General features: G+C 45.6%; 3 protein-coding genes and 2 long non-coding RNA genes across 6 annotated transcripts in view; 3 read left to right on the top strand and 2 right to left on the bottom strand.

Annotated features, from left to right (window-relative positions):
• LOC310851254 overlaps window positions 1-459 on the bottom strand; it is a 741-nt gene extending 282 nt beyond the window's left edge. Inside the window, exon 1 of the long non-coding RNA XR_014567655.1 lies at window positions 285-459. This is a non-coding gene — a long non-coding RNA (uncharacterized lncRNA). The remainder of the gene's footprint in view (window positions 1-284) is intronic.
• Window positions 460-8,194: 7,735 nt separating this feature from the next.
• Window positions 8,195-17,947, bottom strand: LOC310851245. The gene is made up of 2 exons (XR_014567645.1): window positions 17,413-17,947; window positions 8,195-13,156 (listed from the first exon to the last, which is right to left on the bottom strand). It is a non-coding gene; the product is annotated as an uncharacterized lncRNA (long non-coding RNA).
• An 11,481-nt stretch (window positions 17,948-29,428) lies between these two features.
• DUSP2 (dual specificity phosphatase 2) lies at window positions 29,429-35,496 on the top strand. The gene is made up of 4 exons (XM_083751274.1): window positions 29,429-30,001; window positions 31,272-31,414; window positions 32,388-32,607; window positions 33,307-35,496. Exons 1-4 carry the CDS (start codon window positions 29,614-29,616, stop codon window positions 33,519-33,521), a joined length of 966 nt encoding a protein of 321 aa, XP_083607400.1. The 5' UTR covers window positions 29,429-29,613; the 3' UTR covers window positions 33,522-35,496.
• Window positions 35,497-49,215: 13,719 nt separating this feature from the next.
• On the top strand, window positions 49,216-60,580 carry ASTL (astacin like metalloendopeptidase). Its single transcript, XM_083753147.1, has 7 exons — window positions 49,216-49,391; window positions 49,814-49,895; window positions 50,600-50,745; window positions 52,154-55,762; window positions 57,152-57,274; window positions 58,922-59,049; window positions 60,431-60,580. The coding sequence occupies exons 1-7, from the start codon at window positions 49,241-49,243 to the stop codon at window positions 60,554-60,556; spliced, it is 4,365 nt and encodes a 1,454-aa protein (XP_083609273.1). The 5' UTR covers window positions 49,216-49,240; the 3' UTR covers window positions 60,557-60,580.
• Window positions 60,581-74,202: 13,622 nt separating this feature from the next.
• ADRA2B (adrenoceptor alpha 2B) lies at window positions 74,203-87,475 on the top strand (the record flags this gene model as incomplete). Of its 2 annotated transcripts, XM_083753315.1 has the most annotated exons (3): window positions 74,203-81,127; window positions 81,193-84,207; window positions 84,420-87,475. In XM_083753315.1, one exon carries the CDS (start codon window positions 74,203-74,205, stop codon window positions 75,532-75,534), a length of 1,332 nt encoding a protein of 443 aa, XP_083609441.1. In that variant the 3' UTR covers window positions 75,535-81,127; window positions 81,193-84,207; window positions 84,420-87,475. The 2 variants fall into 2 exon arrangements, with proteins under 2 accessions (XP_083609441.1, XP_083609440.1); XM_083753314.1 differs by having other exon boundaries at window positions 74,203-84,207.
• Window positions 87,476-143,747: the final 56,272 nt, after the last annotated feature.

Below are 143,747 nucleotides of genomic sequence, written 5' to 3'. Positions count from 1 at the left end.
AGCTCCCGTCTTTCGGTCCCAGCTCCTGCCCACCTAGCAGTTCGAAAGCACCCCTAAGTGCAAGTAGATAAATAGGTACCACTTTACAGCGGGAAGGTAAACGGCGTTTCTGTGCGCTGCGCTGGTGCCGGCTCGCCAGAGCAGCTTCGTCACGCTGGCCACGTGACCCGGAAGTGTCTCCGGACAGCGCTGGTCCCCGGCCTCTTAAGTGAGATGGGCGCACAACCCTAGAGTCGGACACGACTGGCCCGTATGGGCAGGGGTACCTTTACCTTTACCTTTACCTATATTGGCTGCATTGCTGCTCAGTCCACATCTGGCACTTTGAGGTGACATAATGTTGCACACTAGAAACTGGATCCATTCACTCTGGCCTTGCTGAGGGGCCTTTAGGGGCATCTTCTGCCAGGTCTGCCAAAAGAGTCCAGTGGTGCAAGGTTCTTGGGTGGTAGGTGTGAACGTGGAAGAAGAAGAAGAAGAGTTTGGATTTGATAGCCCCCTCTGAAGCCACAGGTGCCCCCCCCCACAGCTGTCACACCCAGTCCCAGAAGTAGGGGCATACCTGCAGAGGAGAAGCGGGCAGGGGCAAGGGAGTGAGGGTGATGGAGAAGGCCTATGCCTGCCGCAAGCCACAGGCCACAGGGGCAGCAGGAGGAGTGCCTCTAGTGGCCAAATGTCCCTGAGCTGCCATTAGGCTTCAGAGAAGAAGAAGAGGAGGAGGAGGAGGAGGAGTTTGGATTTGATATCCCACTTATCACTACCTGAAGGAGTCTCAGAGCGGCTAACATTCTCCTTTCCCTTCCTCCCCCACAACAAACACTCTGTGAGGTGAGTGGGGCTGAGAGACTTCAGAGAAGTGTGACTGGCTCAAGGTCACCCAGCAGCTGCATGTGGAGGAGCGGAGACGCGAACCCGGTTCCCCAGATTACGAGTCCACCGCTCTTAACCACTACACCACACTGGCTCTACACCACGTAGAGGTGTTGCTTCTGGTCTGAACTCCTGGCTTGAAATCAAGTCTTCTTCTGCTGGGTCCCTTAGACAGATTTCTGCTGACCCACTTCAGAGTCATTTTCCATGATAGCTCATTAACTATATTCTCAATTTTTGTTTGTCAACTGCCCTGAGTCACCCTCCTTAGATTAGGACAGGATTGGGGAACCTTTAGCCCTTGGATGTTGTTGAACTCCCACCAGCCCCAGCCAGCATGGCCAATGGTTAGAGCTGATGGGAGCTGTAGTCCAACAACATTTGGGGGACAATTGCCTACCCCTTGGTTAGAATTATGGAGTGAGAAATAGCTTAAAAACTTTACTCCACTGGGGTCTACTTTCTCTTTAGCATCCCACCACAAGGGTCTACTAGTGTCCATATATTTTGCTAGCTATATTCTTTTCTAGCTGTTCACTTCAAGATTTGCTAAACATTATTCTGTACAAAGCCACTGCCAGAGCTCTCCCTATAATTCATCTGAAGGAGGTGAAACTCTTCCTGGTTGCATCAAGTACCGAAAGGACACGTAGCTACTAGGTGAGGAGAAATTGGGCGTGGCAGTTGTGAAACCATCATCCTGGACTCCCAAACTGGTTTAGCTGAGACCTGTTCAGTGCTATTTGGCCCCTTTTCATCCCCCTGAAGACACTGGTGTGTGTCAGGCTTTCCCAGATTGGTTTCTTCCCGATGTTTTAGAATACAAAATTCACCAGCAGCACATGGCAGCACTGCCTGAGATAGACAGGAATTGCAGTCACTAACATCTGGAGGACACCATATTGGGGGAGGGTCTTGCAGGTTCTACCAGCTTGAGAAAGGTGCCTGTACTCCAGAGAGGCTATTTTACAAAACCTTAGAAACCCCCTTTCTCCTTAAAAAACAACAACAACCTTCATCTACATCATTCAAGTATCTCAGGAATTTTTTATATTTATTTCATATCTTAACTAATATTGTTAGAAATTGTGTGATGGTGTTTTCTTTTGTTTTAACAAGTGTGACTCTGTAATTAAGTTTGATTGATCGTAAGCACTCTCAGCATTTCTTAAACGATATTAAACCTTCCCTTCAAAACTTCCTACAGACTTTCAGGCCCCTCCCTGCCATGTTTTCTTGTTTTCTCCTGCTCTGGAGGGTAGGACTCAAACCAATGACTTCAAGTTACAAGAACTAAACATTCGAAAGTTTGGGGGGGTTTTTTGCAGTAAGAGCTGTTTGGCCCTGGAACAGACTTCCACGAGAGGTGGTGGACTCTCCTTTCTTTGAGATTTTTAAGCAGAGGTTGGATGGCCATCTGTCATGGGTGCTTTAGCAGAGATAGATTCCTGCATTGCAGGGGGTTGGACTAGATGACCCTAGGGGCACTTCGTACCCTATGATTCCATGATACTATGATTCTGTGTTGTCTGTTAAAAAACATAGAATTAAAGGGAGAAATGCTGAAGGTTCAGACTTAAAGGACTGCCAGAGAGAATATTGCTTCTAGATCAGGAACACCTGAAACGATGAACAAAAGTGCTTTGTGGGCTTCTGCACAAAAGATATGTTATTTCTCACCACTGGAGGGAAAAGCCTCTCTTCCCCAATGAAAAGAACAAGACCAGCACCATATATTTTTGCTGCTTGAGGCACCTCATCACCAACAATTCTACAAACAGAAACTGACTGGAGTGGTAGAGTCACAGAATCTTAAGAGCTGGAAATGGCCCAAGAGTCATCTAGTCCAACCCTGGAGCTGTGTGTGTCTCTGAATAGGGTGCTCACAACTGCACGATTGTTGTGGTTGCAGCTGTAGGCACGTCTGCAGTCTATGTGTCTGTATCAGTGAATTTCAGCCGGGGGCTGTGTGGTCAAAAGAAAAGGCATGTTAAGCGCAGAGGAAGTTTGTTATCCGATTATGGGAGGGATTTGCTGGTGTATTTATCTCTAATCCTCTCCCTTCTGCTTCCTCTCCTGCTCCCACTTTCCGCTCTGTCAGCTGAACTTGTCCTTGCACTACAGGCCTTCTGTCTCCTCCAGAAGATGCCCCCCCCTTACAAAAGGGCTCTGGTAACTACGGCAAACAAGGTAAAAGTAAAGGTAAAGGGACCCCTGACCATTAGGTCCAGTCGCGAATGACTCTGGGGCTGAGGCGCTCATCTCGCTTTACTGGCCAAGGGAGTCGGCGTACAGCTTCCAGGTCATGTGGCCAGCATGACTAAGCCGCTTCTGGCAAACCAGAGCAGCACACGGAAATACCATTTACCTTCCTGCCAGAGCGGTACCTATTTATCTACTTGCACTCTGACGTGCTTTCGAACTGCTAGGTTGGCAGGAGCTGGGACTGAGCAATGGGAGCTCACCCCGTCACAGGGATTCGAACCACCGACCTTCCGATCCGCAAGCCCTAGGCTCTGTGGTTTAGACCACAGCGCCACCCTCATCCCTTTACGGCAACCAAAGGGATACACTAATGATGAAGGGCATTAGGATGCTTCACTTTACCTCAGAGCCAGTGTGGTGTAGTGGTTAAGAGCGGTAGTCTTGTAATCTGGGGCACCGGGTTCGAGTCTCCGCTCCTCCACCTGCAGCTGCTGGGTGACCTTGGGCCAGTCACACTTCTCTGAAGTCTCTCAGCCCCACTCACCTCACAGAGTGTTTGTTGTGGGGGAGGAAGGGAAAGGAGAATGTCAGCCGCTTTGAGACTCCTTAAAGGGAGTGAAAGGCGGGATATCAAATCCAAACTCTTCTTCTTCTTCAGAGTTCTGGGCTTCTTAGGGCACCACCAGAACCTGGCTGCAGATGGAGCAGAAGGCTTTATTTCTTGTTATTTCTTGTCAGAAGTATTGCAATTTGGAAGGGCCTGAGGAGATCCATAAGGGAATTGCCAATTAATTTTGGGCACAATCCCCTGGGAAGTTTTCCTGCACGAGCTTTGCTGAAATGGAAGTAGCTTCTCTTCTGATTTATTTCAGTGGGCTTTGCACAGGAGAACTTCCCAATGTAGATGTGGATAGTGTCACCAGGGCTGCGTATGCACTGTACATTTAAAGCAAATTATCCCCCCCCCCAAATATATATATATATATATATATGCTTTCGTAGATTTTCACGGGTACAGGAATGCAGGTTTTGGTGTCCTCGGGTGTCTTCCCGTGTAAAAGTTGGGGTGTCTAGGCGACGTTTCGACGAGGTCTCACTCGTCATCTTCAGGCTGGTGCTTTCGGCTTCTTGTTACTGGAACAGAGCAGGATCTCAATGTTTGAGTTCCTATAAATACTGTAGAGGGGGTGTGGTGTCTAGCCTCCAATGTTCTGGGCAGAGAGGAAGTTCCCAGGCTAGTGTGCCTTTTCTTCTTTTGTTCCTTAATTGCAATCCCTACACAGATCTGGCTGACACAAGCCACAAAACCACAGCTCGCCCCTATACACGAAGCCAAGCCAAAGCACAACTAAGTGCAATACAGCCATCTTCTCAGGAAAACTCTTCACAAAGTTCAAGAGGTCAAGACACAAAGACTTTAGCAACTAATCCACACCTAATGACCCACCTAAGTGGTACTCAGGATATCACTCAAGAAATCACTCAAGGTATCTCTCAAGTAATTAAGGAACAAAAGAAGAAAAGGCACACTAGCCTGGGAACTTCCTCTCTGCCCAGAACATTGGAGGCTAGACACCACACCCCCTCTACAGTATTTATAGGAACTCAAACATTGAGATCCTGCTCTGTTCCAGTAACAAGAAGCCGAAAGCACCAGCCTGAAGATGACGAGTGAGACCTCGTCGAAACGTCGCCTAGACACCCCAACTTTTACACGGGAAGACACCCGAGGACACCAAAACCTGCATATATATATATATATATATATATATATATATATTTGCTTTCGTATATATATATATATCCTGGGAGCTGTAGTTTGTTAAGGTCACAAGCTCTTCCTTGTGCTTTAAATGTCTGGTGAATACACAGCCCAGCTGGCCCTAGACGTAGATGTGTCTGAGTGGATTGGGGAGTTCCTTGAATCTGTTGTTATTGTAGGAGAGAGACAATAAAGCTGTTGTCTTGCTTCCTGTCTGGTATGTCATCTAAGCCAGGGATGGGAAACCTGTGGCCCTTCCGTCATTGGATGCCAACTCCCATCAGCACCTGCTACCAAGTCAAATGTTCAAAGATAATGGGAGTTGGAGTTTAAGAACATATACAGTAGGGCACAGGCCCCCCCTCCCTGTGGTAACCTTTCATGACAGCATCAGTCAATTCTTTTCGATTTCTCACTTTGCAAACATTTGGCTGGCCATCTGAAGGGTTGTCCAACCTAAGTCCAGTCTAAAGAATCATAAGAAGGGAGAGCAGTGGCCTTGAAATTGTCCATCAAAAGCACCTGGACAGCAGACAGGGCAACTGGTCACACTTACCCACTATGGAAAATTATTTTTAAATAACAGTAAATTTGAATCCATGCATGTAAATAATCATATGTGATTTTTATGCATATGTATCATTTTTTTGTCCTCTTTTTCATGTGACATGTAATTAGGAATGGTGGAGAACGTCACAATAAACAAACTTGGTTCCAAACTCTTCAAAGGTAGCTTGAGCAACCTGGTCAGTTTCCATATGAACCCTAGCAATCTTGTATGATACTGACCCAACTCCACACCACGCCCACAGTTTGACAACATTAACAACCGTGTTTTTGAGCCCCCAAAATCCCTAACAATAATTCCTTATAATTCCTCTGTTTGTTGTAATTGCTTTGGATATACCATTAGATAAGATGCGCTGAAATATGTTTTCCATTGACATCTGTTTTACTGTGGTGATGATGGTAGCCATTGGCATTCATTGTTATGTTTCTTCTCCTGTCTTTATACGATCTGAAGAGAAGCCAGGTTATTCTTCTCCTGTCTCCCTACCTATATGTCTCTCCATTAGATAACTGTGTGTTTGTGTGTAGGTTAAGGTAATAATGCTTAATGGTAGTAACTTTTAAAATACATAAGCAAAAACAATTTCGAATGTCATACATATGTGATATAAAATGCTTACTTTAAATAAATGATTTATTGATTTCATTTTCCTTCTGTGGTATGTGTTTTCATAATCTTATGTTTTGGGTTCCTGCAGTAATGGCTAAAGTGAATTGTATTTTTTCCAAAGATAAGTAAATAAAGCAAGCTTTACAAACCTTTTTAGCAATTATGTCTGCATGTGCTGTGCCCTCTTTGGGTCTCTCTCCCATAATTCAAAATAGTGGTCATTTTTAAGAATACTTCTGCTCTCTCTGAATTTTGCAACTTGCCAACTTGTCTTCTGCATGAGTCCAGTGGCGTAGCGTGGGTTGTCAGCACCCGGGGCAAGGCAAGTAATTTGCACCCCCTAACCCGTGGATTTGTGCCCCCTAACCCTAACCCCCGGAGGTTGCGCCTGGTGCAGCCGGCCCCCCCTGCACCCCCCACGCTACGCCACTGCATGAGCATGAGTCTATTTACAGCTTTTCAAGGCGAAAGGGAAGGAAGGATGAGGGAGAATATTGGATTTACTGTTGTGCTTCAGTGGTTGTTTCCCACTGGGGATATTTTGATCTGCGTCATTTACACAAAGACAATGAATTTAAATCTTTTCTTTCCCACTCTAATCAGGTGGCAGACCTATAGTAAGAGGCAACCATGCCATTCATTTCCATCCATTAGGTAAGAGGTGATAATGCCACAGTTAACAGAATTGGAAATAATTGTGTTGTTTTTGCAAAATGCCATACCAGGCTAATACAAATTTAACAGAATGGAAACCACAACTGGACTGGGCTTGAGTATCAATAATGTGATGGTAATGTGCTCAAAAGATTAACAGAGAACTTCACCCCAATGTCTAAGTGGCCGTTAAATCCACAGTTAATTGTACTCTCTCATGCACAAACTCTATTTAGGTAGGCATAAAAGTTGTCCTCAACACCAATGAAAATGGAGAGGGGGAGGGAGAATAGTTATCAAGTCTAATAATTCCAACACTCTTGAAATCTCTGTTACAGATTGGACAATGTGATTAACTGTTTTTGACTTTACTCATAGTACATTTCTTACTCATGGACTGTAGAGAAATGATTCTGACCTTCCCCCCCCCCCCATGCTAAGCTCCCTGAGTCAAATATTTGTCTGGTCAGTCGTGCCCTGAAGCTATTCTGATTTACACCAGCAAGGAATCTTGTGTTCCTGGCTTCTCCAAAGAAATACCAACACCAGTGTAAGATCTTTCACCCACAAGTTCCAGTCAACTACCTTGGTTTTACATAAGCTTTGTACTAGAAGAGTCTTCTAGTCCTGAGGAGTAATGGCCAATAGCTGCTATGATGGTGAGCAGGAGGGGAAGTGACTGGTGGCGAGTTACAGAGCTTTTTGAGGCAGGGTGGTCCAATCCAAATGCACTATTTGTAGACACATTTATGAGCACACTGCTTGCATTCCCTCAAACTGGGTTTGCACCACCTAAAGAAATGGTCTCTCTTCACTGCCCCTCCTTGCGCAGACATCTTTTAACATGTGCAGGAGCATAATCATGGTAACATTTGAAAAGGTCCAAATCTGATGACTTTTAGGAGGGTATTCTGTACCGAATAATGTGGTGATCTAAGGCCTATCCTGAGCTATATATTATTCTTGCCATGTGGTGATGACAGGGCCATGAGGCAAGGTGAGGCAGTTGCCCCAGGGCGCCAGGCTCTGGATTTCTGAGAGAGGCAGAAATCTGCCTCTTGTGCTTGTTAGCTGCTGGTACCACCTCCTCGTCTGCTGTGTGCCCACTGCAAGCCAATGTGCCCAGTGTCGGGTGGTGGTGGGCAGACAGGCACGCAACAAAAGGGGGGGCAGTATTCTCTGTTTTGCCTCTAGCGGTAAAACATCTGGGGCCAGCCCTGGGTGGAGACCAGCTTGTTGTGGTCTTCATATGAAGTACCTCCACAGTGTAGCTTTATTCTATACATTGTTCTTCTGTTCTGACTAAAACATGGAGGTACTGTAGTCTAGAACAGGCCCACACACTCACAATCCTGTTCTCACTCCATCACCACCTCAAGATATTTACACTGCAACTTGCAGGCCAGGCCTAACGAGCAGCTGCTTAACATTTGTTGGTTTTTAGTTATCATCTTATGGTGCTTTGGTTAATTTTATATCACTTTGTTGTATCTTTTTAAGTTTCCATGTTGAATTTGTAGAGAAGGTGTTTTGTTTTTTCAAAGCATATACAGGAAAATGCAGGAAAGACAGATGAAATCACCATGGCTTGTGTCAGTTTTGTCCAACTTGTAAAAGCCTCTCAACAGTACCACACGCCACATGAGGCGAAACAGTCCTCAGGCAGATTAGGAAAATGTATGGTTTTGAAAAGCCAGATGTTCCATTTGTAGGTTTTTGATTGATTCACTTATGTAAACATTTTGGTAAATGTGAAAAACATTTACAGAACGTGTAACACAAGTACAAATTCATTTTCATCTGCTCAGAATATAGTCCGCCAGGAAGTCCCCTTGTGCAAGTTTCTCTGCCTGAATAACCAAATGTTTGTTATACTGAACAAGCATATAAATGGAAAAGATGGCTCATCTATTTCCTACACTTAACAGGGGAGGCCAGAGTACAACCATGCATGTGGAGGGTTCTGGGGTGTTTTGTGGAGGGGTGTGTGCCGTGGGGCCATGCCAGAAAACAAGTGTGGGTCTGGCCCAATGGCAAAGCAGACTTCTCAGAAACTGCGCTGACATGGGCAGCTACCTAATCTTCCAATATGACTGATCTGGCCTTGCTAGATTCTAGTAGGTTGACATATGGCAGCTTCTTTAAAGGGCAAGGGGTTTGATGCTAAGGTGTGCCTGGGAAGACAAATGCTGAGGTGATGGCGGCAGTCACATGGCGACTGGTCAGCTTTATCCTGCCAGTTGTCTCGCTACTCTGTCCACCTCCCCTTTCTTTCTTACAAAAGCTCATGCTAAACCCTGAAGCTTAGTTCCTGGAGCCCCTGGTTTGCTATTGTACATTAATCCTTTTGGATTTTTTTTTTAATTCACTTTAGTGTTTCATTAGTTTTCATCCCCAATCCTCTGTGTATTATTTCCTTCCAGATTCAATTAAACTGGCAGGCTGTGCCCTGAGCCAGGAGGGCTAAAACGGGAGCTTGTTTTAGTGCTGCTGGCAAAACAGGCGGCTTCTGGGCACGGAGGTCTTGTTGGGTTTCATCTAATGAGCCTTTAAGCTACAAGGCACATGGCTGGACCACGGGATTGGCCATCTGCAATTGTCCTGCTTGACCCTCAGCTCTGTTCAGTGACCCACTTGCGGGTGGAGTGGAGGTGGTGGTGGGGTTCTCTTTGACCTTCAAATTGGCGTGATAGCAGTAATTGTAGGTCTGAATTCTAAAGCTCTTCACAAGCAGTTCTACCTAATATTCTCCCCTCCCCTCATATTCTTGTAGTTCTCAGCATAAGATTTCGTGTAAGAGGACAGCAGAATCACATTATTTCCAAGAGGCCACATTTGCACCATAAATTTAAAGCATTACAATACCACTTTAAACAGCCATTGTTTACCCCAAAGAATTCTGGGAGCTGTAGTTTGTTATGGGTGCTAAGAGTTGTTATGGGACCCCTATTCCCAGAGTTCCATGGAAGGGGACTTGATTGTTGCACAAATCTGAGAATTGTAGCTCTGGGAGGGGTCTCCAAAAATGATCAGCAGCCTTAACAAACTACAGCTCCCATAATTCTCTGGGGGAAGCCAGGTCAGTTTGAAGTGTTATGTGTGAATGTGAGAGACCTTCCCTGCTTCAGTGGACATTAGCAACATTAGGGGTTCTTTTGAGTTTCTGTATATCTTTTTTGTCTTTTGCCAGAGAACTCTATGATAAAAGACAGTTATAAATCTGTAACTAATATTCTGAGGGAGTTAAACCTTTATAGGGTTTTTCTTGTTCTGTCAATCTGGGCAGCAAAACAAGCTAATTCACTTTTCCCTCTCAGCACAAGGGTGTAGAGAACAAGCAGCTTCTGCCTCTCCTCTTGGGCTGATGGACTAAGCAGAGAACCTCTCCTGTCCCATGTCTACTTGTGAGTCAGGCACAGTTGGGTGAACTACTTAGGGAAAGGTTTGGCTTGTCACAACAGAGTCATGAGTAAGCATAGGTATGAATCTTCCTGGTGTCAGTTTAGAGTTTATGTAAGCCGAATAAACAACAGCAAAGCTGGACAAGTTGATCTATAAGGAAACACTCTAAATTCCACGATGGGGCCATACCTGTATCAAAAAGAAGTCACTCAAAATGTGGTGATGCATGGTGTACATCTGTCCTTGGTGCTGCCCTTGTAAAACTCAGCAAGGAGCAGGATGGGAACAAAAGAATTAGTTGGCTCCATCTGCCACTGACCCTGGCTCCACCAGCCATTTGCTCTGGCAGCCCTTACTTTTCATTTCTCTAATTTCTGCCCTAATCAGTCCCATGAGCACCAGCCTCTACCAAGAAGAAGAATTTAACAGATGTGGTATTAAGCAGCTTCCTATATTCCTCATATTGTAAACCTGAACAGTGGCTGGCACACCATAACCTAAAATGCTTCCTGCATGTTATTCTGAGGGGGCTTAGAAATGTGGCAGGCTGACTTGGCAACCTCGACCTTGCTGAGGCTCTTATTCCCATATGTTTATTCCTGATCTCCATTTATCTGTGGGAAAACTAGAGGCTTCAGATGATTTATCTCTACACTTGATGAGACATGGCATCCTTCACATACGCCCATTGGTGAGCAAAAGCTGAACAAAGCCATGTAACTGTCTTAGGGAGTGTGTGAAGGGTAGGTCTGAAAACTGGCAGCAAAACACACAGAACAGGGCAAGTTCCATGCAGACAGTTGATCCAGGGAATGTAGTCATGCCTGGACATGAACAGCCTGCAGTTTGAGGTTTGCCACACCCTTTGAAGAAAAGATATTTTATATAGTCATCCATAAGCACCATATTGGTTTCTCTAACTCAAGGATAGCCAAGTTAGTGCTCTCTGGATGTTGTTGGACTACAACTCCCATAATCCCTGACCACTGGCCATGCTGGGTAGGGTTAATGGTATCTGGAGCCCAACACATCTAGAGGGTGCTATTTTGGCTTCCCCTCATGTAATGACTCGACCAGATAACTTGCAAGTATTAGGGGTGCAGTTTCACTGCCCCAACTTGTGGTGAAGCATCAACTCACGTTACTCCCCATAAATTTTCCACTCAGCTAATAGAATCCAGCACTGGTGCCTGCAGTTTACATGGCTGATTTCCTGAGGTCTTTTTTTGTAGATCCATCTTATTCTCTCATCAAAACCAGGAATGCAAAAGGCTATCAGATGTATGAAACCCTCCAGAGAAATTACCCAATTTCAGTAAAATGTCTGGCTTTCCCATTCCTTGAGAGACCTCCAGAGTCACTCCAGGGTATTTCTTGAGATAAAAAATTCAGTGCCAATTGTAAGCAAGATAACATCCCTATCACTAGCTCTGTTTTATATGTGAGTGAGGAAGTTGATGAACACATTTCTTAACCTCCACCCTCAACCCCTCAAGAGACTGAGGTGAGACATTCTTTCCAGTGCCCTCTGGCTGACTTTCTCCCTTTGGGTGACATACACAATGTTCACATTGGTGGTGGTGTCAGGAAACGTGTTATGCAGTGTACTTGTTTTGCTCCATATGTGTGGTTTCAGTTCAGACGGCTTCCCCAGTCCCCTCACATGAGGAACCCAGGCCCATGGACCAAGATACTGCATGATGAGGAACATATGCAAGTAGCAGCGTCATATCCTGTTTGCGCCCAGCTTCATGTTCACTGTCATGGCAATGTCTGAGCAAAGCCACATAAACCACAGAATAACCGTCAGAAGCTGGGCCTCAGTTCAGGTACGAAAAGGTCAGGAATCAAGTGGTTGTGATGACACAACCGTTGCCCTCTCAGTAACCTCAGGAAACATTTACGACACCAGTTCTCCTTTGATGAAGCAAGGCAGGGGCTCTCCTCAGTGCAGGGCCTGAGGTAGAAGCATGGCCACCAGGTTTGCATGCCTGCCCTTGCTTCCTTTACATTTCTGCTGCATGATGACAACGGAGTCCGTGGAGAAGGATGGCTGTCGCTGACTGCAGCTGAACAATCAGAGCTGTGGTTTCACTCTTGTGGAAAGTGGCAATGATGTCACCACTTTCTGGTTTCTACATCAATATCTAGACTTACCTTATCAGAGTTCCTGGTCATGTGGCTGAACTGATTCCCAGCACATCCACACTGTGCTGTGTTAGGTTTTTTTAAAAAAAGAAGTTTTCCCTTTAGATGAATAAAGTGTGTGGAACCATTCCAAGGTTTAGGTTTATCATTGATAGGGAGGTCATCTGAACCATCTTTATATTGATATAGGGATGCTTCCAGGACGCCAATCCTCATATATGTCTGCTGGCTGTGTGCATAGCTGTCTCCAACGTCTTACTTGTAAGCTTTCCAGGGTCATTGCTCTAGGAATGTGCAGGGACGGAGGTGGAACAAAGGGTCCCTATGTTCTTATTGCTGAGCCCAGGGCCAGCTCCAGGTTTGATGGGGCCCTGGACAATGTGTCCTTTTATGGCCTTTTCCCTCCATTGGTGGTCCTCCTCCTCCATTGCTGGGCCCTGTTGGGCTTTCTAGGTGGTGGTTAGTGATAAACAGTGCTCTGAGGAGCTCCAGGTAGCAGCATTTAGATTTCCCACAATGCCCCAAACAACTCTATGCCAGGGGTTTTGTGGGAAATTGAAATAGTGACCTAACCCATCTACCTGGTGTGGTTTAGAGGACAGGGAAAATGCTTTAAAGGTGGACTGAGGGCAGGGGTCAGTGATGGCCCCAATAACTGTCCATAACTGTCCACTACTGGGTGCTGGTAGTGGCCCTAGCTGATCCTGACCCTCAGTTACAAGATGAGAGCAGCACTGGAAGTGAGGAGTTCTTACTTCTTACCATCCTTATGGCAAATGTCAAAAGGCTTAGAGACATTACATGGCAGGCAGCCCTTTTATGTCATCCGGAACTCTGCAGCAGCTGAAATCCTATTGTTGGTAATGATAGGCACCCACATATCCTATTTGACTCCAGGGAGCAACTTTCTGATATTGTATAATTCCAAACTGCAGCTGAAATGATATAATACATAAAACTGAATTTCACCAAATTTCAAAAAGTTTAAAGAAAAAGCAAGAAGTCGAAATGAGAGTTCCACTCCTAAAGCACACCCAGTACTTGCAGCATTTTTCAGATATATAGAGAAAAACCTGCTGTATTTTTTGGACGGTGGGGAAGTGGCAAGTACAGCTAGTTGCATAGGAAAGAGAAGTCCTTTCAGCCTCTCTGGTGGGCACCATTGTGGGCTGGCATTCCCCCATGTGCCAGGATCCGATGTGGGAAGTACTGTTTCTTAGGCAGCAAAGGAAGCCTCTGCGTCAAGCTTGCTGCCTGGGTAATTGGTCCCGCCCACTCACCTAATCAGCAAATTGTGAATGGGCATGGACCACCAGGGGCGGGCTCAACCAACCCCTCCAGAATATAACATAGGCCTTGCTCTGCAGCCACTTGTCACTAGATCTCCCACCCTTTATATATTGCCGTTGCTCTGCTTGAGCCACCGTATCCGAGACCAGGCTGGAATTTTCCTAGCTGGCAAATTGGCTCCAGCCCTCTGGGTTTCACCATCCTTCTAGCAAGTGTCACAACTTTGGTGGTTTAGGCAATGGATAGGCCTAGTCTTGGTCGGAGAGGAGGTTGTGATCTCTGCCTGGTCCCTCTGAAATGGGGTGTCGTGTTAAAGGGGTACTGGGGAAATTCTTTGGTCCAGATGCCCAGGCAGGAGTGAGGGGCTACAGCACCCCTCAGGTACCATACAGTGGGGCTGTTACTCCTGGATGTAGGTCAGCAACTCCCTCATTTTTGGTTGATCCCAAAACACAAAGTCTTCCAACAGGTTGGCTGGAAGGGGTGGCGTCTACCCAATGCCTGTGCCAAACCTCTTACATATGCTGTCAATAAAGTTGGGGCCTGATTTTGCCTAAATATTTGTTGTCATTTCTCTTATTTTTGGTATTGGGGAGGACCGAAGGGTAAGGGGGAATGCCTTGCTATGCAAAACACGAATCCTTGAAAGCCTGCTTCTATGCAATCATTAAAATAAAAGAGCACTCCTTTGCATCAGAGCTCTCCAATGATTATTTTGTAGTTGGCTATTTTTTTTAAAAAAAGAGCTTTTTGGTGACAGGGCCCTGCCAGCTGCTCAGGTTGCTCACAAGCTTGCATTAGTCCCATTTTAGAAACCACTTAATAACAACAATAACAATACAAACAACAACAACAAAGAAATTGCTTCCCCCAAAGTTTGCTGCATCTTGATTGGAAAGCACTTGTTTAAAAAAGGTAAAGGTAAAGGTACCCCTGCCCGTACGGGCCAGTCTTGACAGACTCTGGGGTTGTGCGCCCATCTCACTCAAGAGGCCAGGGGCCAGCGCTGTCCGGAGACACTTCCGAGTCACGTGGCCAGTGTGACATCGCTGCTCTGGCGAGCCAGAGCCGCACACGGAAACGCCGTTTACCTTCCCGCTGGTAAGCGGTCCCTATTTATCTACTTGCACCCGGAGGTGCTTTCGAACTGCTAGGTTGGCAGGCGCTGGGACCGAGCAGCGGGAGCGCACCCCGCCGCAGGGATTCGAACCGCCGACCTTTCAATCAGCAAGTCCTAGGCGCTGAGGCTTTAACCCACAGCGCCACCTGCGGAAGCCAAAAGAGCAGCCCAGCTGAGCACCAGCCCTCAAATTCCTTTGGTCCTCTGTACACCTACCTGCCTCGTGACTCTTCCAATCGCGCTTCCAATCGCAAGGAATTTCAGGGACCTCAGCTGCTAGTATCAGGGAGGTGGAGGGGGAGGAGCGAGTCTGGTTTCATGAACAAGGGACGCTTTGTCCTGCAAGAGGCCCTTCCTGAGTCGTATGGCAGAACATGGTGCAGGATGCATTCCAAGAGGTTTTCACACAGACAGGTGTTTCAGGAAGATTCACAAAGGCACACCCGTTGTCAAAAATTATTTAACTGCCATCCTAGGAGCCCCTTGAATCAGTCCAAATCTTATACTGAGCTCTGATCTTCATTACACAGTATAAGTTATGATAGGGGAGAAATCTGATTCAGCTTGCATTTAAAGGCAAATTTACACAATTCACACTTTCCAAAACAATATGGAAACAGAAACACGGCCAGTCTTCGAAATTTGAACTTTCCAAAGTTAGCAATGCAGTTCTCCAGCCAAAATGCATACACCAGTGTAAAGTGTCCCTATTTTGAAATAACACACAAAAATGCATTGTAATAGGGAAGATTGCCTTGCAAAAATGTGTGCACTGGGCAAAATGACATGCAAAAATGTGTATATTAGGAGAAATTCAGACCAAATTTCTGATGAACTTTCACGAGGCCATTTAAATCATTTTTAAAAATCACAAACTGATGTGGAAATGTGGAGAACTGATCTTGACTGGGAAAAATGAGGAACCGTGAGAAACCAAAATGGACAGATTCATCCATGACTTGTACAAGTACACTGTATATTATGTTCCTACCGATCGCTACATTGCTTTCAGACAGTAAAGAGTTCCTGTTCCCACAGAAGTTATGTAGAAAGGAGAATCCCCAACAGCACACTTTGTCTCAGAGATGAGGCACACTGCCACAATCTCCCTTGCACAGAAATACTAAAGGCACTATTCCTAGTCAGCTTCCTGAAATCCACCCCCCTTAGCATCCCTGTCAAACTAGTGCTAACCAAACCAAGTCATGAACACGGAACAGGTGACTCCAAAACAACAAGCCAGGTAAAGGATCCAGGGTGGGAATGCTCAAGGTGAAAGCCTTGTGGGGAAATGGCGACCGCCAGTCCCTTCTGCAAATGCAAGGTGGCATGATCCACAAGGGTAGCAGACCCCAACATAGATCCTTATTCTCTCCCCCTCCTCTTCTTTCTGATGCATCTCTTCACTCACCCCTTTTCCCTGGCAGTGAGAGGAGTGCTATTTTGTGGTTTGCCTCAGATGCCAAAATGTCTTGGGCCAGCCATGGGAACATGTAATCATGATGGAAATAGTGGAAGTGGATCACCTGGCCCAGAAGACCTCAACTCATGACTAAAACAGAAGTGAAATGGACAAACATGACAAGGTGAGGGGGAAGGGCATTGGCAAAGGGCTGGCTCCACCTAAGCTATACTCAGAGTAGGCCCATAGAAAGCAATGATCCTAAGTTAGTCATGTCCATTAATTTCAATGGAGCTAATGAAGAATTAAGTGTGGGTGTGGCTACTCAACTCAGTAGGTGCTCAACTCACACACATCCAGAGAAGAACATAAACGTGTACTCATATATATATGAAAATATCCAACATACAAACACCTATATATGCACAACACATGTGCAAAGCGTGCACCTATATTTAGCCCAAAGTGTGGTTCATCTTTGCACACATCTGTAGATATGCAAGCAATAATTAAAAAGGTTATAAAAGCACACGTAGATGCACACACACAAACCCAGGAATGCATACTAACATACAAAATAGGCATGTGTGCAATGCTCACAGAGATATCTTATGTGCACACACACGTATGGCCAAGTACAAAGGCAAACACACAAACATTTGTTGACGTGCAGACACAAACACATCACATCACATGTATGTATTCAAACCTGTAAATACGTACATGGATTTGCAAAGCACAGATCTAGATTTCTACTGCAAATGCATGCTAAAAGTTTTGTACATACATGTGCAGAAGTGAACTAAACACACAAACACATGAATGTTAAAACCTTCCATGCACATATAAAGCACAGACATGCACAATACAAAAGAGAAATTAATAATTCCAAAGCCCATCTCTCTAAAGACCTCTAAACTTTGGACATATGCAGGTATATATTGCACATAGCACACCAGAATATATGTGTATGTACGAAACACATGCTAAAAGCATATATTCAGAAGGGCACACATCTGCAACACATACATGGATTCACAAAAGTGCATCCCCACTATATGCAATCATGTATATTTTGCATGCATAAAAGTGCACCCAAGTGCAAAGACCTATGAGGATCCAAAAGCATGCAGAATTATACAGAATATAAGTGTGCATAACATTTCACTCGTCTGCTCTGATAAATACATGCATGTGTGCAGAAGTAATCTTGAAAATCCTGCACTGATCTTAAGTCTGCTACAAATAGGAAGGTTTCTTTTTAACCTCCCACAGCTGACCCTTCTAATGCATGCATTTGGCAGCTCCAAAAGGTCACTCTGTTGCAGCTTCCATAGACTTTCATAATATAAATTAAACAAAATTGCAGTTATCCTCACCATGGACAACCGTGTCCATCTAGTACCTCTTCATTTGGGCACATCAGACAGACACACCTCGGTGGCAGCATAAAAAGCTAGAGCTCGTGGATGCAGCAGGCATTGGTTTCCCCTTGCACTTGGAACCCAATTTTCCTGCAGCAAATTCACTTCTCCTTTTCCCTTGAATTCCCCGATCCTCCAGATGACGCACCTGCATTTAGCGAAGTGTCTGTTGTTTGCTCTTCCACATTGTCCCACCTCCGATGGACCGACAGCATTCCACTTGTGATTACGGCAGGCTGGGCTCAGCACCGACAAGAACCTCTCTCATTAGCTCACACCAGTTTCTGCAATTACCTGCTGAATTGTTTGCGAACTCGAATGTGGAAAGCAATTATATAACGACAGCATTTTCACTGGCACTGTAATTATAATTTCCAAGCTGGTGTTGTGCAATGCAAACTACAGACCCATCCGTGCCTCTTGTGCAGTGCTGGGAGGTGTCATGTGACGTGCAGTAAGATCTGATAATAAACAGTGTACCATTTTGCTTTGCATGGGGCAGCTTCGAAACACGTGAGTTCCTGACAAACTAAGCAGCCATTCCCAAACAGGTGCAGTGGTTGTTCCTACGCCAGCCTCTGTGCAGGACGGGTGAGGAAAGACCTTGGATGCTGTGAGGGGCAAATAAAGTGGCCAGCTTTTGATTTCAGGAGGACATCTAATCCAACCCATGATGGGGCGGCCAGCTGCTGCTTAAGCATTCCCAGCAAAGGAGAACCCGCCACCTCCCAAGGTGGCCTGCTGCACTGTTAAAACAGTTCTTACCATTAGGAAGTTTCTCTTAATGTTTAGTTGAAACCTGCTCCTGTGCAGTTTCCACTCATTGGTTCCACCACCCCAGGGGACAAAAGGAAACCAGAGTTGCTCCACCTTCTGTATGACCTCTGTCATGTGAGGCCACCATCAAGTCTCTTCTCCAGGCAGAGTGTATCCATTTCTCATGTAGGGTTGCCATGTTTCAAAAGTGAAAATCCAGACAGAAAAGCTACACTGCCGTTATCGGTTGATGTACGTCTGGATGCAGTAATCTGTGTATGTCCAGTAACTTCCAGACGTTTGGCAACCCAGCCATAGAATGAACATCTCTCACAGGACTTGGCTTCCTAGCGCCTCCTTGTCCTGGCCACTCTTCTCTGCACAAGTTCCCACTTGTCAATATGCCTGAACAGGAAATATTAACCTGTATAGGGAACATGGGGTCATCCCCAGGGTTCTTGTATAAACCTCTGTGCAACCAGCAACTCTGCTTTACCAGGGTTCCTGAGTGGGTGGTGGTTTCTGCTCTTGTGAAAGTGGATAAAGAGCCGTCTTTAGACTTTCCCCTTTTAACCTGGGAAGGTTGGGAATGCGCAAGTGGGGTGGGGGTAGCACAAGCAGACCCATGCCTCCTAAGCAGGTTGACATCACCTGTTCAGGTACAATGTCTAAGCAGGGCTTATTCCCACGCTGTGGGTTGCATTAGCCTTTTCAACAGCTGCATCACACTGCTGGCTCATGTTGAATGTATGACCCACTACAATGCCTAGAACCTTTTCACATGTCCTGCTGCTACGCCAGGTCTCCCCCCTTCTATACCTGGGCCTTGGATTTTTTGTACTGAAATGCTGAATTTCATTTCAGCTCAATGTTCCACCACACTACAACTTCCTATACAGTGAGGAAGGAATATGGCAACCCATGTAGGAAGCTGCCTTATTCTGACTCAAGACCATTGGTCTAGATAGCTGAGTATTGTCTACACTGACTGGCAGCAGCTATCCAGGGTTTCAGATAGGGGATACTGCCCCAGCTGCAATCTTATGCATGCAAAGCGGGTGCTCTACCATGGAGCTGTGGTCCTTCCATCCACCTGGAAGATGCAATTGGAAATGGAGTCCCAAATCTATACACTGAAACCCACATGGTTGCTTGTACCAGCAATATTTATACCATTGAAGCAAGAAGTGCATCCCGGGAGCTCTTGCAATCTTACAGAGAGATGAAGCACCAATAAAGGTTGTACCCCTAAGCACCAGTTGTGGTTATGACCCCTCCAGACTCGTGTTTCTGCAACAAGTTCTAGACACAATAATAGTGCATTAATGGTGGATTTATTCTGCTTTATGGTTCCCCAGTGCAACTGCATTATGGTTGTCTGGAGGGGCTGCAATGCAACAAAAGTGGGGCAAAAATAAAGCAGTTGCATTTATTTATTTATTTATTTATTTGATAAAAAAATACGTGAGAATTTCAGCAAGAAGTTATAGGGTGTGCACTTACAGGAAATGAAGCAGTGTGACTACACCAAAACCTTTTCAGGCACCAACAGTAATGAGAGTCGGATTGTGTGTAATTGACCCGATAGCATCATGAGCACAAATAATCATTAATGTGCAATAAAAAGGAGAGGCCTTATTTTATCTGTCAATCAATTTATCTATCTATCCATGTGGGTTGCACGATTAAGGTGAGCATGTTGCGTGATGTGCACGCATGGCCACTCTGGATTTTTGGGGGCCCCCAGAAAATTCTTGACAATTTTGGGGGGACAGTCAGGCTAGATGGCGCCTATGAACCAAGGTTAGAGAGGCGGGGGTAGTGCAGGCAGGGTGAGCCAATCCTAGATAGATAGAGGGGATGCCCACCCTCTGTCTATTGTGTCTGTCTGTCTATCTGCAGAACAGAGGATCTGTTTCGTCCAAATCTCTGAATCATACTACTCATTACACTGGGTGCAAGGGAATAGAATGCGTGGCTTTCTTTTAGAATTTAAATAGCAACTGCGGGAGAAGCAGTCAGATCAGGACCTCAGGACATGGGGCTTTTTAAACACTACCTCTGTCACAATTTCAAATACCCCTGAAGCTGATATGAGCCCTGGGAAGGAAGTCTAATTGGGGAGAAAAATGGGCAGGGGAGGATTGAAGCAGGAGAAGCACACATACTAAAACCTAGACTCACTCCCCTGGGGAAGGCATAACTTTACCCCATCCACAGGGCTGGCACAGGGAACCTCTCTCTCACTGGACTCCATGGAAAGAAGGAATATATTTGATTTTTTAAAAACCACAACAGGATATGGTGGAGCTCTGCACACAGTCCCAGAACACCAGCATCCATATATAAAACCCATTCTAGGAGGCTAGAACTCAGGTGCGAGGGTGCCTGGAACAGAGCTGTGTCTTCCTAACCTCAAGTCATGCACACTTATGCCCTAAACCATGCAGTGGAGGTGCTTCTTTTTTTTTACTTTTATTTACTGGTATCTATTGAATTTATATACTGTCCTATACCCGCAGGTCTCAGGGCAGTTCACAGAATAAAATCAAAATATAAAAACAAAAAATACATAATCAAAATAAAAACAACAAGAACCAAATAAACACTCCCCATACACACCAACTTTGCACCAACAGGACGCATTTAGGAACTTGGCTGAGCACATCATCACTAAGACATCTCTTCTCAGATCCCCAGCAGGTAACTTGCCGTACTACTCCTGGCACAAACATCCAACACCAAGCTTCTCTTCACCCCCAGGACCAGGGATTCAAGGGGGGTGAAAGGAAAGGGGGCAAGATGCGGTTGTCCCCCACCTGCCCTCCCCCCCACTGTCATTTGACATATGTGGTTACTGAGTCTTGCTAAATTATATTGCTCCAACAGTGGGGAAGCAGACACGTGGCCACCCCAGTCCATCTAGTTGGGCGATCTGTTTCCAACAGAGGACAGCCAGCCAGGAAACCCCAGAGCATAAGCACGTCAGAAAAGCCTGTTGGATGAGGCCAATGGCCCATTAATTCCAGGATCATGTTCCTGCAGGGGCCAACCAGATAGATGCCTGTGGGAAACCAGCAAGCAGCACCCAAGCACAAGAACCCTCTCTCCCACTTGCCGTTTCTAGTAACAGGCATACCACCCAGAACTGCTCTTTCATGTATACATGGTTTTATATTATTTCATATGTAATTTTATATTATTTTACTTTGCCTTGAGCTTTTAAATTTTGTAATGGTTTTTTTATATATATACTGGTTATTGACTGTAATAAAATGACTTGACTTGACAGCAACTGCTATAAGCACGGCATGAGCACAATCGCCCTCTCCTGTTGTTTGTCCCTCCATCAGCCTTCCCCCACCAGGTGTCCTCCAGATGTTGTCTGACTGCAACACCCACCATCCCCAGCCAGGGATAACGGGGGCCGTCCACCCCTCTGGTTTTCAGAGGCGCAATGCTTCTACATGGTTTAGTTCTCCTGGATAACCACCCCATGATCCATGAACTTATCCAATCCTTAGACAATAATCTACAGAGGTGTTTTTTCGATGCATGCTCAGGACATAAAAAAGCTCCTTGCGCATTCTTAACCCATTCAGTGCCCTGTGGCTACACATTCCCCCTTCCCTAGTATTCCCTAACCAGAGTGGCATGCAGTGAAGTAAACACACCTCAAGCGAAGCCAGCGCCACCCAGGTCAGGGAGTTGCCCCCGACTTAATTGACTTGGAATGCTCTGCTTTTTGGCTAGGGAACAACACGGCAGCATCCTGGGAAGGCAGATGCAAAAGGGAAGCAAAGCCGTCTGCCTGGCACCATTCTTGCCACAAGTGCCTATTAGTTTGTGGGCTTAAGCCAGCCTCCCTGGAGGAAAGCACCTCTCACGTGGAACTCAGCACGAGTCAGCTCTCCCAGTTGGCCCTTCCAGGCTAGTGAGAGGCCCATTAAAGCAACATTTGGCTCCCTTGCTCATCACAGGGTAGGCTGCCTTCTGTTTCTGGGGAAATGATGCACAGTGGAGGAAAGAGACAACAACAACAACAACAAGATAAATAGAACACTGCCACCACAATACAGGAAGCCATGGCAGGCCTCTCTCTGTGCGGATGAGGAGGGGCCCAGAGGAGGCAGGGAAAGAGGAACAAGATGGAAACCTGTGCAATGCAGAGGTCTCAGGATTTTACAGTGCAGTCGTCCAACCAAAAACTATGTACCAAAATGTGTATAAGAAGGCGAAATGTGTATAAAAATAGCATACAAATCCGCATTATTCTAGGGAGCATTGCTTGCAAACATATACATAAGGCAAAGGTGCATACCAAAGCGTGTATATTAGGAGGAGAAGCGTGCATTGAAATGCAGACAAATTTTAATGAGGAAAATTTGCAAATGCATGTGGAAACTTAAGGGTGGAAACATGAGAGCGAGAGAAGCTGAATTTGGCAGATTCACCCACCCTTAGCAGAGCCAGAACTAAAATAGCCACTCATTTTCCAAACATGTATCCTCCAACATGGTCCTCCCTCCAAAGATCAAGCGAATGGAGCTGTGGACTCTTGGGACTCATCCACACGTCTCTTTGTACCGTGATTTCTAGTCACGGGTCTGACACTTGCTAAGCAATCATGTTCAGTTTATGGTTTTTTGATTTGTTAAGCTATGCAGGAGGTTGTGGATTCTCCTTCATTGGAGGTATTTAAGCAGAGATTGAATGGCCATCTATCATGGATGCTATAGAAGTTCTAGTTACAGATAGGTAGCTGTGTTGGTCTGCCGTAGTTGAAACAAAATAAAAAAAATCCTTCCAGTAGCACCTTAGAGACCAACTAAGTTTGTTATTGGTATGAGCTTTCGTGAAGAAGTGTGCTATAGAAGTTGATATTGCATTGCAGGGGGTTGGACTAGATGACCCTTCAGGTCCCTCCCAACTCCACAACTCTATGATTTTACACTCTCTTTCTCAGCATGAAGGGATCTAGCTTACATAAGACGATGGAACTTTCATAATGCTCAATCAGGCTGACTGTGCTGGGCATGAGGAAATCCAAATTAATGACAAGGATCAATTATTCCAATTCAGCTCAGAGGTAGAGTGCAGTTTGGAATCCCACATTTTGGAAGCTTTTGCACTTTAAACAGCACTTTGCTTCCAAAAAAAGTTGGTGAACTTCTCTTGTAACACGGGGACATACAAAAAAAAGAAAGAAAGAAAAGAAAAAAGGCCATCAGGTTGGTAAAGGTTGGCATGTTATTAATGGAAACCAAGGGGGTGGGGAGAACTATAAATGGCAGAAGGAATTTGTTTAAAATTGGCAGTGGAAGTGTTGCTAGCAGGAAACAGGTGGGTAAGATTAATCTGAAAGCTGCAGAGGCTGGAACTGGGTGGAAGTGCAAGAGAGTCACTGCGGCTGTGAAAGAAGGAGGGGAGGGACAGGAAGGAAACCACAAGCACAGGTGGTACAGAGATGTATTTTAACTTGGCGGTGGGGGCGATGAGACGTCATCACTGGAGTTTTGCATTTGAGCTTCTGCTCTCTGCCCTTTAACTCTTCTCTCTGCTTTTGGGGGCAGTAGGATTGTTTTTCATGGCTGAAGTGTTTTAAAAAGGTGGAGCACAAATGTTTTAAAACATAAGTAAACAAGCAAGCAAATAGCAACAGAGACAGTCCGTGATATTTTTCAACCCTATCCGAGAAACCCCCCCCCCCCCGCTACCCCACCTCAATTCTGCTCCTCTTATGAGTGTCATGGAGCAAGCTTTAGAGGGAACATAACTTTAAAAGAAGGGACACGGGTGGCGCTGTGGGTTAAACCACAGACTTGCCGATCAGAAGGTCTGCGGTTTGAATCCCCCAACGGGGTAAGCTCCCATTGCTCAGTCCCTGCTCCTGCCAACCTAGCAGTTCGAAAGCATGTCAAAGTGCAAGTAGATAAATAGGTACCGCTGCAGTGGGAAGGTAAAAGGCATTTCCATGCCCTGCTCTGGTTCGCCAGAAGCAGCTTAGTCATGCTGGCCACATGACCCGGAAGCCGTACGCCGGATCCCCTGGCTAATAAAGCAAGATGAGCGCCGCAACCCCAGAGTTGGTCACGACTGGACCTAATGGTCAGGGTCCCTTTACCTTTACTAACTTTAAAAGACTATTGGACAAATTCATGGGAGAGGGCTATTGACAGCTACTAGCCATGAAGGCTCTGCTCTGCCTCCACTGTCCAAAGCCGAAATGCTTCTGGATGCCATTTGTCCAGAAAACACAGGAGGGCAGAGAGTTCTTATGCTCACGTTCTGCTTGCTGGTTTTCCACAGGCATCTGGTTGGCCACTGTGAGAACAGGGTGCTGGACTAGAGGAGCCAGTGGCCTGATCCAGGAGGCTCTTCTTAGACTCTTAACATAACTAAGCAGGTCTGGGCCTGGGAGCCACGTGTACACTTTCGGGATGGAAGAAAGGCAGGATATAAATGTAAATTAATAATGAATAGATGAATCTAGTTGGCCTTTGTTAAGAGAGTGGGGGTTGGGTTGGATGGAATTTGCTTGGTCAGCTCCAGGGGAAAAAACCCCATTATTAGTCCTTCCAAAGTTTCTGAGAGCATTGGCTTGTGCCATGTGGATCACATGCTTTTTCAGTGGCACCCAGAAAAATATTGGTGCTCCAAGCAATGCCTTCAGTTGTCTTGTGCAACTGGAAAAGGCCCAGGTAGCTGGAAAATAAAATAAAATAAATAATAATAATAATAATAATAATAATAATAATAATAATAATAATTTATTTATTTATTTATTTATTTATTTATACCCTGCCCATCTGGCTGGGCTTCTCCAGCCACTCTGTGCAGCTTCCAACAAAATATTAGAATACCGCAATGCATCAAAAATTAAAAGCTTCCCTAAACAGGGCTGCCTTCAGATGTCTTCTAAAAATCTGGTAGTTGTTGTTCTCTTTGACATCTGGTGGGAGGGCATTCCACAGGGCAGGCGCCACTACCGAGAAGGTCCTCTGCCTGGTTCCCTGTAACCTCACTTCTCGCAATGAGGGAACTACCAGAAGGCCCTTGGCGCTGGACCTCAGTGTCCAGGTGGAGACGCTCCTTCAGGTATACTGGAACAACTGGAGAAGGCCTGGTGCAGGGGGGCCAGGAGACAACGAAATTCCATTCATGTTTCATTTAAGCCAAATTGATCAAATGTGCAGTTTCTGAAACAATATGGGAGCCAAAATGCAGCTATTGCCCAAAATTTAACTTATCTAAATTTTGCAATGCAGTTTGCCAACCAAACAATGAGCTTGGCAACATTTCTGCTTGTCCCATGCCTAGAACCATAGAATTATAGAGTTGGAAGAGTCCCTGAGAATCATCTAGTCCAACCCCCTGCAATGCAGGAAGCACAGGCCTGAGCAATTTCTCACTTGTTCCATGCTTTCTATGCATGGGTCTGAGCCGTTTTGTATTTGCCCTGCAGCTTTCCCCTAGAAAACACACTCTTTACAGCTGAATTGGAACAAACAGCAATCCTTGGAAAACCCAAATGACCTTTGCTCCAATTCAGTGTAAAGATTGGGAAAGAGCGCATAAAAATGAATGTCTTGGTGAAAATAGCACATCAAAATGCATTAAGTTAGGGGAAGTTGCTTGCAAAAAATGTGTACATAAGTTAAAACTGTACATAAAACGTGTTTATTAGAAGAATTTGGTATTAGAAGAATGCTCATGAGTTTTCATGATGGTTTTTTTTAAAATAACAAAATGCGGAGAACTGAATTTAGGACTGGAGCAATTAAAAACTGAGAGGACTAAAATTGACAGATTCTTCCATCCCTTGCCTGGACTGAAATGACTCAGGGTCAGATTAGAAGTGGCATTTTGACACACCATTTCCCCTTGTATGGTAGGTTTTGTTTTCTGTTTTTTAAGAAATAGGCACCAGCAAGACCTTTTCTCCACATAGTGAATAGCTGGTGCTGGGCAGAGGGACTGTGATAGAGACAAAGGTTTAAGCTTGCCCTCCCCAGGCCATGGTCCTTATCCTGCTCAATTTCCTAACTCCACCATGTGACAGCTTTTGTTTTTTTCAAGGGCAAACTATAAGACATTTCACCCCCTGAAGCAAAGGGCAAGATGACAACTTCCCATGTACAAAAGTCAACTGAACTGGTAACTGCATCTTCCTTCCGTCTCTGATGGAATAGCACCTCCCACCCCATCTATAACAGCCACTGACAGCTGGTTTAGGGTGGCCAGGACAGGGGACAGCGGAGGGGGCCAACCAGGGAAGAAAAGCCATGGGGCTCTTGCCTTAGATAACGGTTGGGACAGTACTAACTATATGGCAGTTGTAACATATTGTTTGGTCTTCAGGGGCATTCAAAATGACTCTGAATGGCCACTGGAAAACACAGATACAGTCATAACTCGGGTTAAAGACGCTTTGGGTTAAATTTTTTCAGGTTGTGTCCCGCAGCGACCCGGAAGTAACAGAACGGGTTTCTTCCAGGTTTTGCCACTTGCGCATGCGCAGATGCTCAAAAATGACGTCACGCGCATGCGCAGAAGTGGCGATTTGTGACCCGCAGGCGCAGGTTGCGTTCTGCTCAGGTTGTGAACGGGGCTCTGGAACGGATCCCGTTCGCAACCAGAGGTACCACTGTATGGCTTTATATTTGGCTCTAGGGTGGCCAGTTGTAAAGTGATTTGAATTTAGCCTCACAGGCTTGTTTTGAGTTGTGCGCATTTGCCCTTCCCTAGGCACCAGGTTCATGCTCTTCCTTAAAGGCCACTGTGTAGGCCTGCCTGAGTGTTCATTCAGTGCACCACCAGCTTCTCATGGAAATCAGCTGAGCATACATTCACATGACCTTGTGTGATTCCTCGAAATGCATTTTATTGTGCTTCCTTAGTCCCTATTGCGCCGACCAGGCAGACATTTAAGAAGCAATATAGAAAGCAGCAGCATCACCTGATCTAAAAACACAGATCTGAAAATATTCCAGTTCAGGATCCAATTTTGCTCTATATCCTAATTGATTAAGAAAAATGAACAAGGAGTCTCCATTGTGCAGTTTCAAGTTGTGTTTCCAATATCCTAAATGATACTGTGGAATTCCCTATAAAAGTCAGAGGCTGCTTATTAAATGGTACTCAATACGTACAATATTTATAACCCTCATCAAAACCAATAAAGCATGTTGTTTATTGCCTTCAGTTTCCGGTATACAAGAGTTAAGAACTCCACACTGTAGCTACCAGTTTCACCTCCTTCTCTTCTCTGGGATGATGGAATTCACATTTGTTCATTAAGTCTTTAGCTTAAGCTTTTAGTTCTTATTCTCAGCTGAAACTCATATTCCTCCCTTGTTGACTCCCCCACCTCCCAGCAGATTTGGAATAGGCTTCAATACAGCAATTTACAGTGGAATCTTGCACTTGTCTACTCAGAGCACCATTGAGTTAACTGTGCCCAGGGCTGCAGTCCTAGGCTGTATACACATTACTGTTTACTCTGGCTCCAGCGTGCTCCCCCACACGTAACATTTGCCACAATCCGTGTCTGTTCTGTAGTTTCTTATGGAATACTGCTGTTGGATGCATTTCACCTCAGACCAGCTTTTATCTGAAATAACAAAACATAAGAAGCCACATTCACTTTGCAGTTAAGCTGAGGTGTGTACATTTGGGACACAGCTGTTGTGTATGTTCAGGTGGCACAGCTTCATTGAACAGGAGTTCAGGAGGGCTGCAGGTTAGGGAACACAAATCAGGTAATGCATATCAGGAGAGAACATCCTAGATTATTTTGCAACACAAGCATATCCTTGAATGACTGAATCACTTAATGACTGCAGCACTACCTGCTGGTAGGAGGAGAGGATGATCCTTTTGGCTGAATTCTTTCTTCCCATGGAGCCTGTACAGTGGTACCTCAGGTTAAGAACTTAATTCGTTCTGGAGGTCCGTTCTTAACCTGAAACCGTTCTTAACCTGAGGTACCACTTTAGCTAATGGGGCCTCCCACTGCTGCCGTGCCACCACCGCACGATTTCTGTTCTCATCCTGAAGCAAAGTTCTTAACCCGAGGTACTATTTCTGGGTTAGCGGAGTCTGTAACCTGAAGTGTCTGTAACCTGAAGCGCCTGTAACCCGAGGTACCACTGTATGTGCTAATTTGTTATGACAAAGCAGACAACTAGCGTAGGTGAGGAAGGGGAAATAATTCCCAAGCATAATTTTTACATGATTGTGATATGGTGGGGGCACAGGATGGAAATACAATTGATGGACATCTCTCTCTTTCTCTCTCTCTCTCTCTCTCGCTCTCTCTCTCTCTCTCTCTCTCTCACACACACACACACACACACACATTCCTTCTGTGTGATCAACTAGGCCCAACACACCAAAAGAAAAAAAGAGACAAGACTTTATCAGATTTCTTGACAACAGTTCAGAATCAAGTAAATAAATAAAAACTAACTACTGTATCCAAATATCTGAAGGGTTGTCCCATGGAAGACGGAGCAAATTTGCTTTCTGCTGCTCTGAAGGCTAGGACCCAAACCAATTGATTCAAATTGCAAAGAAGGAAATTCCAACTAAATATGAAGAATGTTCTGAGGCTAGGAGCTGTCTGACAGTGGAAGGAACTGCCTTGGGAAGCTGTGGACTGCCCTTCATTGGAGGTTTTTAAACAGCGTTGGGGGTGGTCATCTGTCAGGGGTTTCTTAGCTGTGATTGCTGCGTTGCAAGGTCTTGGAACAGAGGACGCTCGGGTCTCTTCCAAGTCCACAGTTAATTGATTCCATGATTATTGGCTGCTAAATGCAGTTCACCGAAAAGAACCCTTTGAGCTGAAGGAAGGAAATATGCAAAATGTTTCTGTAGTGTATGATGCCTACAGTGGCCCATTCACACATACATGTAGTCCTTTAGAGTTTTAAGGGAAATATTAGGCGCAGATTCCCGTTCTCAGGGGCCAGGCTGATCCTCTTAGCAGGCGAGTCTCTAACTTCCATCTGCGGCTGCTTTGAGGTCTGGTGACGGAAGAGATTGGCACGAAAAGGAAACAGTTCCTCCCCAATATGGGCCAAGGCGGATAATCTCATTCCGTCTGGCTGCCTCCGGATCCACCGCCGCGGCCCGAGCGCGGCTCCTCTCCCTCCACGTGAGGAGGAGGGCCCGGCCTGGGAGTTCCTCGGTGACGCACACTTCCATATATGGCGGCCCGGGGAGGAGCACCGCCCGCGAGCGGCGCGGTACTTAAGCTCCCGCGCGGAGCTGGGACCAAAGTCGGATCCTCCGCTGGCTTGCAAGAGAGGCGTCGCCGGGACTGTTGCGCGAAAGCTCGCCCCTGTCTTCCACCTTTATTACTCTTGTTTGCCCTCTCTCTCGATCTCGGGCGCCAGGATGGTGATCGAGGAGGTGGTGGCCCTGGAGAGCTCCGGCCTGGCGGCGCTGCTGCGGGACCCCCGGGAGAGCGCGCGCACGCTGGCGCTGGACTGCCGGCCCTTCCTGGCCTTCTGCCAGGCGCACCTGCTGGACTCGCGGCCCGTGCACTGGAACGGGCTGCTGCGGCGCCGCTCCCGCGGCCGGAGCGCCGTCAGCCTGGACTGGCTGCTCCCCGACCGGGCGCTGCTGGCCCGGCTGCGCCAGGGCGAGCTCAGCCACCTGGTGGTGCTGGACGAGGCCAGCCGCTCGCCCGCCGCCCTGCGCCCCGACAGCCTGGCCCGCCTGCTGCTCAACGCGCTGCTGCGGGAGGAGCGGGCCGGCACCTCGCACATCTACCTGCTGCAAGGTGAGCACTGCCGCCAGGTGGGCTTCCGGGGGGAGGAGGGCGAGACACGACCCTCTTCCAGGAGAGGGAGGGATGGGGCTTGAAGGAAAGGGAAGCCTGTAGATGGTGGCCCCGGAAGGGTTCAGATCCCCACCCAGGACTGAAGCTCGCTAGGTGTCGGTGGGCCAGTCACAGCCTCTCTATTTGCCCACTCTACATGGACATACATGATAGGTTACATCAAATGCTAAGCCTACTCGGAGTAGACCCATTGGAATTAATGGACATTACTACCTTAGGCCTATTAATTTAAGGAGGCCTACTCTAAGTAGATCTTAGTCAAGAGGCAATCTATTTATATTTATTAAACTTTTATCCTGTGCTATTTTGGGATGGTGGGTGGGATAACATTAATAATTATAATTATTTTGGGGTGGAAAGGAGTTGCTTCAAGTTCAAACATTTGACTTGATAGGAAAAAATAAAAAGCCTTGATGTATTATGGCAATCTTTCTAGAGGCTTCAACTTGCCAAGACAAGTTTACACTTAGCTGAGTTCCTCACCTTTTCCCCAAAACCTTTGAGTCCAACTGCATCTTTAATTGGGAGAACTGAAGAAAATTCAGTTTTAGGGGGGATTTTTTTTTTTAGTTTAGTTTAATTAGGAGGCATTAACATAAAGCCAGGATAGCCCTGGAATAGAATTGCTGTATCCCAAGCAGACTCACTCCAGCTGTTCCCAAGGTTACTTGCAGCTAAGTCTGACTGCTATAGTGGTAACTAAATTGGAATTAAAGCAGTGGATGTACAAATCCCTTCCTCAATGGCTGCCCTGGCGCTAAAGTGAACAGGTCATTTGCTAATCTGATTAGCACCTTCAGTATTGTAACCATGTCTGCTTTTGATATTGCATGCAGAGCCATATCACTCTTGCTCTGTCACATAATGTAGCACCTTCATTAGGCTGCATGAACACCAAAAAACAACAACACCAGATACCAAATAAATACATTTGTTACTGACAGCAGTAAATCTGGGCCCATCCATGCATAAAATAATCAATCATACAAGATATCACAAACACAGGTTAAAGTTTGTGGCCACAATAGTGGTGTAACTGCAGGTACTTTTTAATGAAAGTGTATTTTAAAGGCACTATGAATAGATCTGAATGAAATGTGTGGTCACTATGAACTATTCCAGTTCGATATGCCCTTAGCGGTTGCATCTGTATAACATTCATCCTCAATTGAGATACACACTAAAAACTCTTCATTCGTCTGATGTTTAGGTGGCTTTGAGAATTTCCAAGTCAGTTTTCCAGAACTGTGCTTCACATCGCCAACAGCTTCTACATCACCTCCATCTCCATCTCCTGCTCTCCAAAGCCCTGAAGACAACAGCAGAGAAGCAATTACTCCATTGTATGACCAGGTAAGTTCATGTGAATCTGGAGACCAAAGCAGCAAGAAGCCGAAATACCAATTCCCCCTCCCCCACATATTACGCTAAGCAGATATTTCTTAAAATTAATATTCTGGGCCATTTAATTGCACTGTCTAGACTTTGCTATGTGAGTAATCTTAGTAAAATTACTGCTCGCATGACAAAATACAATTGAGACTGCATAAAGGTATATTTATTCAGGTGTTCTTGTCCACCCTCTCCCTGAGGCTTGGAGCTGGTAACCACCAAGGCTGTCACCTACTTTAAGGATTTCACCTGATGCATTGTCGGTCTCAAGCGCGCTGCCTTGCCCCTGCAATTGAGGGGGCCGGTACCACGCGACGTACGCAAGTAACACCAGCATGTTGTGTGATGTGCTAATGTCAGTCGTGCCCCCCGGCCCCCCCTAGTTGGTGCCTATGGTCTGCCTAGTAACAGATAAATTTTAAAAAACTTAAATCAGTTATTCTTTTTTATGACTGCATATTACCAAAACCTCAATATAGATGGTTATGAAGATATCCAAGGAAGACCAAGAGTTTATAGTTTAATCAGTAAACGTTTTGTTAAAAGGAAGAGTTATCTCTAATGTTTTTTTCTTTCCTCCCCTTTGCAGTAACATACAAGACTCAAATAACCTTTTTTTTAAAAAAGCAGAAGTCTCTTCAGCTCAAAGCTCTTGCCCATTAACCAACTAAATGATAGAATCATAGAAATGTGGGGTTGGAAGGGACCCTGAGGGTCATCTAGTCCAACCCCCTGCAGTGCATGAATATGCAGCTATGCCATACAGGGATTGAACCTGCAACCTTGGCATTATCAGCTTAGTTTATTAATCTACTAATAAACCTTGATAGTATAGTAGTAACACAACTTGGTTCATCCCTACAATATTCACCATCAATCCTATTTTGGCACAAAGGCTGATGGGCGCACTCTCCTTGTTCTTTCTCTTCTGCAGGGGGGCCCAGTGGAGATTCTGCCATTCCTCTACCTGGGCAGCTGCTACCACTCCTCCAACCGGGAGGTTCTGGAGTCCCTCGGAATCACTGCTGTGCTCAACGTCTCCTCCAGCTGCCCCAACTACTTCGAAGGCCAGTTCCTGTACAAGAGCATCCCAGTCGAAGACAACCACATGGCTGAGATCAGCGTGTGGTTCCAGGAAGCCATTGACTTCATTGGTAAGTGCAGGTGGCCAGTCAGGCAAACCTTTTCTGAACAAAGAACTCTCGTTCCCTAATGGTGGGCTTGGTTGTCTGCACCATCTTGCCACTTTGTAGGGAGGATTTTGCCACAAATGGCGGCAGGTGCGTGGTAGAGAAACTGTTATCCATACCTGCCTCATATTCCAGTGGATTAAGTTATCCCTTGTGATAGTGGAAGAGATTTTGAGAGATTTGCTATTCCTATGGCACACTGGTATTCTTTGAACCTCTATTTTGCTTAATGTTGTGAGTGACAAGACGGCTTTGTAGACGGTTGGGGGTTGACCTCCAAAGCTGTACCAGGCAGAATGCCAAGCAAACACACAGATGCACACCCCCCCACCCTTCTTTTGAGAAGTAACTTGGTAGAAGAACTTGGTCTTATGGATTAGGGAAATAGCAAGCTGCCTCATATTGGCCCATCTAGATCTATATTGTTTACACTGGCTGGCAGTGGCTGCAGCCCTCCCTGGAGATGCCAGGGATTGAATTTGGGACCTTCTGCATGCAGAGCAGATTCTCTACCATCCTGCCTCCTACCATGCAGGCAACAAAAATGGCCCCCTTGCCCCATAAATGCACTTGCTCCTTGGATATGTCTGCTTCTGGCTCTAGGCCTGTGCTGCTCTTGTGGGCTGTCTCTTATGTGGCTCTTCTTGCTTGCTCCTCCTGCAGACTCGGTGAAGAACAGCAGTGGGCGTGTGCTGGTGCACTGCCAAGCTGGCATCTCCCGTTCGGCCACCATTTGCCTTGCCTACTTGATCCAGAGCCGCCGGGTGCGGCTGGAAGAGGCCTTCGACTTTGTCAAGCAGCGCCGTGGGGTGATCTCTCCCAACTTTGGCTTCATGGGGCAGCTCCTGCAGTTCGAGACGGAGGTGCTGTGTCATTAGCCCAGCCGCCCCACAGACCCAGCTGGGAGGGTGGGGCAACCTTCCTCTCTGCGGACAAAAAGACTGATAATGTGTGTTTCTGTTTACATCTCCAAGCGGGTGCTGCAGCAAAGGACAATGTTGTGGCTTTGGTTCATTTGCTTTCTATTGCACTAAATCCTGACTTCGGTCTCATGACTACAAAAGCAAAACAAGAGTGTATCAGGAGTGAAGAAAAGAGGGTGGCTCCAACTGTGTGTTGGCAAGCTGTCCTGTCCCTTTGTTGGGGAAGAGCTTTAAGGCCAGATCTATTCAGGTGATGCATTCTGCTTATTGATCATTACTGTCCACACACACCCCAAACGCAAATAATTGCAGCTTAACACTGTGGCATCATATCCTAGCAATGGCAATGCAGCTGTGCTGCAAACCCCTGATAGGATTGTCAGAAGGTTTTCTTTTTTTGAGGTTGAAGCTACTTGGGGAAGTGGGAACTGAATATCGTAATGCAATGATATTGTGCTAATCCAGCCTTCAGCCGTCTGGTGTTCTCCAGATGTTTCGGACACTGGGGGAGTTGTAGATCTGGAGGACACCAAGTTAGCAAAGGCTGGGTTAAGCCATTGCACCCTATATGGTATGCTGATGTCAAAGTGAAGTATAAAATGTGAACAAGCCAGCAAGAGGCTTATAGTTGGACAGCCATTGCCGGTGTGTATCTCACCCTTCCTTTGTGGAGCTTAGGGTGGCATGAACAAGGCTCTTCTCATTTGATCCTCGCAACAGCTTTTGGGAGAGAAGTTAACCAGAGAGGGTGACTGGCATCTAGACACCCTCTAAGTTCCATAGGCTGAGTTGGCCTTTCGGAACCTGAGTCTGCCTTGCTTGTGCCCCAACAGTCTGTTCACCATTGTGCCATCCCTTCAGCTGGTGCACTGGGAATCACTGCTGGGTTGTGGCTTGGCCAAAAGGACAAAACAAGTATGTCCCTCAATGCTTGTTTGGACTTAAGGTGAGTCCCAGGTTTGAAAAAGCTGAAGAAGACTTAACTGCAACTGGCCTAATTCTCCCTTCAGCCTGAGAATTCAGGTTGAATGGAGGTGACTTGATAGTCCTATGGCTAAGGTACTCCAGAATCCCTTCTTTTCTACATCTTGATCAGCTGGCCCTATGCAGGAATTGATAGCACACTTCCCCATTTAAAGGCTTCTCTCTGCCTTCTGTCAGAAAAACTGAAGCTGTTTCACTGAAGCTTTAAAGACTGAGTAATATGTAAGTGAGAGGTCCTTTTAAAAAGAAGCTTGGTTGGCTATCTTCACCTGACTATCCTCAAGTCAACCGTAGATCAGATTTTATTTTAAGCATAGGAAGTAAGATTATACACTTGAACTACTCTATCTCCATTGTCCAAGTGGTATGAGCTGCTTGCCTCTGGTCTCCAGCCTTATGCAGGTCAGCCATAGATCATCAAGCTCCATCCGTAACGGATTGCTCGTTATTCATATATGCTGTGAAACTGGGAGTCAATAAGCTTTATTAGGGTGAGAGTTGGGTTCCGCATCCCCAGATCAAGAGGGGAGAATTCACTGCCAATTGTACAGCTGTCCCCCTCCCCCAGCCCTGGGGGAAGAACAGGCAAGTATCCTGCCTTCTGGTATGGAGGGGCGGTAGGGGAAGGGGCTCTCTTCTGAATGCACTGAGAATGGACAACACCCACTGCAGCCAAATAAACCCCTCCTTCCCTTCCCCAGGGTGTTGTCGTAAACTCACTGGGCTGTCCTGTGTACCTCCCACTCATTTCAATGAGGCTTGCACAGGCAAACTTTCTGGGGGATTGTGCCCAGTGACCTCCTTCTGCCCCCTCCCCCACAATATACAGTTTGTACATTTGTGGAAGAAAGAGGAGACCTCTTTCTTGACTGACATTGATCGTAAATGTCTTTTGCACTTTATATTTATTATTACCTGTTGCAATAAACAACCAGTTTTTATATTGCTTCTTGAGTCTCTTGATGCTTGATGTTGTACACACACACACACACACATTTTGCCCAGCTGACACAACTTCTTGAACCCTGGAAGGCAAGGCAAACCCATTTAGCAAAGGCTAAAGTAGGATGCTCCTGCCAACCTAGCAGTTTGAAAGCACATCGAAGTGCAAGTAGATAAATAGGTACCACTCTGGCAGGAAGGTAAACGGCGTTTCTGTGCGCTGGTCTGGTTCACCAGAAGCAGCTTAGTCATGCTGGCCACATGACCCGGAAGCTGTATGCCGGCTCCCTCGGCCTATAGAGTGAGATGAGCGCCGTAACCCCAGAGTCGGCCACGACTGGACCTAATGCTCAGGGCTCCCTTTACCTTTAAAGTAGAATCATAGAATCATCGAGTTGGAAGAGACCACAAGGGCCATTGAGTCCAACCCCCTGCCAAGCAGGAAACACCATCAGAGCACTCCTGACAGTAGGATGCATCCACACTGCAAGTGGTCTCTTTAAAAAAAAATAAAACCATTCAATTTGTCAAAAGTTGTCATCAGTCATGTCACCAGTCCTGAAGAGCTTATGGCTGCAGTGAGTCTAGCTCAGATGTTTCGTTGCTGTTCAGCGCTAGCTGCTTAAAATAATATTGGTGTTCCTTTGGTACAGAACTTTGATTTGATTACAGAATAAGCTCGTGGAAGCTTAGCTGTGGCCATGTGGCTTGACCTTACCTCTGATGTTTTTGTCAAGGCAGCTGGCGGAGAAAGATTGATGCCCCCTTCCTTGCAGAGGCAAAGAGCTTTAGTTGACCTCTGCTTGCCCTCAATCAGTCCATCTCTGGATCATGGCAAGTTGCCCTGTCTAGACCAGAGCCATCCCTGGGGGGGGGGGGGGGGATCCAGGCTGTGTATCAGCAGGAGGAATTAGCTGTGAGTGGCAGGTGGGATATTGAGATGGAGGGGAGGAGGGGGAAAGAGTACATTTTCTAATCCTTCCCTCTTCCAGGGGGGAAAAAAACCTGATACAGAACCATGGGCATATCACAGAAACCTGCCACTAGCTGATCAGCAAAGGTCTGGTGCTTTGAAAACCCACGGACATCCTGCCTTGCGTAGAGGCAAAGCTACACCTGCAACCTCCATTAGTCTCTCAGCCATGGTTTAAGATCTCCTTCCCAAATCTGGGAAAGCACTAACTAGGCTTTGGGAAGGAGGCGGTGTTATAGATAAAATAGGGGGATTGGCTTTTGCTGAGTCCCCTAAGTCCGTGATCAGTTAGAGACGAATGGATGGAGGCAAGTTCCATAGAAAGCAATGCAGAGCTTTATTTTTCTGTCACAACAGAGTTCCCTCCTCTCCTTACAAGGAGGTAGGAGAGACCAGAACAATGGTGTACAGGCCTCTACAAAGTCTTTTGAAATTGCCCACCACTCTAACCCAAGGCTACCCCCAAAAACATCATATATACATCACTGAAGGAGGCAGTCTCCAGCAGAAATTTGAGAATGTTGCTTCTCTCCTTTCTGCCAGGATGCCTGATAATACCTTACTTGGTTGCATTTTCTGGGTAGCCTGGCCATTCCTTTGTGATGGTAAATACTTTAGTTCCTGAATCTCTTACACATATCAATAGTGTGCTCAGCTTAACAGATACTTGCCAGACTGTACTGTATTTGCAGGGAGGTGTAAGCCTCTACAGTCCAAAGACAACTAGAAAGCTTTTCCCATTTCCTTCCTCCTTGCAGAGAAATATTTGAGGTCAATTTGGGAGAGCCAAAATGGCTTCAGGATTGCTCTCCTGTACTATTTCAGATATGTGATTTATATATTTACATGTCTGTTTGCTTTGTACATTTATGAACATTTATTCTATATTTGAGAACTTGGAATTCTTATATCAGCAGGATTAACTCTAGGACCCTGTCAGTGCCTTGCGCCTCCTTCCCCAAGCCCCGTGCCTCACTGACTGGGCTTGGGGGGCATCAAATGTTACCAAAGGCTGTCGAAAAAGGCACCAAGGGCCATGCGTTTGGCTATCCTGGGTTAGAGTGGCAAACTATGCCCCAGAGACCAACAGGGGCAGCACGTCCCGTTTCATCACTGTCACCAATTTTGGGCAAGATTGTGCCAATTTGGGGTTTCCATTTCCTCCCCTGCTTTTTCCTCCCCTGTGCCTTTTTAACAGCAGCACCAGAGAGAGAGAGAGATTAAGATTACGTACCTGTGTGTGGTCTTTCACATATCTTGCCAGGAAGAGAATCACCCATTTAACTTCTGTATGTCAGATTATATAGGCACAGGGCCAGGGGCAGTAAAAGAAAATAAAGTTAACAGCCCTTCTCAGATTTGGGAGATCAGAAGTTACAGTAAGGGTGAAGAAAAGGAAAAAGCACCCTAGAACCTTCTCAAGAACTTTCATTTATTGCTATCTCACCTCCATCAGAAATACCAATGGACTGTCTCTATGTCATAGGAGCCAACTGTAAGGGCCATGTGGGCTTCAGCCCCCACAATAAAATATCTGAGGGGGCTGAGCCCCGACAAAGTTGATGGGCATTCCCATTCAAATGGTGTGTGTGCACCATGTAATGTGATCAATTGTGCAGGGCAGGGCTTACCTGGGCCCCCACAATATTTCATTCAAGTTGGCACCTCTGCTCTATGTGTCAGTTAACCCCCCCCCCCCACAGCCAGAAACATTCTGTCTGCACTAAATTTACCCAGCAGAATTACTTCATCTCAGCCCACTCACCCGAAACAGCCACATTCAGCTAGAAAATCCCAGTCACAGATGTTCACCCACTTGTGGGCACCAACACAGGCCCTAAAGATAGCCACGGCACATTCAGATATTCTTTCATGTTGGCCTGCTTACGCATGAATGCGTACACACAGTTCATTGCACTCCTGTGTGCACCTGGCCCCTATTTCCCTTGAAGGCAGCAATAATATACAGTGGTACCTCTGGATACGAACGGGATCTGTTCCGGAGCCCCGTTCGCATCTAGAGGTAATTTTTTCTAGCGACGGCACGTCTGTGCATGCATGCGTCGCTTTTCGCTGCTTCTGCGCATGTGCGTGACGTCATTTTGAGCGTCTGTGCCTGTGCAAGCGGCGAAACCCGGAAGTAACGCACTCTGTTACTTCTGGGTTGCCACAGAGTGCAACTCGAATGCGCTCAACCCAAAGCGCATTCAACCCGAGGTATGACTGTATTTCAAAGAACATTACATACCACATCGCGATCATTTTCTCAACCACACAAGGCCAGCATTATAAACCTTCATGAGGGCTTGAGACTGATACAACAAGGTACCCCCAAAGGCTACTGAGGCAAGTGAATAGCTTAGGCGAACTTTGAACCAGGGACTTGTGGGATATACAGTGGTACCTCGGAAGTCGAACGGAATCTGTTCCAGAAGTCTGTTCAACTTCCAGAAATGTTCAGAAACCAAGGCACAGCTTCTGATTGGCTCCAGAAACTTCTAGCCATGCCAAGTATAGATAACATCAGCTTCTTAAAAAGTCTTACTTTTCTTATTTTGTCTAATCTCCTGTTAAAAACAATATTTGTTCTCCATCTCTTTGTAATATTGTTTAGCACATCAGAGAGGGAACAAGGACGTTTGGGTTAGTATGGGGTATGTGTGTATGTGTCTGTCCATTTATATTAGCCTTTGCCAACCTGGTAACTTCCAGATGTTTTGTTTCAGACAGCTGTGCTGGCTGGCTGGGGCTGATGGGAGTTGGAGCCCCAAACATGATGTATAGAAGCATCTCTTGCACATCCTCTTCTGTTTAGCTGAGTCTGACTGCCCCCTTGTGGCTAAATGGTGCTTATAAGAGCAGGAAAACAGCGACACGGTGCCTCCTACTTTGGGCTGTTCAAAACCTTTGCACTGAAGCAGATGGACCCTTGGCAGTGTTAGCTTGGAAGTGAAGAATGGGGGCTGGGGGCTGGCCTTGGGCAAAATGCCCATAGTGGGCACTGAGTGGGCTCACTTCTTTGCCACTTTCGCCACTGGCCATCTGCTTGCCCTCTCCATCATGACCTAATCCCCATCACTTCTCAGAAGGAGAGAGCAATGCCGGTGAAAACAGCTTCCTGGATGTTGATGATGTGCTTGGATGAGGCAGGCAAACAAGCAGAAAGGAGGTAAAATAAAGCAGACCCTCCACGTGTCCCTATTTTCCAGGGACATCACTGATTTAGAGAATCTCGGTTTCTGATTTGATTCTAGATTTGATTCCACTTTTCTTGAGGACGTCCCTACTTTCATTGGAGAAATGTTGGAGGGTATGGAGTTATCAGACCCCGGAGCCATCTGAAGACAATCCTGAGCATAGGGAAAGTTTTTTATGTTTAATATTTTTTATGTTTTTATATATGTTGGACGCTGCCCAGAGTGGTTGGGGCAACCCAGTAAGATGTGTGGGGTATAAATAATAAAATTATCAATATGGAATGGGACGTCCCTATTTTCTTTGGAGAAATGTTGGAAGGTATGAGAAATGGGGGAGTGAGCACCAGCAGGTCCCTGACAATGCCAGCCCCAGGTCCTGATCCCTGGCCTCAAGTTGCACCTGCTGAAACGCTCCCTTTTACGCCCCCTATTATTTATTTCTATAAATAAATATTTGTTTGTTTATTACATTGCTGTGTCAGCAATCCAAGCACATAATCTGGGCCGTTTACATGAACAGTGAAATATAAATGCAATTCACAATAAACACACTAAAACCAGAAGCGAAAAAGCTGGGCTAGGGGACCTGATCCAGCAAGGCAATTCCTGAATGGGCAAAACTTTTGCTATCAGTACATCTCTGTGATGTTTCTGGGCACCAGGAATGAGGAGCAGTTTTATAAAAGAGGCCTTATTCAGAGGAGCTTCTAAGACCCTCTGCTAGAACTCAAACTGAAGCAGTCAGCTCAGTTGGCTAAAGCACGGTGTTGATAACCAGGTTCAATCCCCATATTGGCCACCTGTATATTCCTGCATTGCAGGGGGATGAACCCTCGGGTCCCTTCCAACTTTAGGACTCTAGGACTAAGAAACGACAGGGCAAGTCCTCAAATTGCCAAGTCCTTAGCTTTAAGGGAGCATCACCAAATCACAAGCTCTGTCATTACAATCCCCAAGACAGGAAAAGGCTTCACCTGCTAATCTTCAAAGTGCCAGGCTGCTCTTAAAGGCCCAGGAGCAGATCCAGAATGGGGAAAGGTGGCAATCTGATCTGTATTGGTTGAGTGAGCTCTTCAAGCTGTAGACTGTAAGAGGAAGCTGCAGAAGGGCTTCATCACACAAGGGGTTAAACTGACCTCCTAATGAAGAGGCTTTTGCCAGGTGTTGCCTTTTCCCTGCTGCTCTATATAAAAGATCCAGGGGTCCCCTTTGTTTGTGGCCTAAGTATTGTTTGCAGTTTGTTTAGGGGAGATTTATCGTACTTCTAAAAATACACACGGTAGCAGTGGGCTTTTTTCTTCCGCTATGGCTGTATTCCTTCATTTTTGGACTGTGGTTATAAGTGTTTTTTGGCTGCTTTCAGGTAAGGGCTAATTCTTTTTAACAACGAGGCATCAGTGCGTCTGCTTGTAGACCTTGTGGAAGAGGAAAGGCCTTAGCTCAGGGCTAGCTGCATGCAGAAGCTCCCAATTTCAGTCCCTGGTATCACCAGGAAGGGCTGGGAAAGACCCCCCCCCCCTTGCTTGAAACCCAGGAGAGCTGCTGCCAGCCAGACCAATGCTCTGACTCAACAAAACATGGATTCCTTTGTTCTTAAGAACTTGCAACGCCCCACCACTTGGCAGATCCTGGGACCCAGGCTGCTGCTCCTCCTCGGTTGAACCACTTACTCACTGGGTGGGTGGGGTCTGCTGCTCTGGAAAGTAGCGTGCTTTGGCCTCATTTGGCCAGGGGTATGACTCTGTGGTATGACTCTTAAACCTTTTGGTGGCCATATGTTTTAGGCAAGCTGCTATTAAGGAGGGGTGCTATCCTGGGGTCAAGAGCAGCTACTGAGCTGAAGGGCATGAATAGCTGTCTTGGTTAGGTAGCATGTTCAGCTAGGCTGCTTTCACACTCCCTGCCTTCTATTTGCACAATGCTTTGCTTAAGGATGACTGCTGCAAAAATAGAGTAATGTAGGTACTTGAAGCAGCAAAAAGTATGATATAAAATGCTCAATAATCTGTGTCTAATTCAATCAGTGTGTTATTTGCAAGTTTGCCATCCTGTGGTGAAGCCTAGTATTTATCTTCTTGACAAATCAAACTGAACAGCAAAGGTTCTTTTTTGGTCACTGGTGGCAGAAGAGTGATTAGTAGGGATACCAAATTAAATTTACATTATATTTATTGTGCTATTCAGCGCTGGCTGTGGTGCAGATCTAAAACTGGTTTTAAAATGGTCACAGCTTCCTCTTAAGAACTGACTCCCATTAGCCCACCATCCTCAGGACTTGTTAGAAGCCCTGCCTGTCTTCAAAAGCCCCGAGAGTAGCCATAAATCTGCAATGCCTTCGTCACTTTCATGCTATATGCTCAGAGCACATTTATACCTCTTCAAACAGTAATGGTTCTCTCCCCCCTCCCCCCCGAATCCTGGGAACTGTAGTTTGCCAAGAGTGCTGAGAGCTATTAGAGCACAGTTCCCAGCACACATAGCAAACTATAGTTCCCAGGATTCTTTGAGGTGGGAATCTCTGTACTTTAAATGTATGGTGGGGATGTGAGTAAAGCACCAACATGACCTAGGCTGTTCTGCATCCTGAAACAGCAGTAGGAGGCATAGCTCAGTGGCAGAGCAGCTGATCTGTATTCAGAAGGCCCCAGGTTCAATCGAATGGTTCAGGTAACAGGTGATGGTGGGTGAGACTCTGGAAAGTCAGTGTGTAGAAGTTGGTAAACTAAATGAATAAGAAGCCTGGCCTAGTGTAAGGCAATTTCCAATATTTATTGAATTTATATCCCACTTTTTACTTCAAAGAGACCATGGTTCTCCCTCTCAGTTAATCCTCACTACAACCCTATGAGGTATGTTGAGCTGAGAGGCGGTGACTGGCCCACCCAATGAGTTTCATGGCTGAGTGGGGATTTGAACCCAGGCCTTCCAGGTCCTGGCCTGGGTTCCTTCTGGCTTCCTATGTGGCTAGCCTCCTCTTGGGTCCTTCCAACAAGGTGTGGATGTTGATGCAACGGGTGTGCCTCTCTCTAGCGCTGCCCGTACATGGCCGGGGAGACACCTTCTACATTGAGCATGCCCAGGGGAGTGACTGGGATGAGGCCAGGGATCCCCCTGATGACATCCTTGACATTAACCAAGGTAAGTACTTCTGCTGACTCTGAAGAGCACTTGCCCCCACCCCCCGCCTATAAATGATGAAACACTTTACTTACCATAGTAGCAGGCACTTTAATATGCTGATTTATACATTTTTGCCCCCATTGCCCTGGTTCAGTTGCAAGGTTTGGCTCACTTTCATGAGTAAATTGACCAAAAGATAATAATCACTATCATGTTTCCCACTATTCCGCCTTGTGTTTCTTTATTTTGCCTTGTGTTTCTTTTAATGAACTGCCCCTTAAACAGAGGCTGCCCTGCCTAAAGGGGGGCGGGGTTCATGACCCTGCTATATGCAAGGGTGCACTGAAACCACTCACTCAACCCTGGTCACTGGGAACCTTATTTGGCCACGCTTTGGGCTTGATATTGCCATGCATGCATTCAAGGATAGCTGCCAGTCATAAGGGCTGGCACAGCCGGTGACTGGGTGGAACTGCAGCACTAGGGTGTGCTGGATTTTTCAGCTTTCAAATTCCAAAAATTCTACTCAAGTGCAGATCCCTGCTGCATCCACCACAGATGCTTTTTGGGAAAGCCATGCTCTTCAAACATATGGTGTGGGTGTCATCTATCAAATGCAGTGTTCACCATCTAAGACCTCTGATGGTGCCAAAATCAATCCAGAGATGGAAAAATTTGTATGAGAAACCTGAATTTTGTTAGAAAATGTTGCATCCAAAATGTGAGTGGCCAGAGTGGCAGGTCTGAAGTTAAAAACTGCAGCAATTTGCTTTCAGCTCTAGTCTGTCGTATTAGGCTATTTGATCGGGTAAAGGCTTCCGCCAGGTACTGAGTCCATTTTTCTCTTCCCAGAGCTGATTTTTCCAGGGGCGCCAGAAAGCAGTTTTCTGATTGAGGGGGATATCGTCAAAGCGGTAGGTAATGATGGCAGAACTGGTACAAGAGACAGACTCTTTCCTAAGATGACTTAGTGGAAGATCTGAGTGTGGCCAGGCCGGGGCATAGCCAGGATTTATTTTAGGGGGCAGGCTTTATCTTGGGGGGTTCAGAACCGAGTTATCTGCAACACAGTTGGTCAGTTAAGTATTTTTATATATTTACTTGATTTACCGATGGGCCTCTACATCAGGAGTGGCTGCATGGTGCCCTTCAGGTTACAATTCACATCAGCGCCAGCCAGCAATCGCAGTGGTCAGGTTATGATATGAACTGCAGTTCATAAACAACTGAAGAACCCTGCTCTTGCTATCCTTGCTCTCTACATCCTGTTGAATCTGGGTAACATGAGCAGCTTGTTTGCTTACCAAACTACCCGTATGGTATGATTGCCATATGTCCGGAATTTCCCAGACATAGCTGGGATTCGGTTGTCAGAAAATGTGTCCTGGCGGAAAAGGCTGAAATCTGTATGTAAGTGTAGATTTTGGCGAATTTCCTTTAAAATATATTTCTTGTGTCCGGATTTTCACCTATTGAAATATGGCAACCCTACTGTGTGGGAGAGGAGGGTGCCTGATAGTTTGCATGAATTCATCTGCTGCAGTCCTGAGAAAAACTCTGAAGCTGCTACGTATTTGCACTGCTGGGAAGCGCATTCTCACCAGCCCAGGGGATTCTGTTAGCTTTGTGCCCCTAGAACACTGGTGCCTAAAGCAACCCTTTTGCATTTCTATCCTGCCTGTTTTCTGTGCAGCTCAGAGATCCACGTGTGAGGCTTCCAGATGCTCTGCCCAGCCTGATTTGCTTCAGCAACTTGGCACTGTGTTGGCAGCCTTTGGCCCACAATTTGGTATTGCCTGCTGGGTTGCTTCTGTAAACTAAAAGAGTAAAAGAACAAGCAGAGCATAAAAACTGTTGTCCAGAGACCGATGAGGTCACTGCAATCCTTGGTGTGACCTTGGGAGTGTCCCAAACAGGAGAACTTGGCATTCTGTTGATAGTAAAAGGGTTTGTGGAGGGGCTGCTGCAGCTCAGTGGGCAGACAAGCTGAAGGTCCCAGGTTCAGTCCCTGGAAAAGCTCTTCCTTGGAACCCTGGAGAGCTGCTGCCAGCCAGTGCTGGCAACGGTCTGGCACATTATAACGCAGCTTCTGATGTGAAAGTGGTGCTGATTCTCTCCCATCTAGAGTCCTTTCAGGCTGTTCCCATCTGCCAACCCAAGATGGCCAAAGAAGAGAGGGATTGTCCAAATTCCCTATGTAATCTCCTACAAATATGGTAAGTGGCAAACTTTGGAATCTCTTCCAGTAGGAACAGGGCATAGATGTTATGAATAACTTAGGTTCTTTTGTCTGTTTAGGTGTTTAGCATAAATGAGATTCAGTGCACTCCAGGAAGAACACAAGTAAGCAGTCAGACGACCAATATATTGGAATTTCTACATAACATTTCTTTATTGATTAACAAACATAACACATAACAAGACAAGGGAACAGGCACTCCGTCACTCACGCAAACACACACGCAGACATAGTCACCGTCTCTTCCCTGGAAGTGATCAAGTTCTGGTAAGAGTCCTGGGTGATCAGACAGCGAGGCCCCAGCTGCGTCTGACAGACGCATCTGAACAGTCTCAGGCTTACGTAGGTTTTTTGGTGTTCATCTGAATCTTAGCATTTCTCACTGCCTTTGGCATGTTCTTGGCAGTCCTCTGTCCTTAGCATGTCCTTGGCAGTCCTTTGTCTTTAGCATGTTCTTGGCAGTCCTCTGTCTTTAGCATGTTCTTGGCATATCACAACTCTCAGTGTTTGTACCTGGTCTTCTGGAACTTTTGGCACAGTACAATACTCATTGTTTGTAACTAGCATTGCATAGTCTTTACGCTTCCTTGCAGGTACAGTACTTTAGCCAGAACATGAACAGTCCATTAGCTCTTCGATCAACATAGTTCATCAATTGTTCATTAACAGCATCCATTTTGTGTGGCGTTCTTCAGACATCTTGCGGCCCATTCAAACATGGCATTTGTTACATAGAGATAAGGTAGAAACCTGATTCAGGGCTTGCCCATACTTTACCTTTTGCCCTGCTCTTTCCAGGCACAGTTCCACACTTTAAAGCTCTCTGTTTGAGAACCCCCCTTTTTTTGCCCCAGAGCTTTCCCTGTGAAAACCTCTTTAAAGCTGAATTGCAGCAAACAGCAGTTGGGTTTTCTGCAGATTGCCATTTGCTCCGATTGAGTGCTAAAGAGCAGGGGTTTTCATGGGGAAAGCTCCAGAGCAAAAAAAAGGGGGGGATTTGGACATGGAGCTATAAAGCATGGACCAGGGAAAGGTAAATGTGGACAAGGCCACAGTTTGCATTTATAGGCAAATTTTGCTCATTAGCGCTTTCCAAAATACACAAGTGGATGGCCATCCTTCAAAATTAGCACTTCTCTGACTGTTCAGTGCAGTTTTGTAGGCTGGTAATACCTGTAAAAATGTGTACACAAGGTGGGTGTGCATAAAAACTTATGTGCTTGTGAAACTAACATACAGAAAGACATTAAGTTGGGAAAAGTGCATACAAAGATGTGCCTTTTGGGAGAAATTAGCCGTGAAATGCTGATGAATTTTCATGAGCAGTTTTTAAGTCATAAACTGATGTGGAGAATTGAACTTGGGATTGGGACAGTGAGAGAATAAAGATACATGGATGGATTCGCCCAGCCTTGCTGTTGAGGGAGAGGTGATGGAGAATGGATGGAGTCCAGTTGAGGAGCAAGTGGATCCAACTTCCACCTTTCTGGCAGAACAGCCTTCTCTCCCCAAGCAAGTGCTCTCCAGATGTTTTGTACTACAGTTCTCACCAGCCTCAACCAGACATAGCCCACAACATCTGGAGAGCACTGGGCATGGGCAATTCCAGGGGAACAGAGGGGCATCACCCCTCCCTAATTGCTGGACTCCTGTCATTAACATTTACTGTTATTTTTCTTTCAGAGCTCTTAACAGCTTGTCCATCTAGAAATATACTTTGCCCCTTCTGTGCCCACCTCCATTTTTTTTCTGGGGCTGCTACTGGTGTTGGGTTGGGAGGGCTGTGATAGACCAAGTTTTGAATGATCAAGGTGCTGAATAACTTAGCCCCCGCCCCAATCTGTGCTATGCATCCAAAGCACTAGGAACTGTAGTATTTTAAGGGTGATGAGAGTTGTCACGAGACCCCTATTTCCTTCACAGAGCTGCAGTTTCCAGAGTTCCCTGGGGGAAAAAGAGAATGGTTGTTAGAACTATAGTTCTCATAGTAGAACATGAGGGGGATTCTGCTTCCAACACAGCCATTGTGGCTACTAGCCATCGTTAGCCTTATACTCCATGAACTTGTCAAATTATCTTCTAATATCTAAGGTGGTGGCCATCATGACATCCTGTGGGAACAGATTTCATGACTTAATTCTGTGGATCTTCGCCGCCATTTCTGGCTCCAGGAAATCCTTGTTGGTTCTCATTGGAATGAGAGCATTCTACCAGGATAGTGTTGACTCCCCTGGATGACTATGATTGGGGGGCAGGGACAAGGGAACGAGCTGAGGGTGTGTTGGTGTGTGCAACAGGAGGGGACAGGCCTACATAAATGTCTTGCATTTGATTAATGGTGTAGAAAATAATCTGAACTTGCTAAGTGCTCTTATTCTGAGGAAAAGGATTCTGCTCTGAGCATTCTGACACTGCTCCTGTCTGTATTCTTATTGTTCCTGCCAGACGAATCCAGCGTGAAGATACTCAAGGGAGCATTTGAAGACTTTTCAAAGTTCACGTGCATCAAGTTTGTCCCTTATTCCAACCAGAGAGATTTCATTGCCATTGCCCCGCTCTCTGGGTTAGTAGTGACTTACAAGATGTATCTTACTGGGGAGTAATGGGGTGATCTCCTAGTGGGTGATACACCTCCTGCAAAAGCTAGATTCTCTTCCTTCCAGTGCCTCTGCTTCCTCCAGTTTTGTTCTGCAGCTCAACTTCCTGGCCTAATACGCAGATAACCATGTCAGCTGTGGACAATGGAAGCTATAGTCCCAGGTCATTTGGAGAACACCAGATTGGACAAGCCTGCTAGAAAGGCAAAATCAAAATTTTGGGATGGGCCATGTGCTGAAAAGGATCTTGGAAATGTTGACTTTTGAATATTTGCAGTTATGCAAATATGCATAACTTTTGAATATTTATGCAAGACAGAGCTGTTCTGCCAAGCCTTTGGCCAGGGCACAACCTGATTCCCTCCTTTGGCAATCTTCACAGAACTCTAGCCCAATGGCTGCCATCAATTTGATTTGAAGTCATTTTTTAATGAAATGATTTTAGAATGTTGTATTATTTTATTGTTGTTAGCCGCCCTGAGCCTGGCCTCGGCTGGGGAGGGCGGGATATAAATAAAAATTTATTATTATTATTATTATGCTAGACATGCGATGAAATTCTTCAATAGTAGCCAACTCTGGGTGGTATATGGGAGCTGCTTTTAACAACATGTAATACACGTCTGTAGAAAGATAAATGTCTTGATTTTAACCAGTTGGTAGAATTTCCCCTTGAGCAGATGAGGAACAATCAAATTTTAAAGTCCCAGTTTCAAATCCAAAACTGCATTTGGGGGTGCATGTCAAAAGTTAGGAAGTTTGAGTGTTGGCTTATAAAGTTTTCTGTACTACATATGTATGGACCTAATTTGTGGATCAGAAGTTGGTTATTTGCTGGATGTTATATTTATAAAATGTTCTGATTCAGTTCATGGTTCAAAACAGTTTGTTTTGAGCTTTTAGGAATGCATATTTAAATACAGAAGTGGGAGAGAACTGATTTGTGGGTGAACACAGACCATTACCCACAAATCCTTAGGATAATGATCAGGGATGAAGGAGCTGATCTGGCATGACTGGTGGACATAGCTGAGTGAATCACACTTGTTTGGACCAGCTGCTACCACCCAGAACCTGCATACAAAAGAGGTGGGATGGCTGTAATACTACAGCCCTAGAATCCTTGTTTATTTTATAAAATAGAACCTAATTTAGCAGTTGTAACACTGTTAACATGCATACAATGCTACTGAGTGCAAGACATGGTCTACTAGGAATATATTTTTCAGTGGTGGCACCATGGTTGTAGAATTTCCTCTCCAGCGACATCCAAAAGGCCCACTGCACTGATGGGTTTGAAGATTACTTCACATTGTTACTAGAACATTGTGCTTTTTGTGGCTCTTGGAGTTTACTGGAGGGTTGTTACCATTTTAGTATATTGCTTTTGCTTTTTATTGCTAGGCCTTTCTGTAGACTTCCAATGCAGATTTTATGTACTGTTGTGTTCCCTTGCTTTTTCTACCACAAAACGGCTCTCTATATAAATAGGCAGGCTAGTACCCTATGAGCATTGACTCCTTAGGCATGAGATAGGTTGTTTGGTTGCAATACAACTTCTTAACGTGTCTCTTTCACTCTCTCTCTTCAGCTGCTTCTCCAGCGTTGGACGCATTGGTGGGATGCAGGTGGTTTCCTTAGCGCCCGCTTGCCTCCGCAAGGGGAAGGGGGTGGCACTGCACGAGCTCATGCATGTCGTGGGCTTCTGGCATGAGCACTCCAGAGCAGACCGGGACAAGTACATCAGCATCTCCTGGGATGAAATCTTGACTGGTAATGGTTGCTTCAGCTTTTCTAGCTGGCTCTGTGCAGTGGCACAGTGTGGCCCCAGGTGTATTTTTTTGAGGGGGTATGACCGAGCACCCCCACAACAGGCTGCCCCATTGGACCTTGGCTCCAGCGCATGAGGGAGGGTATACCCCCTGCCTGAAACTTGGAGAGCTGCTGCCAGGCTGTGCCAATTCAGGCTGTGCTCAATGACCAAATGCAGCTCTCTGGCCTCTCTGCTGAGCTGCCAGGACTAGGGGTGGGGTGGAGGGAATTAAACCCAATTCGCTTTTAATGCCAATCTATCAAATTGACTTGGGACTCCCCCCCCCCCCCCCCGTAGTGGGACCAGGGACTCTGAATGTTTGTTATCCACTGCTGCTGAGACCCTCCTGCTTGTAGACCTAATCCCCTTCTTGGATTCACAGGCTTTGAAGTAAACTTCATGAAGTCTTGGAATACCAACATGCTGGTGGATTATGACTACTCCTCTGTAATGCACTATGGCAGGTAAGCAAACCTACAAGAAGGCTCCTAGGTATTATAAAGAAAATGTTGGGGACATGTGAAGCACCCTGTGCTGCCTCTCGTTGGCAGTGGAGTGGGGCCAGGGCAGGTATGTCCACATTGCCAAAGGGGTGCTGCATGTTCTGGGTGACTGTCTGCAAAAGCAGGGGCATTTCTAGTAAGGGCAGAATTTTCCAACCTGTTTGGAGCCTGCCATTCATACTCCTTGTTCTTACATGCATATTCTTTGGTAAGCCATGGGACATGTCTGAGTCACTGTGTCTGAAGAACGTGACCTACACTGGCTATCTGAAGGGACGGCTGGTGATAGGGACCCTTGTGGTGGGACCATGACTTGGGAGCAAGAATGCATTGTTTGCATGAAGAATCCTGGCTATGGGTGATTTTCAGTCTGGAGGCAGTAGTGTTTCTGAATACCAGTCACTGGCTTCCACCGACGGGATGTGCTCTTGGACGCCAGCAGGCTCTTCTTAGCTTCTTACATTCCAGTTCAAAGGGTTGAGTAGCAGGTAAGGCCCTTCTGTACCTGAGACTCTGGGCTGCTACTGCCGGTCAGAGTGGGTGGTACTAAGCTTGATGGAGCTAGATATAAAGCACCTTCTTATGCTAAGCAGAACCAGGATCGTCCACCTGTGTATGTACAAGAGTGGCTCACACTGCTTTATCTTGTTCTTTGCCTCCACTAGGAATGCCTTCAGCATGTCTGGCTCACCCACCATGACACCTCTCTCCAGTTCCCTGACCTTTCTTGGACAAAGGTGGAACCTGAGCAATTCAGATGTTGCCAGAGTCAACAAGCTTTATAAATGTTTTCAGGCTGCAGCACAGCCAGGTAAGAGAATGAAGACTCATAGAATTATAGAATCATAGAGTTGGAAGAGACCACAAGGGCCATCGAGTCCAACCCCCTGCCAAGCAGGAAAAAGCTTAGTTTCAACAAAGCTTAGTTTCCCAAATCCTATATTTTGAACGCATATGTGTGCGTGCAATTGAGTTTTCCATATGTTGGCCTATTGCTTTGATTTAGTAGTAAAATGTGGGCTTTCCCAGGGAAGGCACTGGGACAAAAATAAAAAAAAACCCAGACACAGAGCTTTAAAGGAAGTCTGGATGAACCCTCAGTTTCTTGGTTTCTCTACCCTACACAGGTAAGGTTGTTCCTCACCTTAAATATCAAGGGAGTCGCAGGTTGGCTCTTGTGTGTCCCCAGCTGAAGCCAGCTATGATGCTCCAAATGTGCCTGGCATGATAAACATGATTGTGTTCATGTACACATCTCTTCTGATGCACACAACTTAACAATGGGTGAAGCAGTGCTGTGCTAAATTTCTTGTGCCTTTTAAAAAGCCATTCTCCCTCTGTTAATAAGAGAAGGAACTGCATTTGCAGGTTATCAAAAGGGAAAATAGTTTGGTGAAATTCTCATGGGCGGGGTGCAGGGGTTGTGTTGCACTTGCCTTCTGAGTTTAGCCAAAGGGTATTGTGGAAGCGTCCTTTCTTTCATTCTCCAAATCTGCTCACCAGAGATCTGTACTCTGCAGCCTTCCTGGGTGCCTGTGAGATAATGCCTCCCATGTAGCTTTTCCAGATCAGGAGGTTTGAGTAGGCAGGAAGGCTGCAGACTGCTGAGGAAAGGTTTATAGGAAGAAAATAATGATAATAATAATAATTAATAATAATAATTTATTATTTATACCCCGCCCATCTGGCTGGGTTTCCCCAGCCACTCTGAGTGGCTTCCAAAAGAATATTAAAATACTGTGATACATCAAACATTAAATGCGTCCCTAAACAGGGGAAAAACATTGTCCAGAACAATTTCCTGCCAAAATTCTATAGTGGCCTGAGAATGAGGGAGAATAATTGAGGGTTTCACTGAAATTAATGGAGCTGAGTTAGTCATGTCTATGCTGTGTACATGCTATACCTTGAAAGCATTTTCTTTCCCTCATTATTCTGGGCACTGTAGTTTAAGGGTTGCTGGGAATTGTAAACTCTACTGTGCCCAGAATTCTTTGAGGGAAAGAATGTGCTTTGAGTATAAGTTGCGTACACAATCAATGACTTCGGTTGGTCTGCTTTGACTAATGTTGGCTACAACACAGAAGCATCTTTCAAAGGGGAATAAAACTTTCAAGAAATTGGGAAGATTTTGACACGGGACATGTGACATGACACAGGAGCATGTGGCTGGGAACATGTATGATAAATGACAGAAGTTCTGATTGCTTTGTTTTCAGAGGCCTCTACCAAGGGAGTCATCAAAGAGAATGTAATGGACGTCATTCCAAATGAGCCTAAACCCCGTACAACGCAAAACAAACCCAGATTATCTACTGCCTGGAATCTCAGTTCTATAGCATCTTCCAGTGAAATGCCACATTCTGCCAGAGAGCCTCTGGGGACCATCACACCATCAAGCAAGGTTGCTGGTGAAAACATTAGTACCACAGAAGCCCAGACAAGGGAGGTTTGGTCACCTGGGCCAAAGATGCAAATGCAAAGGACAATGTCTCAACATACCCCTGGTAAAGCAGAAGGGAGTAAAAAATCTCTAGTGGTTACAGAAGAGATGCTGCATCAAACCGTATCTGGAGAAATGGCAGTGAGTGCTGATGCCCAGAAGACTTCTGAGCCGCAAACTCTGCAAAATCCCATCAGTAGTACAAGGGAGCTGAGAAGCCAGACTCCAAGCTATGAGGAGGTCTACATACCAAGTGACCAAAGCGCCATAGAAGTAACGACAAGTAGTGCTCCGGAGGTGGAGCTTTCGCTTTCCTTTCTGACCAAAAGCCCAGACGCCTTTCCAATGAAAACGGTCCAGGGATCTGCCACAAGACTTGGTAAGAAAGCTCTGGACTGGACACCTTCTAGAACAAGAGCCATGCATATAGAGCATAGAACAAAACTGCCTACTGCTATGGCGAGAGAACTGTCTACTGCTATGGAGATTGGAAGCTCACCATTAATGAGAAGCAGTGAGGCCAAGGATAGACATGGTTCCCCAAGCCCAGCTGAGGACCGCCTTTTCTCTGCAATGGAAAACCAAACTGGGAAACAGCTGGCTGAGCTATTTCTTCAGACCATAAGCATCTTTAGAAATGAAACAGGTAGCACTGCTTCTACAACCCCCATAGTCCAGGCTGAAGCAGGGTCTTCATACACAACAGCCTCTCCAAGAGACTCTAGGAACTTGATCACAGCCTCCGGTGTGGTGGGACTGGAAGAAACCAAACACAGTGAAGTGGAAAGCCTGGAAAGCTTTGGCACAACTGAGAGCCAGAGTGAGATTATGAAAAAGGAAATGGAAAGCTTCCACACCAAGGAAGGGAGCAGGCCAACCGACGTGCTATCTTCTAGCGGCAAAGAACAGTATACAACACATAGATTGGAACCTGGCATGTTTGCTACCCGGGGGCTTCCCTCTCTTGGAAGTTCAGAGGCTCAGGAAAGCCACCTTAGTCAGGCAACTGCTGGAGCCCCATCCCATTGGGCTTCTGTCATAGGCCCTCTTGCTGTTTCCAAGCTAAATGTAGCAACTTACTCAAAGAGCAACCAGACCCAAGTGGAACAGTTTGATCGGTCAGCTGCTCAGCTGGCCAGGAAGGGCTACAGAAAAGAGGCACTTACAACACACATACCACCAGGGCCTCTCTTAGTGCAAGTTACTGAACCTGAGCTGGAGGCTGAGGAGCAGACCCTTGTCCATGCAGAACTGCCAAGCCAAACTCCCACTTTACAGGATTGGGCTTCACTGGCAATGGAAACCAACCAGGCTATACATCCTACAGAGGGAACATTTCCTCTTCCTCTGTCCCACACCCCTAGACCCGCTGAAACAAGACACAAAACAAGCAACACCAAAGTCTATGGCCCTAGTGCCCACGTTCCAGGATGGGGCCCCTTTGCAGATCTACACGGGGAAGAATTTGAACACACTTTAGAAACAGCGTCCATTACAACAATGTGGCCAGCTACAGCACAAAAATTCAGGGTGAGCCATGAAAAAGATGTTAGAACTGGACATGCCGAAGAAGCCAAGACTCATTGGAAAGCCTCTTTGTTTTCCCCTGAGCCATTTGGGGATCAGATGCCCACCCAACCTAAATACCAGATGGCAGGTACTCCATTGCAGCTTTCTTCTACCCCCTCAGTAACAACTGGCCTCCCTGGTGTGGTGCAGATCAGGAATCCTAATGGGCCAGGAGCAGCAGCACCCCAAAGACCATGCAATGGGGAATTGGCAGGCTCTTCACCTGGAACGGAATATGGACTAACATCCACACGCGTGTTGCCCAAGGTGGAAACTACAAGCCAAGAGCATTCAGGATCAGAAAAGAGAGATCATAGCCCTACCTCCAAAGGGGACTCTCTGCCAGTAAGAAGAACAAGTCCTCCTTCTAAAGACCACACTTCATCAGCAATGGTGAGTCAACTGATGCAGGCAAGGACCCCAGAGAGGACTGTGGCAAGTGATGAAGGACCTGTTACTGCTGGCTCTTTCAATTTATCCACTATTTTGCTTTCTAGCAAACCAGCTTTAAAGGGACTCCAAAGCTCTTCTCCTTTGAGGAGAACAGAACCTGTGATGAAGACTGAGAGCCCACCTACACAATTCTTGGAAACAGCCATGGAAACAAAACCTTCCTCTAAGCTTAAAGAAACCCTTGCAGAAGGGGAAATGACTGAACCAGCAAATGCCACAGAAGACATGTCCCTCCATGTGATGAACTTGGCAACAACTCCTACTTGGAAAGCCACAGCTGGCAGAAATGGGGCACAATCTCCCTCATTAGATATGGAACCAACAGGATTGCCCCAGGTTGCTGCTGAAGGGACGGCTCTGCTCCTGACTACTGGCTCACCAAAGTCTCCCAAACACATAAACTTAAGAGGACAGCCTACCAGTAGCCAACCCAGGAAAGAAACCATGACATCTATGGCAAAGATTCTTGCAGTGGACATGGTGTCAGCATCATCAGCATCCAGTACCAGTCCTCTAGACACATGGGGAAACCAGGTGACCTTATTGACAGGTGCAAAAGAGGCTACAAGGAGATCTTCCAAGAAAAGTGGAGAAACTGCTCCAGAGATCTATGCCAGCACACTAGCTCCTGAATCACACAAGACAGCTACAATTGGAGTTTCCACCCTGAGACCCCGTGAGGAGAATGCTGTAGCAACTAAAATCACACAATTCCAGCCTGAACATGGAACCCGAAGACCAGAGGTGGGGTATGAACACAGTAGGTTTCCTCTTGTAGGAATGGGAAATGGAGAGCTACAGGCTCCCTCTACAAAATTTCCCAGGCACTCCTCCAAGACCCAAATTGTAGTGAATCTGGAGGAAATGTCTGGAAACCATACAGAGAAAATGAAGTCCAAGGAAAATGGGGTGCCCCCTATAGACAACCCTAACTTCTCCCACCGTGTTGGCAAGAGGTCTTTAGCAGAGATAATGGCAACTCCAGCATCTCTGAGTGTTGCTCTGCCAGAGGAAATTGATCATGAATTTAGAGGCCACATGGATGAGGCTTCCCCAGTTGAAAATGTGGCAGACATAATGGAGGCAGCAGAACCATTGCCATTTGGAATGTCCAGGTTGTCCTCTCTTCTCCAAGGGCTGCCTTCTGCTCTGAAAAAGGCAGGAAATAACCAAGTGGGGGCCCCAGGAACTGTGAAAGCTCCACAGCCTCTGACCACTTTTTGTCCCTTTGAGAAGAACTTGTGTGGCTGGGAGCAAAGCAAGGAGGATGACCTGGACTGGGTGCTTGAAGAGGGGCAGGAGCAGCTCATTAGGACTGTGGGAGGTGGAACCCCCCCTGGAATGCCTTGCCCAACCTCAGGTGGTAAGTGGCTCCTGCGCTCTCATGCAGCGCCTGCTCCACTTTGGGGTGTGCTGCAGGGTCTTCTGAGTGGTGGGAGTTCAGGACAGACAAAAAGAAATGCTTAAGGGATTCACTGTAGCAGGATTGTGGTATTGACCACCAATTTGGGCAGCTTTAAAAAAGGATTGGAGAAATCCACGGAGGATAAGACCATTACTGACCACCAGCCATAGAAGGGCTAGACGTTACCTTCACTCTCAGTAGGTCTCTGGGTCCCAATTGCTAGGAGAACTCAAGTGGGAGAGTGCTTTTCACACAAGTGGGACTGAGCGCTGGACTATATGCACCTTTTGGTCAGATCCAGCAGGACTCTTGCACCAGGAGAACTGGCTGGTGGAGTTTCCATATCTTTCCCTTGAGCTCTCTTGGTGATGGCCAAACTCTGGCCCTCTGCAAGGGCTATGAGAGGGGTAGGCAACCCAAGGCCCATGGTCGTTTAACTGGCCCACAAGCCGCTCCCAAACTGAGCTGCCTGCTTGGCGAGTCCCCACGCATTGCGTTAAACCGGCACGGCGACTCGCTTCCACTGTGCTGGAAATCGCTGCCATGCACACGTGAGATCCGGCCCACGGAGGGATCTCTGCTGGAGTGAACCGGCCAAGGCGAGGTAAACCTTGCCAACGCCTGGGCTATGACAAACACAATGGGGGTTCCCCACAGCACCTGCCTCTGGTATCCTCTCTGGAGGGTCAGAAGCCCCAGAACAGCATGTGGAGGGAGGATAGGAGAGGTTAATAATGATGATGATGATGATGATGATGATGATAATGATAATGATAATAATAATAATAATAATAATAATAATAATAATAATAATTGTTGTTGTTGTTGTTGTTGTTGTTTATACCCCACCCTCCCTGGCCAAAACCGGGCTCAGAGCGGCTAACATCAAATGTATAACACATTAACATAAAACCAGGCAATCAATTAAAATACAGTACATCCTAAAATCAGATCAGGATCAGAATAAAATCCAATCAGATGGCAACCCCTAGAATAGGGTTGGGAACCTTAAATGCTTACCAGGCCCAACTGTTTGTGCCGAACTTATATGGGCCTGTGAGAAAAATTCTATATGGCAAGTAGAAATCTGCTGATGAAGCAACTAGAAGTGTGTGGTGTTGAGTTCCTCCTCCTGCTGTGAGAAGCAGTTGCTTCATTTTGCTTCGTGGCAGTGACCTCTGCTTCTGGGAACATTTTAATGATTGACGTCTCATTCTTCCTCCCATCCCATTTACAGGTTGTCTTGGGTAGGGTGGGGTGGGGGCTTCCCAACATCAGCTCCAGATTGTTAGTCTTATGTGAAGGGTCATGATGGTCCAAATTATACCTGTGTCATCTCTTCACCAGGTGGCTACCTTTCCCTGATGCCTTTGGCCCACAATTCCAGTCAAAAGGCTGTTCTGGTCAGCCCAGTTGTGCAGGGCATCAGGTGCCTCAAATTCTGGTACAGCCCAGGGGACCTTCTCATGAGTAAGTGGCTTCTGTATAAAAGGGAGTGTGTGTGGATGTGCCTGGCAGGAGGTGGCTGGCTTGTCTGTGTGCAACAGTTCTGGACTGCCAGCTGAGACCCTAATTCCCAATTTCCCAAAACTGGGTGACCCAAAGTTCTCTAAGGCCCTAGTGCTGATGAGGGATTTTATGTTTGGAATAAATGAAACACAAGCACCTTAGTCTGTAGGCAACCTGTTGTTGGCATCTATCTGTCTCAACAAACAACAGAGTGTGCCTCAGGGATAAAGTAAAACTGCTGTGTTATCAGCACCAAAGTGACCTCACTGGGGCACAATCCTAGGCGGTGTGTATTGAGGTCCTGAGTGGGCTACCCAGACAACGGGCCCTCACTGATGTGGCCCAAAGGAAAGCAGAGAAGTACGTTTGGCACCAGCTTTGCTGCAGGAGGTGCTGGAAGGAAGCATACAGCCATTCAACCATCTTAGGGACTCCACTCCAGATTTGTATAGGGTTTACTCCTAAGCCTTTTCTTCTTCCAAAGATGTCCCACAAGGCAGCGGAAGTTTAGTATCAGAGTTGTGATTCTCTTAGATGGGCTGTAGGTAGGCCACCTACAGCAAAAGAAAAAGGTATATTTTGCGTATTTGCCTTCAACCTCACCTTAGTTCCTGTGGTTGAGGGGATCCTGTCTGGAAGCCTGAGTTAGAGCCATAACACAATGGGTTGTTTCCTTCATAACAACCATCTTTTTAGAAAACAACATTGCTCCCTGTATCTTTAAGTGAGGTGCCTACATAGGAAGCTGCCTTACGGGGAGTGAGATCATTGGTTGTTCTTTCTTAAAACTGTATATACAGTGGTACCTTCGTTCCCAAATGGCTTGGCTCCCAAACAAATCAGCTCCCGAACGCTGCAAACCCGGAATTGTTCAATTTTGTGAACGTCTTTCAGAAGCCAAACGTCTGACGCAGCTTCCGTGGCTTCTAATTGAGTGCAGGAAGCCACTGCAGCCAATCGGAAGCTGCACCTTGTTTTTCAAATGGTTTCGGGAGTCGAACGGACTACCAGAACAGATTAAGTTTGAGAACTAAGGTACCACTGTATAAAGACTGGCAGTGACTCTCCTGGGTTTCTGAAGGGGAACATTCCCAGACCTGCATGGAGGTGCCATAGGGGGCAAACCTGGGGTCTTTTGCATAATTATCCACTTACAGTGGTACCTCGGGTTACATACGCTTCAGGTTACATACGCTTCAGGTTACAGACTCCGCTAACCCAGAAATAGTACCTCAGGTTAAGAACTTTGCTTCAGGATGAGAACAGAAACCGTGCAGCGGCAGGCCCCATTAGCTAAAGTGGTACCTCAGGTTATGAACAGTTTCAGTTTAAGAACGGATCTCCAGAACGAATTAAGTTCGTAACCTGAGGTACCACAGTACTCTCCTACCTTCCCTGCCCCCGGTGAGTGAGTGCAGTTTCCCATTTGACAATCCTCTTAGATTCCCCACTCCTAGTGTGCATTTTATCCAAACCTGGAAAAGACATTTATAGCTTAGTGTTGAACATTTGTGCCAAATCTCTGTGTGTTGAACTTTTAAAAATGCTATTTGGTGGTGGTTTATCATTCAGTGTGACGCCTGTTTCTGAGTGGCCTTCTCTTTGCAGGTGAAATCAACGTCTACATAAAGCTCCGGAATTCCTCTGAATGGCACAAAATGTGGTCTCTGAGGGGGAATCAAGGCACTGGCTGGCATCTGGCGGCTGTAGCCATTTCCAAGACTTGTGAGCTACAGGTAAGTATTTATGGTTTGCCTTGAAGACACAACTGGTTGGAATAGCTCAAGAAGACCCTTTATGGAAAGTGCATCTCTGGTAATGGCAGAGTCGATGTGAGCTGACAGGATGGTGGTCGCTAAGAAGACAAAAAGGTCCCAGAGTCCATAAACTCTAGACTTCAGCTGGTTAAGAAAAGTGGTAAACATGTACTGAGATACAAACTAACTCTGAAAATGCTCTGGCAGGGCAGCCAGCTCTGTCCAGCTGTCCAGCTCTAAGGAAACCAGAGACTGAGGACTATGCTAAGTTGGTGAAAACTGGTGTGCCCCACTGTAACAATAATGATTTGGGTACAACTTGTGGAAAGAATGCTTATCTGAGATTCCTGGACTAGATGACACTTGGGTTCCTATGACCCCTGGACAGTTAAGTCCAGTCAAACTTGACCATGGAGTGTAGTGCTCAACTCTACTTTCAGGCCAGTGTTTGTCCGCAGACAGCTTTCTGGGCCATGTGGCAGCATGACTAAACTGCTTCTGGTGCAACAGGACACCGTGACGAGTGCCAGAGCACATGGAAACACTGTTAACCTTCCCGCCACAGCAGTTCCTATTTACTTGCTCTGGTATGCTTTTAAACTACTAGGTTGGCAGGAGTTGGGACAGAGCAATGGGAGCTCACTCCATCACGTGGACTCAAACTGCCAACCTTCTAATCAGCAAGCCCAAGAGGCTTTGTGGTTTAGACCACAGCGCCCTTGTGGAAAGTACTACAGAGTGTATACACTCACCATCATTGACCCAGGTGATTCTGACATCATTAGAAGCACGCCAGAGCAAACCAGCGAGAAGCAGACATTGCTGAACTTTTATTTTTGTGTAATAATACTGACTACAAATAAAATAAGACCCTTTACCAAATCCTCAAAGCTCTTCTACATATATGCCCAGCAGGTAAAACAGTTGGGGAAATGAGTAGATTTGAAAGGCAATCCCGCTGGGAACATCTCCTGCTGAAGCTGCCTTGTGTTGCATGGGAACTGTACAAGACCTTCTGCAACAGAGCACTTTCCGGTGGCCTCACATTCCTGGAGCGCTGTTAGCCCTGAATGAGATGAGAGGCTGCTACTGATAGCGATGGCAACTTTCCTCCAAAGACAAAAAGCAGGGGTTTTTTTTTGGGGGGGGGAGGGTATATTTTCTGCTGTTGTGTCAGGACTGTAGTCAGGGCAAGGTCTCAAACCCTGGGGAGAGTGAGATGCTGCTGCAGAACTTTACGCTTAAGATGCACACGTTGCTGCATGCCCTTTGGCTCTTAATTCTAGGACTTTGAAAAGGTGCAGGCAGTTGAGCTTCTTCAGGTGGCTGAATGAAACTACAGTCTCTGCTCTCTCCGCAGATGGTGCTGGAAGGTGTCACCGGCCCCAGAGGAAGGCATAGTGCTGGGATTGATGATCTGCTTCTCTGCAGGAAGCCGTGTGGCCAGTGTTACAGAAATATGACACGTTCCTTGTGCAACAAGTGAACAAAATAAACCTAAGTATTCTCCAAGGTTGTGTTGAACACCGTTTATTAAAATCAATTCAAGATCAAGATACAATGAAAAAATAGAGTACATAATAAAAATAAGTGAAATCTGACAATCATGCCATATTGCATCACAGCACCATGGGAGTGACAAAGCATTTACAGACAACTTAATCAAATCTCTAAATAAATATGTCTGTACCAGAGCCTAAAACCCATAAGGGTTGGCATCAATCAAATCTGTGTATTCCACAGTCAGAGTGACACTGTAGAGAGTGCCTCTTGCTGCATATTGCACTATCGGCCACTGTGGGCCTCTCCACTTGGTTGCAAATATGGGGTGCTAGAAAATACCTAAGTGCTACATATAGGACATCTCCACATTGGCAGAAGACTGATACAAAGTGAATATGGGGTGGAGGAAAGAAATTTGATTCAGTTGGCATTTAAAGGCAACTCTATTGAATGAACATTTTTGAAGCAATATGCAAACCAAAACACAGCTGTCCTTCAAAATTCACACTTTGGGAGTCTGCTGGGGAGAATGCTCTGTTACCACCTGTAGCTCTTTACAGAGGTCCTCCAGGTAGTGCCTGGGTGGAGGTGTTGTGAGTCTGGCTCTTAGCCTGTGACGTGAAGCCTGTGGCATCAATCCATGATCTGCAGTGAAAGGAGCAAGTTACCTGCTGGCGATTATTTGCTGCTGCCACTACATCCCTTTCCCACTTTACCAGAAACATTAGACTTGCTGTGTGTGCAGTTTGGGGCTCTCAGAGGAGTGCACTGGAGCTGCGTCAGAAGTGATGCTTTTATTGGGAGCTGGATGGACTTACTGGTCGGTTTGCTTGCCCTGTTTTTCTGCCTTGCCCCTTCTTGGTAACCGTTCTCCTCAGTGTAGCAATGCCTGGATGAGGGTGAGGTCCATGTGTCACAGAGGCCATTCTCTTGAGATCAACATTTCTGTGTAGCCTCAGCAAATGTGTGTGCAGCACCTTCCAAGCAGAGTTAGAGGGAGCCTTGTAGGCAATAGAAGCTGGTCCATGTGGGTAGATAGCCCCCCTGTCTGCCCTCAGCCAGACCTGACCTGCTTGCCTTTTCACCTACAACTAGGCCAGGGGGCAGCACTGGTTGTGAGCTCCCTCTTCTCCCTCTGTCTCAGTGTAGCACCTTGTGGAACTCAGCAGGAAGGAAAGGGGTGGGTGACAAAAGTAGGAGGAGTTGTCTTTGGCACCACCTGCTGCTGGGCTCCCTGCATTCTGCCCTAACAGTCCCAATAGGCACCAGCCACCACTGCTTGCTGGCCATGTAGTATTAGTAAAGTTATCACTTGCACTTTTCCAGCAGGTCCCAGGATGGGTTACAACAATTTAAAATTAAAAACCGCCCCACTCTCTGAACAGTGCAAGACATCCAGAGCAGCTCCAACAGATGGCTGTCCAGTGTGAGTCCAGCTGAAGCTTGGGACAGGGCCCTAGTAGCAGCCCTCTGGAGCTTTCTTGCAGTTTGTTGGTGAACAGTGTTCTTTGAGTACAGTTTTGCAACCAACTGTGAGTCTGCCGAGCAGTATTGCTCCCCTGCCAAAGTGTGTGCGCCCACCCACACATCCATTTGTCCTGTGGTTTCTAGTCAGGGGTCCAAGAGACTGGGTTTTTTGTCCCACCACTTTCCCCAGGAAAACAAGCAGAAATGTCAAATGGCAGTGTGGCTGGGGTGGGGGTGGGGATAGGGTGTCCGTGCTGTTTGAAGGCTGGTAAAGAGCCATGAGCCTGGAGAGAGAGCTTTGGAGGAGGGGCCCAATGATAGTTAGCATGTAGCAGCAGATAAGTTCACTGAGTCACTGTTCCCCACTGATGAGGTTTAAATTATAGTAATTATTTCTAAATTTGCATCTAAGCATAGCAAATGCAACTTCTATGCAAATCTGTCCTCGTTCATCCTCTCTTTAGGTGATGCTTTAGGTGATTCGTGGACACTCCAGTGATGGTGGGCATATATGGATATTATTTTAATGTTTGCCACATTTAGCCGCGTGAGGCAAAGGACAAGATGGTGCCAACCCCCCAATTCTATGTACTGGATCCAATTGGACCAGCAGCTGAATTCCACTACCAACATTGGTATCGGGATAACATCTACCATCAACAGGTTTAGGGGGCCCTGGAGAAATGATTGGGAGGCTTCTGGTGCTGCTCTTGCATTTGCTGCCCGAGGCAGCTGACTCCCTCTGCCTAGTGGTAGGGCCACATCTGGGTGTTATCCTTACAATAATGTTAGGATATGAGAGAGTGATTGGCTCCAAAAGTTGTTATTGATCATCATAGCGGAATGGAGATTTGAACACCTGGGTCTTCTCCATTCAAGTCAAACGCTCTTTTTTGACTGGTTCACAGAGCAAGGACAGAAGAGGGTGGATTTAGTGGACAGAGTAACTGAATTTGTTTTCAGTGAGGCTCACACAGGACAATCCATCTTCCTTGGGGAGCCAACATCTTTGGGTGGTGGGCAGGGTTCTAGTGCTTGGGATCTGAGAGGCGTCCATTTTAATTGCCCACAATGCCCTGGACATCAGCGACATTTAGGGCAATTAAAATGGTGGGCAGCTGTCACCAACCTCCAGCACGGCTGCTGCCAGTACTAGTCCCCTAAGGTATGGTTACCAGACTTCCCAGGAACAGTTCCCAGATTTACAAATCTGTCCCTGGAGAAAATCCATTCCCGGATTTCATTTAATGTCCCCAGATTTATATTTTAAGTGTTGTAGATTTATTAGTAGGGAATGAATGTTGCGTGATTGGTTCAATGGCACAAGACACATCACATGGGGACTTCCAGCGAGGCAAAATGGCGGGTGGCACGGCAGCGAGCAACCCCTGAAGCCAGCCAGAGTCAACTGCGCTACCAGGCTGGCTCTGGGCTGCTGAGATTGCCACTTCCGAGGGGGAACCGGGGATGCCCGGTGCATCAACTGGGGGGGCCGCTGACCCCCTCCCATGACCCAAATCGAGCCACGAGCAAGAGCGCCCGGCCACCCGGCCAACTGCCCAGTGGTACTCTGGGGCCAGGAAAGCCCCAGAGCCGATGCGGAGAGAAGAAGGAAGAGAGAGAAAGAGGAAGGAGAAAAAAGAGGAGCCCCGACCTTGCCGCGCCACTGCGGCTGCTCAGGAGGAGAGATGGGAGGGCAAGGACACATGGCCAAGCCCAGGCCCAACCTGAGCCTACTCCATGGCGGCTAGCACTCCAAGAGAGCAGGCTGGGGCCCAGAGGAAGGCCGTGCGACAGAGGAGACCACAGAAGAGAAGATATTACTTCTCTTTTAAAAAACAACTTCCCCCCTCTTTTTTTTTTAAAAAAAAGTGTCCCCGGATTCTTTGAAAAAAATCTGGTAACCTTCCCCTAAGGGGATTGCCAGTGTAGAAGGGGACACCCCAGAGGACACTTGCTGAGGGTTCCCTCAAACCCAGGGGCGCCGACTTATAAAAAATATTGGGGGGGTGGGGGCCCATACCGACTTATAAAAAATATTGGGGGGGCCCAAGACCTCCAAACCGCTGCTGCTGGGGGAACGAAAGGGGCGAGCCCCCGGGCTGCCCCGACCTTAAGTGAACCTGTGAGGGCCCGCCCTTTGCGGCAGCCAATTGGCTGCCGCCGTGGGTGGTGAATATTAATGAGCTAGGGAGAATCCCCGCTTCTCGAGGGGCTGAAGCCAGCCAGCCCCGCGAGATTGTTGATGGGTCGAGAGCCCGCAACCCCACCCCCTCTCTAGATCGGGAGTGGCTTTGTTTTAACTCATTACTAATGTATTTTAAAAGGTAACTATCGTCAAACAAGGAAAATAAAAAATACCAACATAATTTTGTGATTTTACAAAGCATAACTAATAATTTTCTTAAATTATTGGGGGGGCAGAGCCCCCCCAAACGAATTTTTGAGGGGGCTAGGGCCCCCTCAGGCCCCATGGAGTCGGCGCCTATGCTCAAACCTAGAGCCAGCTCTGTGTGGCATGAATTCAAGGTGGGCTCCATCATTAGGCAGAGTGAAGCAGACACTTCAGGCAGCAGATGGGGGGGGGGGGAGACATGGTGGAGAACAGCTGTGTGCGCCATGAAGCCTGTCTGGCACATCCGAGAGCCTCCTGCCCAGAGTTTCAGTGGAAGACATTCAGCTGCCAACTTATGTGGAGCAGGAGGGAGATGCCATCTTGTCATACACCTCAGGCACAAAACGGTCGTTGGGAAGGGAGCCATTTTGAGTTTCCCCCTCATGCTCAAACCACACGTGACATGTGTGGATTTCTTTTTCTTATTTTCAATTAATGTCTCCCCCTCCTCCAAAGTTGGAACAGGAAGGGTTGCATATCCACCCCCCTTTCACTGCTTCTGATATCTATTCCCCTCTCTTCTACCCTACCCAGAGACAGATAGAAGTCCCATATTCCTCCCTATCAAAGACAGAAAAGGAGTCTAGGGGGGTAATTTGAAGCATTAAAAGCCCCTGGTGGGGAAAAGGTTAACCAGCCCTCCCACAAACTGAGTGGTGCTGGTGCTGAAAGGGAACATATAGAGAGGTACAGTGGTACCTCGAGTTAAGAACTTACGATCATTCGTTCTGGAGATCCGTTCTTAACCTAAACAGTTCTTAACCTGAAGCACCACTTTAGCTAATGGGGCCTCCCGCTGCTGCTGCGCCACCGGAGCCCAATTTCTGTTCTTATCCTGAAGCAAAGTTCTTAACCTGAAGCACTATTTCTGGGTTAGCGGAGTCTGTAACCTGAAGCGTATGTAACCCGAGGTACCACTGTACATGCATGAAGTGCTTTGGCACTCATTCTGGCTAGTGATCTCCTCAGCCAGCAGAGGGCGCTCCTGGGCCATTCTTCCCAGCCCATCTCCACATAAACGTTTCTTTTAAAAACAAGTTATATCTGATATTTTACCACAGTCATAGGCCACATAGATTTGTGATGAGGATCTCCTGGGTTGCTTTTTTTCCTTTTTAAATATGTTGGGATCCAGACGGGAGGGGTGGAGGCATTGTCAGGGTTGGCTCACTGTCTTCTCCATCATTTCTTTTGAAGCTGTTCTTTGCTCCTTGAGGGTGAAATATAAACCTGAAAAACGCACACCAAAGAACAAGGGATTCCTATTACGCTACAGGGCAGGGCCCAATACAGTTCTAGTTTTTAACCTGACCTGAGAGTGAGTCCCATTGAACTCGGGGGGGGGGGGGGCTGGGGGCTGGCTTACCTCTGAGTAGACATGCGTAGGATTGCAGTGTTATCTCCATGGGGCAAAGGAGAGGCTTACCTCCTCCAGTTCCATGAATAGAAACCAACTGGCCTGGCAGTGGCTGTGCCCCCCCTGCCCCGCTGCAGATTGCCCACAACAGAGCTCTCTGCAGGGGCTGGACTCCTGCCTAGAGTATGGCATTGCCATTTTGCATACTGGGAGAGTAGTGTTGTCGTCTCTCCCTGACTAGATTGGATAGGCCAGCCTTCCCCAACCTGACTACAGCTCCCATCATCTGCAGTTAGCATGGCCAATAGCCAAAGGTATCGGCAGCCGTAGGCCAAAGTACCTGGGCAAATTAGGAATTGTTCTTCTCGTCTGCTTCTCTCCATGTTATTTCCTCAGGATTGTGGGAGGTAGCAGTCAAACACTGGGGCGTCTTACCCATAGAGGCTTGTGGCGCGGGGCGCCAGGGTGCCAAGTTCTGGAGGGCGCCAGGGAAGAGGCGGAGGCTGGACGCGGCGCCTCCCGGCATCAGCTCTCCGCCCTCCCTCGCCTCCACCATGCCGCGCTGAAGCATTGCCACGCCCGGAGCCTCCATCTGCCATGGCACGAAGCGGCCAGCTGAGCCGGGAGGTAGGAACCTCTTCCCCACCGGAGGAGCCGCCCTCCAGCCGCTGTCCGCCTCCTCCAGCCCCGCTGGCAGCGCCACCCTCCCTAAAAAACATCTGAGAAGCAGGGTGGAGGGAGCTTTGCACCATGGCGCCGGGTATGCTTAAGAGGGCCCTGGTCTGTAGGAGTGCAAATATTCAGACTGTGGGGTCAGGTGGGATTACTATGAGGAATTATAAAATATGCATCAAGCCATTGTGTCCACCATGAATGCATTATGTTGACTGGGTTTGATACATTGACAATAACCTCTGACCAAATCCCACAACCCTCTGCACCTCTGGCCATTTCCTCTACTGCCCATTTCTCTTGCTTGACAAGTCACGTACACAGTCCAGTTGCTTTGCCAGGCAGGCATCCTGGGCCATAAAGATAGTGGGCAATCTTCTCTGATGTAGCTTTTCTGATATGTTCATCTATGATGTTAATCTTGGGGCCAGGAAACAGGTTTCACATAAAGGTGATAATGATCGCTGTCCTCCTGGCCATCCTTATTATCATGTGTATTGATTGTTTATGACCTCCGGGTTTGCTGAATGCACTCCTTTGTAGTTTTCATTCATTTACCCCAAAGTATGCATGCCTAACTAGTGTTTGTAGTTTAACTTTGTCCCCACGTGGGGTTTGTTGAAATGCTCAGAAGTCATCTGATTGGTTCTTACAAACACTGTGTAAAAGTTCTTTTGTGAATAAAAAACGACCTGGGCCGAGGGGTGGAGAGACAGAGAGAGATTATTATACGCACCCTTCCCAGAGTCTTGCTGGTTCAAGCCTCTGTGTGTATTCTTATTAATCAGAGTTCAATCCTTCCTTTGCTTTGAGAACGCCTCACTGGTCAAACATAACTATGCTTGAGTGCTTGTTAGTGCATGAAGGGGGAGAGATCTAGACTCAACTAGGTCACACCTTGTCTTCTCTGTGAGGGGGGAAGTGAAGCTGCCATGTAACTGACCAAGGAAGACGTGTCTAAGAAGCAGCAAGCTTAGAGCAAGTGCTTGAAGCTATCTTTCTACCAAATAGTATTCTGCCTGTGTTCTTCTTGCTGCTGCTTGGATAAATGCATGAATCTGCCCTTTGGAATGTTTTGTAATTAATTCTTTTTAAACTTACATAACTGCGTGTGGTCTGTTCATTGCAAAGGGGTAGATGAAGGGAGGCATAGAACTTTAATAAATAAATAATCTGGAGCACTTTAGAGCTTGAAATTAATAGCTGCAAATTTCTTCATGTGAATTTGTACCTTGGTGCTTTTAAATTGTGCTTCAATCCCTTTTTGGGCATTTGGGATTAGTCAGTAATATTAAGCACCTGAAAAGGACGATAGACTTGTTTGGCATCTTTTCCTTATTTTCTGATGCATCAAATCTTCAGATTTGATAACCTGTCAAATACTGAATGTCGTCGTATATTATCTGTCAAGTGGAATCAATTCTTTTTTTGAATAAATTTTATTAGAGTTTATAAAGAGAACTACAAAACAATACCAAATATCTTTTTTATCCAAGATTAATCTGAATAAAATAAAAACATAGAGGAAAAGGAGAGAAAAGAAAAGAGAGAAAATGAGGAGATAGAAAAGAACTTTAAAGAAGTTCCAATTCTTCACTACATATAAACAAAAGTCCATTCATCACAAGGACCAACAAAACTACTTTCTATGAACCAATATCAATCCCAAATCCATAGGTCATTGTTTCATTTTCTTTTTCACACAAACAGTCTATGAGAGGTTTCCAGTCTTTAGTAAATGTTTAATCAGAGAAAGGTCATTGTTAGCATGTCAATTTTGTCATCTCAGCTAAGCCCGTTAATTTTAACAACTATTCTTCCATTGCTGGTAATAATGAGTCTTTCCATCTTTGTGTATACAACAGTCTCGCCACTGTAATCATATACAGTGGTACCTCAGGTTAAGAACTTAATTTGTTCTGGAGGTCTGTTCTTAACCTGAAACTGTTCTTAACCTAAAGCACCACTTTTGCTAATGGGGCCTCCTGCTGCCACTGCACCGCCGCCGCATGATTTCTGTTCTCATCCTGAAGCAAAGTTCTTAACCCGAGGTACTATTTCTGGGTTAGCGGAGTCTGTAACCTGAAGCGTATGTAACCTGAAGTGTATGTAACCCGAGGTACCACTGTATTGAAACAAAGCTCCATAGTCTTTTTCTAATTGTATATCCATAAGTCCAAGCAGGAAGAATTCTGGTTTCAGTTGAAAGTTAATCTTCATAATTTTCTGCATCAATCTACTACACTTGATAGTAGCCAAAAGGCTGAGAAGCGATAATTCTCTGCATCAATCTATGTATTTGTAGCCAATATTTTTTTGCTTTTTTAAATGTCCACCAAGCATGAGAAAATGTCCCTTCTTGTTCTTTACATTTCCAACATGTATTTGGAATATTTTTATACATTCTGAATAATTTATCAGGAGTTAAATACCAACGGTATATCATTTTATTTAAAAAATATTTTAAGTCATAACAATGTATATTTTAACTCCTTTGTCCACATATGTTCCCATTGTTCCATTTGTATGTTAAATCCAACACTTCTTGCCCACTTTAAAATTGGTAGTGCCCTTGCTGGGGTTAATCCATGACAGAGCCTTTTGGGTGGTGGTTCCCCATTTGTGGAGTTCTCTCCCTGGCAAGGCGTGCCGGTTTCCCTCACTATTAAAGTTCAGGAAGAATTTTAAAACATGCCTGTTCACCTAGGCATTGGGTGGCTGAAAGATGATGTTCCCTGCCACCTTGGTGAGGCTAAGTGATGGTTTAAAAATGCTTTTAGATGTTCCTAATGCTTTAAATGTCTTTTACTTGTTTTATTTTTAATTGTGTTGCAATCAAATATCCAGAGAATAATGGGAATAATATTTCACATTTTACATTTGTGGAAGAGAATTATGAGGAGAATTTTGGGGAGCAAACTTCCTTTAACTCTAAGCGAGCCCTTTTGGCTGTGAGGCAAACAGTGTGTTCCTGACGAGGAAGCCGGAGGCATAAGAATTGGCAGACAAGCATCCTAACAGCTTCTTAATGGAAGTATTTAAACCTTGTTGTTTCTGCAAAAGACAGGCACTGCGCTCCAATCTGTTTGAAAGCCAATAATGGATGGGAATTTACCTCTTTGAATTCTCTGTCTCCAAAATATGAGGCAATGTGGTGAGATGAAGAGGATTTGGGTCTGCGAGACGAGTGGTTACTTTATCAATTTTGCGACCGCCAGCCTCCCAGCTCCTCCTTTCCCTTTCTTCGGCCTTCACTGTCCTCTTGGCTCCATTTATAATTGTAAGCTGTCTGGGGCAGAGACTGTCTGCCTTTCAGCGCCTGCACTTTACAGCACTTAGCACAAACAGGCTTCAGTATCCCTGGGGACCTTTAATGATTATTATTACTACCATATTTCTGCTGTTCCCCAAACACTTCCTTTCTGCTTGATGGAGGAGAAAGTGGCTCTGACAAAAAGGTTGAGCCTGGCAGAATAATGCTGAGCTGTATCTAGAGGTTGTGGGCTCAGGTAATTTCCAATTCTCTTTATAATTCACTGTGAGGTAGGAAGAGGAGTCGAGTCGCTTGCTTCTTCCCTCACTGCTGAAAAATTGTGATATTTGCTATGTAAATAAACATCCCCCTCTATTGTGTGTTTGATATCCACCAACTCAGAGAGAGTGCACAGGAATCTATTTGCCTTGTATATTTTCAACAGTTTAATTGCTCTTATCAGTCCAGCCTCCTCCTCACATGTACAAATGTTGTGCAGTGGAGAAGCAAACATGGAACATTCAACATCCCCCCCCCCCAATGGTTACATTTCACAGGATTTGTATGCTTCTAGGGGCACATTTGTAACTAGAGTAAGCAATTAAAGGGAACACAAAAACAAAATGTGAGGCCTCCTGCAGTGTCCATCAAGTTAGTTTGTGGATTTCAGACTTCCTTGTTCCACAGGTTCTGGAGATCTACTCTCACTCTTTGCCTCAGTCCCTTCTAGGCTGGCCAGGTGTCCTACATCACAGAGGACAGCCCTCTGTTTGAAGGAGTAGGTAGAATGGCATCTAGAGACAGTGTGGGGTAGTGATTAGAGAGTTTGACAAGGACCTGGGAGAGCAGGGTTCAAATCGCCACTCAGCCGTGAAGCTCGCTAGACAACCCTGGGCCAGTCACTGCCTCTCAGCCTAACCTAATTCACAGGGACTGAGGGCTCATCCATACTTCTGCTTGTCCTGTGCCTACAAAGAGCAAGTCTGAGAGGTTTCCCCTTTCTCCACTCATTTCCCAGGGAAACTTTAGCTCCAAAGTGGAGCAAACATTCAATCCATGGAAAACCTGAATTGCTGTTTGCTCCAATTGAGTGCTAAAGAGCTGTTTTCCTCAGAGGAAAGTAGCAAGACAAGAGGAAGTGTGGATAGGCCCTAAATGACGATGGGGAGAGCCATGTATGTTTCCTTGGAGGATATAAATGCCATAAAATAAATAAATTATTATTAGTTCTCTAGCTGATTTCTGGTATTTCGGCAAAGCTTTATGTCTGCCAACAGTTTAAGAATGGCAAGGGAAATTGCAAAGAAAGCCAACATCATGTGCCTTGAACCCACTAGGTCTCTATCATCCTTGGTGTTCCCTCACCTGTAAAATACGAGTATTATTGGCTGCCTGTAACCAGGCATTGACCAGTATTCCTGCAGCTTTGCATAGAGAAGTAAGCGAGTTACTGGTTTGTTCTTCTATACTCAGGTTTATATTCACTTTGCATTTGGGTCTAGCTGATCCTTTGCGTTCTAGCAAAAAGGCAAAATCAGGGTTCAAAAAGCAAAAAAACCAGACACATTTGTAGGTGGGAGGAAGAAAAATAGTAGTAATAGTAGGCACTGCCATTTTTGGTCTCCACTGCACTCTGCCGCCAGCCTGCCGCCAGTGTCACCACCAGGCCCACATGCCTCTTTCCTGGCCCGGGCTGGCAGCGGCCGTGGCGTGCAAAGTGGCGGGAAACATGGACTGCTTGACCCCCTCCCCCCGATCGTGGGTAAGACGCTGGATGACCGCCCATGCCTTGTCTGGCCACTGTTCCCCTGCGGGCCTCCAGAGTTTCCCTCTGTTTAGCCAGTGCGCCCAAGAGAGCTTGGGTGGTGGATGGGGCCGTGCCCAGCACCGAGGGACCCGCCATGCCTTGCCCAGCAGAGAGAGAGGCCCCACATGTTGACCGGAGCTTGCACCCACCCAGGAACAGGACGCAAGAGACCCAGCAACAGTGTGGCACTCCCACCTGCTGAGTCGATACTGGGTGGCTTTCGCCACCCATGCAAACCTGGGAGCTTCCTGCGCGTCAATGGGCAGATGCCGATGGAGGAGCCACTGGCACCCCAGGAGATGTGAGGCAGGCACCAGTGACAGGTCGCACAGCTCGGGGGCAGTGGAGGGCAGCACTCGCCCACCCTCTGCCTGCCCTGGCATTCTGGGCTCTGGCGCTTGCCTGCCCGACATCCTGCATTGGCGGCATGGGCTGGGAGCAGCTCTGCATGGCATAGCTGCCGACAACCCCCCAACCCTACCGTATCTGATCTTCCAATGGATCTCCCCCTTCCGATGGATGCTCTGCATGCCATGGCCTCCGCATGCTCCCCTGTGGCCAAAGTGACTGCTCCACACGGCACATCCATTTCCAGGGCACAAGAAATGCCACTCCCCCCCCCAAAGAAACCCAACCCCCCCAAACCAAATATTTCCTTTAAAATGCAAAAATCTGCCCAGATGGCCATGTCAGCCCCGCAAAAGAGGGCATCTCCGGGGAAACCTGGATGTATGGCAACCCTAAGGCAAAATAGATTACACAAGTCTGGAGTTTGCTGCTCTGTGTTTTATTTGCATATCTGTCTGGTATCATGTTAACAATTCATAAGAAGGGAGACCTTGAAATTGCCCAGCAGCAGCAGGCTGAGCAGGTGCACAGGTCACCCAGTCCCTGGTAACATTAATTTCTATTATTATTTCTAAATCAGCCTCTATACATATAAATTAGCATATGCAACTTTGATTGAAATCCATATCCCCACTGCCCCTGTTTTTGTGATGATGTGTACATTGTTACCCTAGACTCTTCTCTCTGGATTTATTCTCCCCTTCTTTTCACGGGGCTATTGCCTGTGCTCACCAGGGGGGCCAACTTGAACAAAAGGGGGGGCAGATAAGCCCTGCCCCACATAATCGATCACATGACATGGTGCACACACACCATTTGAATGACAATGCCCATCAACTTTGGGGAGAGCATCAAATATTGGGGGGGGGGGGAGACCCCTTGGCCCCTGTAGTTGGCTCCTATGTTTCCCACTCTCCTTTCCCAAGCCTCCTGCTCCCCTTGGCCCTCCCTCCATCCCCCTTGCCATCCCCAATGCCTCCATTCCTAGGGACCTCTTCTTCTCCAAGACAGTTCTGCCTTCCTGGCTCCTTTCCAATATCAGAGCAGGAATAGAGAATGTGCAGAGAGGAGGTGTGAGGTAAGCCAGCAGCTGGGCGTCTGAAGAGCTTGAAATCCCCCCCATTAATCTTAGAAGTCCTTATCATTGGCTGGACTGGGTTCTGTGGTGGTCCACAGGTTACAAGTTCCATTGAAATCTGTATTATAATTGCAAAAGTAGATGGCCATTTACTTGAGAAGCATTGTACTAAATTCTCGCCCTGTTTTGTAAAGAGCATCCTTCCTGCTCTCTCTGTTTTTGTTTCTTTAAATAATAATTATTATTATTATTAAACAACCCAGTGCTGCAGTTCTTCAAAGTCCAGATCTCCCCATATCAAAGTTTCCAGAAGGGTAGATGAAACACAGCAGGGCTCAGATGGAAAGCTGGCTGGTCTGAGTCATCATATACACAGCAGCTATCAGAGTAATTTAGTTACAGAGCAACCTGCATTGTAAAAAACACACTCGCAGGCCATGGTGAGCTCTCCTGGCAGGAGGCTGGACCAAGAGAGAAGAGTCAGCTGAGTAGCTGAAGGGACTCAGTTGAAAGGAGGTGAGTGGCTCTTGGAGAACCCAGGAAAGTCCTGGCGGCTGCTAGATTGTGATTGTATGTGTGTATGTTTGCATGTTCTGCACACCCCACTCTTGATTCCTTTCTCTCCCCTCCTGGAGCCCGACAAAAAGCTGAAAGACTGCATGACATCACATGTCAGAGATTCCTCGTGGAGAGAAAAACCCAACTCCTCCTGCAGCTCGTTTCAAAAGGCACTGGGAGGCTTGGTCTGTCCACGTCAAGCAAAGAGAGAGAGAGAGAGAGAGAGAGTGAAGCAGAGCGCAGTTCAGTCGCCAGGCTGCACAGATCTCTCAACTTTTCCAGCAGCGAAGAGGAAGAGAAGGAATAAAACTTCTTGGGTTATTCCCAGCCAACAGTGCTACAGTGATCAGAAGTGCCTGGGCATTGGAGGAAAGAAGCAAATGACCCGGAGAGGGAGAGAAGGCGAGAGAGATCGCTATTGTGGACTGGAGGGAGTGGTGCTGTGAATTAGCAAAGGATTAGCATCCAGAGCAGTTTAGCATTACAGCAAGAGAAGCCGATGCTCCGGCTGGAAGAATCCCAGTATGGAAGAAGTACCAGCAACTCTGCCCTGGCAACTCTCTCCCTGAACTGCTGCTTCTCCTCTGACTCAGGTAACAATGGGGGGCTTCTGATCTGTAGACCCTCAGGCACATGTGAAACTGAGAAGGTGGGCCCCACACCCCACCTGGACCTGTAGGGCCACTCCTTCTAAATGATCATGGCTACCATGGGCGGTCATGACGGCTACAATATCCAAGCCACCGCCGCCATTGCAGCTGTCACCACCTTCCTCATCATCTTCACTATCTTTGGCAACATTCTGGTGATCATTGCTGTGCTGACCAGCAGGTCTCTGAAAGCCCCACAGAACCTTTTCCTGGTGTCCCTTGCGGCCGCAGACATCCTAGTGGCCACCCTCATCATCCCCTTCTCTCTTGCCAATGAGTTGATGGGCTACTGGTATTTCAGCAGGACATGGTGTAAAGCCTACCTGGCCTTGGATGTTCTCTTCTGCACAGCCTCCATCGTGCATCTCTGTGCCATCAGTCTGGACCGGTACTGGTCAGTGAGCAGAGCCATTGAGTACAACTCCAAGAGGACGCCACGGAGAATCAAGTGCACCATCCTTGTGGTGTGGCTGATTGCGGCCGTCATCTCCTTGCCTCCGCTGGTCCTCAATGAGAACCCAAACAATGCCAAAGAGGATGCAAGGAGGTGTGAGCTGAATGAGGAGCCCTGGTACATCCTCTCCTCCAGCACCTGCTCTTTCTTTGCCCCCTGCGTCATTATGATCTTGGTGTATATTAGGATCTACTTCATAGCCAAGCGTCGAAACAAGCAGAGGACTCAAGCTAAGAAGCCCAAGACAAAGGCAGAAGAAGGGGTGTCCCAAATCATCGCCGCTCCATCTGTCGAAACCTCTCCCAAGCAGGACCAATCCAAGCCTCGGGGAGAAGGGGAGCCAAATGGACACCAGATACCCACTCAGGAAAGCGACCAGCCAGAGACCCATTGCCTCTCTACTGAGAAGTTTTCTCTTGTAAGCCAGGAGGAGAAAGACCCAGAGCCAGCAACTGCCACCAGCCCTTCTCAGTCCCTGCCTGAGAAGAAGCCATCTTCAGAGTGCTTTCCCCCCAGCAGCATCAAGCGGGGCAATGGACCCCCCCAGAACTCCCCTCAGGGCATGGACACCTTGGCCACTGCGAGAGGGGAGGTCCTGCTGGTGAGGAGGGTGAAGACCCTCAGTGCCAACCCCTGGAAGAGGAAGACACACCTCAACCGGGAGAAGAGGTTCACCTTTGTCCTGGCTGTGGTGATTGGGGTCTTTGTCATCTGTTGGTTCCCTTTCTTCTTCCTCTACAGCCTCCGGGCCATCTGTCCCCCAGAGCACTGTCCAATCCCAGATAGCACCTTTAAGTTTTTCTTCTGGATTGGCTACTGCAACAGCTCCTTGAACCCTGTCATATACACCATCTTCAATCAGGACTTTCGTAAGGCTTTTAGGAAGATTCTCTGCAGGCAGTGGACTCAGACTGCCTGGTAAGAGAGGCTGGGTGAGGGCAAGCAAGCAAGCAATTCAGAGTGCATGGGGACCCTTGTGGAAACGGAACTCATCATGCTATTTAAACTAAAAAAAGAAAAATATATTTATTTGTTGGCTTTGTGTTTGTAGAAAGGGGAGTGAGGTGAGTGCTGGATAGAAACTGGCTTTTCAGGCAGTCGATTTTAGTTCAGCTATCTCTGTCTGTGTGTGTATAATGCAGACCCACACCCATATGTTCCGCCAACATATTTTTTTTCACCGAAAGATTATGTGCCAATGCCAAATATCTTCTGATTAGTTGGGTCACAGGAACCTTTTCCCCCTAAATCCTGTGGCTGAATGAGAGTGTGCTCAAGGGTTGCCAGCTTTGCAAACTACCCCTGTTGCTGTGCCTTTAACAGCAGCTTGATCTGCAGGGATTAGTAGGTGATAATGTTTTTGTCTCCATGCTGCAAAAAGCTTCCTGTGCGATTCCTGCAGACTAAGATGCTGTCAAGGCAAAGGAACAACCTTGGCAAATTTCCTCACCTCCTGACCACTTGGCAGCCTCCTGTGCCATCCAGGTAAGCCACAAAAACAGCCTAAAACTAATCCATTTATATCTGTAAATGTTGAACATGCTTCAGAAGAAATCTGCAAAGTGTTTATTTCTCTGCTCAGGAATCTAGAACTGAAAATTCTTTTTCAGGGGCATGTTGGCAGCTATGAAGGCATGATAGTCAGGTTGCCAACTGGCCAAGATAAAATGGATGGGACTGCTCCTGTGCCTTTGACAGAAAATTTGTAAAAAGGTGTCGGCATGGAAATAGTGTTGCTCGCTAACGTCTGCACATTGAAATGCGGCTCTTAAAGGCACAGCGCATGCAGGGTTGGAAGCAAAAGTTGGTGGTTAAAATGGTCTGATTTTTTTTTAAAAGGGTGATTTGAGCCAAATGTTGATGTTTGTTGTATTTGATTGCAACCAGCTATTGGGAAATTCCCTGGACGGTGCTTTTTGACATGGTAGGTTGTTAACTTCTAAAAATCAGCTCTTCTCCTGTGTCTTTAAAGGCAAAATGATTTGGAGAAATTTAGAAAGGCAAGCTTTTGTAGCTCTTTTGGTTCCACATCAAGAAAAACTTCAGCTGTTACATTTATGCAAGTTAAGCTGCTGTTAAAAGCACAAAAGCAGCCCTGTTTTAAAATAGCAGCAGCAAAGTAGCAACCTGGGTTGTTTTTATTGTGTTTCTTATTCCTTTGCTTCTGGAGTCCTCGCAGATAACGTCAAATATTTCTGCATTGGAGGTGGTTGGACTAGATAATCCTTGGGGTCTCTTCCAACTCTGATTCCAAATTCTTCCCATGGAACATGTGCACGGAAGGGTAGGCACTGGCTTCTAAATCAGGAAAGCAAAGTCCTCTAAGACACCAGATGCTTTTTGCTACTATTTAGGGTTGGCAACTGACTAAGAAGAAAACTCCAGTCTGGTCTGTGTTTTGACCTTCAAGGGCAGCTTGATCTGTAGAAATCAACAGACAAAGTCCCCTTGAGCTATAGGCTGCCTATTGCACACACTTTAAAGGGCTATTGAAGGCACAGCTGAAGTGGTCCTTTGAAAATTTGGCAGCTAGGTTACTATGTTCGGGGGAAGGGTTCAGGTGTGCAAAATTGGCCTGAGCTGTGTTAATGTGGAAGGAGGAAACACATTCACACGTGGAGGTGGGCAGAAGAGGTGGGTTCCCGCAGCAGCACAAAGTCCAGCTTGTAGTAGTCCTATTGAAATTAATTGGCATGTCTAACTTAGGTCCATTAATTTCAATGGGTCTACACTGAGTAGAAGTTAGTTGGATGCAGACCTACATCCCCAAGGACTGCAGCATTGAATGGAAGCCTTTGACTGACTACCGCCCCCCAGTTAAAGAAATCATAGTTGATTAACTTATGAGTTTTAGTTGATCGCTTAACGAAAGCTGCTATATGTATGAGAAAAGAACAAAGTGCTTTTTTTTGGAAAAGAATATATTTTCTTTGAGTTTGGAGCAGGTTTTTGGAAAACTTGTTGTCTTTCAGCGTTTGTTGGCTCTCCATAATCCAGGCTCCTGGGAACTGGAGGCCAACAAACTCAGGATGGCCACAGGTTCATCAACTTTGGTTAGTGGATGCATGTGTGGATCACAGCAGACTCCATCATAAAGGCGGCCTTCTCCCTCTTCTCCCACACAGCCAAGAGCCTATCTAGTCCAGGATTCCATTTTCACAGTAGCTGGTGCACAGATGCCAATGGGAAGCCTGCAAGCAGAACAAGAGTGTGAGATCCCTCTCCACACTTGTGAGTCTCAGCTTTTAGCTTTATTCAGAAGCATCTTACCTCTGATAATGGAGGCAGAATATAGCCTTATTCTCATGAATTTATCTAATCCTCTTTTAAGGCTGCCCACTATGCCCTGGGTCTAGTCCTGGGTAGTTGATACCAGTTAAAGAGCATATATGTGAAACAATGTTTTTTTGTCCTCCCAAGCATCACTTCGCGCTGGCCTGCTTTGAAGTGCATTTGCCATTTTGCTTTTTATGTTTTGCCTGTGCTGAGCAATTAGTTATCAGCAAACTTTTCTACCTCACTGATCACCCTTAATTCTTGATGGTTTATGAACAACTTAAGAAGCACAAGTCCCGGTTCCAGTCCTTGGGGTCTCCTTTCTATATCACTCCATAGGGAGAACTGTCCCTGTATTCCTGCTCGGCTCCCTGTTTTGTTCTGATCCAGAAGAGGTCCTCTCCTCCTTTTCTACTATTGCTAAGCTTGCTAAGGAATCTTTGGTGACAGACTTCACAAAAATCCTTAGCAAAACTACCCAGTGTTGATGGCTCAAGCACCTCACCCTCTAAGATTACTGACACTCTCAAAGAACTCTGAAAGGTTAGTGAGACTATTGCAGAAATCGTGCTGGTTTTGCTCTCCTATATGCTTGCCAATTCTATCTCTAGTAATGCTCTCCACCAGTTTTCCTGAAAGAGATGTTAATTACCCAGATTCCCCCTGGATACCTTTTGGAAAATTAGTGTTACATTCTGAAATGGTGCTTGACACCTGCAGTATTTTACATTTAAATAATTTTTAAAATGTTAAATCTGCTGATCAGTTACATGGGGGACTCTTTTTAATCAATCAAAATGTTGTAATTAATCAGTCTGATTAATTTATTAGATGCCAAAATCTGTCTTTAAAAAGTGCCGAGATCACTTGGGGAACAAAATGATGATTGCAACGAGATGTGTGTGTCTGTGTATAATACACACATTTGAAAAAATGAGGATGAAATTTCATTCTCTTTTCCTTCTTCTACTCTGGAGGACAGAATGCCTCTCCTCAGGGTTGACCCAAGACATTTTGCTGCCTGAGACAAAGGAGAAGATGGGGTCCTCCCGCACTTCCACATGCAGAAGCCAAACAGGACTGGTAGCTGAATCTTACTTGAATATTGGCAAGACTATAGCCGGTTGTGTGGCTCACGCAGATCTTGTCTCAAAAGGGGGCTCAGGAGGAACAGCCATGAGGCTGCCCCACTGCCCCCCAGTATCTGCCACCTGGGACAGTTTCCTAACTCTGCCTCATGGTCAGTCTCAATCTTGCCTGTCCTCAAGTGCTTTTAGTTGATTAATCAATGTCGTAGTCCTGTGCTGCCAGACACGGCAGAGCTCAGTGGAGGAAGAAGCCAGCCGAACTTGGGGGGACTTGTCTGGAGGCAGAGCCCATATGCAAGGTCTGGTCCAGTCCAAAGGTCTGGAGTATCTCAGTTCACATAGTCAGACGATCCGGGGGTCAAGAAAGCTGAGGTTCTGAAGTCACAAGAAGCAAGAAGCAGCCCAGTCTGACCAGGAACAAGAAATGTTTCCAGCAACTGGCTGAGGCTGGAAGTCCTGCTTAAGAAAGCTGGAGCCAGCTGGTTCCCCTCAGGAGCAAGAAGGCTGATCAGCAGCAGGTGGAATCACTTCACCTTCTGCTCCTTCAGGCTGCTGCTCAGCAGGTGAAGCCAACTCCTGGCCCATGACAGTCAAGCATGGTTGAAAGCATAAGCACACTTTCCAGGGAATATATTCCACTCCAGGCTGCCCCTACCATTAGGTGGAGCGAAGCAGCCACTTGAGGCAGCAGGATTTGGGGTGTCACGAAAAGGCAGCAAATTGTTAGCTAATTAATTTATTATAATAATTGTAACTATATTTCAGGGAGAGGAAGAGGGGCTTTAGCATTTTCTACCTCATGTGCCAACATTCCAGTGGGGTGGGGTAAACTTTCTGCTGTGCCTCAGGCAGCAAAGTGCCTGGCCTGAACCCATTGAAACCAATGAAATTTACTTTTGAGTAATACTTGCAATTGTACTGGAATATTTATTTCATCAGCTGATAGCCCTAATTTCTAGCTTTCAGTTAACCCTGAACAGGTTGCTGCTGCTGTTTCTTTCAAAATAAGTGTCCTATCTCATTCCTACTAGCTATCCACCATTTTGAATTGGAAACTCTTTTCCACTGGAGACTAGCACTTTCCTCTTTCGCCAGCCAGTTCCATGAGGGGAAGAAGTTCAACAGGTGCCCCTTTCCCAAACTGTAACTGACACAGAATGGCCCTGCAGAGTTGGAAAGAAGCCCTCTTTCCCCTTAACAGCGTTGTCAACTTTCTAATGGTTTTGCTCCTGTGCCTATAAGGACAACTTAATGTGGAAAAGTGAAGCAGACAACAGCTTTTCCTCAGCTGGAGAGAGTGGAGGAGAAAGCTTTGCCTACTTCATTTTTGTCCTGAGGTACAGGACAAAAGGTCAGTAAAAACATAAAAGGGTGGAGACCCGGCCCTCCTGATGCAAATGTAGGTTTGCCAACCTTTTTGACAAGGTTCCTTTGTCTTTAACAGATATATAGCAAACAGAATTCCCCTCATCACAACAGGTCAGCCAAAAAGTTTCTCCTTCAGAGTTTGAGGGTGGTGGTGACTGAATGAAGTCACAATGTCAATATTTTGCAATCTGAATTCTAGAGATTTGTACTTTTGACCATTTTCAATAGTCTAAATTAGCCTTCCACAACCTAGTGCATTTCTAGTTTGTTTGGGGTTTTTTGGACAACACAGCTGATGGCAGTTGTAGTTCAAGGCTTCTGGGGTGGGGCAAGGGGCACCAGGTTGGGGAAGACTGAGCGTGTGAAAGCATAGAAGAAAACTGGAAAGCTCTGCTGATGAAGCCTAGCTTTTCTCTCATAGTTTTGTTCTTTCGATGGGTCATTAAAGAAAAAAATGAGGAAACCAATTTCCAGAAATACTTCTCTCACATCTGAATTTGCTAACCGTTTCTTTCCAAAATATGTGCCTCATTTGTATCTGCATGGTTATGTTCCACATGGGTCCTATTGATCTTTTTTTCTGAGTCCTAAAAGCAAGATTTGTACTATGGATGTGTCCCAAATCTCCTCTCCCTCCACCCCAAAAATAAATGCAACATTATTATTTTTTTCAAAATGCATTTTACATCTCTGATATACATCTCAGAATAATTCTCTGAATTCTGTGTGGGAGGCAAATATGAAACGGATAAAGTGATTTCTATATTCTAAACTGGGACTTTTGTGATTCTGCCCCATATGATAAACTGGCTTACTGAGGCTTCCTCAGTCAGAAGGTGGACAGCTAGTGTTAAAAAAAATAGCTAGCAAGAAATTTTTTTACAATCAAGGCCCAGCAGAGTTGGCTACTGTTAGAAGTGGGTCCTGAGACCTACAAAATAAATTCTGAATGAAGCTGGTGAAGCAGCAAAAAGTTTATTGATTAAAAAATGTTCTAATTCAGGGGTCAGCAAACTTTTCCAGCAGGGGGCCGGTCCACTGTCCCTCAGACCTTGTGGGACTATATTTTGAAAAAAATAAATAATGAACGAATTCCTATGCCTCACAAATAACCCAGAGATGCATTTTAAATAAAACGGCACATTCTACTCATGTAAAAACATGCTGATTCCCGGACCACCTGTGGACCAGATCTAGAAGGCGATTGGACTGGATCCGGCCCCCGGGCCTTAGTTTGCCTACCCAGGGCCTAATTAGACTACTAAAATCCCCGCCCTTGTTGATATCTCCCATTATTCTGAATTCGATAGCCATCACCCGTTTATCTTTCTCCATATTTGGTCCATGTCTCTATGTTTTTACACACTGACTCAAACGATAAAGCCACGTCCGGACCGCTAACGAGTTCTATATCTGCCGAAGCGAACAAATAAACCGTAATTCAGCTGCAAGCTGTCCTATCTATGAGCACCCGAACCACAAACCGTTATAAAGATAAGTACAGTGGTACCTCGGTTTTCAAATGTAATCCGTTCTGGAAGACAGTTTAAGTTCCAAAACCGAAAACTGAAAGCAGAAAACTAAAAATGGAAGCTGTGTTTAATGTTTGGCTTCCGAGGCGCGTTCAAAAACAGAGGTACCACTGTATAAGCAGGTCTGTGCTATCTGCGGTCATCTAGCAGTTGCAACATCTGTGAAAAAGCAACATAATTATTCCTCAAAGCTACACACACTTCCACTGTTGGAGGCAGTACAGTAGGCTTCTCTGAATTTCAGCTAATGGGAATCACAAGTGAAGGGAGGGCTGTTATTGTGCCTGACTTGCAGGCTTCTCACAGGCCTCTGGTTAGGGTTGGGTTGCCACCTTTCTTCTGGCAAAATATAGGGTGGGGCAGGACAGTTGGTGGACAATTCCCCCCCCCCCCCATCTGGCGCTGAAGTGACTTCTGGCAATCCATTACAATCTATTGCAGCCTAACCGGACTCTGGAATTTGTCACACACGCACACATACACATGAATGTGTGAATCTGCCTGTGCTTTGGCTACCCAGAGCTTAACTACATGACCTTTCACACAGCCTTTCTAACACAGGCATTTGGAGATGATTCCTAACTTGGAAGACAAAACTGTTTCAATACAGTTTAAAATCCTCCAAGGAAAGAGAATCCACCACTGATCAGCTCTCACTGGTGTTTAGTCGGAATCTCCCTTCTTGTAACTTGAATCCGTTGGTCCATGTTCTACCCTCCAGAGCAGGAGAAAACAAGCTTGCTTCATCCTCTATGTGAAATACTAATAATACTAATACTAATACTAATAATAATAATAATAATAATTTATACCCTGCCCATCTGGCTGGGTTTCCCTAGCCGCTCTGGGCAGCTTCCAACAAAATATTAAAAATACAATAAAATATCAAACATTAAAAACTTGCCGAAACAGGTTACCTCAGATGTCTTCTAGAAGTCAGATAGTTGTTTATTTCCTTGACATCTGGGGGGAGTGCATTCCGCAGGGCTGGCGCCACCACTGAGAAGGCCCTCTGCCTGGTTCCCTGTAACTTGGCTTCTCGCAGTAACTTGGCTTCCCCCCTTGGAGCTGGACCTCCCTTTATATATTTGACAGCCCTTTATATATTTGAAGATGGCTATCATATCTCCACTCAGTCTCTTTTCCAGGCTAAACATACCCAGCGCCCTCAACCGTTTCTAATAAAGTTTGGTTTCCAGACACTTTATCATCTTGGTCACCCTCCCCTGCATACATTCCAGCTTGTCAATATCCATCTTCAATTGTGGTGCCCAGAACTGGACACAATTGTGGTCTAACCAAGGCAGAATAGAGTGGTACTATTACTTCCCTTGATTGAGACACTAGCACTGTGGTCTAAACCACTGAGTCTCTTGGGCTTGCTGATCGGAAGGTCAGCAGTTCAAATCCCTGCAATGGAGTGAGCTCCCATTGCTCTGTCCCAGCTCCTGCCAACTTAGCAGTTCAACAGCATACCAGTGCAAGTAGATAAATAGGCACTGCTGTAAATGGTGTCCCATCGCACCAGAAGGGGTTTAGTCATGCTGGACACATGACCTGGAAAGCTGTCTGCAGGCAAATGCCAGCTCCCTCGGACTGAAATCGGAGATGAGCGCCACACCTCATAGTCATTTCAACTGGACTTAACTGTCCAGGGTCCTTTATCTTTTGTTGTTGTTGTTTAGTCATTTAGTGGTGTCCGGCTCTTCGTGACCCCATTGACCAGAGCACACCAGGCACTCCTGTCTTCCACTGCCTCCCGCAGTTTGGTCAAACTCATGCTGGTAGCTTCGAGAACACTGTCCAACCATCTCGTCCTCTGTCACCCCCTTCTCCTTGTGCCCTCCATCTTTCCCAACATCAGGGTCTTTTCCAGGGAGTCTCCTCTTCTCATGAGGTGGCCAAAGTATTGGAGTCTCAGCTTCAGGATCTGTCCTTCCAGTGAGCACTCAGGGCTGATTTCTTTAAGAATGGATAGGTTTGATCTTCTTGCAGTCCATGGGACTCTCAAGAGTCTCCTCTAGCACCAGAATTCAAAAGCATCAATTCTTTGGCGATCAGCCTTCTTTATGGTCCAGCTCTCACTTCCATATATCACTACTGGGAAAACTATGGCTTTTACTATACGGACCTTTGTCGGCAAGGTGATGTCTCTGCTTTATCTTTTCCCAGCACTTTAAACAGTCACGACTCCTTCCAAGCAATTCTGAGACCTATAGTTTGTTAAGGATGCAGAGAGTCGTAAGGTAACTCCTATTCCTCTCCCAGAGCTACAGTTCCTTGAGTGCCTTAGCAACCAATTCTTCTTCACAGGGAACTCTGGCCCAACCAGTGGCGTAGCGTGGGTTGTCAGCACCCGGGGCAAGGCAAGTAATTTGTGCCCCCTAACCCGTGAATTTGCGCCCCCTAACCCGTGGATTTGCGCCCCCTAACCCGTGGATATGCGCCCCCTAACCCGTGGATTTGCGCCCCCTAACCCTAACCCCCAGATGTTGCGCCCGGCCCCCCCTGCACCCCCCACGCTACGCCACTGGGCCCAACAGCACCAGAGAGCCAAGTGGTTGTTTTGGGCAACTGCATTTTGGGCAAGATCAGTGAAAGAGAGGAAGCAAGAGACTTGAGTAGCTTATGCCTTGCAGAGCATCCCTTGCTGCTCAGGATGAGTGTGCTTCACCAGTATCCATCTAGGCTGGCAACATGTGAGCCAGCAAGCTGCATTTTGGCACAGGGATTGGAGAACCTGCAGCTCTCCAACTGTCATTGGACTATTGTTCACATCGTCCCTGGCCATTGGTTGTGCCGGCTGGGGTTGATGGGAGATGGAGTCCTACAGTGCTCCATCCTTGCCTTAGTAGGTCCAGTTTGGCCCAGTGGACAATGGTTGCCAAACCCTAACAAAGGAGGCTGTTTGAGCTTGCTCTTAAAGTGTGACACAGCCAGTTAATTGTGCTGAGGATGAGATCTGCTGTTAAGAGAGAGCACATTCATTGGGCATACAGAGTAGCTTGGCATATCTGTTTATTTCTCGTTTCCTGCCCTCATCTACTAAGCAAGATGGTGATATAAGATTGTATTGCTATAAACAGCAGGGAATTCATTTCCGTTCTGTGTCCTCCATCATACTTGTAGCAAAATCAGAAGTGTTCCGTACAAATAATGGCTTTCAGAGCAGACTATAGTGACTGCAGTGCTGTCCCTTTCCAAATCTGTAGAGTTCAATGCACTTTACAGAGCAACATTCCTTGTATAATAATGAGTGATTGTGGCAGAAGTGTTTTTCCCCATGTCAAGTGTCAAGCTGTATAATCATGGCAGTTCATGCTATGTGCCAAGACATATTCTGAACCGAAGAAGCCTCAAAATTCTCTGCTCAGAGTAAATAAGGCAGGTTTGCTTATTTTCTGCAAACTTTGCTTGGAATTAAGTGGAAAGATTTGCTCTGGAAGTGCCTCGCTCTTGCTCCTTGCTAATGGGATGAGGTTGCCAACTTCTCAAGTGACATTTGTAGCTGTGCCATAAACAGTGGCTTGAGATGCAAGAATTTGCAGGTGTTGTTTTTTAGGGCCTAGAGCCTGCTAATTTCTGCCTTTCAAGCAGTTGTAGGTGGCAGTCAGGGGAGAGGGGTCCCTTAGGGCAAGTGGGGTACCGCTGCCCCACAAAACACTGTCTGCCCTCAATCAGTCACCACCTGCCTGCCTTCTTACCTGCATCCATTCCAAAGGAATGGCACTGCTTGTCAGCTCTGCCCTCCTTAGTCTATGAGTCGGCTCTGCCTATCACTGGCTCTGGCTGCTCCTACTGTTGGTTCCCCTGTCTTCTACCCTACAAGCCTAAATGGGAAGCACCCAATGAGCAAATCTCTTTATGCTGAAGACTTTGGACTTAGAAGAGTGAGAGGAAATGAGAGAGGAAAGAGGGAATGTCATCTCTGGCAACAGGACTTCAGCAGCCAGCATCCTTTAGGAAAACAATTTACTAATGAGCGGCCAAGGCTGATTTTTAGGGAATTTGTGGGTATTTGCCTTGATTCTATTAATTTTGCATGCTTTATATATAGAATTCAAGAGGTTTTAGCATTTATTTTTTAATGGCCAGTGTTGTGCGGGTGATGTGACACCTGCAATGGAAATGGAGGTTGCCTGGAGATTGCATCTACCTTTTAACAAGGTGTATGCAGGTGGGGCTGAAAGACAGAAAAAGATAGTGAGTGTAATGAGCTACTCTGCCTCCTGCTTTATTTGTGCATTAAAAAGTAAATGCACACTGTCTAGGTTGTCACTTAGCAACCTTCCCTACTATGGTACGAGGGGCAAAAAAACCTTCTCTCTTGCTTTAGCAGACATGGGAAGCTGTCTTTCTGTGGAGGCAGCCCGTGGGCCCATCTGGCTTACTACTGTCCATATCAGCCTTTGCCAACCTGGTGCCCTGCAGGTGTAGCTGGACTGCAACTGCCATTGGGGGGCCATGGGACTGCCAAAGGCTGACCTGTGTTGAGTGGCAGAAGATCCCAAGGAGTTTCAGAAAGGAGGGGGGGTGATGGGACTTTGGTGAGAATGAGGAAGCAGTGAAGTGGCAGCCATCTCTCTGCTGCATATACTTGGTTAAAGATCACAGTGTAATCCTTTGGTTATCGCCTGGCCAACCCCCAATCCTTTTCCAATCTGGTACCTTTTCAGAGGTTAAGGACTACAACTCCCTTCAGGCCCAGCCAGTGAAGCTACATGATGCTGGAGTTGATGGGAGCATAGCCATGCTAGATGGGAATTATGGGAGTTGTAGTCCAAAGCACCTGGATGGTGCCAGGTTGGCAAGGGCTGTTCTCATGGGTAATGGCCAGCCTGTACTTAGTGTATCTGCACCACAAGCTTAAAATGCAACGACTTCATTCCTCTGCTACTGCATTCAAGGCTGCATTTGCAGAGTGTGGCTCACATTGGAGAGGGGGCAGGGGTGTCTTCACCTGATGTGCATGACCTTTCTGGTACCCCCAGGGCCAAAGAAAATCCTACCCATGAAGCTGTTGTCTGCACACATGCACTCATCTGATCATGCACAACGGCTGTCTCAAATGTACACACTATCCTTAAGGAGGAAGTGAAGGGGGCTTAATTTTTCTAGTTGGATTCAAGCTGGTTTGAGGGGGGAATGCATGAAACAGCGGTACTTGTCAAGAAACTATGGGATTGATATAGATTGTGGCTGATATTGGAATATGTGGCTTCAAAAAGTGGGAGGGCCCAGGATGCAGAGTAAGCTGCGATGTGAACATGCCCACAGTCATACCCCTTTGTTGATCAGAGGGGGCATTTGGTCTCTGAACTAAATACACCTGGAAAAATTATGCTGCCATTCAGATCATCCAGCCAGATCACCAACCAAAAGTCAGATCACTGAAAATAAGAGGAAACTCAAATCACTGCACCAGCTTTTGCCTCCATCTTCAACTGTGTGCTGGAGAATGTGTAATGGTGGGATTCTCTTAGCCCTCATATGTACTCCGTGAATGTGATTTTTCTCCCACCCCCTTGTATGTACAAAAAGAAAACGGGGAGGGGGAGACCTACAAGCTATTTTAACAATAAAAGATATTTTGTAATAAGTAAGTGTTGAGTCTCATTCATTATGGGAAGGTGATGATATTTGTCTCTGTGTGGCCACGGATGGCTCAGCTGTTTGGTTTAATATGAGGTATAATGCTTTGTGCCCTCTAAAGAGGAGTTAATATGAAGGAAATATTTTTTAAAGCTATCTTTCAAATTTTCTTGCACAAATTAGAGTTTATTTTCTCTGAATGGGAATTGCAGTTGACAGCAAGGATGGATAGTGCAGGATTTAAGGATTCTGGGTAGCAAACCTGAGAAGGGAGGTACAGAATTTGCTAGGCTACTTCTAAATAATAATACTTTGCTTTTACACACCACAATTTTTGCCAACCTGGTGTTCTCCAGGTGGTTTGGACCACAACTCCTGCCAGACCCAGCCAGCCTGGCTGTATGTTTCTGAGTGTCTGAAGCGGGCCTGGTTGTGGGTGGCTATGAAGGAAGTGGGAACTAGAACTCCATGAGTGTTCTTAGAAAATAGTTCAAAGGGGCAGAGAGAGGACAAAGCTGCAGGCACCTGAGCGTGGAAATTCAGGTTGCGCAAGTAAAGGTGATTGGGAGTTCTTGCACAACAAACCCGCTTCCCCCAAAAAGATAAGACTTTTTGCGAGACAGAAAATGATGGGGAAAGGCACTGGAAAGTGTGGGATAATAACCCTTGCTTTGACACAACTCTCTGTAAACAAACTGGAATGAATGCTCAATAAACAGGTCACCAGGGAGCACCCTTGGTCTCTGGGGTTGGGTTTCTTAAGAGGTTGCAAAGGATCGCTAACTGGAGTTTCTGAATCCACACCAAATTATAATCCCCAGTTCCTTGGGGGGGGGAATCATGACAGCTAGTGGATTGAAAACCAAGATAAGTAACAGCTATGCCTGTTAAATGGGACTGCACCATCATTATTTGTTTTGCTGTCTCTCCTGGGGAGACATCGGTCCCTTTAGGACAGGCCAACAGAACGTGTGGCTGCTGGCCTGTGCTGATTTCAGTCTGGTGACTGGCAGAAATCCAACAGATGCAACACTCCCTTAACAGTGATGGGGAAAGTATCATTTGTTTTATTTTTGCCTGTCATTAAGCTGCTGAAAGAGCTCCTGTGGATGATGTTGACCACAGTGTGACGTGTGATGACCGGTACATGACCTTGCTTGAAGTCAGCAATTGGCCATAACCTGATTCCTTTATTGACACCCCTCTGATACTTTCTGGAGACCTTTCTGTTTATTTAAAGATAAGCACATACAATTCAGTTTGCTGATAGCACAGCTCTGCAATGTAACATGGGAAGAGAGCTGAGAAGAATGCTTGCAAAAATAATAATTATATATACAATTTTTTTTAAAGAACAGAATGTTTCCATGGTCAAGATGAGTTATTTATAGAATTAACTACGAGCATCACATTCAAGGAGCCTCCAAGCCTTGGACAATCTCAGAATCCAAATTGTTCTCAAGGAGCCTTGCATGTCAGCAGCTTGAGACCCAAGTGCTAATTATCTCTATAATCAGCGCTGCTCATTATCAGGGGTGGAGAAGCTTGTGTGGAGTGTCTGATACAGCTTTTCAGCACTTGGCTTCCTTCCTTTCCCTTTAACAGGCAGTGCATCAAGTTTCTAGACCTCAGGATTCCCTGATATATTTGGGCTGCATTCCTACTGATAAATAAAGGGGTTGACTTTTGCTGCCAAACTCCCCAAGCGACTGAGTCCCCTGAGTCCATGATCAGTCAGAGATGAATGGATGGAGTCAAGGATCCAGAGAAAGCAAGGCAGATCTTTATTATACTGTTGCAACCGAGTTCCCTCCCCTCCTTGCAAGGGGGCATGAGAGGCGAAGAGCAAAGTATGCAGGAACCTTTAAAGACTTTTGAAATTGCCCACCCTTTAGCCCAAGACCACCCAAAAAGCATACATACATCACAGAAGGAGGTGGTCTCCCACAAAAATTTGAGAGTGTTGCTTCTCTCCTGTCTGCCGGGTACCTGAGAATGGTCTCTGAAGGCATATCCTGGGTAGCTGGGCCATTCTTTTGAGATGCGAAATACTTAAGTTCTTGAATCTCTTATTTACAAATTCATACCTCTTGATAGTCTGCTCAGCTTAACAGAAACTTGCCATTCTGGATTTGCAGGTAAACCCCCTAGATTCCAGGCAGTATTGTTAATGGGATTTGCAAGTGAAAAGACAATTGGAAAGCTTTCCCCATTTACTCCTACTGCAGAGGAACATTTTAGGTCACTTTGGGAGAGTCAAAATGGCTTCAGGCAATGGCAATCTTCCCGGAGCTCTGGCCCAATGGTTGCCATTGGTTTGATTTGAATTAATTTTATAATGAATGATTTTAGAGTGTTGTGTTGTGTTGTACTGTTGTACTGTTTTATTGTTGCTAGCCGCCCTGAGCCCGGCTTTGGCTGGGGAGGGCGGGATATAAAATTTATTATTATTATTATTATCTCCTGTAATATTTCAGATGTGTGGTTTATATATTTATGTACGAGTGTTTACCTTGTGCATTTATGAACATTTGCCGTATTTTTCACTCCATAGGGTGCACCGGACCATAGGGCGCACCTAGTTTTTCGGGGGGGGGGGAATAAAGAAAAAAAATATTTTCCCCCCAGCCCCAAAGAGCAAAGAAGCCAAGACAGCCAGCGGGATCCATCCCGCTGGCTGTCTTGGCTTCCTCTTTAGCCGTGCACAACCTCTCCAGCCGGGAGAGGCTGCTCGCAGCTTTGGCAGAAGCCAAGACAGCGAGTGACATGGATCCTGCTCACTGTCTTGGCTTCATTTTTAGCCGCGGGGCTGGGGCAGGGGAAGCGCTCCCGGAGCTTGCTGCTATCCGCAAGCCTTCAAAGCCCGGGGCTCCGAAGGCTTGCGGATAGCTGCCTGAAGCCCGGGGTGTGCAGCGGGAGTTGGTCCTGCACCTCCGGGCTTCAGGCTGCAGGCTGCTATCTGCAAGCCTTTGGAGCCCGGCGGGAACTCCCACCACGCTCCGAAGGCTTGCGGATAGCTTCCTGAAGCCTGGAGAACGAGAGGGGTCGGTGCGCCCCGACCCCTCTCGCTCTCCAGGCTTCAGCGAAAGCCTGCATTCGCTCCTTAGGACGCACACACATTTCCCCTTCATTTTTGGAGGGGAAAAGGTGTGTCCTATAGAGCGAAAAATACGGTATTTTATATTTGATACCTTAGAATACTTATAAAACTATATTTTCACGGAGCTGCAGGGTGGAAAACAAAATGGTCAGCAGAAATAGCAACACAATAGTTCAGGAAAACATGGTTACTTTAAATAGCTTCCAATCTGAGCCATTCAATGCCTGTCCCAAATAGAAACGTATCTGGTGAACTGTCAGGGGAAGCAACTTCCGTAAACACGAAGCAGCAACAGGAAATACCCCGGGGGGGGGGAGTGGGGGGGGCTCATGCAGCTTGAAGTGTTAATAAAAAATATTTCTTTTCCTTTCAATCTGAAAGATCCTAGTGGGAGGGAGAAGAAGCCATGTAGTGGCTTAAGGCTGTCTTCGGCAACCTGGTGCTCTCCAGATGTTTCTGGACTCCTCCTCCCGTCAGCCCCATCCAGGAAACCTGTTTAACTGTGACTACTACCGAACTGAAGAACTCTGGGATTTGTAGTCCTGTCCTGTGAAAGGGCCTACCAAAATTCCCTGCACTACAATTCCCAGGATTCTCTGGAGAGCATCATGATCATTAAACTGGTCTGAAACTGTTTTAGATTTGCAGTGCAGTTTTTTTCCATGCATTCTCCCTCCATGCAGAAAGATTGAAGGACAGGCTGCAACTGTTATTTTCAAGTTTCTACAAGCAGAGCATGCATCCCTCTCAGGGGTTAAATCCTGAAGCTTGGGGGCTGGTGCTTTCCAGAATGCAACAACAGGCGCTATGGGAATATGTGCTCTGAGCAAGCAACAACTTCCCACACAGCTTCCCCGTTTTGCAACTCTGAGGGTTCCCACAGATCCTTGAGGAATCCCTTCTCCACCCCAGAGCAAAAGAGCAGCTGGCAACACCCACCAGCTCCTCCAAGTCACCCCTCTGCCCCAAAGGTGGGTGCCACCACTTGAAACAGGCTAGGGGCTGTTTTCTTGGAAAGACCTGAAAACCTTGATTGTTGTCACTGGCTTTTCCTTGAAATTGGGTGGCCTTGTATATATTACAGGGTGGGGGGGGAGGACAGAATAAGATACAGATTAGCATTTGCAGATTTATATGTAAACATGCAAATTTATAAATAATTACTATACCTCTTCATTCTTATGTCTGTTAATTGTGGGTGGACAAATTCAAGGCCCAGTCCTCTGAACATCTCCCTTCATAGGGTTATCTTCCCATAAAGGTAAAGGGACCCCTGACCATTAGGTCCAGTTGCAGACAACTGTGGGGTTGAGGAGCTCATCTCACTTTGTTAGCCGAGGGAGCCGGTGTACAGCTTCCAGGTCATGTGGCCAGCATGACTAAGCCGCTTCTGGCGAACCAGAGCAGCGCACGGAAATGCCGTTTACCTTCGCTCCAGAGCGGTACCTATTTATCTACTTGCACTTTGACGTGCTTTTGAACTGCTAGGTTGGCAGGAGCTGGGGCCGAGCAATGGGAGCTCACCCTGTCACAGGGATTTGAACCGCCAACCTTCTGATCGGTAAGCCCTAGGCTCTGTGGTTTAACCTACAGCGCCACCCACGTCCCTTTATCTTCCCACAGAGGACTATTATCTGGTAGCCCCTCTAACAGTGTCCTTTTAAAAGAAGGATCTATAGCCACCCCTACATTGAAGGGTTTTTAAATATATATTTCCAGTGCTCCTTGCTGCTTTGTTTGTTTGTTTGTTTGTTTGTTATATTTATATCTCAAGTTTTCCCTGAGGAGCACAGGGTAGAGTACATATTCTCTCTCCCCCCCCCCCATTTTGTCTTCACAACAACCCTGTGAGTTAAGTCACCCAGTGAGCTTCATGGCTGAATGGGTGCATTTGAACCTTGGTCTCTCAGGTCCTAGTCCAACACTCTAACCACTACACCACACTGCATCACTTTATGGTTTTTTTGTTCTGGGCTGGATAAGATCTGTCTGTTTTATCATTGCTGATTTATTAATTTTTGACCTCTGGTTGTATGGAACCCACTTGCAAGAGCTTTGAAATATTGCAAAGCTTATAAATATTTTGAATGAATGAATGGATGATGCTGTCCCTGGAGTTCAAAATCAGGGTTTCCTGCTGTTAAAAGGTGAAGGTTCTCTTAAGTCGAGGACTATCATCATCAGTGCATCCACAGATGATGATGATGATTTATTAAATTTATATACTACTCTTTGCATCCGACCACAAGGCAGTTTACAACATGCAGCACAAATATCACTACATAATAATATCTATACAACACTAACATCAAAACAATTATATAAATACAATTATACAGCTCAGAATTATGAAATAAAATACAGATTATCATAGCAGCAACAGCATTAAAAATAAGGGAAGAGAAAGTCAGCAGCAAAATACAAAAAAACAGTTCATGAATACAGAATATTCTCTCAAAGCTGGCTTTGAATCCTGGCTCCTCGCAGAAAATGACAGACCCTCCAGCTGACTTTCTTTGCCCACCTCCTCACCCTGGGAGTTCTTCACTTCATAGAATCATAGAATCATAGAGTTGGAAGAGACCACAAGGGCCATCGAGTCCAACCCCCTGCCAAGCAGGAAACACCATCAGAGCACTCCTGACATATGGTTGTCAAGCCTCTGCTTAAAGACCTCCAAAGATGGAGACTCCACCACACTCCTTGGCAGCAAATTCCACTGTCGAACAGCTCTTACTGTCAGGAAGTTCTTCCTAATGTTTAGGTGGAATCTTCTTTCTTGTAGTTTGGATCCATTGCTCCGTGTCCGCTTCTCTGGAGCAGCAGAAAACAACCTTTCTCCCTCCTCTATGTGACATCCTTTTATATATTTGAACATGGCTATCATATCACCCCTTAACCTCCTCTTCTCCAGGCTAAACATGCCGAGCTCCCTTAGCCGTTCCTCATAAGGCATCGTTTCCAGGCCTTTGACCATTTTGGTTGCCCTCCTCTGGACACGTGCCAGTTTGTCAGTGTCCTTCTTGAACTGTGGTGCCCAGAACTGGACACAGTACTCCAGGTGAGGCCCTCTTACTCAGGGTCCTTCCACCAGATATCTACCTGCCACTTTCATGCGAGTGCAGCCTTTGGCCCTCAATGGTGTCCCAGAAGGGCCAACAACAGAGGGGTCATTCTCTAGAGTGTCTTCTCCTAGATTTGACTTCCACAAGCATTGGCCCATCAATGGGCAGGTCGCCACCAGCTGCAGCACGACCAGCCTTTCTCTTCTCATCCTAAAACACCCTCAGGGTGGGTTGAGTCCAGTTTGCCCCTTTCTGTGCAGGGTGCAGAATACTCTGATGCCCTCCAAGCTCTTGAAACACGTCCAGGCCAGAATGTACACGTGGTTCCAGTGTCTCTGCACTCTGCCCCTGAGGACCTTCCCCTGGATCTGGGCAGCCCTGCCAGTGCGGAGGTGATGCACCCAGTTACCCTTTAATACTCCAGAGTTGGCATTCCCTTCACACCCCTCCAAGGGACAATACCACAGCATCCAGAGGAACTCCTGACATCCTCTGTGTTTTTCCAGCCCCTATAAATAGATGGGCGTGTCTGTAATAACGACACTTCTGAGTCTTCACTTCATTAACTTCAGGAAACAAAAATGTTCAAGGGACACAAAAGGACTACAATGCACTGGGCAGCAGAACAAACACGATATGTGTTTTTGTGTGTCTTAACTCATTTTAGCCTCCTGGATTTTGCTTGCTGTTTTTATCTTGGCGATTGAGGAAGCAAACTCCCCAGCATGGATGGGCCTTTGTGTTAGATCCTGGAGGGCATTCAATTTCACCAGCATGTAGGAGCCGGGTCAGTCACGCCATCTTAGGTACCCCAGTCATTTACTGTTAAGTTGTGGGTGAACATATCAGACGACACAGCGATTCTTCAAACAGCTCTTGTTTATTCACAGGCCAGAACAGAACTGAACTGAACTGAAGGGTTCAGCCAGCCTGCTTATATAGAGTTCCACTAGAATGCAACAGTAACCATTTTCTGTAACTATCCAATCACTGAATGTCACTTTTGATCCCTTATTTGCATGTGTGGACCTGCACTATCTACAGTATCCCCCTGCTGGCCCAGGGTGAGAACTTAGAATCATAGAATCATAGAGTTGGAAGAGACCACAAGGGCCATTGAGTCCAACCCCCTGCCAAGCAGGAAACACCACCAGAGCACTCCTTCAGTACATAACATTTACTATGGTCAGTCCCTGGTGTATCAGCACCGCACCCCAATTTGCCTTGGAGGGTTGATGGCTTCTACAGCAGCCTTCTCCATGTGAATGCCCTCCAGCTATCTACCACTAGGATGGAGGGCACCAGATTGGCAAAGAGAAGTTGGCTCTCAGAGTCCAGAGAGGTTGCCATTGTCTCTAGAGGGACAACGCATGAGAACTAAGATACCTCCAGTGAGCAGCCATTTTGCACTGCAGTTGCTGCCAAGGTAGATTGTCAGTTTTTCAATTTAACCTGCTTTAGGCCAGTTAACAGATGCAGAGCAAACTGTCCTTGGTGCCATAACGTTTAAATCTGTGAGAAACAGGCAACCGCACAGAACAAACGCAGCACATTGAAAATGGGAGAACAGCCTTCTGCAATTTGCAGCAAGTAAGGCCTCAGGACAGTGACTAAGAATTGGCATGCAAAAGTCTCCCATGTGCTTCTTTGAAAAGTTTGAAGGCATGCCAACCTTTCATGAGCAGATAGAAGTGGGGGGGGGGGTGAGTGGATCAGAGCACAGGCCTTAGCAAAAGCCTTTTGCTATCCCCTTTCTAGCTCAGGTTTGCATGGGAGGAAGGGCTCCATCTGACCTCCCCCTGTTTTCTGCATGGCACAGTTTGTAAGGAGGGTCACCATCGCTAGTGGAGACATTTCCCTGCCTTTCCTATGACTCTGTTTTGTCCTCACTGACCCACATTCAGACAGATCGAGTTTGCAAACAGGATAAAAACAATTTTCTACTTGATAAACAATATGTAATTTAATATATGGAGTGTCACAATATACGGTATATGGGGTGTGTGAATGTCTGTGTATGCATGACAGCAACCAATTATGGCAAAGCAGGGTCAGTAATATGCAATGGGAACTCTTTTAACCAGGTGGCTGTAAAAGGGATTAATCCATATCAGGACACCTTTTCACATTTTTAGTCTAACAAAAATAAGGTTGAGGTAATTGCAAAAGGTGTTTTATTTAATGTTAAAAAAAGCAAAGCTGTTACTATACTGTACTCAAATAGTTTGAATGAAACTTAATTAGTGCTACGGATGCTATTAAGTGAAAAAAGCCATATGCCCAACACCTGACTTTTACCATTTTTAGCAAAGAAGGAAGCCTGTTGGGTCCCTGTGACCAAGGCAGATGATCCAGGTGGGCTTGGTGAGGTGGAGGGCTGTGGAAAATTCCCCACCTCCTGCATTGCAGTGTTGGCCTTTCTACAGTCTGGGGATCCTTCTCCAGCTCATCACGGTGTCCATCTTTCAAGGTGCACAATCAGAATTTTGGGAAGGTTCCATTCCAGAGGCTGGGGGAGCCAAATAACCAGTGTGCAGGTCAGTACAGAGCTGGCCCACCCATGTGGCGAGGTGAGGTGACCGCCTCAGGTGGCAGGATCCACATGGACAGCAAATCCCAATGTAGATCTTTATCCCACCCCCTTGTTTCTGATGTAGAGTTTCAATCACCGCTTCTTCCTCTGTGAATAGGAGGGGAGGTCACCATTTTGTGGTTCATCTCATGTACCAAAATGTATTTGGCCAGTAGCAGCAAAATGCAACAAATCCATCCTGCACTGTCATCATAATTATAAGTGTTAAGTTGTGGGTGAACATATCAGACAACAGCAATTCTCCAATCAGCTCTTGTTTATTCACAGGTCAGAAAAGAACTGAACTGAAGGGTTCAGCCAGCCTGCTTATATAGAGCTCCAGTACAACTTAACTGTAACAACTTTCTGTAACTATCCAATCAGTGAACGTCATTTTGATCCCTTATTTGCATATGTGGACCTGAACTATCTACAGTATCCCCCTGCTGGCCCAGGGTGAGAACTTCAGTACATAACACCAAGAGACTGTGCGGTTGCTAGGTTTGAAAGCTAGCAGCGGGGCCTGATGCTGGATCCTATTTCCTCCTTTATAGGGCAGTTTGGAAGCTGTTTTACAGTGAGCCAGTGCACTGCTCAACCTAGCTCCATATTGACTTGCAGTGTCTCTCCAGGGATTCACACTGGAGACTTTGCAGCTGTATTAGAAATGCTGGACCTGTATTAGAAATGCTGGACCTGGGGCCTTTTGCTTATGTGACCCCTTCAACACCTCCTTCTCCTGTTTTTCCAAGCAGTACATTCTCTTTATTATTATTATTTCAAGTTTTTTTTTTATGTTACTCTTCAGCATAAAATAGAAATGCTCCCATAGAAACGTACGAATAAATAATGATTAGAAGAAATACATGTTATCTTTGCATATCTGATAATTTAAACTGTCTTAAGTGTTTATTACAGTTATTTTTTATTATATTTTTATTCCTAGTTTTTTGCTTTTTTATCTTTAGTCAATATGTTTGTATGTTTTGCTTTGTATTTGCATAACAACTCAAAAAAACAAAAAACCGCTCCCAGAGAGCTAACAAATGATAAGACAGTTCCGCCTCTCGGGATTACATTCCAAGAGACAGGGCATAAAAGGAAAAGGAACTGGGAGCAAGGAGGAAGGGAAAGAAAACCATTTATTAGTTACAGTTCTTGTAATGACCACCTGGAATGGAAATATTTTAAGGAGAGGTAGAAAAGCCAAAAGGAGCAGGCTCCAGATTGCCAGTATTTCAACTCAGCACATACTGGAGCTTTAGGTTACTGCAAATAAAGTGAATTAAAGGGCTCTGTCTCCCTGCCATGACAAATCCAGTTTATTTAAAAAATGCTTTTATTTAAGATTTTCTGGAACCTCAAAAGTACATACAGTGTCTCTGTTTTCTGTTCATAGACTCTTCTACAGATGAGTTATATTTGATGTGTGAGACACTAATGTTATACTGTATAAGGTTGAGGAAGATGAGAGAGAGGGTTGGGGTAGCAAATCCACTTTTTTAAAAAAACAACCAGACTTCTTGTCGTTTGTAAAATGATAGGGAATGCATTGGCAAGTGTAGGGTGCATGAATGACTAATTGGAATATGTGTATACACCACACCAAGAAAATCAAGACGAATGCTTATTGTCCTATAACCTATAATCTAACCTCTGTGTAAGCTTTGTGCAAGTAAATTGAGAAGCATCTCCATTAATAACTGGTTGTCTGGAGAAGCCCCTGGCCTTTCAACAGAGATGATGGAGACGCCCTCTTTAAAGTCCACTTCCTAAGCTGTTCCTCATCTCCCTCCTTCTCCTGTAGTAGCCGAATGGCTGCAGATGACAATTGAGGGAGCTGGTCTTCCAGCCCAGCAAATGGAGAGGCCCTGCAGTCTTAATTTTATTTTATTTTTGCTTTGCTATTAAAAATATTTGTGTTTCCTAGTCGAGTTCATGCTGTGCTGCCCACCCTCCCTTCTTCTCCAGGAATGTTCCTCCGGCCCTATGAGGAAATTGGTCAACGAACCTTGGAGAAGCACTTCCCTTTCCTGCTGCCCAGTGACTTGCAGCCATCTGTCCGTTCTGTCACTGTTTCTCTCTCCTTGACCTTTCTGGAGACATGAACAAGCTGAAGAACTTGGAATTGGTTCCTCATTTTGAGGATTTGAGGTCTGATTATATGGAGAACATGTGCAATACATTCTGATTGCAACAGCTTAATGAGCTACCATTAACAGGGCTGGTTCCAGGTTGTGGGGGGGGGGGGACTTTCTTCATCAAACCAAAATACATTTTGACCAGAATGGCAAACCAATATTTCCAAAGAAAAGCACCAACTTTAGTTGCCTTCTTCATTTCTTTGTCAACAGTATCATTTCAGAGGTAATTTGCAGGGCAATCCTAACCATATGCACTCAGATATTATTTCTACTGAATTCAATAGAGTTTACTTCCAGGCTAAATGGATTTAGGATTGCAGCCCTAATCTGCTATAGTAGGCATACTTACTTGGGAGTAAGTGTCACTGGACTCATTGGGGCTTTTACTTCTGAGTAGATATATATGGTAAGGTGGTGCTACCAGAGGTAGAATTTAAGAGAGATACCTTATAGGTAAACAGAAATTCAAAAGTAACCCACCAAAATAAAGTTTGTATCCCCTTCTGCAATTTATATTTGTTGCAACAAAGAAAAAAAAAGGTTGCTTGTGGAACCTAGTTAGACTAACTCATCTGCCTCATTGTTTCAAATCAAACATGGCCAGAAAACTGCATCTCTTAAACTCTGTGTCCAGCATTCCTGTGTCGCATTCCTGTTACATCTCCTCTTATTTCCCTTCTCTTCATACTAAAAAGCCTCAAATGCTTTAACCTTTCCTCCAGATATTTTCTGGATATTCAAACTTGTATATTTAGAAAGCCATAGACTCAAAAACACCATAGCAAATCAATTTTCAAATACAGAATTCAAATATGAAACTCAAAAATGGAAGCCCTGGGCAGCTTTGGGAGGAAGGGCAGGAAATAAATTTAAGAAAAGATATGTATGTCTGTTAAATGCAGCTATTAAATACTGTATTCTGTGAGAAGCAGATTTTGGCTAAACATCCAAAGACACTATCCTAATAGAATGTTCCTAAGGCCAACACCATCAATTTGCTGGGCAGAAGCCGAATCATGCAAATCATCAGACCCTTCTTTTGATGCTGTCAGTTTTAAGACCTATTATTGACAACTTGCGTTCCAAGAATTGCTTGCTCAACTGATCCATTCCAGGTGCATGCAAGATAGCCCAGGTCTTCTACAGCTATACAACTCCTTACAGGTTGCATGCAAATGAATCATAATTCCCTTAATACCTTAATAAAGGTGTGTATGCATTGCTATACAATGGTTAAGGCAGTTTTGCATTTCTATGATATAATAGCTAGCAATACTCTCTCTCTTTCCTCCCAACGCAACATTAAATCATTAAGGTTATATAAGCACTTTAGTATTAATTATCTTTTCCCTATCCTTTTTTCAGCCTAAAGATTCCCGAGCAAGAGAAGAAAAACACCCATTTTTGTTAGCTGGAGAGTACATGGAGTCCTGTTCACAGAGCATCTTTCTCACTTGGGAAAAGTTCCAGGGTTACTGTGTGTGTAGCAGAGGGCATGTGAAAGGGAGCGGCAATGTTACTAATGACACACATATTTATTAACACGCCTGCCCTTTTGCAATCCCACTGAATCTGGTGCAAGAGACTGTGTGTGCAGGATCAAGTCTCCCGTCCCCATCCTGCCCTCAAGGGTCACAGCTACTGTGCTTGCCAGGGAATTTGAACTCTGTCTAGCAGCCTCATCTGCCGCCTTCTGTGCTCCCCGCTCCCCATTCGTCACCTCACTCTCCAGTCTGTCTCCGCCCTCCCCATATCTCCTCCTTCGCTTATACGTTCCCATATCAGTGCCACAGGTGGACATAGAAACAGATACAAACTACAGGTGAAAAGAAAAACACCCTAAGAAGCAGCAATGAAACTCTTTATATCTCAGCGTTCGCTCATCTTGGTGGGTCTTGGCCTTTGCCAAGTGGCCGGGGGGCAGTGGGGAATCATAACCCGTCCCAAAATAATCCAGGCTCACTGGGTTAATAGCCAGGCATTGGGTGGAGGCCTGGAAAAATAATTGAGTAGGTTCAAATTATTTCTGTCCATAATTGGCAGGGTTCTGCCACTTCTAGAGATGAAGGAGGGGGGAGTCTTTGGATGGAATGTCATGGTGCCTTGCCAGCATTTGTCTGCTTCAGACTGCTGCACAGGGCTATTCTACAGTCGTTGTCTGGATGTAGCCTTAGGGCCAGTGCTGACACTGCAATCATTGGACTCATGTTTTGTTTTAAGATGCAAATAGAGGGTTGAGTTAGCAAATTGCAAGCCCTACAACTAATAGCTGGCCTCTTCTGCAAACATGGAATAGTATTCAATGGAGATTTCTCCATTAGGATAAATGGGGCTCTGCCCCACCAGTCTCAGTTTGCCCCCAGCGATCCCCCATCTGTCTGCCTTCTTACTTACCGTACAACCAGTCCAAGGGGATGGCACTACCTATCAGCTTCCTTCTTAGTGTTGCTGTTAAGTGTTGCTGTTAAGAATGAAGGAAGAGCCTGCAGAATCAGGCCAATGGCCCGTCTAGTCCAGCATTCTGTACTCACAGTGGCCCACCAGATACCTGTGGGAAACCCACAAGCAGGACCCAAACACGCTCCCCTTTTGTGGTTAACAGGACTTAACCATCAAATGGCTAGTCGTCATCTACAGCTCTTGTAGAACTCAGCAGAGAAGATGGGGGACTTGAAGACCTTGAACTTTGCAGTCCTGGACTGTTTGCATGGACTTTGTTAATGGACTGTTGTGAATTAGATGGGAATGGATATTTTTCTTGTATGTTGCTTTGAGGATTGTAGAGCTAATTTGTGAAGCCTGGACTTTCTTGATCTGCTTAAATTGTGAAGGCAGTAGAACTCCATTGCAGATCTTGTGTGTAAGGGCATGAAAATCAAAAGCTCCAAACTGAGCCTGTAATCCTGGAGGGGCAAAGCATGTGATTGCCTGGTTCCCTGTAACTTCACTTCTTGCAATGTGGGAACCACCAGAAGGCCCTCAGAGCTGGACCCTAGGTCTAGGTTGAACCATAGGGGTGGAGACGCACCTTCAAGTATACAGGGCAGAGGCTGTTTATGGCTTAAAGGTCAGCATCAACAGTTTGAACAGTGCTCAGAAACATACTGGGAGCCAATGTTGGTCTTTCAGGACTGCTGTTATATGGTCCCTTCTGGATTAGTTGTAGTTTCTGAATCACCTTCAAAGGTAGCCCCACATAGAATACATTGCAGTAGTCTAAGTGGGAGATAACCAGGGCATGTACCATTCTTGTGAGACAGTGCAGTGTGCAGGCAGGTAGGTTCTCAGCTGGCATACCAGATGGAGCTGGTAGACAGCTGCCCTGGACACAGAATTAAGCCTCTGTGGACAGCTGTGAGTCCAAAATGTCTCACAGGCTGTGCACCTGGTCCTTCAGGGGCACAGTTACTGCATTCAGGACCAGGGAGACTCCCACACCTGCCCACCCCCATCCCCCAGGGACAGTACTTCTGTCTTGTCAGGATTCAACCTCAATCTGTTAGCTGCCATCCATCCTCCAACCACCTCCAGACACCCACAGAAGACATTCACCGCCTTCAATGGTTCCAATTTAAATGAGAGGTAGAGATGAGTCTCATCCACATACAGGTGAACACTCAGCCCAAACCCCCTGATGATCTCTCCCAGCAGCTTCATATAGATGTTAAAAAGCATAAGGGAGTTGACAGAGCCCTGAGGCACCCCACAAGTGAGTGCCAAGGGGTCTGAACACTCATCCCCCAACACCACTTTCTGGACACGGCTCATGATGAAGGAGCGGAACCACAGCACTACAGTGGCCCCAGCTCCCAGTGCCCTGGATGGTCCAGAAGGATACCATGGTCAATGGTAACAAAGGGCACTGAGAGATCCAGCAGAACTAGGAAACAGCTTCCACCTCTGTCCCTAGCCTGCTGGAGATCATTGACCAGTGTGATCAAGGCAGTTTCATGATGGAGCCTGAATCCCAATTGAAAGGGATCCAAATGGTCTGCATCCTCCAGACATGCCTGGAGGATGCAGGGAGGTGTAGTGACCTCCTGCTCAATCACCTTGCCTAAGAATGGAAGATGCAGGTAGATCCAAGGACCTACTCGCTGGATCATCACCTTGTCATGGTGAGTGGGCTTGCATGTTCCTATGACTCTTGTGAGTGAAGCTGTTGGGAATCTCGTACTCCCAGCAGGGTCACCCAAGGCGGTAAGGTCAAAGGGAAGGAGCTAGACAAAGAATGATCCAGGAAGTCCACAACAGCAGAAAAGGCAGATGATAACACGTGGTATGTTACAACGGCTGTGAAGGTGGATGAAGGCTGCAGCAGATAGGAATCTACTGGTTTGTCGTGACTACTTCATGCCATCAGAACAGAGCCCTACTGCGAAAACTGCGCGTTGGTCAGTGTGCACTGATCTGCACACATAAAACAAATTCACACACAGGCGTCTTCCAAAAACCCAACCCAAAGTCCCATGGCGATCGACAAATGGTAACGGGGGCAGGATCATGAAATCTGGAAGCCCCTAGTCATGAATCGGCACATGGGCGGTAGATACAGATTCACTGATTCAAGGAATGAGGCAGTTGAGCAGCTCGGTAGCTGTATCCATGACTGAGCAGCCCTTTTTAGGATCCACTCTGCTCACCCTGAAAACGGAGAGGGGCTAGAAAAGGTGCCCTAAACATAGTCTGCCTCCCTTTTTCCCTGACTGGGGTCACCATCTAGCAGTCGTAAAAGACAATTGAACTTTGGAACATGGAATATACGGACTTTGTCAGATAACACAGACAGTGAGCGTCCTGAACGCAGAACTGCCACCATTGCAAGAGAGCTGCAACATTTTAATATTGATATTGCAGTGCTTCAAGAGACTCGAAGAGCACATGAGGGACAACTGAAGGAAGAAAGAGGAGGCTACACTTTCATCTGGAAAGGTCTGTCTGAACAAGAACATAGAATACATGGGGTAGGCTTCGCTATCAAAAATGATCTTGTGAAGCTCCTGCCAGAAGTCCCTACTGGCATTAATGAGTGATTCTCAACCCTTCGAATAAAGCTCACCAAAAACCAACAGGCTACTATTATAAGTGCTTATAATCAACACTTACAATCAACACTGGATGCTGATGAAGACATTAAAGAAAATTTTTACTCTCAGCTGGATACCGTCTTATCAGAGACCCCTAAGGAAGATAAAATTATCCTCCTGGGTGATTTTAATGCAAGAGTTGGGCGAGATTTCGATCTGTGGCCTGGGACTATTGGGAAAGAAGGAATTGGCAACAGCAACCAGAACAGAATCTTACTTTTGACGATATGTGCAGCACACAACCTTGTTATTACCAACACACTCTTTCAACAGAAAAATAAATTTAAAACTTCATGGAGGAATCTTCGGTCAAACCATTGGCACCTCTTAGACTATGTTATTGTCCGTGCTAAAGATCGCCATGATGTGCTCCTTACCAGAGCTATGACGAGCGCCGCCACTGCTGGACACATCACCGACTAATATGCTCCACGATGGCTATCAAGATTATACCTCAATGCAGGCTTCAAGGAAGGAAACCAAAGTGCAAAATGAACACTCAAGCCCTTCAAGATCCCATTAAGCGGGATTGCTTCCAAAGGACTCTTAAAGACCATCTGCTTTCAGAATTCCCTGATAACATTGAGGAACACTGGACCAAGCTAAAAACATCCATTATTGCCGCCTGTGAACAAACTATTGGATACCAAACCAAGAAACACAAGGACTGGTTTGATGAGAATGACAGTGAGATTGAACACATGATTGACAAGAAAAGGAAGGCCTTTCAGATCTGGCAAAGAAATAGAAACTGTGCCATTAAGAGAAAAACCTATGCCAACGCTAAGGCTGAGGTTCAAAGAAGAACCAGAGAACTACAAAACACCTGGTGGTTGTTTTTTTTTAAAAAAAAAAAAGCTCAAGAGATCCAGCACTTAGCTGGCACTCATGATACACAGAGTTTCTTTAAAGCCACAAAGACCATCTATGGGCCAATAAATCATGGCATATGCCCCATACGCTCAGCAGACGGTATCACACTTCTAAAAGATAAAGAAGCTATTGCACTGTGCTGGAAAGAACATTATCAACGTCTCCCCCCCATAGCTGCTGAGGTCCTCTCACAAATTCCCCCAAAACAAGTTAGAGATGAGCTTGCAGTATCTCCAAATCTGGGCGAGTTGTATACAGCTATTAACCAAATGGAAAACAACAAAGCCAGTGGACCTGATGGGATACCTGCCAAAATCTTCAAAGTGGGCAGAATTGAATTTACACCACAACTTCACAAGCTCATCAAAAAAATCTGGGAAAGAGAAGAAATCCCAGCAGACTTTAGGGATGCCAAAATTATCAATCTCTTAAAAAAAGGTGACAGAACTGATTGTGGAAACTATTGAGGCATCTCTCTATTACCTGCGGCCGACAAAATTCTTGCAAGGATCTTAGCAAACCATCTCTTACCAATATCCGAGGTGACCCTTCCTGAATCCCAAAATGGTTTTTGGCCTTCTAGGGGGACAGTGGACATGATTTTCACCGCTCGACAGCTTCAAGAAAAATGCAGAGAGCAAAACCAACTCCTGTAAATGGCGTTTATTGACCTGACTAAGGCTTTCGACACTAAATCGTAATGCCCTGTGGACTGTCCTTCTGAAAATTGGCTGCCCAGATAAATTTGTAAACATCATTCGGCTCCTCCATGATAATATGAATAGCAACAATCACAGATAACAATGGCTCTCAAAGTGAACCATTCACAGTGGGATCAGGTGTTAAATGGGGTTGTGTTATTGCCCCAACTCTATTCATTATTTTCATTGCCATGATCCTACACTTTGTTAAAGGGAAACTCCCCACCGGAGTAGAAATCATATATCGAACAGATGGAAAGCTCTTCAAAGGCTTGACAACCATATTTCAGGAGTGCTCTGATGGTGTTTCCTGCTTGGCAGGGGGTTGGACTCGATGGCCCTTGTGGTCTCTTCCAACTCTATGATTCTGTGATTCTATGATTCTATAATATGAGCAGGCTGAAAGCAAAGAGTAAGGTTACTGTAACTTCTGTCATAGAGCTTCAGTATGCTGATGACAACGTAGTGTGCACACACTCAGAGAATGACCTCCAAACCATCCTAAATATCTTTGCAGAAACTTACGAAAAGCTTGGCCTATCAATCAACATCCAAAAAACCAAAGTGCTGCACCAACAAGTACAAAATAACCCCTTTGCAGCACCACAAATCCAACTCAGTGGTGTAACGTTGGAAAATGTCGATCACTTCTCCTACCTAGGCAGTCATCTTTCCACAAGGGCCAACATTGATGCCAAAATCCAGCATCGCCTGAGCTCTGCGAGTGCAGCTTTCTCCCGATTGAAGCACAGAATGTTTGAGTTGCTTGCTTCTGAGCGTCTTGTTAGATGAGAGGATGTTTAAGTTCAGGGACAGCATTTCAGTCTATAGTACGGTACTTTATTTTGATACTTTGCTCGATTGGGAAATTTGCTGGCTTTCTGTAACTTTTGAGTAAACTTTTATCTTGTTTCATAAACCTTTGTGGTCTCAGTTTATTGGAAACACTCTCTTGCCTGGAAGTCATAACCTGAGTGGCTTCAGGGAGATTACCTGAAGAGGAATCCTGGTTGAAAGAATTTCCCCCTTTATCTGGTGGCAGGGAGTTTTTTAAAGGGGGAAGAGTGGGAGCACCCTCCCTTCAGAAGGCACAGGATCTGGGGGGCTGGGAGGCAGCCATCACAGGGACAAACTAGATTTAGCTTGCTCTGCCTGTCATTGGTCCTGGCTTTCCCTATGGCTGGTCTCCTGTTCTCCAACCCTGCCAGTTCCAACGGGCGCCAGTCACCACTGATCATACTCCTAGCCTACCTTACAGGACTGTTGTAAGGATCAGTGAGAAAGGGTCTGAAACTCTTCCCACACTTTGAAATCCAAGTGTTATTATTAATAACAAGCGGGAGCTGCAACAAGATGTTGCAGTGTGGAGTGTGGAGTGCTCCTGCTCACAGTCTTCCAGTAAGTCCTGCCCTTTCCATTTCATTTCCATTTCTGGCTTCCATTTTCCTCGTCCCCATCTTAAGGTCCCCCCCCCCCCAATGCAAGAGACTCTTTTGATGGAAGAGTAGCTCCATTGAGCATGCTAGTGCCTCTGTATTGATTCTTGCTTGTTAGCACTCACCAGCTGAGTTAGCTGTTACTATATGCGGTGTCAAATGCAGCCCAATACTTCCAGCTATAATGATGATGTATGGGCAATCTATCCAGAAGATATTTGTATTTTGAGGAGTTCTGATCTGACTCAGTTGCTCTCTTCCTGCCTCCTGTTCCTTCCGCCTCCCTATCTAGTTAAGCTCTTTGATGACTGAGAACAGCCTTTAATGTCCTAATCTGTTGGTAGGAAGCGATAGCGATGAGCACCTTTTTTGATGTTGAACATTGTTTTGAGAAAGTGAGGCACTGGGAAGGGGTGGACAGGTTAGCTATCTATAAATCAGATGGTTGTGGGCAGAGTTTAGAGAGAAGCTTGTGCACGGACTGATGGCTGCAGAGCGGTGTAAACTGAGTCTACCTGGGGGAGTCACTTTGCCACGTCTTGAGGGCTTCCAAGTGGCAGATAGAGGTGCTTGCTTGGTATGTATATATTGCTTGCTGTTTAGAATAAAATCTTTGATCTTCTCACTGACTTGTGTTTTGTATTACTTCTGAGTCTTGTTTTAAAAGAACCACCTTGCATTTGGCAAGACAGATGGTTTTATTGTTTTACCCTACAGGACTGTTATGCTATGGGATAATAGGTTCCAGGTTTTAAGCCACATTCACACCATACATTCAAGGGGCTATGATTCCATTTCGCCTAAAGAATTCTGGGAGCTGTACAGTAGTTTGTTAAAGGTGCTGAGAGTTGTTAGGAGACCACCTAGTGCCATCTTAGAGCTACAATTCTCAGAGTAGTTTAACAACCAGTCCCTTTTTACTGGGAATTCTGGGAATTGTATCTCTGGAAGGAGAATAAGAGCCTCCTAACAACTCTCAGCCCCTTTAATAAACTACAGATCTGAGACTTCTTTGGTTGTTTCAGGTGGTATCATAGAGCTTAAACGTACAGTGTAAATGCAGCCCTAGAAGCAGTCAGTTTTTAAATGCAGAGTAAGAAGGAACACAACAGTCTTATTTCCTTGGGTGGATGTTGCATTTCTACCAGACATCTTGTCTTTTCTGCACTTTTCTTCACATTTCATGGTAGAACAAATTCTGTGTCTGTCATCTTGTAATTAATGCTATCAGCTGATAAATAAAGCTACTAATAATGGCATACCAGCAGCACAAACACAGCTTTGAGTCCCGGTTAAAGGCTTTGCTTTCACCCTTGCATGTGGTAAGTCATACAGGCTCAGTGGCCCAGCACACACGTGTTGCATGCAGAAGGTTCCATCTCTGGCATCTCCAGCTAGAAAGTCAGGTAGCAGCTGTTTGGAAAGCCTGTTCTCTTGCTGGGACCTTGCGGAGCCGTTGCAATTCAGAGTAAGGTTAGATCGGGGCAAGGAACCTTTTTTGACCCAAGGGCTGCAGCCCTTTGTGGAGAACCTTCTGATGGCCACGTAACAGTGGTGGGTGTGGATGGAGGCAAATGAGAGCAGAGCAATGTATGTGACTCTGACCTACTATCAAAGACAAATGAAACTGGAGAATGAAGGCATAATGCCTTTTGGAGCAGGGGGCACCTATCAAATCCCTCTTCTCAGCCATTTACTGCTACCAGAAAGGGTTCTGAGAGCCCCACACTTAGAAGCACTGCATCCTCCTCCTGTTCCTGCAAGAAGAAGGCAAGAATCCCTTGATGTGCAGCTCCTTCCTCTACAGTTTTGCACCGAAGAGGAATCTGCATCTTGCCCAATTGTATGGTGTGGCTGATTTGAGATGGGCTCACTCCAGCTCATGGACTTCTCAAAAGGTGACCCTTGAGAATCAAGACTGCCCAGGAGCAGGACTGTCTGTTCCACTCAGTGGCCAGGGAGAGGCACACAGCCGATGCACTTATGTGCCTCCCTCCATCCCTCTCATTCAAGAGGGTTGCTAGGAGGAGAGAGCTAACTCTTCTGTCCCTAGCTGTGACTCCCCCTGCCCCACTGAAAACTCCCCTGGGCAGGGCTGGCCCACTCATAAGGCAAGGTGAGGCGGGGGCCTCAGGCAGAAGATTTGGGCCCGTGCCATTCACTGCCTCCTACATGGCTGCATGGCTGCCTTATTCTCTGTGGGCTCCCCCCCACTGCCCCCTCTGAAGCCACAGGTGCCCCCACAGCTGTCACACCCCTGCCTCCTCTGTGGGTGTTACAGCTGTAGACCCCTGCCGCTGCCCCACCCAGTCCCAGAAGTAGGGTCATACCTGCAGAGGAGAAGGGGGCTGGGGCAAGGGAGTGAGGGTGATGGAGAATGCCTATGCCTGCTGTAGGCCACAGGCCACAGGGGCAGCAGGAGGAGTGCCTCTAGTGGCCAAATGTCCCTGAGCTGCCATTAGGCTTCAGAGAAGAAGAAGAAGAGGAGGAGGAGGAGGAGGAGTTTGGATTTGATATCCAACTTATCACTACCCAAAGGAGTCTCAAAGCGGCTAACATTCTCCTTTCCTTCCTCCCCCACAACAAACATGCTGTGAGGTGAGTGGGGCTGAGAGACTTCAGAGAAGTGTGACTGGCCCAAGGTCACCCAGCAGCTCATGTGGAGAAGCAGAGACGCGAACCCGGTTCCCCAGATTACGAGTCCACTGTCCACGAGTCTTAACCACTACACCACATTGGCTCTCTTCTGGGTATTTTTTGGCACCCGCTCCCCTAACCCTATTCATTCTCTTGATATGCAGAGGCGTACTGCCTCTGACAGGGGATGGAGAACAGAGCCACTGGTATTTACTTCAAAAGGTAAAAACCAGGACACCCTGAAAGTAGTTGAGCTTTTTACAAAAACTTGACAAAGCTCCACTTTTGAAATCCTGGGGCTAGTGGCCACTGTCCACCTTTGTCTCATCCCCTTTCAAAGTCATCCAAGTTGGTGGCCATCCGTGCTTCTTGATCATATTGAGGCAGTTATCAGCAGTCCTGCTTTCCATACGATTTGCTCCCATTTGGGCCCAATATAAATCCAGCACTAATGCAACATTACTGTATCCATGACATGTTGCTGAACACAAACACACATGCAAGAACCCCAAGTCTGGGTCAGTGTCCTCACTGCTGCTTGGATAAGGAAACATAACATGTTATTCTCAGGTTTACTTCTGAGGCCTGACAAATCCACATTCCGTGGTGCTAAAAGAGAACCTCACTAAACTCCACAACTTTGAGTCTTATTTAACACTTGAGGGAACCTTCTAGGTCAATGGTTTTCAACCAGCCTCTGTCCCTCTTTCCTTCCCTCCTTCCTTGGATGCCATCTCACGTTTCACATCTCACAGCTGTTGCTTGCAGCAGTCCTGGCTACAAGCTTCCCAGGCAAATGGTGTCTCTGGGGCTGGCCAGGGGGTGCTGGTTGCCGGGAGCTGAGGCAGCTTTGGAGCAAGCAAGCAAGCAAGCAAGCAAGCAAGCAAGCAAGTAAGCAAGCGGGTGAGGGAGCCCAGCTAGCCGGTCCTCCAGCTCTTGCTGTTGGGAATGGACAGAAAAGTGGGAGGCCAAGCAGGCAGGCAGCCAGGGACACACTGCACTAGCCTTTCTTGTGCTTGCTGTGTGCAATGCCTGCCTGGGAGCTGAGTGCCTGGCACCAAAGGAGAGCCTTTCCACCGTGCAGGCCTGGCGGCGCCTGCTGCTGCCATAGCTGCCTCCCACATGGCATCCTCTTTCCAGGCCCCTGTGGGACCACATGAGGAGGCTCCTTGCTGTGGAGCAGAGGGGTAACTCAGAGACCAGGGGTGGTGGCAACTGCTGCCTGGAGGACTCCCAAGACAGAGGAGGGGAGAGGAGGCTGAGGGAACACCACAAGGCAGGGGGTTAAAAGGGGGTGAGGGGCTGCCGGCTCTGCAGACAAGGGGGGACATAGCTGGGCTTCTGAGGCTTGAAGTGTGTTTCCACACAGGGGAGCCTTAGAAGAAATGTAGTTGGTCAAGAGAGCCATGGTCTCAAAAAGGTTGAAACCTCTCTTCTAGGTGAACTATGATGAGTTGAATGAAGCCATTTTCTCACCACCCAAACTCAAGATTATTTTTCCTTTGCTGCCCCTTCTTAGTAATGCTGACTGAAACCGACATGTTTAATTCAAAAAGCGCTTTAGCTGTGAATAACAATGTCTCACTAGCCTTTTATCTCTCATCGCTTGTGGTTGTTTTGTTATTCACCAATAATTACTCTAAATGGTACATCTGTTGTCATGACAACATATTAACAAACCATTGTAAAAATTCTGGAACTGGAAGCCCATTTCCCTCATCTGTCTGCTTGTCTGTCTGTCTGTCAGCCTGTCTACAGTTCTCTCATTAATGTATTCCCATCAGTGCAGGGCATATTTTTCTCACTGAGCCATGCACCCACTCCCATGGCCAGACACAGCAGCGGCCCTATCATTGGGCAAAGGGGAAGTGGCCAGCTCTAATCATGGGTTATAGGTGCCATTAAAGCTAGCCCAGTGTAAGCCACGGATGTGCAGCACACATTCAATCAGGAAGTTCTTTTCTGCCACCTCTACTGAATACTTGGTTAGTCTAGATGTATTCAAGTCTCCAGGGCCAGATGAACTCCATCCAAGATGGCTTTTTTAGCTGCCGCATCACACTGTTAGCTCATGTCAAGTTTGTGGTCAACCAAGACTCCTAGATCCTTTTCTTTTCTTTTAACAAACTCACAGAAAAATAAAACAAAACTTCTTCTTTTTTGCAAGATTTGGATCAGAGACTAACTAAGAAACAGTGGAACTGGATTTGGGACAACTTCCATTCCAATATAATTTCAGTAGCTCTAATGGGGAGGTGGTGGGCTCCCTTGCAGGTTTTTAAGCAGAGGTTGCGTGGCCATTGTCATGTCAGTGGCATGACAACATGGGGCCCACACGTGATAAGAGTTTGGCCTCATTGTTGTGGTAGTAGTTCCAAAATTCTCTCATTCGCACAGCAGTTTGGAGGCAGAGGGCTTGGGCCAAATCAATAGAGAGATTGCTGAAATAAAAGCTATGAAACAGGTGTAGTCATCATGTGAGGAGGAATGAAAGCCTGGTGGGGTTTGTATGTGCTTGACTGCTAACAGCAATACTATATTGGGATAGGAAATGTCAGACTTAATGAGGGGAAATTATCTGATGGTGTGAAAGCCTTCTCCTGGAGAGAAATCACCTTAATCCCTGTGGCTGTTATTGGTTGCAACCTACAACAACATTGGCTCCAGAACAGTTTTGATTGCAGCGGGAGGAATATTGTGCCAGAGAAGCAGTGTGGTGTAGTGGTTAGAGTGTCAGATCGGGACCTGGCAGACTAGGCTTCACATCTCCACTTGGCCATGAAGCTCACTAGGTAACCTTCGGCCAGTCACTCCCGCTCAGCCTAACCTGCCTCCCAGGGTTGTTGGGGAGATGAAATGAGAAGAGGGGAACTATGTCTGCCACCTGGAGCTCCTTGGAGACCAAGGTGGGATATAAATGAAATAAATGAAACAAATAAGTTGCTGACCACTGAAGCCTCTCTTTGCTCAGCAACTGTGGCAAGATTTGTAACCTGTTTAGGACACCCTTGGAAGTGCAGGATAAAAAGTGGGGGTTAAGATGTTGGTAACATGATAAAACAAGGGACCTGCTGATCAGAAGGTCGGCGGTTCGAATCCCCATGATGGGGTGAGCTCCCGTTTCTTGGTCCCAGCTCCTGCCAACCTAGCAGTTCGAAAGCACCTCAAAGTGCAAGTAGATAAATAGGTACCGCTCTGGCGGGAAGGTAAACGGTGTTTCTGTGCACTCCTCTAGTTCGCCAGAAGCAGCTTAGTCCTGCTGGCCACATGACCCGGAAGCTGTATGCCGGCTCCCTCGGCCAATAAAGCGAGATGAGCGCTGCAACCCCAGAGTCAGTCACAACTGGACCTAATGGTCAGGGGTCCCTTTACCTTTAACATGATAAAACAGTATGTTGGATCCAGACTTGGGCATGCTTAAAGCAGACCCATTGATCTACTCAAGGCATGACTGAAGCTGCGGACATCATTCAATAAATAAAATTTAAAGCACATTCCCCACCACACACACAACACAATCTTGAAACCTGCAGTTTGTTAAGGGTTAGATTCTTGTGGCAGGGAGGAAAAGTGCTTTAAATGTATGGTGTGTACACAGCCTAAGTCTGGAGCAAATCCTGAGTGTTTATTATTATTTTGTTAAGCCGGGTTTGCCAAAGAAAGACTTCATTGGTGCCTCCAGACAGTGGGCCCAGACTCTGAGCTATCATTTAAAAAATAAAGAAATAAAGTTGTGAAGCAAAATATGTATGTGCCTTTCTAAGCATACAGTGGTACCTTGGGTTAAGAACTTAATTCGTTCTGGAGGTCCGTTCTTAACCTGAAACTGTTCTTGACCTGAAGCATCACTTTAGCTAATGGGGCCTCCTGCTGCTGCCGCCACGCCGCCGCTGTGCGGTTTCTGTTCTCATCCTGAAAGAAAAGTACCCGAGGTACTATTTATGGGTTAGCAGAGTCTGTAACCTGGACCGTCTGTAACCTGAGGTACCACTGTATTCTGTGAAATGAAGCAGCCTGACTGCTCCTGTCTATCAGTGTTTTTTGCCAATGTGTGAAGTCAGAGCTGTGATATAAGTGAGTTGTTTGAACACCAGGCAATAGCATCCTAAAGGGCTGCCTTTTCCAGCACTTTTCTTGCTTTGCTCTCACATTCTAGTGCTTGGATCCTCCTGATTGCTGCTCTGTTTTGTTCTCTGCCTGCCAGGCACATGGAGCAGGAGGCAGGCAGCTACTTGAGAGCCATTTTTTTAAAATTAAAAAAGGTGTATTGGGGTAGGGAAAGAAGTGTGGGAATTGCTCGTTTTGCTGCCTACTGGCCATGCAGAACAGCCATAAGGAAGCTGCTTGAGAAACATTTTTGAAAATGTGGGATGGGGAAAGAAACACAGGAATCCTCCCATTGCTACTGTCTTTGTTTTGCTGCCTGCCGACACTTGGAGCAAGCACCCTCAGTCGAGTACAGGTGGTAGCTAAGGGGTTGCTCTTCCAGAATAGCACAAACATTACGGATGTTGGACTCAAGCTGTTATGGCAACTCACAACGAGCAACTAAGGTGGAGTGTGTGTGGTGGGAAGGGTGTGTGTACCATTTATATTATGCTGTCTTTCCTTATACAGTGGTACCTCAGGTTACAGACGCTTCAGGTTACAGACTCTGCTAACCTAGAAATAGTACCTCGGGTTAAGAACTTTGCTTCAGGATGAGAACAGAAATTGTGTGGCGGCGGCAGCGGGAGGCCCCATTAGCTAAAGTGGTACCTCAGGTTAAGAACTGTTTCAGGTTAAGAACGGACCTCCAGAACGAATTAAGTTCTTAACCAGAGGTACCACTGTATTCCATGTTGCGTTGCATCGAGGTTGTATTGAGTTTGCTCTGAAGCAAACAATAATGAGGATGAAGCTAGCTTTGACTTGCCTGAGGCCCTTGGAGGTAATATGGTTATCTCTAAGCATGCTACTAAAGTGCCTGGGAAGATATAAATATCCCCAAGAGTCCTGTTTAATTTCAGGATCAATCTGCAGCACAGCCACTGAGAAAGGAAGTTGGTTGGGGGAGCAGAAAAGAGAACACCATGTTTTCATACTCTTCCTTGCCCTCCATAGAAGACATTAGAATTTCATTCCCCTAGGATCCATCTACATACAATAGAATGTCCTTAATGTTTAATAACTTTGTCACAGTCTATTTGGTACCCAGTTCCAAAGGTTCATATTTCTTTATCTGACTTTAGCAACATCATTCTGAAGCAGGGATGTTGTCAGACTGCTGTTTCCATCATCTCTTACCATTGGCCAATCTGGCTGTGGCTGCTACTGATGGCAACATCTGGTGGGTCATGGGTTCCTTATCCCTGTTCTAAACCACAGTTGAGTTAGAAACATGTTTGGGCAGTAACCCTTCTTCCAATCCAGTCCTTGGGTTGGGATGGCCCCTCTACCCAATTCAAGAACTGGGCTTGGGGCAGCAGCAGAGCATCTGCTTTGAATACAGAAGGTCCTCCCAGGTTCAGTCCCCAGCATCTGCACCTAGAGCTGGGAGAGACCCCTGCCTGAATCCATGGAGAGTTGCTGCCAGCCAGTGGCAACAATACTGGGCTAGGTGGACCAGAATAAGGCAAATTCCCATGTAAGCCATGCATGTAGTAGCCAGTGCCAGATTTAGGGCAGCGAAGGCAGTTCCCCCGTAGAGGGTGCCAAGAAGAGGGGTGCAAAACAATAACAATAAAAGTCACAGCCTATATTTATATGGGTACCTACTGAGAAGATCCATTAAAAGCAACTTTAGAAAAAGGAATTTCTGTGAAAATAAGAAAAGGGGTGTTGTCCATATTACTAAAGTTTGATCCTGCTTTGGCTAAGTACATAGGCAGAGTCTGCTGGATCAAACCAAAAGCCCACCTGGACCAGCCTCCTGTTCTCATAGGGGCCTGTGAGGAGCCCACACGCAACTGCGGCTTCCAGCAAGCATTGCTGCCTCCAACGGTGGAAGGAGAACTCAGCCATTGTTGCTAGTAGCCATCAGTGGCCTCCTCCTCCTCCATGAATCTGTCCAGTCCTCTTTTTAAACCATCCAAGTGGGTGGCCATGACTGCCTCTTGTGGAAGTGAGGTCCATAGTTTAAAGATGTGCTGTGTGGCAAAGTACTTTCTTTTATCTGTCTGTGATTTCTAGTGTTAAGAGAAAGAGAGAAAAGGTGTTTTCTTTCTATTCCCTCCATGCCTTGCATAATTTTATGAACTTCTGTCATGTCACCTCTTACTTGTTTTTTCTCGAAAGTAAGCGGAGGAGACCTGGGAATGGTAAAGCACCATTTCCCATGAGCCATTTTGTCCATGCTGCTGATGGGGCCCTCCCTTCTCTCCCGGCTCCCTTTCTTGAGAGCCTTGAAGGAGAGCAAAAGAGGTCAAGGCGGCTGGGGAGGGAGCAGGAGTTAAGGAGGGGGCTGATCAGGAGCCAGGAAGAAACATGACCCAGGAGCAACACAATTTCTCCCTCCTGCCTGGAAAAACACACCCGCAGTTCCAGATGTGAGATTTCACAGGCAATTACCTAGTTCCTTTATTTTTAAAAGAAGTTGGTTGGTTTTCTCCACTGAATGATTATAATTGCAAGTAGCGACATAGGGTCGCACTTGCAAATTTGAAACATCTTGTGTGTGGATGTCTGAGAGAGATCTGATTAGGGTCAGGGCCTGAATATGCTACCATCCTTTTCTGTTGATTTTTTAAAATAAAGGTGCTAATTGCCTGCTTTTAATGCCCTCCTCCCAGTTCGACTTAAAGGAAGTTTTAAGAAAGAGTTGCGGATGGAAAGTCAGAAAACCATTAACTTTTTACACAACAGAATTAAACCAGAACTTGAGCTTTTCATCTTGACGGTTCCCCACCCCTCCCCCAGTTTAATTACGATATTTCACATTTATAGAGTTCTTGGAGGGGGCTCAAACTGCTTCCTTACAGAGATTGCCAAGAAATGATTTTTTTTTTAAAAAAAAAATTTTTACAGCAGCCCTCTAAGAAAGGTGGATTTCTGCTGTTGCCCTCGTATTACAAATGAGAGGTTGAGCCACAGAGACTCAGCTACGGTATGTCACAAAGACCACAGAGGCTGTTGTTGAGCAGCCCCTCTGTCTGCCACCAACCCACCCCAATGGAGCTCCTTCCTCCACTCTGTATCATTAGCTGCAAGGGAACTGCAGAACATTGTCAAGTTGGAATACAGACTTTGCTGATAGTTGTTTTGGAAGGGCAGCTACAAAACCTACTTTTAATTCTTCCATTTGAAAGCCTGGTGGTCACTGCAGACTAAAGTAAAAACAAAAAGATTGTTTTTAATTGCTTCTTTTATTTGTTATTTCATTTATATCCTGCCTCTCCTCCAAGGGACTCAAGGGGGCATACATGGTCCTCCCCCCCCCCCCATATTCTATCATCATTACAACCCTGAGGAATAGGTTAGAACTGTTAGGTTGAGAAACCTTGGACAATTTTTAAAATTTTCTTATATATTTCAAGGGCACCCAGTGAGCTTCATGGCTGTGTGGGGATTTTAACATATTCCTGTCCACTTCTAGAACATTCTAACAACTATACCACAATTATTTATATCCTGGAAGGAGACCTTTGACTAGGTTTTTAACAGAATTTACAGTACATCATCATCATCCCCCCCCCCCTCTCTCTATCTCTCATCAGAATCATATCAGACTTTCAAGCAGCCCCTGATCTCTGTGGGGGGATTTAGCCTACAATTGATAGACTGTCCATGTGGTTTTTGGCAGAGCCAGCTGGCGTCAGAGAAGATAGACATCAGTTACCTGCTTCCCCAGCCCACTGTCTAGCGTAAACACACAGAGATATTAAACTCTGTTTCAGCCAACCAATAAATATATTGGTTTCATTCGTAGAGCCCCTAGTTCCTTCCTTTATTGTCTGTGCTGTTGCTATAATTAGTTTAATCTTTACTGGAAGGAGGACTGACAATGCAGGAGAAGGAAACTCTTTGTATATTCCCAAGAGAACAGAGCAGGTGATGTTGTTTGCCACTGTGGGAGAAAGGATGAATTGATGGGGCTATGAGGATGGATGGATGATAACAGATCTCCCCAGAATCAGGGAGGGCGGGGAAAGTGGGAGGCTGAGCAAGACGTTTTAGGACTATGTTGGGAGCTACAGTACATGGGGGGAGGGACAACCCTCAAGTCAAAATTAGCACCACTTACTCAGGTAAAATATCATTTCCCCTCAATTCCTGATAGTATTCTGAAAATTTGGGGAGCATTGTGAAAAGTTGGTGGTGCTTTCGTCAAAGCATTTTGCTCAGCCCTGTTTTCAATGCGTTCTTTGCTCACACAAAAGCAGCTGCCCTCATGTAAAGTCTGCAGCTGACTTTTCTTCTATGCTTTGAACTAGCCATGATGAGCTAGGAATGATGCTTCCTCATTGGGTCACAAGTACCTAGAAGATGCTTGCTTGATGATGGCTGTTGGATCTCTGGAGACACAATCCCTGCTTTCTTGGTGTGCTGATGATTCTTGGTTCAGGAGTAAAAAGCAATTAACGATACATCATTCCACAATCATTAACTGATGTCTGTTTTTAACTTTTTTATATGGTTTTTTTTTACTATATGGTATTAGGGATTTTTGTTGTAAGCCACTTTGAGCAGTGTCCACATAACAGCATATTTTTAAATAAGTAAATAAAAAGTTGCAGGAAACCAGCCACGGGACATGCACCCTTTGCAAATGAAGCAACACAGCCATTCCCAAAACCTTTGCAGGCACAAGTGATGAAAGCCTGTTTGTGTATAACCACCCTAATCACATAGTGAGCAAAAATCATAATTCATGCTCAATAAAAAGGACATTTGGAGGGACTGCCAATGCTCTATTCTCTCAAGGAAACTTAAAAATATTGCCCCTCAAATTTCCCTCTTCCCAGGGCAGGACCCCCAAGAAAGACATTTTGCCACCTGAAGCAGCTTGCAAGTGGGGCTTCACATTCACAAGTCAAGAGGCATTTTAGTCCTCAGGGATGGCCAAGTTATTTTGGCAGCTGAGGCAGAAAATCCCAGAAGCGCTTCTCCCCTTTCCTGGCTTAAAAAAAAATATTGTAATAATAAATTAAATAAGCAACAACTTGCTGCTGCTGTTTCATGACACCCAGATTACGTTGCCTGGTGGGGACTGCCTCACCCTGTCAGCCCTGGCTAAGGGAAGCAGAGAGCCTAATTTGGAATAATCCATTTACTGAAGCATTGACTGTATTAGACAAGCAGAAATGAGGAAAACGTAACCAGCTCAGCAGAGCTGGCCTTTGCTCTGAATCCACCCATAACCAAGATGTAATTTCTATCTTGCCTTTCCTCCATGGAGATCAAGCTGACATGTGATTTCTGCCCCGACCCCCGTTTTATCCCCCAATGACCCTCTGGGGTTAGGCTAGGCTTAGAGATGGCGACTGACGCAAGGTCACCCATGTGAGCTTATGGCCAAGTGTGGATCCCAGCCCTGGTCTCCTAGGGCCACATTGGCTCTCTGGGGATGTGGCAAAGGCTGAGAGTTAAGGAGGTGGAAATGAAGGCTGGGCGTCGTCAACTTCTGGGTGAAGTCTCAGTCATTTTTCTCTGCCTCCCAGTAAAAGAGCTAAGTAGCTACAACAGATCTAATTACATCAACATGTCTTACAAGGAAACAATCATCTGGGGGTGTGAATAAAATGCTGATGTTTTGTTTTCCATGGCAACGCTTTCTGGAATATTTTCCACTTGCTGAGCATCCCCTGAGATTGACTGGAGCACACAGGAAGTGGTGGCTTGAGTCCAGTCCATCATAAGGGACATGCCAGCATCTGGGACACACAGCTGCAGAAGAGAGTGATCGACAGAGGTTGCAGAGTCAGCGTGAGAACTGCCAGGCACACAGTGATATGTATTCAGGAACGGGTGAGCCAGAACTGAAATAAATGTCTCTCTATCAACCCCTCACAGCTCAATTCTATTTTGTGAATATTTAACATTTAGCACCAGTAGATTTTGCATTCAGTTTTTTATTAGTAGCATCTAATCGGGTGGAATGCAGCAGCAAGCAGTGTTTGACAGCTGACATGCAACGGTGGTCAGTATTCCACAGTATCTGACAGCTGGTTTGCAATAGCATTTAATACATTTTTATATTGATGTAATTCATTCACTTAAAAGCTGAATTTTAACCAATCAGGAAATAATGCCACTGAAAATGGGATAAATCCCAAGCTGTTATATTTTGAAATTTAATTTCAGTTAGAGCTTCTGAATATTGAATTTTGAAAAGCAAAATCTGATTTGTAAAACTGGTCCATTTTTATTCAAATTCAGTAACATCCTGATTTGGGTAGGACAAGCATTAAAGGACAGTCTGTGTACTTTGCACCTCCACCATTTATTCTGCTCCAACAGTTTCCCGATTCTTCTACTGCATCAATGCCATTTTCACCTTTGTCTCCTGGGTGGTCTTCCTGGATATAGTTGCAGGGTCAATCTCAGCCAGTTGGGGATCCCATGCTGGATGGATAATAATGTCGTGACTCTTGGGTAAACAGAACTCTAAGAAGACACAGTCTCAGCCCAATTTGGACAAACGTGCCTCGTGTTGCATGGAATGAGCATGTTGTCCTGCACAACAGACCACTACTGAACTGAACTAGAAAGCACTTCCCTCATTTTTTTACAATATACAAGCTAAGAGGACAAGGGGGAAAGATCAGGTCACCAAAAGAAATGCAAACCAAAGCTTCACATTTAGCAGGCTACATTTTTCTGATGAAATATATCGCCTGCAGTTGGAGTGCTTCCCTCCCTCCTCCCTCAATTGCTAACTGTTTTCTTATAAGTGAATGTCATGGGCCTACTTTCCACAACTTTAATGGAAAGAATTGGCTGTTCAAAACTCTGTGGCATCCCTGCCCCCCAAGGAAAGAACAGTTATTGTGAAATTACCCTAAAATCAACTTTATTGAATTTGGAAAGAAAAGAAAAAACCCTCAGATTAAATTGGAACTGTTGATATAGAACAGGTCTGGCTGTTTAAATATATTGGTGCCCATTTCATAAGCAACATTCTTGGGAAGGGCCACTGTGAGTCCAGAAGGCTCCAGGCTCTCAAATCCACGAACGTTATTAAGGACTTTGCAATATCTAACGGAGGTAATTATGCAAGTGCTTTCAGCTGTAAAGATTTTTTGAAACTAAACTACTTGCTCAAATGATTTATGGTGGAGACATATGGGGACTGGCAAATGTCAACAGCAACCCATTTATTTATTTTTATTTGAAATAGTTAACTATTTATATACTGCTCTTGAGGAGACTCTCAAAAAACTTTACGGTTTTACCTTTTTTAAACATAGGACTGCGCCACCCTGCTTGCTCTGCAGACACCTAGTCATTCGCTTCTTGCCAGAGGAATAGTGAAGGGGGCACCGGGGGGACTGTGGCCTTGGGCACACAATTTTTGAGGTGCACAAATTAGGTGTCCCCCTCACAGGCATCCCCAGCGCAGCCCGGCCTGGCGCTCCCTTCTGCCCTCCAAGGACCACGTCAGCCAGCCAGACTCCCCCCTGCGTGGGCAAGCAGGTGGCTTGGTGTGGCCCCACTTTGCTTTGGTGAGGATGGGGGTCACTCTGGCGGCATCAGCGATGAGGGCTGGGCTGATGTACCCCTACACGGCGCATGCACACCCTGGGCACCAGCAAACAATGCTACGCTGCTCCTTCTTGCTGAGTACTGCCTTTGGTGCTTCCTCCAGCTATTCAGGAGCCCAAACAAAGACATGAAGACACCAGGGTGAGCAAACCTCACTAGGCCAGCCCACCCAAAGGAGTGCCCACTCACTCCAGCCGCTTGCTGTACGAAAGCTGTGCCCACCCACCTGCCTGCTCTTAACAAGAAAGGTTCAGGAGGGGGGGGGGTGTTGTTTGTTGGATCCAAGTCTTAGCTCACACTTAGCCATGCATTTAATCTGGTGCACCTGCTAATCATTGCAAACTGTAATGTGCAATATGCACCAATCTAATCTGAAAATAAAAACCTTTGGCAGAACCGGAGTTGTGATTTCATTATTTTTTTTAATTATATATTTATTAAGTTTTCACAAATTATATAAAAACAAACAACAATACAAACAAGCACAAATCAATTTCATTCCCTTGTTTTCAAAAACCTCACTTCCCCGACTTCCTCACACCTTCCCTTTCTGTATTCCAATTTCTAATCAAAGTTCAGCAAATCCTTTCCTTTAATCCTGTTTATATCTTTACCTTTCTTTTCTTTTTCATATCCATTACAGCTAGTAACCACATAGTTTCTAAACCAACATCGTTTCAACATTCATTAATTTTACAGTATTTTTTAAGATAGTCCTTAAATTTCTTCCAATCTTCTTTCGCCGTCTCTCTTTCCTGGTCTTGGATTCTGTCAGTCATTTCTGCCAGTCCCATATAGTCTATTACCTTCATCTGCCATTCTTCCAGAGTGGGTAGATCTTGAGTCTTCCAATACTTTGCAATAAGTATTCTTGCTGCTGTTGTTGCATACATAAAAAAAGTTCTATCCTTCTTTAACACCATTTGGCCGACCATGCCCAGGAGAAAGGCCTCTCGTTTTTTCAGAAAGGTATATTTAAATACCTTTTTCAGTTCATTATATATCATTTCCCAGAAAGCCTTAATCTTTGGGCACGTCCACCAGAGGTGAAAGAATGTACCTTCAGTCTCTTTACATTTCCAGCATTTATTGTCAGGCAAGTGGTAAATTTTAGCGAGTTTGACTGGTGTCATGTACCACCTATATACCATTTTCATAATATTTTCTCTTAAAGCATTACATGCTGTAAATTTCATACCGGTGGTCCATAACTGATCCCAGTCAACACTCATGATGTTATGACCCACATCTTGTGCCCACTTGATCATTGCAGATTTAACCATCTCATCCTCAGTATTCCATTTTAACAGCAGATTGTACATTTTTGAAAAGTCTTAGTATTGGATTCCAACAATTCTATTTCTAGTTTAGATTTTTCCACCTGGAAGCCGACTCTCTTATCCTTATTATAGGCCTCCAGAATTTGATAATAGTGGAGCCAATCTCTCACTTTATCCTTTAATTTCTCAAAACTCTGCAATTTCAACCTATCTCCTTCTTGTTCCAAAATTTTACAATATTTAGGCCATTTTGCTTCCATGTTAAGTTTTTTCAGGGCTTTTGCTTCCATAGGTGACAACCACCTTGGGGTCTTGTTTTCCAAAAGATCATTATCACCTAATCCAGACATTATACAGTGCTTTTCTGACAATATGGTTTTTGAATGTTTTATGTAGCTTAACCTTGTCATACCATAAATATGCATGCCACCCAAAAACATTGTTGAACCCTTCTAAATCCAAAATGTCTGTATCTTCAAGAAGTAGCCAGCTTTTCAGCCAGCAGAAAGCTGCTGCTTCATAATAAAGTTTAAAGTCTGGCAGGGCAAATCCCCCCCTCTCCTTCGCATCAGTTAAAATCTTAAATTTTATTCTGGGCTTCTTGCCCTGCCAGACAAATTTAGAAATATCTTGCTGCCACTTCTTGAAAGAGTCCATCTTGTCCACAATTTGTAATGTTTGAAACAAAAACAGCATTCTAGGCAATACATTCATCTTTATCACTGCGATTCGGCCTAACAAGGAAAGCTTCAAACTTGACCAGATATCTAAGTCTTTTTTCACTTCTGACCATATTTTCTCATAATTATCTTTAAATAAATTCACATTTTTAGCTGTCATGTTTATCCCCAAATATTTCACTTTCTTAACCACAGTTAAGCCTGTTTCATTCTGAAACCTCTCCCTTTCAATAAGTGTTAAGTTCTTCTCTAGGACCTTAGTTTTTAATTTATTCAACTTAAATCCTGCAACTTGGCCAAATTCTTGAATTAGTTCTAAAACTCTCTTAGTACTAGATTCTGGCTCTTGTAGAGTAAGTACCAAATCATCTGCGAAAGCTCTCAATTTGTACTGTTTGGCTCCGACCTGTACTCCCTTGACCAGCTGGTCCTTCCTAATCATGTTCAGTAAGACCTCCAGGACTGAAATGAAAAGTAGTGGGGAAATTGGGCATCCCTGACGTGTCCCTTTTTCTATCTTGAATTCTTCCGTTACCACATTGTTTACAATTAACTTTGTTTTTTGTTCTGAATAAATTGCACCTATACCATTTTCAAACCTTTGACCTACCCCCATCCCCTGGAGATTTTTTCTCATAAAACTCCAAGAAATATTGTCGAAGGTTTTCTCCGCGTCTACAAATATCAAAACTGCTTTAGTATTTATATTCACCTCCAATTTTTCCAAAATATCAATTATATTCCTTATGTTATCTGATAGGTGTCTTCTTGGGAGAAAGCCCGCTTGGACTCTATGAATCACCCCCATCAAAACTTTTTTCAACCTCTTAGCCAGAATGTCAGCAAAAATTTTGTAATCCACATTTAACAACGAAATAGGGCGGTAGTTCTTAAGTTGAGTCTTTTCAGTTTCTGTCTTTGGTATAAGTGTAATGTAAGCTTCTTTCCATGATTCAGGGGCCCTCTTCCCCTCCAGAATTTCATTGCAGACTTCCTTCAGCGGTTGTATAAGCCAGTCCTTCAAAACTTTATAGTACCTGGAAGTCAGCCCATCTGGTCCTGGAGATTTGCCTAGTTGCATATTTTGAATGGCACCTTCTATTTCCTGTTCAGTCACTTTCTGGTTCAGAAGTGTTGTACTTTCAGGAGAGATTTTTTGTAATCCATTTTTCTCAAGGAAATAGTCTATATCCATTTCTTTCTGCGGCCTTTGTGCATATAGTTGCTTGAAATATTTCTGGAAGCAATTTCTAATCTCAGTTGGATTATAGATATTCTTTCCAACCACTTCTAAATTTGTAACTGTATTCAATTTTTGTCTTTTCTTTATTTGCCAAGCCAAAAGTTTACCACATTTATCCGCTGATTCAAATGTCCTTTGTCTCATTTGTTTGATTTTCCATTCTATTTCTTGGTTCATCAATTCCATATATTGTGTTTGATACAACTTAATTTCTCTCAAAATCTATTGAGATTTTGGTTTCGATCTTAATTTCTTTCCCCCTTCTTTTATCTTTTCCAAAATCTTGTCTTTTTTCTCATTTTGGCTTCTCCTTTTTATTACATTTTGTTGTATCAAGAATCCTCGCATTACTGCTTTGCTTGCGTCCCAGATTACTCTTTTTTCCACATCAGTCTTCATGTTTATTTCAAAATGATGTCAAAGTTTTTGCGCCTTTTTGTACACTTCTTCGTCTTTAAATAAGGTGTCATTCATCCTCCATCTGAAGGAGCCAACTGTTGTTTGTTTCATCTCCATCTTTACGGCATTATGGTTGGAGCAAGTTTTTGGGCATATTTCCACTTTTTTTATCTTTGATGCCATTCCTCTAGTGACCCAGATTTGGTCAATTCTAGTCCATGTCATTTGGGCTTCTGAGAAAAAGGTTCCCTCCCTCTCCAGGGGATTCCTTGTTCTCCAAGTCCATAATCAAGTCCATATTGTCAGTCAAGTCCATATTGTCAGTCATTTTGAAGAAGGTTTTTGGTAATCTCCCATCTTTGGTAATTACCTGTCTTTGTGCCTTATCCATATTTGTAGATACCACACCATTCATGTCTCCCAGCAAGATTAAATTATAGTCCATGTAATCCAACAAAATCTCATGCAACATCTTGTAAAATTCAGATTTCCCTTCATTTGGCGCATATATTCCAACAATCAAGAGTTTTTCTCCTTGAATTTGAATTTCAATTGCCAAAATTCTTCCTTGTTCATCTTTAAACATAAATTTCGGTTGCAGTTTTTCTTTGGCATATATCACCACTCCTCTTTTCTTGACTCTGTCCGAGGAAATAAATTCTTGTCCCAATCTTTTATTAATAAGTAACTTCCTGTTTAACCTTGTCACATGTGTCTCTTGCAAACAAATCAAGTCCAATTGTTCTTTCTTTAGTATATGAAAAACTCTTTTCCTTTTTTGCAGCATGTTAAGTCCATTACAATTCCAACTTAGAAGTCGCAGAGCCATGATGGTATTTATTTACTTTCTCCTCCTGCTGCTCCAAGTAATTGTTCCTCTTCCGTCGGTGGTTTCAGTCCAAATGATAAATTTGCTAAGTCCAGTATTCGTTTTCCTGTTGAAGTTGTCTCCTCTCTACAATCCACTTCTTTCTGCAGGTCTTCTTCGTAGTCTTAAAAACTTATCTTTCTCGTTCACAGTCCTGATTCTTACTTTCTTGCCTCTGTATTTAAAAGACAATCCTTGGGGGAATTCCCACCTGAAAAAGATACAATTTTTCTTCAGCAAAACAGCCAAGTCTCTATAGTAAGATCTTGCCTCTAAGATTAATTTCGGTATGTCCTTAAAAATCTCAATAAATGAATTCCCAATTTCCAAAGTTCTTTGATGGTGCCAATTCAAAATTTTGTCTCTTTCTTCTTTCGATCTGAGGGTTATAAGACAATCTCTTGGTTTGTTCTTTCTTTGTCTTGCACCGAGTCTAAATGCACTTACTATCTTGAATTCCTCCTTTTCCAGGCTCTGTTGCCAAAACTCCAAAAATTCTTTTGTCAGGAAATATGCCAAACTTTCCTTTTCGTCTTCAGGCACTTGTCTAATTCTTAAATTTCTCTCCTTTCTTTGTAGCTCCAACATAGACAATGCCAAATCATGTTCCGCCAATTTTTCCTGAACCGGTGGTATTTGTCCCTGCGTAGTAGTGGCAACTTCCTTTGCTTCCTCTGCAATCTTTCGGGTTACAGATGATTCCTCTAAGAGTTTTTCAATCGTCTGAGTGTTAGAATTCACTTTTTCCCCCAGTTCATTAGTACTAGTAGTATTCAAATCAATTTTTGCTGAGACTTCGGCTAGTTGTTTCCTTGACTCTTCCCCTTGTTTTGTCAAATGTTCCAAAGATTCATTGATTTTACCAAGTACTTTTGCCAGGGCATCTTCTGAGGTCATTGTTTTTAATTTTGTTTGTGAAGCAGCAGTGGCACCTGCACTTCCTGATATCGAGGCCCTTCTCTGATGAGTTTCAGTCTTGTATTGTCTACCGGATCTTAACTTTGCTTCCTGTGCCGGCTCTGTTTTCCCTTTATCATCTGCATGCATAGCCAAGGTCGTTCTCACGCCTGCAGTTTGTTTTTAAGAGGAATTTTCCAGTGGAACAGCTAATAATGTCTTAACTGGTATTATTGCAACAAAGTCTCCACTAGGGGGATGGAACTCTCCCTTCACCTCTAGATTCAGAAACAAATGTATCCTTTAGGGCTCCCCCCAGCAGGGTTACAATTTCAACTTCCAAAGATCAGTTTCAACAGTTTCAGAATTTTTCCAGATTGATTTTATAAAAATAGTCTAAATTCCTCTATTTCCTTTGCAGAGTTAAATCAAGAATCTGTTTCTGATTGTCTCTTTAACTTACTGGCAGTCTATTCTTATCCTGACAGCCCCTCACCAGGTTTTGAGGCAGCGAATATTTTTTAAAGTCCTTCTTTCCCACGCAGGAATAAACAATACAGTCTCTTCTCCCTTCGCTCCTGCTAGCGCAAGGGGGTTCAACTTTCTTTACGATGGGTTTACAATTTTTACCGCCAAATTATTCCAAAGTTACAGCTTTGCCGTTCTTTGCTCTGGTTCGTCTACAGCGAGGGAAAGGCAGACCTCCTTTTTATATCTTTCCAGTAGTAGCAACAAATTGAATCAAATTAAGCCCCAATTAATTTCTTCAAGCTTACTCACGAGTAGCTTCCTTTAGATCCACTTTTTAGGAAGAAGTCAGCGCTCTCCGGCGATGGCGATGCGGCTTCGCTCTGCAGGCTGGGCAAACAACTCTCAGCACCGCGCCGCTCACCCGCTGCCGATCCTTAGCCTTTAAAAAGGCTCTTTCACGGCTTCGGGGGGGGCGCAAAGGTGCCCACCGAGTCTCCACGTCCTCAGGCTTCACGCCTGAGATTTTAGGGGTCCCCGCTTCGCCGTAGCAGGCAGGACCCGAACCCATGAAGCAGACTCCCTCCGGAGCACGGAGGAAAGTCCGCCATTCACCGCTGGCGCTAACCGGAAGTCCGGAGTTGTGATTTCAAGTTCTACAGTGGATGGGGAGGGTCAGGAGAAAAAAGAGCTTAGGGTGGCTTAACAACAGTTAAAATTACAGAAATGCTCACAAACTGTTACCAAGCCGTTACAACCCAGGAGACCAGCTTTCAAATTCCCACTCGGCAGTGAAGCTCACTTGGGCCAGTGATGGACTCTTAGCCTAACCCACCTCATATTATTGTTGTGGGAATTAAATGATGCTTTTCTTCTTATCTATAAGCAGTCCAGGATGTCATCCTGCCTACCAGCTTCCTCCTCCTCCTCTGTCTCCATGTTGTCCCATAGAACACAGCAGAGAGGTGGATGGGCACAAAACTAGCCTGAGTTGGCTCTGTCTGTTATTCCCTCTGGCTCCTCCACCTCCTGTTGGCACTCCCAGCTTTCCACCCCTGGAGTCCCAATGGGCCCCACTGATCCAAGTAGCCCCCAGAGCAGCCGATGATCAGCTTAAAAACAGAGTTAGAGTCAGCAACATCTGTACGGCCACAGGTTAGCCACCCCAGCAGCCCTTAATTGCAATAAATTGTAGGTTACCAGAAGAGTGCTATTTGCAGCAGATTGGGCTTCTGAGTTACTCTGAGTGCAGCATCTGAGCTTCAAGAACTGCAATGTGTTAATAATGTGTATGGTTTGTGAGTTGAAGGGTGCCGACCGAACTGATACAAAGCCAGTTAAATTCTGGATTACAGAAATCACCGTAGCAAAATATGATGGGTTTTATCCTATGAACTTGTACTCAAGATAGACCCATTGAAATGAATGGATCTAAGTTATCTTCATTAATGTCAATAGGTCCACAGTGAATATGAATAAAGTTGCTACAATCCTGTATTAATAGGATTCTCTCAAGGATATTGTCTTCTAAAATCAGATTGGGAAGTTGCAATATATCTATTTGAACTGAATTTTCCATTTGAGAAGGGATTGATTGATTGATTGATTGATTGATTGATTGATTTAACTAACTAACTAACTAATCCCACTGTTCTCTCAAAGGGTGGCAAATAACTAATTAAAAACATCTGAAAAAAACAGTACAGATGCGGTTGTGACTTTCAGGAGGCACAGGAACTTGTCCAGTATCTGTTTCCCTGCTCATTATGCACTACCCTTTAACAAAAATTTCAAGATGGAAAGCCTAAAATAGGAGGGCTAGGAAAATGTTTATCATCTTCCTCCTGGGGATAAATATGTGACTCATACGGCATCTAATATTTGCATTCGGAAGTGCAAAAGGTTAGAAACAAGTTTGCTCCACAAAATATGATTATATGGATTATGGGGACCATATTGACTCAGAGGTTTAAAGGCCAGCTTGTCATTTGATGCTTTTATTGTTCAATTATTCATTTTGCACCATGAATTTTATACCTGGTTTTATGTTTAAATCTGTATAGTGTTTTGTGGTGATATTATCCCTTTAAGATTGGTTTGTGGGAATTTGCCAGAATTCCTGTGAGCTTACACACAGCTGTCTGCCATTAAGTCTTCAAGGCCAATGTCGAAAGGTAATTAGAGAAGACTCCATGGAAAAGACCCTGATGCTGGGAAAGATGGAGGGCACAAGGAGAAGGGGACGACAGAGGACGAGATGGTGGGACAGTGTTCTCGAAGCTACCAGCATGAGTTTGACCAAACTGCGGGAGGCAGTGGAAGACAGGAGGGCCTGGCGTGCTCTGGTCCAGGCGGTCACGAAGAGTCGGACACGACTCAACAGCAATATGAAGGGAGCAGGCGCTAATTTTGTTGGGTGGAAGGGATGGGCGCCCCTGGTCAGTGTTACCTTAAAACCTGGATTGGAGAGAACTCTGGGCAGCCAAGGCCAGCACCTACTCGGACCTTTCAAGATATCTTCCTTCTTTGCTTAGCCTGGTAAGATTTATGTGTAAGTTTTTCTGTTAACTAGCTAGATAAGGCAGTTTTTGTTATTTTTAGCCTCCGAGCAGTTTTAATCTGTGTAATTATTTAAGTTTCTCTCTCTTGTAGAGTCTTGTTTTTAATAAAGTTTGTGTATGGTTTTATAGAAATTGGTCTTGCTTGAGTTTTTAAACCTTTCAATCTTGACTACACTTTTTGAAGCAGGGTAATCCATCACATGTTTATTATCTGTGACACTGCAAATCTAAACTGTGTTTCCCTGTTTTGCAGTTGCCAGTGATCACAAGGAAGTAAATGATAGTGGATACTAATCTCAGGATGGTACATAGCCAGGGAGATTTGACCACACAAATGAAGTAGCCAGGTTTCTGCAACACACAGTTCGGATTCATGAATGTTTTGCAACAATATCTTTATTGTTAGATACAGATTTTGCTGAGTTATTTTATTGTACTGAACCTTTCAGAAGTTTGTCTGTATGCCAATAAAGGTTTGAGATTGACTGAAGTAGCTTTTAGGAGTCACTGCTCTCACCTTTAGAAATTCCTGCTCCCACGGAGAACTACACAACACCAAAGGACCGTGCTGTTTGGTGGTGGTGCTGAGAATGGTTATGAAAACTAAGCACTCCCTTCAAGTCAGCCTGAACAATTCAGCTCTTGCCTTTAAGAGAGCTGCTCTGAAAGTTATTTGGGTCCCGAGCTATACATAACTTTATAGGCCAAAGCCAGCACTTGGAATTGGGCTTGTAAACAGAATTAAGAATGGTTTCATCCTTGCCACCCAAGGTGTGTTGAGCAAATTTCAACACCATTTTAATCCCTCCCAGTGGCTGCTCCAGATCAAAGCTGTGCCATGGGGGCATTGTGTTGGCTTATATGTGGGCCAATACAGTACTACGTTTTGTGTTTTTATTGTTGCTATGATAATTGCTTTTATTCTAATGTTTTTGATCTGTTGTATATTTGTTTATGGTTCTCCTTTGTAAGCTAACTTGAAAATCTAGATTTAAATTTTCAAATAAAAAATATTTTTAAAAAGGAAAAGAAGAAGAAGGTTTTTCCAAGTTATAGAGCACTTGAAGCAGCTGTAGGCTGATAAAGGAAGAAAGGAAAGTGTGATGTCTATTCCCAATGGAGCGCCTCATTTTCCAAGTTGTGCATTTTCAACTGACCTATTTTCATATGCTTTTTGTTTATTAGTTAAAGTAGGAGAGTTTACTTCTCTCTCTCTTGCAGCAAAGGCCTTCAGGCAAAAGCCCTTCATTGCTGACAACCCTGTCTTTGGCAACAAAGGCCTTTGGAGGCACTGTCTTGTTCTTCAAGGCCAGTCCCAGCGCATGGGAGGCCAGAGCCAGCTAGGAGGTGTGTTGCCTTTTGAACACTGGCTAAACCCAAAGAAACAATCTTTTCCCATGACTAGATTTTGTATATATGGGAGAGGGGGTTATTGGGTTGTTTGGGGTTTTATTATGTATTTTGGGTTTTGATGTAGTGTTAAAAACTGAGAACTGTGGGCAGTGCTATTTTCTAGAAAAAGAGGTTAGGTTTTCTTTATGGACAACAAATGTTTGAAAATTTGGGAATTAGAGGTGGTTTAAAAAACAATGATTCTGTTTTAGTTTTTCTGCACTCATAGGCTTTGCCTCTTTATTTTTCTGTAATCTGGCTGCTGCATTTTGGGCCAGTTGAAGTCATCAAGGGCAGCTCTATCATTGCTAGCTTGTCAATGAGGTGAGGTGTGAGGTGAGGTGAGGCATTTGCCTCAGGGCAGCTGTGAGGTGTGGCAGATCTAGCCTCTGAGAAGCTTAGCTCCTCTGGTGCTGCCCCAGCCTGCCCGCCTGCTGCTGTCCACTCACCTCCCCATCTTCTGCTGCGCACCTGGCGTCACCTGCTCCTCTCTGGCCTCCTTTTGACCACCAGACCTGCCAGTGGGCAGGTAGCAGCAGCTGCATGGCAGTGGGAATGCAGCAGAGGAGCCTCCAGGGGCCCTGAGACCCATGTGCAGCACATTGCAATAATCCACTCTGGAAGCTACCAGAGCATTGAGTAAAGGGGCCAAATAATTTCTGTCTGAAGCGAGCTGTAGCTGGTGAAGCAGCCAGAGGTGGGAAAAGGCACTCCTAAGCTGAGTCTCCAATGACAATGTGGAATCCAGGAGCATCCCCAAACTATAGACTTGCTCCTTCCAGGGGAGAGAAACCGCACCCAGGGCAGGTTGGCTCCCCCAACTGTCGGACTGGAGAACACAGGCCACATAACATCTCTGTCTTTTCAGGCCTGACCTGGCAGCCAAGTTCTGATGCTCTGTTTCAGAAAAGCAGCTCCCAGGCTGAGTTGCCTGGAGACAAGAAAAAGCTAATGAAAGCTCAGAGTGCAAAGGCGAGACAGCTCTGAACTTTCCAGTGTCAACAGGGAGATACACGTGACTCTTTTCACCTTTGCTTCCTCTTTAAGCACAATCACTATCCATTAAGAGCGTTCAGTGTAAGTCAATTGGCAGCTACACCCTCAAGCGATGCTATAGCTCCACCTGCGTCAAAGGGAGGGGTGCAAAAGGTCTGGGCCAACAGTTCAGTGACTCACGCAGCTTGATGGAACTGGGACCCAGCAACGAATTGTCCCAGGTTGAACCCCTGAGCACCCCCATGTTTATTCCCTGATACCCAAAAGTCTTCCACTGGGGCAAATTCTTAAAGAGGCCCCTTTTGAGGTCTCTCTTCCTGCAGGCTCTGATTCACCACTACAGTAATAGCCCCCAGGGTGTAACTGGAGTAACGTCATCGATGTCTGAAGAAAACAAACTATCATTATCTTGGAAGGTAATTTCCCACATTTTCCCTCACTTAGGCAATCCTGCTCTCCCTTACTCCCTCTTTCTGCTACTGTCTGGAAATTGAATTACCCTGCTTCGCATACTCCCCTTGTCTTGGTCATGAGGACCTCAGGGTGGCATCTTGCTCATGCATTTCTATATATTTGACAAGTCCCAGCATGGAGCATATTAGGTAGGAGAAAGGGGGACGACGACTCGTGAGGTTTTTAATTCTTAAGAGCATGTTGTAGAAGAATGGCAGTTAGGAAGGAATGTTGTTGGTGAAAAAATGTTGGAGCTCAGTTAAAATGGTGCACCACCTTTGGGTGTTGTCACCCAGACGGCTGACCCCTCTGAGAGCGGCTGATCTAGGCCCAGGATCATCAGCCCAGGAACACTCACAGCCCCAGAACTAGCCAGGCCAGAGTCGTCAGGTGAATTCTTCGGGGGCCTCTTGGAGGAGGAGGAGGAGGAGAAGTTTACCAGATTTCAAAATCCTAAGCAGTAGAATTGCACCACCCACCACCCAAGGCTGCCCACTCTCCTAGAGGTCTGTGTTGCAGAAGGCAAAGGGAGCAGTCCGAGACCGTTCAACACCACAGTACATGACTCCATGATGAAGAGCTTCCTCTTTGGATTCCCCAGTTTTGGACTTTGATGGATCAACGTTTGCTTTCCCTTGGAGCTCTCCAGATATTGAAGAGTCTGCTATTTTTCTGCTCAGACAGGCCTTTGAAAACTAAGATGTCGATGATGATGCTGGTCACTGGACTGCTGCCTTGAATTCCAACTTAGGAGAAAGGTGGGATTTTAAAAAAACCTGTTTGTTTAATTAATTAATAATAATTTTTCAGATTTGTAAACAGCTTCACAACAAGAAGCCTCCATATCTATGTGCAATAAAAATATAAAATGCAACAATATGATCTCCTTGTCCTGGAACCAATAAAGAAACAGCTGCTGTTTGCCTCCCAGTCGGGCCACGACAAACATAAGCAGAGCTGGCAGATGGTCCTTGTGTTCTAGCCACAGTTCAGCTGTCTGCAATTGCTTTATGTGTCTTGAGCTCCATGCACATGAAAGCGGTTCTGGAGAACAGTGCTTAGGAGTTATTAAACTGTGGGTTGATGGAACAGCTGGATCCTGCGCTGCAGTAGACGTGGACCTCCTGGCAACACGTCTGGGAATGAGGCTGAAAGGTGACAGACCTCCTTTTTCCACTTGCCAATCACACTGGTTACCAGGAAGGTTAATATTCTCCCTCTGTCAAATGGCAGCCGACCAGGACACCACTATTGATCCAGGGAAGGATGGTGATGAAAACTCAATTAACTTTTAAGGTTCGTTGCAATTGGGGTAAACACAGAGATGTGACCTGCTCACTGCAATACAATTAAAATGAAATGCAATTCATCTTAACAAGCCTGAGTGTGATAGACCAAATTCTAGAGGAAATGGCTGTCTTCTTAAATTATGTGCTTTATCTTTTAACAGCCTAGACCTAGTTTGCTCTGGGGGAACCCAAATGTTCTGAATTGTTATTCTTCTCAGGCTGGTTTGTACAATCAGCAGCATCAAGGGCTAAATATCTTCTTAGGACCATACCAATTTGGATTGTAAGTTGAGGGTGACATGCTTCACTGTTTGAACCATGGATAAAAGTGCCTCCAGGAATGAAAAGGGGGCATCAGCGGAAGGGTTCACCTTACAAGAAATGGTAAGTCCCTCCCCCAACAGTAGGCATTTAGAGCAGCCATCTCCCCCCCACACACACACTTCGGCATGCAAGTAGATCATTGGCCTCCTGCCATCAAAAGCCACAATGCTAGATTTCAGCAAGTTTCTTCCACCAATCAATACCCATTGAGAAGACATCTTCAGACAATAGTTAAGATATCTCAAAATCAGTTTGGAGAGATGAGGCGACTGCATCCAGGCCAACACACATGCAATATGGATCTGGGCCCAGGAAAATGCCCCCAGTCAATGTACATTTACTGGCTTTCTTGCATAATTGTAAGTCTCCTCTTACTCATCTGGACAAAGTTCACAATGCCTTTGTCTTTCAAAACAATTTCTTAGCAACCCCCTACTCTCCTGTCATCTCATTTGCCGTCTGGAATCTCAATAATAAATGAATACTGGCAAACTTTTCAGGAGCTGAGACAGTACAGAACAGTGTTCCAAACACACTTTTGTCTTATTTGGATCATGTTTTTAATTGGTAGTTTTACAATGGCTTCCATCTGCTCTCTGACTTGCTAATCTGAAGGCATCCCACAAACTATCGATGGGGCCCTGGCAGGTGCTGGGCCATTTCCCCTGGTTTTTTTGCAGTCTCCAGAAAGAAGATGGGAGGTTTATTGAGTCCTTCCCAGAGCGGCTACTTATGCATTGCCAAAAAAAGACAGAAAATAAGATGCTGGTCTGCATGTGCTAATTAATATGTATAGATTGAAATTTAGAAACCATAACTATAATTGAAATAGAAATGTAATCCATCTGGCCATCATGGGCAAGACTGTGACCAGGTGACCTCAGTGTGCCTGCTCAGTCTGCTGTCCAGGTGCTGCTAACTTTGGATGGGAAACATCAGCACACACTACCTGCTCTCCTCCTTTAGGTTATGTTTAAACCAGATTCACAGCATACATTTGAAACATTATTTAAACAAGCATGGCTTCCTGCAAAGAATGCTGGGAACTGTAGTTTCCTAAGGATGATGAAAGTTGTTAGGAGGTCCCCCTATTCCCTTCCTAGGACTACAATTTGCATAGTGATTTAACTGTCAATCTCTCTTCCCAGGGAACCGTGGCAATTGTAGCTCTGTGAGAGGAAGAGGGCCCCAAAAGTGTTGGGAAAAGAAGGCATTTTGGATGCTGCTGAAAATGTTCACACAAAAATCACTAAATGGTTTCCATACCCTCCAACATTTCTCGAATGAAAATAGGGACACCCTATTTAATGATGATGATGATTTATTTATTCCCCACCCATCTGAATGGGTTACCCCAGCCACTCTGGGCGGCTTTCAACATACAGTATATAAAAACATAACAAAATGTTAAATATTTAAAAAAAAAAACCTTCCCTACACAGGGCCTTCTAAAGGTTGTATAGTTACTTATTTCCTGGGCTCGTGGAGCACATAACTTCAGATAGGGACACCCTGCCATATCCTCCAACATTTCTCTGATAAAATAGGAATGCCCTAAGGAAAAGCGAGACATTCTGGGATCAAATCAGAAACCGGGATGGCTTCTGTAAATCCAGGACTGTCTCTCGAAAATAGGGACACGGAGGGTCTGGGTTTCGGGTCAGCCCCACAGCTGATTAAAAAGAATGCCTAAGGTAGACTTAAATGGAAGAGGGGATGGGTGGCAGTCCTGTGCTGCATGCTGGCTTCACGGTTGCTCTGTTCAGATATTCTCCTTGCATGTCCTAAAGGTGACATCTGCAAAGGGTCACCCACTTCCCTGCAGTTGTGTGTGCCTGGGCACCCCTCAGGATCAGGAGCCCTGAGTTTATGAAGCCCCTGTGTGCATCCAGCTACATGAGTAGGTGCCCTTTGAAGGCATTGTGCTGAATGCAGAGATGTTGAGGATGTGGGGATTGTGGCATGGACAACGCTGAGGGCGGGGCCAGTGGCGTGATCGCATTTTCATTCTTATCCAGATGTTTATTATATGCCTAGAAAAGGTCTGCATGGGGCTCGCCTTTTTCTGTATTCCACTCTGGGGATTTCTCTCTCTCAAAATCACCAGCAAAAAGCACCATTTGGCTAATACAGTACAGTGGTACCTCGGGTTACATACGCTTCAGGTTACATATGCTTCAGGTTACACACTCCGCTAACCTAGAAATAGTGCTTCAGGTTAAGAACTTTGCTTCAGGATAAGAACAGAAATCGGGCTTTGGCAGCGCAGCGGCAGCAGGAGGCCCCATTAGCTAAAGTGGTGCTTCAGGTTAAGAACAGTTTCAGGTTAAGAACAGACCTCCAGAAATAATTAAGTACTTAACCCAAGGTACCACTGTATGTTGCTTTCTCTTTCTGTTGCTCCTTTTCACTTCTTTAAAAAATCTACACAGGCGCACGTAGGGAATAGTTAGGTAATTCAATACAGCGAAAATAATCAACAATTAAAGCTGTGCATCAAGATGAGGCTGTTGCTGTGATTAAATGCATCACAATCATCTTTATAAATAAGATTCTATTCTACATTCTATTCTTCATTTCTTTATTGCTTTCTCAGTTATTTATTTACCGTACCTATTCCGCCTTTCCCATTGGAGAGAGATTATCCTGTTTGTTGTGCTTTGGGTAGAAGGTGAGCAGAAGGAATTATGTTGTTTCTGATTCAAAAAGCTCAGATTAAGAGTTCTTTCGCATGTTCAGAAATGTAAGAACCGGAGAGCTCAGTTCCCAGCTAGTGAGAGGGCCACGCTCCGTTGCCTTCCTGTTGCCTTTCAGGCGTCTGGCAGATCAGCTCACATCAGCTCCAAGCATGCATTCATTCTAATTTGTTAACGGGGAGGTTAGATGCTGCTACTGCTGCATCAAAGCAAGGGTTATTCTACACTTCTCCTGCGCATTTTCTTATCACTGATGGTTGGGAAGTTGGCTATAGTTGTGCAATCTGAATTTGCCATTATTTGTCTGAATCAAAAACAGTGACCAAAAATGCCCCAAGTCTTCAGGAGTTGCTGATATTTCACACTGCAAGGAGCAATTACTTCTCCATACAAGGAGCAACCTCTCCATAGCCTGCCAGGGAGAATTTCATCCTAACCATTCCCTTGAAATGCCAGTTTTCTATATATGGGGGCATTTTACTTTGTATGAGCATTTGTTTCATACAGCAATGGCACAGATTTACTCCCTCAATGAGAATTAGGCCACAGCCTGAAAGGCAAAGGAGCAGAGCGAGGAGGGATCCACACAGCAGATGGCTGGCTGTTGGTCAGAGGGAACAGAGGGCACTGTTTACGATCCCTGTTTCCAGGAAAATGCCTTCCCTCTAGTTTTGCATTGTTAATATGGAGGAGACTGCACAGTTCTGTTCTGTATCCATCTCACGTCTTTGGATTACCTCCATAACCACAACAACTTTTACTAGAGACACTATATTATTTTGACCCTCTGGCATCTGTATATTCAAGACACGGATCTTTGAGAGGAGACTGGAACCAGCACGTTGGAGACATGAAGGCAGATGGCGGGAGGAGCATGACTTTCCTGAACAGGAGTTCCTAGCCATGAATGATTTGCTTCTTGGGGAAAAGACAAATGCAGAGCTTTTAGAGGAACAAGATGGTTTGATACCACCCTCATAACATGCATGCCGTTTATTCTGTCCTGGTACAAGCTCTGGAAATTAAAGATTTGTTAGGGCAACTTTCTCCAACCTGGTGCCAGATAGGATTGCCACGTGTCCTCTTTTTCCAGGACACACCCTCTTTTTCAGGGGTAAAATTCAAGACAAATTGCATTTATTTGCTTTGAGTGCTGTCATAGTGTCCTCTTTTTTGCTCTTCGAAATACGGCAACCCTACTCCCATCAGCCTCAGATAGCACGGCCATTTGCTGCTAGGAATTATGGGAGACCAGCTGTGCTAACTGAAGCTGATGGGTGGTGGCCCAAAACATATGGAGGACACCAGGATTGCAAAAGCTGCTTTATGGTTTCAGAGACAATTGGCACCGAGGTTCCAAGGTGAACTAGGGAAGACTAGTGCCTGCGATTACACTCAAAACGCTCCTCAGTTTGTGCCCCCTCCCCTCCCCTTTGCAAGGCACTGAGCCCAGGGTCACCCTGACTCAGAGTCCCTTGCTGAAGGCAAGAAGAGGACCCACAGGACATCTCTTACCTGACAGCACTGACAAAGCATTCCCCCACCCCTTTTCTGTAACAGTTTTCAGAATAAAAACAAGGTTGTCTGTACTGAAGATTTAAAACCAGCAAAGCAGAACAAAGCGAGCGAACTAAAAGAAAGTTCAGCTTGAGGCTTAAACACAGCATGAGAAAAGTATTGATGACACGTTACAAAGTTCCCCAAATAGTTCTGTGGTGTATCTTTGTTTTAATGATGCTGTTTATTGTTGTTATGTTGTACTGTACACCATTTAGATGAACAACGTGAATGATTTATAAATAAATGTTTTTCAATAGTTTTCATCATTTCCAGGCTTAGAAATGCAAGGCAGATGCTCTACCACTGAGAAAAATTCATGAGCTTCCTGCTGGGTATCTGGCTTTGCACCCCTGGATCCTTGCCCCGTCTTCAGGTTTCAGGCAGGACATAAAGAGTGGTAACAATTCTCCCTTTTCTTCTTGAAATCTCTCTTTCTGTGTTCTTCTAAGTTTGACTGTAAACCCCACTCCTTCTGTCTCCTCTACCCCAGAAGCCAACGTTCCACTGCAAAACTGCACCATGATTTGCCCTGTATTTTTCTTTGTTCCTTCCAGGGAAGCTCTCAATATTAATCTTTTAAAATATTTTCTCAATAAAACAAGTTCTTCAGCATTTTTTAATTCTCCATCAGTTAAAGAGGAAAGAGAGAGCATTTGAAAATGATCAAAGCATGGCCATTAGTCAGAAGTGATAGAAGTTGTCATTCACCAATGTCTGGAGGGCCACAGGTGAGCCACCACTTTCTTGAGCTGTGTTTGCCTAAGTGGGTGATACCACCCCCTGGGGGCGCTGGAATGATCCAGGGGGTGGTATTAGCCTCGGGTACAATGGGGGGAGCGGCGTTGAGTAAAAATAAGGGGGTGGTGGAAGCATAAAGAAAGAAGAAAAAATGGAAAAACTAGTCGTACATGTTTCATCTGTTGTGTAATGATGTTTCCCGCCAGTTTGGGTGCCGTTGCGGGATGGTGACAACGCCTCCCCTGAATCCGGTGGTCGTCCTGGATGTGAGGGGTATTCCTGGGCTTGGGTAAACCCTTTTCACTTCACCCAGCCCCAGGAAGTGGATCACAGCTTGCTTGCCTATTTGGCCAATGGCAGGTGGGCTGCAGTGCTGGCCCCGCCCCTGGGGTGGATTGGACTGAGCTGGCAGGCTTCACTCTGGTCCACCCCTTGGGTTTTTAATCCCGGGGCATAGTCCACCTCCACGTCCAGTTTTGCAAAACCATTTGTACATGTTTCATCTGTTGGGTAAATAGCTAATCACACTGATTTAAGAATGCTGCTAACAAAAATAGAGACAAACATTAATAAATTGATAGCAGCACACCAGGTTCATCGTTTTCATTAGGATTATTTTTAATGTTATTCATTATTTTTATTTTAATGTTATCCTTTGTTATCTTAATTTTCTGTGTGTAATGTGAATGTTACTATGGTTGATTTTAATAAATAATTTTATAATTGCAAGCTTCAACATGTCTTTTTGACAACATCTTTCTTTACTCCGTTGTGGGAGGTAGGTAGAAATATAAATACATAAAAGAACATAAATTTGTCACTGTTTGCTCACTTAAAGAAGGCAGATTTCCAGGGGGTACCGAGTAATTTTTTTCTGAAAAGGGGACGGTAGGCCTAATAAGTTTGGGAACCTTCGCTCCTGAATCCTCAAGACAGCTCTTCACATTACAAGGGGCATATATCAATCCTATAGGCCGTCACTTTTCCTTTATAAAGCTAATGCATGTGATGTCAAGCTAATTTTATGGGGATTAACCCCCAATTTTTCTCTTACACATAGAAGGGGCAATTGAATGGGAGACATGGTGCGTGGAAGAAGGATGAGTAACTTCTGATTCTCTCCTGCCATTCCCTCTCAGGCATTTTCAGAGCTTTCCTTGGCTGAGCTCCAAAAACAGGGTTGTTTAGCCCAGCTTAGGTGAGGGGAACTGGCCTTGATGTTATTTGCAGGAGACTTGGCAAACATGGAAAGTGCCAAGCACTTCTCTCCTTCATCCCCATTAGCTTCCCCCCCCCCCAAAGAAATGTGTGTGTTACCTCAGCAAATGCAGATTTGGAAAGTTGCAGCTGCTGATATCTAGCAAGTCCTTCTGCCCTCCAGAGATAACTGGGAAAGAGGCAGAGTGCATCATTCAGCATATGAGGGAATATATATTTTTATTTAAGCTGATCTGATATCAACAGGAAAGAAATCTCTGGGTTTGTTCAAACAAGGAAAATAAATTAAAATACAGGGAATGGTCTGAGTCAGACTTCTACCTCAGTTGCCAACTGATTAAAGTAAAATCAAAACTGGGACATCCAGTGGTGTCAGGCATGATTCCTTACATAAAGCAGTAGCCCAAAGGGAAACAAAAAGCAGAAATGAAGGGCTATTTAAAGAACAATGATAATAATTCATCTCCACCCTGTGGAACTCAGCCAAAAGCAACAGAGAGTCTTGCCTCGGTACCTTAGTGGGAGTTTAAGGCAGGCCAAGGACCGTTATCCTTAGAACAGGGATATGACCCTTGAGATGGTGCTGGCCTCCAGCTCCCATGAGCACCAGCTAATATGGTCAGTGGTCATGGGAGACAGAGTTAAACAACATCTTGAGGATCACACTTTCCACATCCCTGCCTCAGATATCGCAGGGCAGGAATGGTTTTCTCATTTCTTACTGCCACAGATTAATTGTCCCTCTGGAAATTGCATCCTAGAGCAGGGGTAGTCAACATGGTGCTCTCAAGATGTCGTTGGGCCATGACTTCCATCCTCCATGACCACTGTACATCTGAAGAGCACCACGTTGACTACTCCTGGCTCAAAGCTAGTTAATAATTCAGCCCAGTTGTACAATTCAGCTTTCTCCAAGATGGTGTCTACACTTCCCATCAGCCCTAAGCAGCACGGTCAGGGAGGATGAGAGTTGTAGCCCAAAAAATCTAGAGGGCACCAGGTTGGTGAAGGTGGTGCTAGAGGACACAGAGTCAGAGTGCCACATCTTTCCTTCATAAGGCTAATACATGGAAGCCGGTAGCACCGTGGTCTAAACCACCGAGCCTCTTGGGCTTGCTGATCAGAAGTTTGGCAGTTTGCTGGGGTGAGCTCCTGTTGCTCTGTCCCCGGTCCTGCCAACCTAGCAGTTTGAAAGCACAGCAGTGCAAGTTGATAAATAGGTGACGGGAAGGTAAATGGCGTTTCCGTCACGGTGTCCCGTTGTGCCAGAAGCAGTTTAGTCCTGCTGGCTACGTGACCTGAAAAACTTTCTGTGGACAAACGCTGGCTCCTTCGGCCTGAAGTGAGATGAGCGCCACACCCCATAGTCACCTCTGACTGGACTGAACCCAGAACAATGAGGTGCAAGCCCTTATATAGATTTTTGAAATTGCCACCCTGTAGCTCAAGACCACCCCCCCAATACATCATACATACATCACAGAAGAAGCAGTCTACAGCCGAATCCTGTCTGCCAGGATACCTGATAATGATCACTGAATGCTTTTACCTGGGCAATTTCTTTACCTGGGCCGTTCTTTTGTGATGGTAAATGCTTAGTTCCTGAATCCAGATCACAGGCTCACCTCATTCATACACAGATATGCCCTTAAGACAGCAAAGAGACAATGGGGAGGCTTTCCCATTTCCTTCCTCCTTGCAGAGAAATATCTGAAGTCAATTTGGGAGAGTCAAAATGGCTTCATAATTGTTCTCCTATACTATTTCAGACATGTGGTTTATATACTTCTGTACGTGTTTGCCTTGCACATTTATGAACATTTAATTTATATAAAATAATCTCTTCTGGGGTGGGATGATAGTCACTTCCAGTTCAGGAGGCACACCCAGCCTTGGAAGAAAGTGCATGGATCTCTTTGTTTTGTTTTATCTTGCCTGTAATACTATTTCTGGTGCTAACTAAGACTTGTGATTAATCATTGCAAAACTGCCAGGGTTAAGCAGTCACTTATCTGTTGTTAAGTCTCTGACAAATCGCTGGCTGCAGAATTGTCTGTCTTGAGCAACTGCTCTCATTAGCTGGAGAGACAAGTTGGGGATTTTGTTTTCTCTCTGGCCTTGACATGAACAGCCCTGCTGCTAACAGCCCCTGAGACTGAGTTCAGCTGACCTCCAGTTTAAGCAGCCAACATTTTTTTCTGACCTGGGGTTATCTCCTTCCTCTTCTCGTATATTATTCATATCTTGGCATACAAAATTGGGGACTGTAAGTGCTTGTGAGAGGTTAATTAAGAGGAAATATTAATCACACATTGTTTGAATCTGGCACCGCAGATCGTCCAAATAACTTCACATTCCCCCCAAATCAGTGGAAGTCCTCTGGTTCATTTTATGATTGCGTCAATCAGACCCTCCAAGTATCCCTGTTTTCCAGGGACGTCCCTGTTTTAGAGAAGCCGTCCCACTTTTCCTTGTTGTTGTTGTTTAGTCGTGTCCGACTCTTCGTGACCCCATGGACCAGAGCACGCCAGGCACTTCTGTCTTCCACTGCCTCCCGCAGTTTGGTCAGACTCATGTTTGTAGCTTCGAAGACACTATCCAACCATCTCATCCTCTGTCGCCCCCTTCTCCTTGTGCCCTCCATCTTTCCCAACATCAGGGTCTTTTCCAGGGAGTCTTATCTTCTCATGAGGTGGCCAAAGTATTGGAGCCTCAGCTTCACGATCTGTCCTTCCAGTGAGCACTCAGGGCTGATTTCCTTAAGAATGGATCGGTTTGTTCTTCTTGCAGTCCATGGGACTCTCAAGAGTCTCCTCCAGCACCATAATTCAAAAGCATCAATTCTTCGGCGATCAGCCTTCTTTATGGTCCAGCTCTCACTTCCATACATCACTACTGGGAAAACCATAGCTTTTACTATACGGACCTTTGTTGGCAAGGTGATGTCTCTACTTTTTAAGATGCTGTCTAGGTTTGTCATTGCTTTCCTCCCAAGAAGCAGGCGTCTCTTAATTTCGTGGCTGCTGTCACCATCTGCAGTAATCATGGAGCCCAAGAAAGTAAAATCTCTCACTGCCTCCATTTCTTCTCCTTCTATTTGCCAGGAGGTGATGGGACCAGTGGCCATGATCTTCGTTTTTTTGATGTTGAGCTTCAGACCATATTTTGCGCTCCACTTTTCCTTAGGATATCCCTATTTTCAATGGAGAAATATTGGAGGGTATGGAGTTATCCAACCCCGAAGTTGTCTGAAGGCAAGCCTGTACAGTCATACCTTGGGTTGAAGTAGCTTCAGGATAAGTATTTTGCGGTTGTGCGCTGCGGCGACCTGGAAGTGAAGGGTTATTTTACCTTACCAGGGAATTGTTTGCCCGTGGCCCTGGGCCGAGGAGAGAACAAAAATGCACCAGAGAAAGTTCCTCTTTCGGAGAAAAGAGTTTATTGATAATCTGCGCGGAGACAGGCAGGAGAATCACTTCAAAAGCCTGACTGCAAAATTCCTGTGTCCAGCAAGCATTCTTATACCTAAAAACACACACCTGCCTACCCCCGAGCAGCCCAATCAGCTGGCAAGACTACAACTTATCACCTTATTTGGCATACAGCTATATGGCTAGCTAAGCATATGGCTAGCTAAGCATCCCCTCCCCTTTCCCCTATACGTGTCTTTTCTTACACGTGTCTTTCTCCTCTTGCGTTACTGAAGCAGGAAGCTCAAGGCAGGAAACGGCCTCTAGCCTGCCTGATCAAATTTAGCAAGCAACTGTGGGTCCTGTTAGCAGCTTAACCACAATTGCAGAAGTAAGTCTGGTGCAGAAGCTCACTATGTGCAGATAATATTGAGAGTAAAATTCCTTCTCCCTTCAGAAGTAACAGAGTGTGTTACTTCCGGGTTTTGCCACTCGCGCATGCGCAGACAG

Source organism: Podarcis gaigeae (assembly GCF_964106915.1).
Source record: "Podarcis gaigeae genome assembly, chromosome: 8".
Taxonomy (NCBI): Eukaryota; Metazoa; Chordata; class Lepidosauria; order Squamata; family Lacertidae; genus Podarcis; species Podarcis gaigeae.
Note: the sequence above shows the minus strand (reverse complement) of the source record. Positions and strands in the feature narration are given on the sequence as shown.

Bases quoted from the DNA above. Each gene is read 5' to 3' on its own strand.
- DUSP2 (XM_083751274.1), top strand. From the start codon at position 29,614: ATGGTGATCGAGGAGGTGGTGGCCCTGGAGAGCTCCGGCCTGGCGGCG. The intron at 30,002-31,271 runs GTGAGCACTGCC...TCTGATGTTTAG, and splicing joins GCACATCTACCTGCTGCAAG to GTGGCTTTGAGAATTTCCAA. The intron at 31,415-32,387 runs GTAAGTTCATGT...TCTCTTCTGCAG, and splicing joins TTACTCCATTGTATGACCAG to GGGGGCCCAGTGGAGATTCT.
- ASTL (XM_083753147.1), top strand. From the start codon at position 49,241: ATGCAGGTGGTTTCCTTAGCGCCCGCTTGCCTCCGCAAGGGGAAGGGG. The intron at 57,275-58,921 runs GTAAGTGGCTTC...TTCTCTTTGCAG, and splicing joins CCCAGGGGACCTTCTCATGA to GTGAAATCAACGTCTACATA. The intron at 59,050-60,430 runs GTAAGTATTTAT...CTCTCTCCGCAG, and splicing joins CCAAGACTTGTGAGCTACAG to ATGGTGCTGGAAGGTGTCAC.